At 55.3% G+C, this 108,365-nt stretch overlaps 2 protein-coding genes across 8 annotated transcripts; one reads left to right on the plus strand and one right to left on the minus strand.

Moving 5' to 3' along the window:
* The first annotated feature begins 21,264 nt into the window (after window positions 1-21,264).
* Window positions 21,265-42,762, plus strand: LOC147110004 (fish-egg lectin-like). 7 transcript variants are annotated; one of them, XM_086003997.1, is made up of 6 exons: window positions 21,265-22,046; window positions 26,259-26,517; window positions 36,372-36,425; window positions 39,642-39,869; window positions 40,808-41,147; window positions 42,563-42,762. In XM_086003997.1, the coding sequence occupies exons 4-6, from the start codon at window positions 39,659-39,661 to the stop codon at window positions 42,744-42,746; spliced, it is 735 nt and encodes a 244-aa protein (XP_085860123.1). In that variant the 5' UTR covers window positions 21,265-22,046; window positions 26,259-26,517; window positions 36,372-36,425; window positions 39,642-39,658; the 3' UTR covers window positions 42,747-42,762. The 7 variants fall into 7 exon arrangements, with proteins under 7 accessions (XP_085860123.1, XP_085860125.1, XP_085860122.1 ...); XM_086003996.1 differs by lacking the exon at window positions 21,265-22,046 and adding an exon at window positions 22,829-23,007; XM_086003999.1 differs by lacking the exons at window positions 21,265-22,046; window positions 36,372-36,425 and adding an exon at window positions 22,828-23,007.
* A 585-nt stretch (window positions 42,763-43,347) lies between these two features.
* LOC147110005 (tripartite motif-containing 13-like) lies at window positions 43,348-94,944 on the minus strand. The gene is made up of 7 exons (XM_086003993.1): window positions 94,691-94,944; window positions 88,234-88,585; window positions 75,853-76,043; window positions 74,460-74,555; window positions 72,756-72,989; window positions 71,227-71,249; window positions 43,348-44,279 (listed from the first exon to the last, which is right to left on the minus strand). The coding sequence occupies exons 1-7, from the start codon at window positions 94,700-94,702 to the stop codon at window positions 44,147-44,149; spliced, it is 1,041 nt and encodes a 346-aa protein (XP_085860119.1). The 5' UTR covers window positions 94,703-94,944; the 3' UTR covers window positions 43,348-44,146.
* Window positions 94,945-108,365: the final 13,421 nt, after the last annotated feature.

A 108,365-nucleotide genomic window follows, 5' to 3' on the forward strand; every position in this document is an offset into this window, starting at 1 on the left:
GGTCGAAACGCCTCTCGGGCACCTCAAAACACTCCAATGGCGCCTTGGTGTGCTGCTGGGCCTTAGCGCACTGACACGCCACGCATGTGTTGGTCCAGTCTCTCACATCCTTGTGGAGTCCAGGCCAGATGAACTTGGCGGACATAAGTTTCTGAGACGCACGCATCCCTGGATGTGAGAGGCCGTGGATGATGTCGAAAACTCGCTTGCGCCAGGCGGATGGGATGACCGGCCTCGGCGAGGGGACTGAGATGTCGCACAGGAGGGTTGTGCCGGCTGCGTGGAAGTGGATGTCGGCCAGGGTGAGGCTGGTAGTTGACGTCCTGAGGGCCTGGATCTCCGCGTCGGCGGCCTGGTCTCTCGCCATGCTGACGTAGTCGACGCCCAGGTGCACTGCGTGGAGCGAGGGTCTTGAGAGGCAGTCAGCCACCAAATTGTCCTTGCCGGCGACGTGGCGGATGTCCATGGTGAACTCCGAGATGAAGTTGAGTTGGTGCTGTTGGCGCGCAGACCAGGGTTCGGTTACTTTGGCCATGGCGAAAGTGAGCGGCTTGTGGTCCACGAATGCAGTTAACGGCCGGCCTTCCAGGAGGAAACGGAAGTGCCGGATTGCCAGGAACAGGGCCAGGAGCTCTCTGTCGAACGTGCTGTAGGCCTGCTCGTTCTTGCGCAGCTGTCGGCTGAAAAATGCCAGTGGCTGCCACGCGCCTTCGACCCACTGTTGCTGGACGGCGCCGACAGCGTAATCCGAGGCGTCCATGGTGAGGGCAGTCTTGGCGCCCGGGATGGGGTGGGCCAGTAGTGTGGCGTTGGCCAAGGCGCTTTTGGTCTGGTGGAAGGCTGTCGCCATCTCGCTGGACCAGGTGAGTTGCTCTTTGCCCGTTTTGCCCCTGGTGGCTTCGTAGAGGGGGCGCATGAGTGCGGCGGCCTTGGGCACAAACTGGTGATAGAAATTGACCATCCCCAAAAATTCCTGCAGCACCTTGACCGAGGTGGGCTGGGGAAATTCCACCACCGCCTGCACCTTGGAAGGTAGGGGAATGGCTCGCCTTGGCGAGATTCTGTGGCCGAGAAAGTCAATTTGGGCTGCTCCGAACTGGCATTTGGCCAGGTTGACGATTAGCCCGTGTTGGCTGAGGCGCTGGAAAAGGGAGCGCAAATGCGCGATGTGCTCGGCCTTGCTGGTGCTGGCCACAAGGATATCGTCCAGATAGACGAACAGGAAGCTCAGGTCCCGTAGAACGGAGTCCATGAGCCGTTGGAAGGCCTGTGCGGCGTTCTTAAGCCCGAAGGGCATACGCAGGAACTCGAACAGTCCGAAGGGGGTGATGACCGCCGTCTTCTGGACGTCTGCGTGGTGGACGGGGACCTGATGGTAGCCGCGAATCAGGTCGACCTTGGAAAAGACGGACTTTCCTGCTAGGTGTGCCGAGAAGTCTTGGATGTGCGGAATGGGGTATCTATCAGGCGTGGTGGCGTCGTTGAGCCATCTGTAGTCGCCGCAGGGGCGCCAGCCACTGCCCGGCTTGGGCACAATGGGGAGGGGGGGGACCAGGGGCTGTTCGAGTGGCGGATGATGCCCAGTTTTTCCATCGTGGCGAATTCTTCCTTGGCCACCGCCATCTTGGCTGGGTCCAGGCATCTGGCTCGAGTGAACACTGGTGGTCCCGTAGTGGCGATGTGGTGATCGACCCCATGCTTGGCTGCCGCGGCTGAGAAGGTCGGTTGTGTGAGCCTCGGGAAATCTGCGAGGAGGTGGGCGTAGTCGTCATGCGCCGGGGTGGAGCAGGACCCAACGAGGGCCGGGCTGTTGCTCTGCTAGCAGGCCAGTGAAGCGAAAGTTGCTGCGTCGATCAGGCGCCTGTCGCGGACGTCGACCAGGAGTCCGTGGGCGCAAAGAAAATCGGTGCCCAGCAAGGGATGTGCCACCGAGGCCGTCACGAAATCCCACGTAAATCGCTGGCTGTTGAAACAAACCTCAGCCCGTCACTTTCCGAAAGTTGCGATGGCTGCGCCATTTGCCGCCACGAGGGGTGGGCTGCTGCGGCCTGCCTGGATGTCGAGCTGGGAGGCAGGAATTATGCTGCATTGAGCTCCGGTGTCGCAAAGGAATCTGCGCCCTGAAAGAGAGTCGGTTATGTACAGCAGTTTACCTGCGGTGCCGATGGCCATCGTGGCGGCGGGGGTGCGGTCGAGCGGGCCTAGGCGGCGGCGCGGGGCTGGTGTGTTGGGCCGGGCAGCCATCTTGGTTTGATCAAAAGAGCAGGGTGCTCTGCAGCGTTGGGCCTTGTGGCCGAAACGCGCGTGGTAGTAGCATAGTTCTGCGGCCTGGCGTGGCGGCGTGCGCTCGGTGGTGTCGGGGAGCCTTGCGGCTGCACAGCTGAGTTGGGCAACGGCGAAGACTTTGTCCGCGGCGGCTGCCAGTTGTACGCAGTCCGTGATCGGGGACCCCGCGAGGGCAGTCTGTACCTGCTGAGGAAGCAGGCTGAGGAAAAGGGCCCTAAACAAGAAGCACTGCGGTTGAGCCTAGGAGCGCAAGCATCCGGCTCATCAACTGGGTCGGGGTAGAATCGCCGAGGCCTGATAGTGAGAGAAGCCTGCGGGCCCTCTCCTCCCTGGACAGGCCGTAAGCCTGCAGCAAGCGGCCCTTAATGGTTGAGTACTTGCCGGTCTGTGGTGGGTTCCCCAGCAGGTCGAGAACTTCGGCGGCGGTAGAGCTTGCTAGTGCTGAGACTACGTGGAGGTACCTTTCTTCATCGTCTTGAACCCTGCGAAGGGTGAATTGAGCCTCCGAGTGCGCGAACCAAGCTAGTGCTTGGTGTTCCCAGAAGGTGGGGAGCTTCAAGGACGCGGCGCCGGCCGACATCAGGCTGCTGCTGGTTGCCATCGGGTCGTTGCTGGCCTCTGTAGGGCTGCGTGAGTCGGGGGCTTCGGCCGCCGACATTCAGGGTCACCAATGTGGGAGACTACGGTCTCCCGCGTAAAGAAATAGGCAACACAGCGAGCTACAAGAAATAGGTCTTTACTCCAACTCTCACAATACAGTACTGAATTCGTGAAGCCCGCGAACCTGTGATGACTCACAGATTGGTCACCTGCTGGAACCTGATTGGTTTTCCTTCTCTCAGCAGCAGGCAAGTCTGAACGTGCCTTATTCCTCTCAGCTTGCAACTGTCTTGCGGGGGGAGGGGAATACAGCAGTTAAAAGGGGATTATACAGGTTTATCTACATACGCACAGTGTTTCCCCAACGGAATGATTTACACCAGACACGGAGACACCTGGCAGGTCGTTCCTGGGCATCTTGCGCATGTGACCGTGGGCCCCGCTGGAGTTTGGGGAGTCGATGACCATCACTCTGTTTATAGAATGCTGGGCGGATCCTGGGCGATCATGACTGGTAAGGAAACCCAACATCTGGAAGTTACTGAGATCCAATGAACAAAATAGATCTTTTATATTTGCATTTCCCATCGCCAACATATATTTTTCTTTTTACGAAGCCACTGTTTCTTTTGAGTACACGTCGCTTGGGGTGAGGCACAATGGTGCAAGATGGTTTCTTGGCTTGGGAGCAATGTGGGTTTAAGGGAAATATTGGTGTCAGAGTTCAGTAGGGCTGGAGGTGAGCATAAGAGCTAGGAGCAGGAGTCGGCCACACGGCCCCTCCAGCCTGCTCCGTCTTTCAATAAGATCATGGCTGATCCTCCACCTCAACTCCACCTTCCCGCACTATTCCCATATCCTTTGATTCCCTGGAGTCTAAAAATCTATCGTTCTCGGCCTTGAATATACTCAATGACTGAGCATCCACAGCCCTCTGGGGCAGAGAATTCCAATGATTCACCACCCTCTGAGTGAAGAAATTCCTCCTCATCTCAGTCCTAAATGGCCGAGCCCTTATCCTGAGACTGTGACCCCTGGTTCTAGACTCTTCATCCAGGGGTAAACATCCTCTCAGCATCTACCCTGTCAATCCCCCTCAGAATCTTGTACATTTCAATGAGATAAGATTCTTATAATAGAAATTGTGTTTTTGATTCCAAAGTCTAAATCGTTAATGTCGGACTGAGATGAGGAGAAATTTGCTCACTCAGAGGGTGGTGAATCTTTGGAATTCTCTACCCCAGAGGGCTCAGTCATTGAGTATATTCAAATCAGAGATCGATAGATTTTTGGATATTAAGGGAATCAAGGGATATGGAGATCGGGCGGGAAAGTGGAGAAGAGGTAGAAGATCAGCCATGATCTCATTAAATGGCAGAGCAGGCTCGAAGGACCGAATGGCCAACTCCTGATCCTATTTCTTATGTTCGTACGTTCTTGCTGTACAACATGGAACGGCCAGGAGCAGAAGCTGTCAGGGCTGTTACATAGAAACATAGAAGATAGGAGCAGGAGTAGGCTATTCGGCCCCTCGAGCCTGCTCCGCCATTCAATGCGCTCATGGCTGATCATCCAAATTCAGTACCCGGTCCTTGCTTTCTCGCCATACCCCTTGGTCCCTTTAGCCTTAAGAAATATATCCAACTCCTTCTTGAATATATTTAATGAATTGGCCTCTACTGCCTTCTGTGGTAGAGAATTCCACAGGTTCACCACTCTCTGGGTGAAGAAATTCCTCCTCATTTCTGTCCTAAAAGGCCTACCCCTTATCCTTAGACTGTGACCCCTGGTTCTGGATTCCCCGACCATCAGGAACATCCTCCCTGCATCTAGTCTGTCCAGTCCTGCCAGAATTTTATAAGTTTCAATGAGATCCCCTCTCATTCTTCTAAACTCCAGCGAGTACAAGCCCAATCGTCCCAATCTCTCCTCATACATCATTCCTGCCATCCCAGGTATCAGCCTGGTGAATCTTCGCTGAACTCCTTCCATGGCAAGAATATCCTTCCTCAGATAAAGCGACCAAAGCTGCACACAATACTCAAGGTGCGGTCTCACCAAGGCCCTGTACAACTGTAGCAAGACATCCTTGTTCCTGTACTCAAACCCTCTCGCTATGAAGGCCAACATACCATTTGCCTTCTTAACCGCCTGCTGCACCTGCATGCTTACCTTCAGCGACTGGTGCACAAGGACACCCAGGTCTCGTTGCACTTCCCCTTCTCCCAATCTATTGCCATTCAGATAATAATCTGCCTTCCTGTTTTTGCCACCAAAATGGATAACCTCACATTTATCCACGTTATATTGCATCTGCCACACTTCTGCCCAATCACCCAACCTGTCCAAATCATGCTGTTGGTTCACTCTGCCCTTCGTATCATTGGCTTCAGGTCAGCTTGCCATAAATGTATTGGTAAATCACTCAGTATTGCACAGGGGAAGAGTGTGAGCATCCGTATTAGGACTGCCCCACCACATCCCACAGTTTCAATGAGGAAGTAAGAATTTGCAGTTAAATAGCAATTTACAACTTCTCAGGTGGCCATCTGTCTCCGAGCGGATTTGTTTTTTATTCGTTCGCGGGATGTGGGCGTCGCTGGCGAGGCCAGCATTTATTGCCCATCCCTAATTGCCCTTGAGAAGGTGATGGTGAGCCGCCTTCTTGAACCGCTGCAGTCCGTGCAGCGAAGGTGCTCCCACAGTGCTGTTAGGGAGTGGCAACACCTTAGAATTTCTCGTCCGTTCACAGTCGCCATTCACTTCAACACCAACTCACATTTATATAGCGCCTTTAACACAGTAAAACGTCCCAAGGTGCTTCACAGGAGCGATTATCACACAGAATTTGACACCGAGCCACATAAGGAGATATTAGGACAGGCGATCAAAAGCTTGGTCGAAGAGGTCGGTTTTAAGGAGCGTCTTGAAGGAGAGAGAGAGGCGGAGAGGTTTAGGGAGGGAACTCCAGAGCTCGGTGCACCAGGCGGCTGAAGGCACGGCCGCCAATGGTGGAGCGATGGAAATCAAGGGGAAGCGCAAGAGGCCGGAATTGGAGGAGCGCAGAGATCTCAGAGGGTTGGAGGGGCTGGAGGAGGTTACAGAGATAGGGAGGGTTGTAGGAGGTTACTGAGATAGGGAGGGTTGTAGGGGCTGGAGGAGGTTACAGAGATAGGGAGGGTTGTAGGGGCTGGAGGAGGTTACAGAGATAGGGAGGGTTGTAGGGGCTGGAGGAGGTTACAGAGATAGGGAGGGTTGTAGGGGGCTGGAGGATGTTACAGAGATAGGGAGGGTTGTAGGGGGCTGGGGGAGGTTACAGAGAAAGGGAGGGTTGTAGGGGCTGGAGGAGGTTACAGAGATAGGGAGGGTTGTAGGGGGCTGGAGGAGGTTACAGAGATAGGGAGGGTTGTAGGGGCTGGAGGGGGTTACAGAGATAGGGAGGGTTGTAGGGGGTTAGAGGAGGTTACAGGGATAGGGAGGGTTGTAGATGCTGGAGGAGGTTACAGAGATAGGGAGGGTTGTAGGGGCTGGAGGAGGTTACAGAGATAGGGAGGGTTGTAGGGGCTGGAGGAGATTACAGAGATAGGGAGGGGTGTAGGCCTGGAAGCGGTTACAGAGATAGGGAGGGTTGTAGGGGCTGGAGGGGGTTACAGAGATAGGGAGGGTTGTAGGGGCTGGAGGAGGTTACAGAAATAGGGAGGGGTGTAGGCCTGGAAGCGGTTACAGAGATAGGGAGGGTTGTAGGGGGCTGGGGGAGGTTACAGAGAAAGGGAGGGTTGTAGGGGCTGGAGGAGGTTACAGAGATAGGGAGGGTTGTAGGGGGCTGGAGGAGGTTACAGAGATAGGGAGGGTTGTAGGGGCTGGAGGGGGTTACAGAGATAGGGAGGGTTGTAGGGGGTTAGAGGAGGTTACAGGGATAGGGAGGGTTGTAGATGCTGGAGGAGGTTACAGAGATAGGGAGGGTTGTAGGGGCTGGAGGAGGTTACAGAGATAGGGAGGGTTGTAGGGGCTGGAGGAGATTACAGAGATAGGGAGGGGTGTAGGCCTGGAAGCGGTTACAGAGATAGGGAGGGTTGTAGGGGCTGGAGGAGGTTACAGAAATAGGGAGGGGTGTAGGCCTGGAAGCGGTTACAGAGATAGGGAGGGTTGTAGGGGCTGGAGGAGGTTACAGAGATAGGGAGGGTTGTAGGGGCTGGAGGGGGTTACAGAGATAGGGAGGGTTGTAGGGGCTGGAGGAGGTTACAGAAATAGGGAGGGGTGTAGGCCTGGAAGCGGTTACAGAGATAGGGAGGGTTGTAGGGGCTGGAGGAGGTTACAGAGATAGGGAGGGTTGTAGGGGGCTGGAGGAGGTTACAGAGATAGGGAGGGGTGTAGGCCTGGAAGCGGTTACAGAGATAGGGAGGGTTGTAGGGGCTGGAGGAGATTACAGAGATAGGGAGGGGTGTAGGCCTGGAAGCGGTTACAGAGATAGGGAGGGTTGTAGGGGCTGGAGGAGGTTACAGAGATAGGGAGGGGTGTAGGCCTGGAAGCGGTTACAGAGATAGGGAGGGTTGTAGGGGCTGGAGGAGATTACAGAGATAGGGAGGGGTGTAGGCCTGGAAGCGGTTACAGAGATAGGGAGGGTTGTAGGGGCTGGAGGAGGTTACAGAGATAGGGAGGGTTGTAGGCCTGGAAGCGGTTACAGAGATAGGGAGGGTTGTAGGGGCTGGAGGAGGTTACAGAGATAGGGAGGGGTGTAGGCCTGGAAGCGGTTACAGAGATAGGGAGGGTTGTAGGGGCTGGAGGAGGTTACAGAGATAGGGAGGGTTGTAGGGGCTGGAGGAGGTTACAGAGATAGGGAGAGGGGGCGAGGAGGCAATGGATGGATTTGAACACAAGGTTGGGAATTTTAAAATTGAGGTATTGCTGGACCGGGAGCCAATGTAGGTCTATTAGCACAACGGGTGATGGGTGAACGGGAGTTAGGACACGGGGCAGCAGAGTTTTGGAGGAGCTCATGTTTACCGAGGGTGGAAGGTGGGAGGTCCCCAGGAGAGCGCGGAATAGTCGGGTCTGGAGGTGACAAAGGCACGGATGGGTGTTCCAGCAGCAGATGAGCTGAGGCAGAGGCCGTCTCAAGAATAAAGCAGAACCCTAAAGCCTCCAAAAAGAGTAAGCGTTGGAACAGCAAGGGGTCAGGGCCACTTCTGATCAGCTATTAACTATTACAAACTCTGTCCAGAACTTGCTTCATTGTTCTATCACCGTGACAGTGAGGTCGATAACCAAAAACACCAGGTGAGCCTACAGGGGAGGTTTTTTTTCAGGTCACGTTTCTACCTGGCTGCGTATTATTTTATTGATATATTAGTGTCTGGGCTGCCAGGCCTTATCATCATGAAAGTTGGAAATGCTCGCTGCGGTTCCGTTTGCTCTTTGCTTCACTTCAATTGACCCATGGTGGCCAATGATTGGATACGATTGCAGGGAGTGTTTGTTCACCCACGAATCAATGTTCCCATTATGAAAACGCCCACAGGCTTGTGCTGGGATATTAAGCTGCAGAAGGTTCCTCACCACACACTTGACACCAGAAGACAATGCAAGCTCACGTCTTTCTGCTGCTGGCCCTCTCGGGAGGCTCCTTGGGTGAGTGCTACTCTTCACTAATCTCCGGTAACCGAGTGACGCGGATTGCGAGCTCTGATATTGAAGGGGATTCACAGTCCGCTGAACTTCAGTCCCTTCCCTGCTGATCAATCAGTGTTTTCACGTTGTGACTGAGGGAGGGAGCAGGCTCCTCACCACAGCCCAGTCACCTCAGGCGGGAAACGATTGCTTCTCTGATTCAATCAGCATCGCAGAATTCTTCCTCTTCCAATCACTGACTTTATCTGGTGAGATAGAAAGAAAGAAATTGCATTTCCGTAGCGCCCTTTCCTTTTGAGAACAGGAAACCATGGGGTAGAGATTCCACTTTCGGCACAACTGGCGACCCAGCCACAAATTGCCGTCTTAAGAGAGGGTGCAGAAAAGATTGACGAGAATGGTTCCAGGGATGAGGGACTTCAGTTACGTAGAGAGACTGGAGAAGCTGGGGTTGTTCTCCTTGGAGCAGAGAAGGTTGAGAGGATCATGAGGGGTCTGGACAGAGTAGATAGAGAGAAACTGTTCCCATTGGCGGAAGGGTCGAGAACCAGAGGACACAGATTTAAGGTGATTGGCAGAAGATCCGAAGACGACATGAGGAAACGCTTTTTTTTTAACGCAGCGAGTGGTTAGGATCTGGAATGCTCTGTCTGAGAGGGTGGTGGAGGCAGATTCAATCGTGGCTTTCAAAAGGGAATTGGAGAAGAACCTGAAGGAAAATAATTTTCAGGGCTACGGGGAAAGGGTGGGGGAGTGGGACTAGCTGAAGTGTTCTTGCAGAGAGCTGGCACGGGCTCAACGGGCCGAATGGCCTCCTTCTGTGCTGTAACCATTCTCTGATTCTAAAATTGCACCCACTTTGAAAAATGTTTTATTTTCTCGAGTTTCCACTCAAACTCTTTTGCAGATCACTGAACGCAAAAACTCCCATGAACCGGCGCATCGGGCAGCGTTCTAAAATGTAATTTTTTTTTTACAAAAGATGTGTTTTTAGAAATATTCCATCATCTGTCAAAGAGTGCTAACTTGGAGCAGTTTCATTAATACAGCTGTGAGGGCAGACGGGACCTCGGTTTAACTTCCATTCCTGCGACAGTGCAGCACTCCCCACCCAGTACCACACTCCGGAGCGCAGAGATCTCGTGGGGGGGGGTTGTAGGAGGTTACAGAAATGGGGGGAGGGGGCGAGGAGGCCATGGAGAGATTTGTAAAACCAAGGATGAGAAGTTTAAAATCGAGACGTGACCGCAAACAGGAACCAGTGTAGGTCGGCAAGCACAGGGAGCGATGAGTGAACGGGACTTGGAGCGAGTTAAGATATGGGGACAGCGGATGAGCACAAGTTTAATATAAGGAGGACGTTGGGAGCTCGGCCAGGAGAGCATTGGATGGGTCAAGGCTGGAGGTAACAAAGGCATGGATGAGGGTTTCAGCAGCAGATGAGCTGAAGTAGGGCCGAACTCTGGCGATGTTTCGAGGTGGAAGTAGGCGGTCTTGGTCACGGAACGGATATGTGGTCGGAAACTCGTTCTTGGGGTCAAACACAACACCATGGTTGGCAGCGGTCAGGCTCAGCTTCGACCAGTTGCCAGGGAGAGGGATGGAAACGATAGCCAGGAAACGTGGCCCTTGAAAGAAGGCTGAGGGGTGACCTAATAGAGGTCTTTAAAATTTTTGAAGAAGGGTTCGACCCGAAACGTCAACTCAAATTTCTGTCCACGGATGTTGCCTGACCTGCTGAGTTTTTCCAGCATTTTCTGTTATTTCTTTAAAATCATGAATGGTTTTGATAGAGTGGATAGAGAGAGAATGTTTCCACTTGTGGGGAAGAGCATAACTAGAGGCCGTCAATAGAAGATAGTCACCAAGAAATCCAATAGGGAATTCAGGAGAAACTTCTTTACCCAGAGAGTGGTGAGAATGGGGAACTCGCTACCACAGGGAGTGGTTGAAGTGAATAGTGTAGATGCATTTAAGGGGCAGTTAGATAAACATATGAGGGAGAAGGGAATAGAGGGTTACGCTGATAAGATTTAAATGAGGAAAGACGGGAGGAGGCTCGAGTGGAGCATAAACACTGGCATGGACTGGTTGGGCCGAATGGCCTGTTTCTGTGCCGTATATCCTGTGTAGTCCTATGAAACGGATTTTGTGGATTCTAGACCTAGAGAAGATGTTTCCACTTGTGGGGCGAGCTCGGCTAGGGGCCATCAATGTAAGAGAGTCACTAATAAACCCAATAGGGAATTCAGGAAAAACTCCTTTACCCAGAGAGTGGTGAGAATGGGGAACTCGCTACCACAGGGAGTGGTTGAGGCGAAGAGCAGAGATACATTTAAGGGGAAGCTGGATAAACGCATCAGGGAGAAAGGAATAGAAGGATATGGTGATGGGGTGAGATGAAGAGGGGTGCGAGGAGCCTGGTGTTGACGGGGTGAGATGAAGAGGGGTGCGAGGAGGCTGGTGTTGATGGGGTGAGATGAAGAGGGTGTGGGAGGAGGCTGGTGCTGATGGGGTGAGATGAAGAGGGGTGGGAGGAGGCTGGTGTCGATGGGGTGAGATGAAGGGGGTGCGAGGAGGCTGGTGTTGATGGGGTGAGATGGAGGGGTGGGAGGAGGTTGGTGTTGAGGGGTGAGATGAAGAGGGGTGGGAGGAGGTTGGTGTTGATGGGGTGAGATGAAGAGGGGTGGGAGAAGGCTGGTGTTGATGGAGTGAGATGAAGAGGGGTGGGAGGAGGCTGGTGTTGATGGGGTGAGATGAAGAGGGGTGGGAGGAGGCTGGTGTTGATACGGTGAGATGAAGAGGGGTGGGAGGAGGCTGGTGTTGATGGGGTGAGATGAAGAGGGGTGGGAGGAGGCTGGTGTTGATGGGGTGAGATGAAGAGAGGTGGAAGGAGGCTGGTGTGGATGGGGTGAGATGAAGAGGGCTGGGAGGAGGCTGGTGTTGATGGGGTGAGATGAAGAGGGGTGGGAGGAGGCTGGTGTAGATCGGGTGAGATGAAGAGGGCTGGGAGGAGGCTGGTGTTGATGGGGTGAGAGGAAGAGGGCTGGGAGGAGGCTGGTGTTGACGGGGTGAGATGAAAAGGGGTGGGAGGAGGCTGGTATGGTTGGGGTGAGATGAAGAGGGGTGGGAGGAGGCTGGTGTTGATGGGCTGAGATGAAGAGGGGTGGGAGGAGGCTGGTGTTGATGGGCTGAGATGAAGAGGGGTGGGAGGAGGCTGGTGTTGATGGGGTGAGATGAAGAGAGGTGGAAGGAGGCTGGTGTGGATGGGGTGAGATGAAGAGAGGTGGGAGGAGGCTGGTGGTGATGGGGTGAGATGAAGAGGGGTGAGAGGAGGCTGGTGTTGATGGGGTGAGATGAAGAGGGGTGGGAGGAGGCTGGGGTTGACGGGGTGCGATGAAGAGGGGTGGGAGGAGGCTGGTGTTGATGGGGTGAGGTGAAGAGGGGTGGGAGGAGGCTGGTATTGATGGTGAGATGAGGGGTGGGAGGAGGCTGGTGTTGATGGGGTGAGATGAAGGGGGGTGGGAGGGGGCTGGTGTTGATGGGCTGAGATGAAGAGGGGTGGGAGGAGGCTGGTGTTGATGGGGGGAGATGAAGAGGGGTGGGAGGAGGCTGGTGTTGATGGGGTGAGATGAAGAGGGGTGGGAGGAGGCTGGTGTTGATGGGGTGAGATGAAGAGGGGTGGGAGGAGGCTGGTGTTGATGGGGTGAGATGAAGAGGGGTGGGAGGAGGCTGGTGGTGATGGGGTGAGATGAAGAGGGGTGGGAGGAGGCTGGTGTTGATGGGGTGAGATGAAGAGGGGTGGGAGGAGGCTGGTGGTGATGGGGTGAGATGAAGGGGGGTGGGAGGAGGCTGTGTTGATGGGGTGAGATGAAGAGTGGTGGGAGGAGGCTGGTGTTGATGGGGGGAGATGAAGAGGGGTGGGAGGAGGCTGGTGTTGATGGGGTGAGATGAAGAGGGGTGGGAGGAGGCTGGTGTTGGTGGGTTGAGATGAAGGGGGGTGGGAGGAGGCTGGTGTTGATGGGGTGAGATGAAGAGGGGTGGGAGGAGGCTGGTGTTGATGGGGTGAGATGAAGGGGGGTGGGAGGAATCTCGGGTGGAGCAGAAACACCGGCACGGACCAGTTGGGCCAAATGGCCTGTTTCCGTGCCTTAAATACTTTGCGGATGATTTGTGATCCTAAATTGCTCAGGTATGACGTCTCTTTCTCTTCCAGCCCTGATCTGCCGTCTGATAGAGGGAAAACTGAAGCAAATCGATGCCGGGAATGGGCAAGTCTTCGGAGTGAATGATGATGGTGTGGGAGACTACGGTCTCCCGCGTAAAGAAATAGGCAACACAGCGAGCTACAAGGAATAGGTCTTTACTCCAACTCTCACAATACAGTACTGAATTCTTGAAGCCCGCGAACCTGTGATGACTCACGGATTGGTCACCTGCTGGAACCTGATTGGTTTTCCTTCTCTCAGCAGCAGGCAAGTCTGAACGTGCCTTATTCCTCTCAGCTTGCAACTGTCTTGCGGGGGGAGGGGAATACAGCAGTTAAAAGGGGATTATACAGGTTTATCTACATACACACAGTGTTTCCCCAATGTGGCAATGCCACATACGCCCCCCGAGAATCCTCGTTAACTGTAAAAGTCAGTCTCTGCGGAGGTTTAACCAAGCGACCGTAGCGGCTGTAGTAGCCATCTGGCGTGTGAGGAGGGCTGTCTGGGAGGTCGGCCGGTTGATTCGTCGGCTGGTCTGGCGGCTGGTCTGCCGGTGGGCTGGCTGGACAGGCTGCCGGCGAAGGTGGGGCGGCGGCCGGGAAGTAAGGTTCTGGCGTGTCTTGGTCCTCTTCTGGGGCCGCCGCCAACGCAGGAGGTCTGCCCCGCCGTGGGGGAAGAGCCGGCCGAAACGGGAAGCTGAGGTCCAGGTGCGCCGGTTTGAGGCGGTCTACTGAAATAAGGTCAGGCTTCCCGCCGACGTCGATAAGAAAAGATTTGTCCCCCGTCTCCAATACTGGGAAGGGGCCGGTGTATGGTGCCTGCAGCGGGCCTCTGTGCGCGTCCCGGTGCACGAAGACGAACTCCGCATGTCGTAAGTCTCAAGGCACGTAGGACGGCTGCGGGCCGTGTTGCGAAGTGGGCACTGGACGGAATTGCTGGGCCGCGTCCTGGTGCAGGGAAAGCTGTCTGGCAGCCGACCACGGCTCCGTTGTTAGGGGGAGGAAGTCGCCTGGTACTCTGAGCGTTTGGCCGTAGACCATCTCGGCCGCGGAGGAGCAGAGGTCCTCTTTGGGCGCGGTGCGCAATCCCAGGAGAACCCAGGGTAGTTTGTTGATCCAGCTGGTGTCGGCCAGGCTGGTGCGGAGGGAGGCTTTCAAAGAACAATGAAAGCGCTCGCAAAGCCCGTTGGCCTGCGGGTGGTAGGCTGTTTTCCTGTGCAACTTGGTGCCGAGGCCGGCGGTGATGGCATTCCACAAGTGGGAGGTGAACTGGGGGCCTCTGTCCGAGGATATGTCGGTCGGCACGCCGAACCGGGCCACCCATGTCGAGACGAATGCTCGTGCGACGTCGGTCGTGGTGGTGGAGGCGAGGGGACCCACCTCGGGCCATCTGGTGGTGCGGTCGACGATCGTGAGCAGGTGTGTAAAACCGTGCGATGGCGGCAAGGGGCCTACCAGATCGACGTGGACGTGGTCGAAACGCCTCTCGGGCACCTCAAAACACTCCAATGGCGCCTTGGTGTGCTGCTGGGCCTTAGCGCACTGACACGCCACGCATGTGTTGGTCCAGTCTCTCACATCCTTGTGGAGTCCAGGCCAGATGAACTTGGCGGACATAAGTTTCTGAGACGCACGCATCCCTGGATGTGAGAGGCCGTGGATGATGTCGAAAACTCACTTGCGCCAGGCGGATGGGATGACCGGCCTCGGCGAGGGGACTGAGATGTCGCACAGGAGGGTTGTGCCGGCTGCGTGGAAGTGGATGTCGGCCAGGGTGAGGCTGGTAGTTGACGTCCTGAGGGCCTGGATCTCCGCGTCGGCGGCCTGGTCTCTCGCCATGCTGACGTAGTCGACGCCCAGGTGCACTGCGTGGAGCGAGGGTCTTGAGAGGCAGTCAGCCACCAAATTGTCCTTGCCGGCGACGTGGCAGATGTCCATGGTGAACTCCGAGATGAAGTTGAGTTGGTGCTGTTGGCGCGCAGACCAGGGTTCGGTTACTTTGGCCATGGCGAAAGTGAGCGGCTTGTGGTCCACGAATGCAGTTAACGGCCGGCCTTCCAGGAGGAAACGGAAGTGCCGGATTGCCAGGAACAGGGCCAGGAGCTCTCTGTCGAACGTGCTGTAGGCCTGCTCGTTCTTGCGCAGCTGTCGGCTGAAAAATGCCAGTGGCTGCCACGCGCCTTCGACCCACTGTTGCTGGACGGCGCCGACAGCGTAATCCGAGGCGTCCATGGTGAGGGCAGTCTTGGCGCCCGGGATGGGGTGGGCCAGTAGTGTGGCGTTGGCCAAGGCGCTTTTGGTCTGGTGGAAGGCTGTCGCCATCTCGCTGGACCAGGTGAGTTGCTCTTTGCCCGTTTTGCCCCTGGTGGCTTCGTAGAGGGGGCACATGAGTGCGGCGGCCTTGGGCACAAACTGGTGATAGAAATTGACCATCCCCAAAAATTCCTGCAGCACCTTGACCGAGGTGGGCTGGGGAAATTCCACCACCGCCTGCACCTTGGAAGGTAGGGGAATGGCTCGCCTTGGCGAGATTCTGTGGCCGAGAAAGTCAATTTGGGCTGCTCCGAACTGGCATTTGGCCAGGTTGACGATTAGCCCGTGTTGGCTGAGGCGCTGGAAAAGGGAGCGCAAATGCGCGATGTGCTCGGCCTTGCTGGTGCTGGCCACAAGGATATCGTCCAGATAGACGAACAGGAAGCTCAGGTCCCGTAGAACGGAGTCCATGAGCCGTTGGAAGGCCTGTGCGGCGTTCTTAAGCCCGAAGGGCATACGCAGGAACTCGAACAGTCCGAAGGGGGTGATGACCGCCGTCTTCTGGACGTCTGCGTGGTGGACGGGGACCTGATGGTAGCCGCGAATCAGGTCGACCTTGGAAAAGACGGACTTTCCTGCTAGGTGTGCCGAGAAGTCTTGGATGTGCGGAATGGGGTATCTATCAGGCGTGGTGGCGTCGTTGAGCCATCTGTAGTCGCCGCAGGGGCGCCAGCCACTGCCCGGCTTGGGCACAATGGGGAGGGGGGGGACCAGGGGCTGTTCGAGTGGCGGATGATGCCCAGTTTTTCCATCGTGGCGAATTCTTCCTTGGCCACCGCCATCTTGGCTGGGTCCAGGCATCTGGCTCGAGTGAACACTGGTGGTCCCGTAGTGGCGATGTGGTGATCGACCCCATGCTTGGCTGCCGCGGCTGAGAAGGTCGGTTGTGTGAGCCTCGGGAAATCTGCGAGGAGGTGGGCGTAGTCGTCATGCGCCGGGGTGGAGCAGGACCCAACGAGGGCCGGGCTGTTGCTCTGCTAGCAGGCCAGTGAAGCGAAAGTTGCTGCGTCGATCAGGCGCCTGTCGCGGACGTCGACCAGGAGTCCGTGGGCGCAAAGAAAATCGGTGCCCAGCAAGGGATGTGCCACCGAGGCCGTCACGAAATCCCACGTAAATCGCTGGCTGTTGAAACAAACCTCAGCCCGTCACTTTCCGAAAGTTGCGATGGCTGCGCCATTTGCCGCCACGAGGGGTGGGCTGCTGCGGCCTGCCTGGATGTCGAGCTGGGAGGCAGGAATTATGCTGCATTGAGCTCCGGTGTCGCAAAGGAATCTGCGCCCTGAAAGAGAGTCGGTTATGTACAGCAGTTTACCTGCGGTGCCGATGGCCATCGTGGCGGCGGGGGTGCGGTCGAGCGGGCCTAGGCGGCGGCGCGGGGCTGGTGTGTTGGGCCGGGCAGCCATCTTGGTTTGATCAAAAGAGCAGGGTGCTCTGCAGCGTTGGGCCTTGTGGCCGAAACGCGCGTGGTAGTAGCATAGTTCTGCGGCCTGGCGTGGCGGCGTGCGCTCGGTGGTGTCGGGGAGCCTTGCGGCTGCACAGCTGAGTTGGGCAACGGCGAAGACTTTGTCCGCGGCGGCTGCCAGTTGTACGCAGTCCGTGATCGGGGACCCCGCGAGGGCAGTCTGTACCTGCTGAGGAAGCAGGCTGAGGAAAAGGGCCCTAAACAAGAAGCACTGCGGTTGAGCCTAGGAGCGCAAGCATCCGGCTCATCAACTGGGTCGGGGTAGAATCGCCGAGGCCTGATAGTGAGAGAAGCCTGCGGGCCCTCTCCTCCCTGGACAGGCCGTAAGCCTGCAGCAAGCGGCCCTTAATGGTTGAGTACTTGCCGGTCTGTGGTGGGTTCCCCAGCAGGTCGAGAACTTCGGCGGCGGTAGAGCTTGCTAGTGCTGAGACTACGTGGAGGTACCTTTCTTCATCGTCTTGAACCCTGCGAAGGGTGAATTGAGCCTCCGAGTGCGCGAACCAAGCTAGTGCTTGGTGTTCCCAGAAGGTGGGGAGCTTCAAGGACGCGGCGCCGGCCGACATCAGGCTGCTGCTGGTTGCCATCGGGTCGTTGCTGGCCTCTGTAGGGCTGCGTGAGTCGGGGGCTTCGGCCGCCGACATTCAGGGTCACCAATGTGGGAGACTACGGTCTCCCGCGTAAAGAAATAGGCAACACAGCGAGCTACAAGAAATAGGTCTTTACTCCAACTCTCACAATACAGTACTGAATTCGTGAAGCCCGCGAACCTGTGATGACTCACAGATTGGTCACCTGCTGGAACCTGATTGGTTTTCCTTCTCTCAGCAGCAGGCAAGTCTGAACGTGCCTTATTCCTCTCAGCTTGCAACTGTCTTGCGGGGGGAGGGGAATACAGCAGTTAAAAGGGGATTATACAGGTTTATCTACATACGCACAGTGTTTCCCCAACGGAATGATTTACACCAGACACGGAGACACCTGGCAGGTCGTTCCTGGGCATCTTGCGCATGTGACCGTGGGCCCCGCTGGAGTTTGGGGAGTCGATGACCATCACTCTGTTTATAGAATGCTGGGCGGATCCTGGGCGATCATGACTGGTAAGGAAACCCAACATCTGGAAGTTACTGAGATCCAATGAACAAAATAGATCTTTTATATTTGCATTTCCCATCGCCAACATATATTTTTCTTTTTACGAAGCCACTGTTTCTTTTGAGTACACGTCGCTTGGGGTGAGGCACAATGGTGCAAGATGGTTTCTTGGCTTGGGAGCAATGTGGGTTTAAGGGAAATATTGGTGTCAGAGTTCAGTAGGGCTGGAGGTGAGCATAAGAGCTAGGAGCAGGAGTCGGCCACACGGCCCCTCCAGCCTGCTCCGTCTTTCAATAAGATCATGGCTGATCCTCCACCTCAACTCCACCTTCCCGCACTATTCCCATATCCTTTGATTCCCTGGAGTCTAAAAATCTATCGTTCTCGGCCTTGAATATACTCAATGACTGAGCATCCACAGCCCTCTGGGGCAGAGAATTCCAATGATTCACCACCCTCTGAGTGAAGAAATTCCTCCTCATCTCAGTCCTAAATGGCCGAGCCCTTATCCTGAGACTGTGACCCCTGGTTCTAGACTCTTCATCCAGGGGTAAACATCCTCTCAGCATCTACCCTGTCAATCCCCCTCAGAATCTTGTACATTTCAATGAGATAAGATTCTTATAATAGAAATTGTGTTTTTGATTCCAAAGTCTAAATCGTTAATGTCGGACTGAGATGAGGAGAAATTTGCTCACTCAGAGGGTGGTGAATCTTTGGAATTCTCTACCCCAGAGGGCTCAGTCATTGAGTATATTCAAATCAGAGATCGATAGATTTTTGGATATTAAGGGAATCAAGGGATATGGAGATCGGGCGGGAAAGTGGAGAAGAGGTAGAAGATCAGCCATGATCTCATTAAATGGCAGAGCAGGCTCGAAGGACCGAATGGCCAACTCCTGATCCTATTTCTTATGTTCGTACGTTCTTGCTGTACAACATGGAACGGCCAGGAGCAGAAGCTGTCAGGGCTGTTACATAGAAACATAGAAGATAGGAGCAGGAGTAGGCTATTCGGCCCCTCGAGCCTGCTCCGCCATTCAATGCGCTCATGGCTGATCATCCAAATTCAGTACCCGGTCCTTGCTTTCTCGCCATACCCCTTGGTCCCTTTAGCCTTAAGAAATATATCCAACTCCTTCTTGAATATATTTAATGAATTGGCCTCTACTGCCTTCTGTGGTAGAGAATTCCACAGGTTCACCACTCTCTGGGTGAAGAAATTCCTCCTCATTTCTGTCCTAAAAGGCCTACCCCTTATCCTTAGACTGTGACCCCTGGTTCTGGATTCCCCGACCATCAGGAACATCCTCCCTGCATCTAGTCTGTCCAGTCCTGCCAGAATTTTATAAGTTTCAATGAGATCCCCTCTCATTCTTCTAAACTCCAGCGAGTACAAGCCCAATCGTCCCAATCTCTCCTCATACATCATTCCTGCCATCCCAGGTATCAGCCTGGTGAATCTTCGCTGAACTCCTTCCATGGCAAGAATATCCTTCCTCAGATAAAGCGACCAAAGCTGCACACAATACTCAAGGTGCGGTCTCACCAAGGCCCTGTACAACTGTAGCAAGACATCCTTGTTCCTGTACTCAAACCCTCTCGCTATGAAGGCCAACATACCATTTGCCTTCTTAACCGCCTGCTGCACCTGCATGCTTACCTTCAGCGACTGGTGCACAAGGACACCCAGGTCTCGTTGCACTTCCCCTTCTCCCAATCTATTGCCATTCAGATAATAATCTGCCTTCCTGTTTTTGCCACCAAAATGGATAACCTCACATTTATCCACGTTATATTGCATCTGCCACACTTCTGCCCAATCACCCAACCTGTCCAAATCATGCTGTTGGTTCACTCTGCCCTTCGTATCATTGGCTTCAGGTCAGCTTGCCATAAATGTATTGGTAAATCACTCAGTATTGCACAGGGGAAGAGTGTGAGCATCCGTATTAGGACTGCCCCACCACATCCCACAGTTTCAATGAGGAAGTAAGAATTTGCAGTTAAATAGCAATTTACAACTTCTCAGGTGGCCATCTGTCTCCGAGCGGATTTGTTTTTTATTCGTTCGCGGGATGTGGGCGTCGCTGGCGAGGCCAGCATTTATTGCCCATCCCTAATTGCCCTTGAGAAGGTGATGGTGAGCCGCCTTCTTGAACCGCTGCAGTCCGTGCAGCGAAGGTGCTCCCACAGTGCTGTTAGGGAGTGGCAACACCTTAGAATTTCTCGTCCGTTCACAGTCGCCATTCACTTCAACACCAACTCACATTTATATAGCGCCTTTAACACAGTAAAACGTCCCAAGGTGCTTCACAGGAGCGATTATCACACAGAATTTGACACCGAGCCACATAAGGAGATATTAGGACAGGCGATCAAAAGCTTGGTCGAAGAGGTCGGTTTTAAGGAGCGTCTTGAAGGAGAGAGAGAGGCGGAGAGGTTTAGGGAGGGAACTCCAGAGCTCGGTGCACCAGGCGGCTGAAGGCACGGCCGCCAATGGTGGAGCGATGGAAATCAAGGGGAAGCGCAAGAGGCCGGAATTGGAGGAGCGCAGAGATCTCAGAGGGTTGGAGGGGCTGGAGGAGGTTACAGAGATAGGGAGGGTTGTAGGAGGTTACTGAGATAGGGAGGGTTGTAGGGGCTGGAGGAGGTTACAGAGATAGGGAGGGTTGTAGGGGCTGGAGGAGGTTACAGAGATAGGGAGGGTTGTAGGGGCTGGAGGAGGTTACAGAGATAGGGAGGGTTGTAGGGGGCTGGAGGATGTTACAGAGATAGGGAGGGTTGTAGGGGGCTGGGGGAGGTTACAGAGAAAGGGAGGGTTGTAGGGGCTGGAGGAGGTTACAGAGATAGGGAGGGTTGTAGGGGGCTGGAGGAGGTTACAGAGATAGGGAGGGTTGTAGGGGCTGGAGGGGGTTACAGAGATAGGGAGGGTTGTAGGGGGTTAGAGGAGGTTACAGGGATAGGGAGGGTTGTAGATGCTGGAGGAGGTTACAGAGATAGGGAGGGTTGTAGGGGCTGGAGGAGGTTACAGAGATAGGGAGGGTTGTAGGGGCTGGAGGAGATTACAGAGATAGGGAGGGGTGTAGGCCTGGAAGCGGTTACAGAGATAGGGAGGGTTGTAGGGGCTGGAGGGGGTTACAGAGATAGGGAGGGTTGTAGGGGCTGGAGGAGGTTACAGAAATAGGGAGGGGCGTAGGCCTGGAAGCGGTTACAGAGATAGGGAGGGTTGTAGGGGCTGGAGGAGGTTACAGAGATAGGGAGGGTTGTAGGGGCTGGAGGGGGTTACAGAGATAGGGAGGGTTGTAGGGGCTGGAGGAGGTTACAGAAATAGGGAGGGGTGTAGGCCTGGAAGCGGTTACAGAGATAGGGAGGGTTGTAGGGGCTGGAGGAGGTTACAGAGATAGGGAGGGTTGTAGGGGGCTGGAGGAGGTTACAGAGATAGGGAGGGGTGTAGGCCTGGAAGCGGTTACAGAGATAGGGAGGGTTGTAGGGGCTGGAGGAGATTACAGAGATAGCGAGGGGTGTAGGCCTGGAAGCGGTTACAGAGATAGGGAGGGTTGTAGGGGCTGGAGGAGGTTACAGAGATAGGGAGGGGTGTAGGCCTGGAAGCGGTTACAGAGATAGGGAGGGTTGTAGGGGCTGGAGGAGGTTACAGAGATAGGGAGAGGGGGCGAGGAGGCAATGGATGGATTTGAACACAAGGTTGGGAATTTTAAAATTGAGGTATTGCTGGACCGGGAGCCAATGTAGGTCTATTAGCACAACGGGTGATGGGTGAACGGGAGTTAGGACACGGGGCAGCAGAGTTTTGGAGGAGCTCATGTTTACCGAGGGTGGAAGGTGGGAGGTCCCCAGGAGAGCGCGGAATAGTCGGGTCTGGAGGTGACAAAGGCACGGATGGGTGTTCCAGCAGCAGATGAGCTGAGGCAGAGGCCGTCTCAAGAATAAAGCAGAACCCTAAAGCCTCCAAAAAGAGAAAGCGTTGGAACAGCAAGGGGTCAGGGCCACTTCTGATCAGCTATTAACTATTACAAACTCTGTCCAGAACTTGCTTCATTGTTCTATCACCGTGACAGTGAGGTCGATAACCAAAAACACCAGGTGAGCCTACAGGGGAGGTTTTTTTTCAGGTCACGTTTCTACCTGGCTGCGTATTATTTTATTGATATATTAGTGTCTGGGCTGCCAGGCCTTATCATCATGAAAGTTGGAAATGCTCGCTGCGGTTCCGTTTGCTCTTTGCTTCACTTCAATTGACCCATGGTGGCCAATGATTGGATACGATTGCAGGGAGTGTTTGTTCACCCACGAATCAATGTTCCCATTATGAAAACGCCCACAGGCTTGTGCTGGGATATTAAGCTGCAGAAGGTTCCTCACCACACACTTGACACCAGAAGACAATGCAAGCTCACGTCTTTCTGCTGCTGGCCCTCTCGGGAGGCTCCTTGGGTGAGTGCTACTCTTCACTAATCTCCGGTAACCGAGTGACGCGGATTGCGAGCTCTGATATTGAAGGGGATTCACAGTCCGCTGAACTTCAGTCCCTTCCCTGCTGATCAATCAGTGTTTTCACGTTGTGACTGAGGGAGGGAGCAGGCTCCTCACCACAGCCCAGTCACCTCAGGCGGGAAACGATTGCTTCTCTGATTCAATCAGCATCGCAGAATTCTTCCTCTTCCAATCACTGACTTTATCTGGTGAGATAGAAAGAAAGAAATTGCATTTCCGTAGCGCCCTTTCCTTTTGAGAACAGGAAACCATGGGGTAGAGATTCCACTTTCGGCACAACTGGCGACCCAGCCACAAATTGCCGTCTTAAGAGAGGGTGCAGAAAAGATTGACGAGAATGGTCCCAGGGATGAGGGACTTCAGTTACGTAGAGAGACTGGAGAAGCTGGGGTTGTTCTCCTTGGAGCAGAGAAGGTTGAGAGGATCATGAGGGGTCTGGACAGAGTAGATAGAGAGAAACTGTTCCCATTGGCGGAAGGGTCGAGAACCAGAGGACACAGATTTAAGGTGATTGGCAGAAGATCCGAAGACGACATGAGGAAACGCTTTTTTTTTAACGCAGCGAGTGGTTAGGATCTGGAATGCTCTGTCTGAGAGGGTGGTGGAGGCAGATTCAATCGTGGCTTTCAAAAGGGAATTGGAGAAGAACCTGAAGGAAAATAATTTTCAGGGCTACGGGGAAAGGGTGGGGGAGTGGGACTAGCTGAAGTGTTCTTGCAGAGAGCTGGCATGGGCTCAACGGGCCGAATGGCTTCCTTCTGTGCTGTAACCATTCTCTGATTCTAAAATTGCACCCACTTTGAAAAATGTTTTATTTTCTCGAGTTTCCACTCAAACTCTTTTGCAGATCACTGAACGCAAAAACTCCCATGAACCGGCGCATCGGGCAGCGTTCTAAAATGTAATTTTTTTTTTACAAAAGATGTGTTTTTAGAAATATTCCATCATCTGTCAAAGAGTGCTAACTTGGAGCAGTTTCATTAATACAGCTGTGAGGGCAGACGGGACCTCGGTTTAACTTCCATTCCTGCGACAGTGCAGCACTCCCCACCCAGTACCACACTCCGGAGCGCAGAGATCTCGTGGGGGGGGGTTGTAGGAGGTTACAGAAATGGGGGGAGGGGGCGAGGAGGCCATGGAGAGATTTGTAAAACCAAGGATGAGAAGTTTAAAATCGAGACGTGACCGCAAACAGGAACCAGTGTAGGTCGGCAAGCACAGGGAGCGATGAGTGAACGGGACTTGGAGCGAGTTAAGATATGGGGACAGCGGATGAGCACAAGTTTAATATAAGGAGGACGTTGGGAGCTCGGCCAGGAGAGCATTGGATGGGTCAAGGCTGGAGGTAACAAAGGCATGGATGAGGGTTTCAGCAGCAGATGAGCTGAAGTAGGGCCGAACTCTGGCGATGTTTCGAGGTGGAAGTAGGCGGTCTTGGTCACGGAACGGATATGTGGTCGGAAACTCGTTCTTGGGGTCAAACACAACACCATGGTTGGCAGCGGTCAGGCTCAGCTTCGACCAGTTGCCAGGGAGAGGGATGGAAACGATAGCCAGGAAACGTGGCCCTTGAAAGAAGGCTGAGGGGTGACCTAATAGAGGTCTTTAAAATTTTTGAAGAAGGGTTCGACCCGAAACGTCAACTCAAATTTCTGTCCACGGATGTTGCCTGACCTGCTGAGTTTTTCCAGCATTTTCTGTTATTTCTTTAAAATCATGAATGGTTTTGATAGAGTGGATAGAGAGAGAATGTTTCCACTTGTGGGGAAGAGCATAACTAGAGGCCGTCAATAGAAGATAGTCACCAAGAAATCCAATAGGGAATTCAGGAGAAACTTCTTTACCCAGAGAGTGGTGAGAATGGGGAACTCGCTACCACAGGGAGTGGTTGAAGTGAATAGTGTAGATGCATTTAAGGGGCAGTTAGATAAACATATGAGGGAGAAGGGAATTGAGGGTTACGCTGATAAGATTTAAATGAGGAAAGACGGGAGGAGGCTCGAGTGGAGCATAAACACTGGCATGGACTGGTTGGGCCGAATGGCCTGTTTCTGTGCCGTATATCCTGTGTAGTCCTATGAAACGGATTTTGTGGATTCTAGACCTAGAGAAGATGTTTCCACTTGTGGGGCGAGCTCGGCTAGGGGCCATCAATGTAAGAGAGTCACTAATAAACCCAATAGGGAATTCAGGAAAAACTCCTTTACCCAGAGAGTGGTGAGAATGGGGAACTCGCTACCACAGGGAGTGGTTGAGGCGAAGAGCAGAGATACATTTAAGGGGAAGCTGGATAAACGCATCAGGGAGAAAGGAATAGAAGGATATGGTGATGGGGTGAGATGAAGAGGGGTGCGAGGAGCCTGGTGTTGACGGGGTGAGATGAAGAGGGGTGCGAGGAGGCTGGTGTTGATGGGGTGAGATGAAGAGGGTGTGGGAGGAGGCTGGTGCTGATGGGGTGAGATGAAGAGGGGTGGGAGGAGGCTGGTGTCGATGGGGTGAGATGAAGGGGGTGCGAGGAGGCTGGTGTTGATGGGGTGAGATGGAGGGGTGGGAGGAGGTTGGTGTTGAGGGGTGAGATGAAGAGGGGTGGGAGGAGGTTGGTGTTGATGGGGTGAGATGAAGAGGGGTGGGAGAAGGCTGGTGTTGATGGAGTGAGATGAAGAGGGGTGGGAGGAGGCTGGTGTTGATGGGGTGAGATGAAGAGGGGTGGGAGGAGGCTGGTGTTGATACGGTGAGATGAAGAGGGGTGGGAGGAGGCTGGTGTTGATGGGGTGAGATGAAGAGGGGTGGGAGGAGGCTGGTGTTGATGGGGTGAGATGAAGAGAGGTGGAAGGAGGCTGGTGTGGATGGGGTGAGATGAAGAGGGCTGGGAGGAGGCTGGTGTTGATGGGGTGAGATGAAGAGGGGTGGGAGGAGGCTGGTGTAGATGGGGTGAGATGAAGAGGGCTGGGAGGAGGCTGGTGTTGATGGGGTGAGAGGAAGAGGGCTGGGAGGAGGCTGCTGTTGACGGGGTGAGATGAAAAGGGGTGGGAGGAGGCTGGTATGGTTGGGGTGAGATGAAGAGGGGTGGGAGGAGGCTGGTGTTGATGGGCTGAGATGAAGAGGGGTGGGAGGAGGCTGGTGTTGATGGGCTGAGATGAAGAGGGGTGGGAGGAGGCTGGTGTTGATGGGGTGAGATGAAGAGAGGTGGAAGGAGGCTGGTGTGGATGGGGTGAGATGAAGAGAGGTGGGAGGAGGCTGGTGGTGATGGGGTGAGATGAAGAGGGGTGGGAGGAGGCTGGGGTTGACGGGGTGCGATGAAGAGGGGTGGGAGGAGGCTGGTGTTGATGGGGTGAGGTGAAGAGGGGTGGGAGGAGGCTGGTATTGATGGTGAGATGAGGGGTGGGAGGAGGCTGGTATTGATGGTGAGATGAGGGGTGGGAGGAGGCTGGTGTTGATGGGGTGAGATGAAGGGGGGTGGGAGGGGGCTGGTGTTGATGGGCTGAGATGAAGAGGGGTGGGAGGAGGCTGGTGTTGATGGGGGGAGATGAAGAGGGGTGGGAGGAGGCTGGTGTTGATGGGGTGAGATGAAGAGGGGTGGGAGGAGGCTGGTGTTGATGGGGTGAGATGAAGAGGGGTGGGAGGAGGCTGGTGTTGATGGGGTGAGATGAAGAGGGGTGGGAGGAGGCTGGTGGTGATGGGGTGAGATGAAGAGGGGTGGGAGGAGGCTGGTGTTGATGGGGTGAGATGAAGAGGGGTGGGAGGAGGCTGGTGGTGATGGGGTGAGATGAAGGGGGGTGGGAGGAGGCTGGTGTTGATGGGGTGAGATGAAGAGTGGTGGGAGGAGGCTGGTGTTGATGGGGGGAGATGAAGAGGGGTGGGAGGAGGCTGGTGTTGATGGGGTGAGATGAAGAGGGGTGGGAGGAGGCTGGTGTTGGTGGGTTGAGATGAAGGGGGGTGGGAGGAGGCTGGTGTTGATGGGGTGAGATGAAGAGGGGTGGGAGGAGGCTGGTGTTGATGGGGTGAGATGAAGGGGGGTGGGAGGAATCTCGGGTGGAGCAGAAACACCGGCACGGACCAGTTGGGCCAAATGGCCTGTTTCCGTGCCTTAAATACTTTGCGGATGATTTGTGATCCTAAATTGCTCAGGTATGACGTCTCTTTCTCTTCCAGCCCTGATCTGCCGTCTGATAGAGGGAAAACTGAAGCAAATCGATGCCGGGAATGGGCAAGTCTTCGGAGTGAATGATGATGGTGTGGGAGACTACGGTCTCCCGCGTAAAGAAATAGGCAACACAGCGAGCTACAAGGAATAGGTCTTTACTCCAACTCTCACAATACAGTACTGAATTCTTGAAGCCCGCGAACCTGTGATGACTCACGGATTGGTCACCTGCTGGAACCTGATTGGTTTTCCTTCTCTCAGCAGCAGGCAAGTCTGAACGTGCCTTATTCCTCTCAGCTTGCAACTGTCTTGCGGGGGGAGGGGAATACAGCAGTTAAAAGGGGATTATACAGGTTTATCTACATACACACAGTGTTTCCCCAATGTGGCAATGCCACATACGCCCCCCGAGAATCCTCGTTAACTGTAAAAGTCAGTCTCTGCGGAGGTTTAACCAAGCGACCGTAGCGGCTGTAGTAGCCATCTGGCGTGTGAGGAGGGCTGTCTGGGAGGTCGGCCGGTTGATTCGTCGGCTGGTCTGGCGGCTGGTCTGCCGGTGGGCTGGCTGGACAGGCTGCCGGCGAAGGTGGGGCGGCGGCCGGGAAGTAAGGTTCTGGCGTGTCTTGGTCCTCTTCTGGGGCCGCCGCCAACGCAGGAGGTCTGCCCCGCCGTGGGGGAAGAGCCGGCCGAAACGGGAAGCTGAGGTCCAGGTGCGCCGGTTTGAGGCGGTCTACTGAAATAAGGTCAGGCTTCCCGCCGACGTCGATAAGAAAAGATTTGTCCCCCGTCTCCAATACTGGGAAGGGGCCGGTGTATGGTGCCTGCAGCGGGCCTCTGTGCGCGTCCCGGCGCACGAAGACGAACTCCGCATGTCGTAAGTCTCGAGGCACGTAGGACGGCTGCGGGCCGTGTTGCGAAGTGGGCACTGGACGGAATTGCTGGGCCGCGTCCTGGTGCAGGGAAAGCTGTCTGGCAGCCGACCACGGCTCCGTTGTTAGGGGGAGGAAGTCGCCTGGTACTCTGAGCGTTTGGCCGTAGACCATCTCGGCCGCGGAGGAGCAGAGGTCCTCTTTGGGCGCGGTGCGCAATCCCAGGAGAACCCAGGGTAGTTTGTTGATCCAGCTGGTGTCGGCCAGGCTGGCGCGGAGGGAGGCTTTCAAAGAACAATGAAAGCGCTCGCAAAGCCCGTTGGCCTGCGGGTGGTAGGCTGTTTTCCTGTGCAACTTGGTGCCGAGGCCGGCGGTGATGGCATTCCACAAGTGGGAGGTGAACTGGGGGCCTCTGTCCGAGGATATGTCGGTCGGCACGCCGAACCGGGCCACCCATGTCGAGACGAATGCTCGTGCGACGTCGGTCGTGGTGGTGGAGGCGAGGGGACCCACCTCGGGCCATCTGGTGGTGCGGTCGACGATCGTGAGCAGGTGTGTAAAACCGTGCGATGGCGGCAAGGGGCCTACCAGATCGACGTGGACGTGGTCGAAACGCCTCTCGGGCACCTCAAAACACTCCAATGGCGCCTTGGTGTGCTGCTGGGCCTTAGCGCACTGACACGCCACGCATGTGTTGGTCCAGTCTCTCACATCCTTGTGGAGTCCAGGCCAGATGAACTTGGCGGACATAAGTTTCTGAGACGCACGCATCCCTGGATGTGAGAGGCCGTGGATGATGTCGAAAACTCGCTTGCGCCAGGCGGATGGGATGACCGGCCTCGGCGAGGGGACTGAGATGTCGCACAGGAGGGTTGTGCCGGCTGCGTGGAAGTGGATGTCGGCCAGGGTGAGGCTGGTAGTTGACGTCCTGAGGGCCTGGATCTCCGCGTCGGCGGCCTGGTCTCTCGCCATGCTGACGTAGTCGACGCCCAGGTGCACTGCGTGGAGCGAGGGTCTTGAGAGGCAGTCAGCCACCAAATTGTCCTTGCCGGCGACGTGGCGGATGTCCATGGTGAACTCCGAGATGAAGTTGAGTTGGTGCTGTTGGCGCGCAGACCAGGGTTCGGTTACTTTGGCCATGGCGAAAGTGAGCGGCTTGTGGTCCACGAATGCAGTTAACGGCCGGCCTTCCAGGAGGAAACGGAAGTGCCGGATTGCCAGGAACAGGGCCAGGAGCTCTCTGTCGAACGTGCTGTAGGCCTGCTCGTTCTTGCGCAGCTGTCGGCTGAAAAATGCCAGTGGCTGCCACGCGCCTTCGACCCACTGTTGCTGGACGGCGCCGACAGCGTAATCCGAGGCGTCCATGGTGAGGGCAGCCTTGGCGCCCGGGATGGGGTGGGCCAGTAGTGTGGCGTTGGCCAAGGCGCTTTTGGTCTGGTGGAAGGCTGTCGCCATCTCGCTGGACCAGGTGAGTTGCTCTTTGCCCGTTTTGCCCCTGGTGGCTTCGTAGAGGGGGCGCATGAGTGCGGCGGCCTTGGGCACAAACTGGTGATAGAAATTGACCATCCCCAAAAATTCCTGCAGCACCTTGACCGAGGTGGGCTGGGGAAATTCCACCACCGCCTGCACCTTGGAAGGTAGGGGAATGGCTCGCCTTGGCGAGATTCTGTGGCCGAGAAAGTCAATTTGGGCTGCTCCGAACTGGCATTTGGCCAGGTTGACGATTAGCCCGTGTTGGCTGAGGCGCTGGAAAAGGGAGCGCAAATGCGCGATGTGCTCGGCCTTGCTGGTGCTGGCCACAAGGATATCGTCCAGATAGACGAACAGGAAGCTCAGGTCCCGTAGAACGGAGTCCATGAGCCGTTGGAAGGCCTGTGCGGCGTTCTTAAGCCCGAAGGGCATACGCAGGAACTCGAACAGTCCGAAGGGGGTGATGACCGCCGTCTTCTGGACGTCTGCGTGGTGGACGGGGACCTGATGGTAGCCGCGAATCAGGTCGACCTTGGAAAAGACGGACTTTCCTGCTAGGTGTGCCGAGAAGTCTTGGATGTGCGGAATGGGGTATCTATCAGGCGTGGTGGCGTCGTTGAGCCATCTGTAGTCGCCGCAGGGGCGCCAGCCACTGCCCGGCTTGGGCACAATGGGGAGGGGGGGGACCAGGGGCTGTTCGAGTGGCGGATGATGCCCAGTTTTTCCATCGTGGCGAATTCTTCCTTGGCCACCGCCATCTTGGCTGGGTCCAGGCATCTGGCTCGAGTGAACACTGGTGGTCCCGTAGTGGCGATGTGGTGATCGACCCCATGCTTGGCTGCCGCGGCTGAGAAGGTCGGTTGTGTGAGCCTCGGGAAATCTGCGAGGAGGTGGGCGTAGTCGTCATGCGCCGGGGTGGAGCAGGACCCAACGAGGGCCGGGCTGTTGCTCTGCTAGCAGGCCAGTGAAGCGAAAGTTGCTGCGTCGATCAGGCGCCTGTCGCGGACGTCGACCAGGAGTCCGTGGGCGCAAAGAAAATCGGTGCCCAGCAAGGGATGTGCCACCGAGGCCGTCACGAAATCCCACGTAAATCGCTGGCTGTTGAAACAAACCTCAGCCCGTCACTTTCCGAAAGTTGCGATGGCTGCGCCATTTGCCGCCACGAGGGGTGGGCTGCTGCGGCCTGCCTGGATGTCGAGCTGGGAGGCAGGAATTATGCTGCATTGAGCTCCGGTGTCGCAAAGGAATCTGCGCCCTGAAAGAGAGTCGGTTATGTACAGCAGTTTACCTGCGGTGCCGATGACCATCGTGGCGGCGGGGGTGCGGTCGAGCGGGCCTAGGCGGCGGCGCGGGGCTGGTGTGTTGGGCCGGGCAGCCATCTTGGTTTGATCAAAAGAGCAGGGTGCTCTGCAGCGTTGGGCCTTGTGGCCGAAACGCGCGTGGTAGTAGCATAGTTCTGCGGCCTGGCGTGGCGGCGTGCGCTCGGTGGTGTCGGGGAGCCTTGCGGCTGCACAGCTGAGTTGGGCAACGGCGAAGACTTTGTCCGCGGCGGCTGCCAGTTGTACGCAGTCCGTGATCGGGGACCCCGCGAGGGCAGTCTGTACCTGCTGAGGAAGCAGGCTGAGGAAAAGGGCCCTAAACAAGAAGCACTGCGGTTGAGCCTAGGAGCGCAAGCATCCGGCTCATCAACTGGGTCGGGGTAGAATCGCCGAGGCCTGATAGTGAGAGAAGCCTGCGGGCCCTCTCCTCCCTGGACAGGCCGTAAGCCTGCAGCAAGCGGCCCTTAATGGTTGAGTACTTGCCGGTCTGTGGTGGGTTCCCCAGCAGGTCGAGAACTTCGGCGGCGGTAGAGCTTGCTAGTGCTGAGACTACGTGGAGGTACCTTTCTTCATCGTCTTGAACCCTGCGAAGGGTGAATTGAGCCTCCGAGTGCGCGAACCAAGCTAGTGCTTGGTGTTCCCAGAAGGTGGGGAGCTTCAAGGACGCGGCGCCGGCCGACATCAGGCTGCTGCTGGTTGCCATCGGGTCGTTGCTGGCCTCTGTAGGGCTGCGTGAGTCGGGGGCTTCGGCCGCCGACATTCAGGGTCACCAATGTGGGAGACTACGGTCTCCCGCGTAAAGAAATAGGCAACACAGCGAGCTACAAGAAATAGGTCTTTACTCCAACTCTCACAATACAGTACTGAATTCGTGAAGCCCGCGAACCTGTGATGACTCACAGATTGGTCACCTGCTGGAACCTGATTGGTTTTCCTTCTCTCAGCAGCAGGCAAGTCTGAACGTGCCTTATTCCTCTCAGCTTGCAACTGTCTTGCGGGGGGAGGGGAATACAGCAGTTAAAAGGGGATTATACAGGTTTATCTACATACGCACAGTGTTTCCCCAACGGAATGATTTACACCAGACACGGAGACACCTGGCAGGTCGTTCCTGGGCATCTTGCGCATGTGACCGTGGGCCCCGCTGGAGTTTGGGGAGTCGATGACCATCACTCTGTTTATAGAATGCTGGGCGGATCCTGGGCGATCATGACTGGTAAGGAAACCCAACATCTGGAAGTTACTGAGATCCAATGAACAAAATAGATCTTTTATATTTGCATTTCCCATCGCCAACATATATTTTTCTTTTTACGAAGCCACTGTTTCTTTTGAGTACACGTCGCTTGGGGTGAGGCACAATGGTGCAAGATGGTTTCTTGGCTTGGGAGCAATGTGGGTTTAAGGGAAATATTGGTGTCAGAGTTCAGTAGGGCTGGAGGTGAGCATAAGAGCTAGGAGCAGGAGTCGGCCACACGGCCCCTCCAGCCTGCTCCGTCTTTCAATAAGATCATGGCTGATCCTCCACCTCAACTCCACCTTCCCGCACTATTCCCATATCCTTTGATTCCCTGGAGTCTAAAAATCTATCGTTCTCGGCCTTGAATATACTCAATGACTGAGCATCCACAGCCCTCTGGGGCAGAGAATTCCAATGATTCACCACCCTCTGAGTGAAGAAATTCCTCCTCATCTCAGTCCTAAATGGCCGAGCCCTTATCCTGAGACTGTGACCCCTGGTTCTAGACTCTTCATCCAGGGGTAAACATCCTCTCAGCATCTACCCTGTCAATCCCCCTCAGAATCTTGTACATTTCAATGAGATAAGATTCTTATAATAGAAATTGTGTTTTTGATTCCAAAGTCTAAATCGTTAATGTCGGACTGAGATGAGGAGAAATTTGCTCACTCAGAGGGTGGTGAATCTTTGGAATTCTCTACCCCAGAGGGCTCAGTCATTGAGTATATTCAAATCAGAGATCGATAGATTTTTGGATATTAAGGGAATCAAGGGATATGGAGATCGGGCGGGAAAGTGGAGAAGAGGTAGAAGATCAGCCATGATCTCATTAAATGGCAGAGCAGGCTCGAAGGACCGAATGGCCAACTCCTGATCCTATTTCTTATGTTCGTACGTTCTTGCTGTACAACATGGAACGGCCAGGAGCAGAAGCTGTCAGGGCTGTTACATAGAAACATAGAAGATAGGAGCAGGAGTAGGCTATTCGGCCCCTCGAGCCTGCTCCGCCATTCAATGCGCTCATGGCTGATCATCCAAATTCAGTACCCGGTCCTTGCTTTCTCGCCATACCCCTTGGTCCCTTTAGCCTTAAGAAATATATCCAACTCCTTCTTGAATATATTTAATGAATTGGCCTCTACTGCCTTCTGTGGTAGAGAATTCCACAGGTTCACCACTCTCTGGGTGAAGAAATTCCTCCTCATTTCTGTCCTAAAAGGCCTACCCCTTATCCTTAGACTGTGACCCCTGGTTCTGGATTCCCCGACCATCAGGAACATCCTCCCTGCATCTAGTCTGTCCAGTCCTGCCAGAATTTTATAAGTTTCAATGAGATCCCCTCTCATTCTTCTAAACTCCAGCGAGTACAAGCCCAATCGTCCCAATCTCTCCTCATACATCATTCCTGCCATCCCAGGTATCAGCCTGGTGAATCTTCGCTGAACTCCTTCCATGGCAAGAATATCCTTCCTCAGATAAAGCGACCAAAGCTGCACACAATACTCAAGGTGCGGTCTCACCAAGGCCCTGTACAACTGTAGCAAGACATCCTTGTTCCTGTACTCAAACCCTCTCGCTATGAAGGCCAACATACCATTTGCCTTCTTAACCGCCTGCTGCACCTGCATGCTTACCTTCAGCGACTGGTGCACAAGGTCACCCAGGTCTCGTTGCACTTCCCCTTCTCCCAATCTATTGCCATTCAGATAATAATCTGCCTTCCTGTTTTTGCCACCAAAATGGATAACCTCACATTTATCCACGTTATATTGCATCTGCCACACTTCTGCCCAATCACCCAACCTGTCCAAATCATGCTGTTGGTTCACTCTGCCCTTCGTATCATTGGCTTCAGGTCAGCTTGCCATAAATGTATTGGTAAATCACTCAGTATTGCACAGGGGAAGAGTGTGAGCATCCGTATTAGGACTGCCCCACCACATCCCACAGTTTCAATGAGGAAGTAAGAATTTGCAGTTAAATAGCAATTTACAACTTCTCAGGTGGCCATCTGTCTCCGAGCGGATTTGTTTTTTATTCGTTCGCGGGATGTGGGCGTCGCTGGCGAGGCCAGCATTTATTGCCCATCCCTAATTGCCCTTGAGAAGGTGATGGTGAGCCGCCTTCTTGAACCGCTGCAGTCCGTGCAGCGAAGGTGCTCCCACAGTGCTGTTAGGGAGTGGCAACACCTTAGAATTTCTCGTCCGTTCACAGTCGCCATTCACTTCAACACCAACTCACATTTATGTAGCGCCTTTAACACAGTAAAACGTCCCAAGGTGCTTCACAGGAGCGATTATCACACAGAATTTGACACCGAGCCACATAAGGAGATATTAGGACAGGCGATCAAAAGCTTGGTCGAAGAGGTCGGTTTTAAGGAGCGTCTTGAAGGAGAGAGAGAGGCGGAGAGGTTTAGGGAGGGAACTCCAGAGCTCGGTGCACCAGGCGGCTGAAGGCACGGCCGCCAATGGTGGAGCGATGGAAATCAAGGGGAAGCGCAAGAGGCCGGAATTGGAGGAGCGCAGAGATCTCAGAGGGTTGGAGGGGCTGGAGGAGGTTACAGAGATAGGGAGGGTTGTAGGAGGTTACTGAGATAGGGAGGGTTGTAGGGGCTGGAGGAGGTTACAGAGATAGGGAGGGTTGTAGGGGCTGGAGGAGGTTACAGAGATAGGGAGGGTTGTAGGGGCTGGAGGAGGTTACAGAGATAGGGAGGGTTGTAGGGGGCTGGAGGATGTTACAGAGATAGGGAGGGTTGTAGGGGGCTGGGGGAGGTTACAGAGAAAGGGAGGGTTGTAGGGGCTGGAGGAGGTTACAGAGATAGGGAGGGTTGTAGGGGGCTGGAGGGGGTTACAGAGATAGGGAGGGTTGTAGGGGGTTAGAGGAGGTTACAGGGATAGGGAGGGTTGTAGATGCTGGAGGAGGTTACAGAGATAGGGAGGGTTGTAGGGGCTGGAGGAGGTTACAGAGATAGGGAGGGTTGTAGGGGCTGGAGGAGATTACAGAGATAGGGAGGGGTGTAGGCCTGGAAGCGGTTACAGAGATAGGGAGGGTTGTAGGGGCTGGAGGGGGTTACAGAGATAGGGAGGGTTGTAGGGGCTGGAGGAGGTTACAGAAATAGGGAGGGGTGTAGGCCTGGAAGCGGTTACAGAGATAGGGAGGGTTGTAGGGGCTGGAGGAGGTTACAGAGATAGGGAGGGTTGTAGGGGCTGGAGGGGGTTACAGAGATAGGGAGGGTTGTAGGGGCTGGAGGAGGTTACAGAAATAGGGAGGGGTGTAGGCCTGGAAGCGGTTACAGAGATAGGGAGGGTTGTAGGGGCTGGAGGAGGTTACAGAGATAGGGAGGGTTGTAGGGGGCTGGAGGAGGTTACAGAGATAGGGAGGGGTGTAGGCCTGGAAGCGGTTACAGAGATAGGGAGGGTTGTAGGGGCTGGAGGAGGTTACAGAGATAGGGAGGGGTGTAGGCCTGGAAGCGGTTACAGAGATAGGGAGGGTTGTAGGGGCTGGAGGAGGTTACAGAGATAGGGAGAGGGGGCGAGGAGGCAATGGATGGATTTGAACACAAGGTTGGGAATTTTAAAATTGAGGTATTGCTGGACCGGGAGCCAATGTAGGTCTATTAGCACAACGGGTGATGGGTGAACGGGAGTTAGGACACGGGGCAGCAGAGTTTTGGAGGAGCTCATGTTTACCGAGGGTGGAAGGTGGGAGGTCCCCAGGAGAGCGCGGAATAGTCGGGTCTGGAGGTGACAAAGGCACGGATGGGTGTTCCAGCAGCAGATGAGCTGAGGCAGAGGCCGTCTCAAGAATAAAGCAGAACCCTAAAGCCTCCAAAAAGAGAAAGCGTTGGAACAGCAAGGGGTCAGGGCCACTTCTGATCAGCTATTAACTATTACAAACTCTGTCCAGAACTTGCTTCATTGTTCTATCACCGTGACAGTGAGGTCGATAACCAAAAACACCAGGTGAGCCTACAGGGGAGGTTTTTTTTCAGGTCACGTTTCTACCTGGCTGCGTATTATTTTATTGATATATTAGTGTCTGGGCTGCCAGGCCTTATCATCATGAAAGTTGGAAATGCTCGCTGCGGTTCCGTTTGCTCTTTGCTTCACTTCAATTGACCCATGGTGGCCAATGATTGGATACGATTGCAGGGAGTGTTTGTTCACCCACGAATCAATGTTCCCATTATGAAAACGCCCACAGGCTTGTGCTGGGATATTAAGCTGCAGAAGGTTCCTCACCACACACTTGACACCAGAAGACAATGCAAGCTCACGTCTTTCTGCTGCTGGCCCTCTCGGGAGGCTCCTTGGGTGAGTGCTACTCTTCACTAATCTCCGGTAACCGAGTGACGCGGATTGCGAGCTCTGATATTGAAGGGGATTCACAGTCCGCTGAACTTCAGTCCCTTCCCTGCTGATCAATCAGTGTTTTCACGTTGTGACTGAGGGAGGGAGCAGGCTCCTCACCACAGCCCAGTCACCTCAGGCGGGAAACGATTGCTTCTCTGATTCAATCAGCATCGCAGAATTCTTCCTCTTCCAATCACTGACTTTATCTGGTGAGATAGAAAGAAAGAAATTGCATTTCCGTAGCGCCCTTTCCTTTTGAGAACAGGAAACCATGGGGTAGAGATTCCACTTTCGGCACAACTGGCGACCCAGCCACAAATTGCCGTCTTAAGAGAGGGTGCAGAAAAGATTGACGAGAATGGTCCCAGGGATGAGGGACTTCAGTTACGTAGAGAGACTGGAGAAGCTGGGGTTGTTCTCCTTGGAGCAGAGAAGGTTGAGAGGATCATGAGGGGTCTGGACAGAGTAGATAGAGAGAAACTGTTCCCATTGGCGGAAGGGTCGAGAACCAGAGGACACAGATTTAAGGTGATTGGCAGAAGATCCGAAGACGACATGAGGAAACGCTTTTTTTTTAACGCAGCGAGTGGTTAGGATCTGGAATGCTCTGTCTGAGAGGGTGGTGGAGGCAGATTCAATCGTGGCTTTCAAAAGGGAATTGGAGAAGAACCTGAAGGAAAATAATTTTCAGGGCTACGGGGAAAGGGTGGGGGAGTGGGACTAGCTGAAGTGTTCTTGCAGAGAGCTGGCACGGGCTCAACGGGCCGAATGGCCTCCTTCTGTGCTGTAACCATTCTCTGATTCTAAAATTGCACCCACTTTGAAAAATGTTTTATTTTCTCGAGTTTCCACTCAAACTCTTTTGCAGATCACTGAACGCAAAAACTCCCATGAACCGGCGCATCGGGCAGCGTTCTAAAATGTAATTTTTTTTTTACAAAAGATGTGTTTTTAGAAATATTCCATCATCTGTCAAAGAGTGCTAACTTGGAGCAGTTTCATTAATACAGCTGTGAGGGCAGACGGGACCTCGGTTTAACTTCCATTCCTGCGACAGTGCAGCACTCCCCACCCAGTACCACACTCCGGAGCGCAGAGATCTCGTGGGGGGGGGTTGTAGGAGGTTACAGAAATGGGGGGAGGGGGCGAGGAGGCCATGGAGAGATTTGTAAAACCAAGGATGAGAAGTTTAAAATCGAGACGTGACCGCAAACAGGAACCAGTGTAGGTCGGCAAGCACAGGGAGCGATGAGTGAACGGGACTTGGAGCGAGTTAAGATATGGGGACAGCGGATGAGCACAAGTTTAATATAAGGAGGACGTTGGGAGCTCGGCCAGGAGAGCATTGGATGGGTCAAGGCTGGAGGTAACAAAGGCATGGATGAGGGTTTCAGCAGCAGATGAGCTGAAGTAGGGCCGAACTCTGGCGATGTTTCGAGGTGGAAGTAGGCGGTCTTGGTCACGGAACGGATATGTGGTCGGAAACTCGTTCTTGGGGTCAAACACAACACCATGGTTGGCAGCGGTCAGGCTCAGCTTCGACCAGTTGCCAGGGAGAGGGATGGAAACGATAGCCAGGAAACGTGGCCCTTGAAAGAAGGCTGAGGGGTGACCTAATAGAGGTCTTTAAAATTTTTGAAGAAGGGTTCGACCCGAAACGTCAACTCAAATTTCTGTCCACGGATGTTGCCTGACCTGCTGAGTTTTTCCAGCATTTTCTGTTATTTCTTTAAAATCATGAATGGTTTTGATAGAGTGGATAGAGAGAGAATGTTTCCACTTGTGGGGAAGAGCATAACTAGAGGCCGTCAATAGAAGATAGTCACCAAGAAATCCAATAGGGAATTCAGGAGAAACTTCTTTACCCAGAGAGTGGTGAGAATGGGGAACTCGCTACCACAGGGAGTGGTTGAAGTGAATAGTGTAGATGCATTTAAGGGGCAGTTAGATAAACATATGAGGGAGAAGGGAATAGAGGGTTACGCTGATAAGATTTAAATGAGGAAAGACGGGAGGAGGCTCGAGTGGAGCATAAACACTGGCATGGACTGGTTGGGCCGAATGGCCTGTTTCTGTGCCGTATATCCTGTGTAGTCCTATGAAACGGATTTTGTGGATTCTAGACCTAGAGAAGATGTTTCCACTTGTGGGGCGAGCTCGGCTAGGGGCCATCAATGTAAGAGAGTCACTAATAAACCCAATAGGGAATTCAGGAAAAACTCCTTTACCCAGAGAGTGGTGAGAATGGGGAACTCGCTACCACAGGGAGTGGTTGAGGCGAAGAGCAGAGATACATTTAAGGGGAAGCTGGATAAACGCATCAGGGAGAAAGGAATAGAAGGATATGGTGATGGGGTGAGATGAAGAGGGGTGCGAGGAGCCTGGTGTTGACGGGGTGAGATGAAGAGGGGTGCGAGGAGGCTGGTGTTGATGGGGTGAGATGAAGAGGGTGTGGGAGGAGGCTGGTGCTGATGGGGTGAGATGAAGAGGGGTGGGAGGAGGCTGGTGTCGATGGGGTGAGATGAAGGGGGTGCGAGGAGGCTGGTGTTGATGGGGTGAGATGGAGGGGTGGGAGGAGGTTGGTGTTGAGGGGTGAGATGAAGAGGGGTGGGAGGAGGTTGGTGTTGATGGGGTGAGATGAAGAGGGGTGGGAGAAGGCTGGTGTTGATGGAGTGAGATGAAGAGGGGTGGGAGGAGGCTGGTGTTGATGGGGTGAGATGAAGAGGGGTGGGAGGAGGCTGGTGTTGATACGGTGAGATGAAGAGGGGTGGGAGGAGGCTGGTGTTGATGGGGTGAGATGAAGAGGGGTGGGAGGAGGCTGGTGTTGATGGGGTGAGATGAAGAGAGGTGGAAGGAGGCTGGTGTGGATGGGGTGAGATGAAGAGGGCTGGGAGGAGGCTGGTGTTGATGGGGTGAGATGAAGAGGGGTGGGAGGAGGCTGGTGTAGATGGGGTGAGATGAAGAGGGCTGGGAGGAGGCTGGTGTTGATGGGGTGAGAGGAAGAGGGCTGGGAGGAGGCTGCTGTTGACGGGGTGAGATGAAAAGGGGTGGGAGGAGGCTGGTATGGTTGGGGTGAGATGAAGAGGGGTGGGAGGAGGCTGGTGTTGATGGGCTGAGATGAAGAGGGGTGGGAGGAGGCTGGTGTTGATGGGCTGAGATGAAGAGGGGTGGGAGGAGGCTGGTGTTGATGGGGTGAGATGAAGAGAGGTGGAAGGAGGCTGGTGTGGATGGGGTGAGATGAAGAGAGGTGGGAGGAGGCTGGTGGTGATGGGGTGAGATGAAGAGGGGTGGGAGGAGGCTGGGGTTGACGGGGTGCGATGAAGAGGGGTGGGAGGAGGCTGGTGTTGATGGGGTGAGGTGAAGAGGGGTGGGAGGAGGCTGGTATTGATGGTGAGATGAGGGGTGGGAGGAGGCTGGTGTTGATGGGGTGAGATGAAGAGGGGTGGGAGGAGGCTGGTGTGGATGGGTTGAGATGAAGAGGGGTGGGAGGAGGCTGGTGTTGATGGGTTGAGATGAAGAGGGGTGGGAGGAGGCTGGTGTTGATGGGGTGAGATGAAGAGGGGTGGGAGGAGGCTGGTGTTGATGGGGTGAGATGAAGAGGGGTGGGAGGAGGCTGGTGTTGATGGGGTGAGATGAAGAGGGGTGGGAGGAGGCTGGTGTTGATGGGGTGAGATGAAGAGGGGTGGGAGGAGGCTGGTGTTGATGGGGTGAGATGAAGAGGGGTGGGAGGAGGCTGGTGTTGATGGGGTGAGATGAAGAGGGGTGGGAGGAGGCTGGTGTTGATGGGGTGAGATGAAGAGGGGTGGGAGGAGGCTGGTGTTGATGGGGTGAGATGAAGAGGGGTGGGAGGAGGCTGGTGTTGATGGGGTGAGATGAAGAGGGGTGGGAGGAGGTTGGTGTTGATGGGGTGAGATGAAGAGGGGTGGGAGAAGGCTGGTGTTGATGGAGTGAGATGAAGAGGGGTGGGAGGAGGTTGGTGTTGATGGGGTGAGATGAAGAGGGGTGGGAGGAATCTCGGGTGGAGCACAACCACCGGCACGGACCAGTTGGGACGAATGGCCTGTTTCTGTGCCGTAAATACTTTGCGGATGATTTGTGATCCTAAATTGCTCAGGTAGGACGTCTCTTTCTCTTCCAGCCCTGGTCTGCCATCGAATGGAGGGAAATTTCAAGCAAATCGATGCTGGGAATGGGCAGGTCTTCGGAGTGAATGATGACGGAATGATTTACACCAGACACGGAGACACCTGGCAGGTCGTTCCCGGGAATCTTGCGCGTGTGACCGTGGGCCCCGCTGGAGTTTGGGGAGTCGATGACAATTACTCCGTTTATAGAATGCTGGGCGGATCCTGGGCGATCATGGCTGGTAAGGAAACCCAACATCTGGAAGTTACTGAGATCCAATGAACAAAATAGATCTTTTATATTTGCATTTCCAATCGCCAACTTATATTTTTCTTTTTACGAGGCCGCTGTTTCTTTTGAGTACACGTCGCTTGGGGTGAGGCACAATGGTGCAAGAGGGTTTCATGGCTTGGGAGCAATGTGGGTTTAAGAGAAATATTGGTGTCAGAGTTCAGTAGGGCTGGAGGTGAGCGTAAGAGCTAGGAGCAGGAGTCGGCCACACGACCCCTCCAGCCTGCTCCGTCTTTCAATAAGATCATGGCTGATCCTCCACCTCAACTCCACCTTCCCGCCCGATCCCCATATCCTTTGATTTCCCTAGATTCCAAAAGTCTATCGATCTCAGCCTTGAATATACTCAACGACTGAGCCTCCACAGCCCTCTGGGGCAGAGAATTCCAATGATTCACAACCCTCTGAGTGAAGAAATTCCTCATCTCAGTCCGAAATGGCCGACCCCTTATCCTGAGACTATGCCCCCTAGTTCTCGACTCTCCAGCCAGGGGGAAACAGCCTCTCAGCATCTACCCTGTCAATCCCCCTCAGAATCTCATACATTTCAATGAGATAAGATTCTTTCCCCATAGCCCTGCACATTTATTCCCTTCTAGTATTTATCTAATACCATTGAATCTGCTTCCACCGCCCTTTCAGGCAGCGCATTCCAGGTCACAACAACTCGCTGTGTACGAAAGATTCTCCCTCATCTCCCCTCTGGTTCTTTTGCCAAATATCTTCAATCTGTGTCCTCTGGTCACTAACCCGTCTGCCAGTGGAAACTCAAACAAAACCCGTCATGATTTTGAACACCTCAATTAAATCTCCCCTTAACCTTCTCTGCTCCAAGGAGAACAACCCCAGGTCATGACTTGATGTCCAACTTATTCTCTTTCTCAACAGGCCAGCTCAAGCAGATTGATGCCGGCGGAGATCGCATTGTGAGCGGAGTTAACATGTATGACAACATCTACTGTGTCAAACAGCATGAGGCGATTAATGCTGCCTCTTATGACAGCCCTGTCTACAACAATTTGGACGGTAGATTGAAATATTACTCCTGCGGGCCAGAAGGGTGCTGGGGGGTCAATTCAAACAATGACATCTATTTCCGATCTGGTGTGACCCCAAGTGAATGCGTTGGGACAAATTGGGTGCACGTCGCTGGCAAACTCGCAATGATCGAAGTTGGGACAGATGGGAGTGTCTACGGAGTAAATGCTGGTGGCCAGCTCTATCGCAGGTACGGTTCCAGGCTTCGCACAACATCTCGCACTTATACAGCACCTTTAATGCAGTAAAGTGCCCCAAGGCGCTTCACAGGAGAGTTAATCAGGAAAAATTATAACCCCGAGCCACATAAGGAGGGTTTAGGGCAGGTGACCAGAAGCTCGGTCAAAGAGGCCAGTTTTAAGGAGCGTCTTAGAGGGAGAGAGAGAGGCGGAGAGATTTAGGGAGGGAATTCCAGATCTCGGGGCCCAGGCGGCTGAAGGCACGGCCGCCAATGGTGGAGTGATGGCAAGAGGCCAGAATTAGATCACGGAGGGCGGTAGGGGCTGGAGGAGGTTACAGAGAGAGGGAGGAGGGGGTGAGGAGGCGATGGAGGGATTTGAACACAAGGATGAGAATGTTAAAAATGAGGTATTGCCAGACCGGGAGCCAATGTAGGTGAGCGAGCATAGGGGGGGGATGGGTGAATGGGACTCGGTGCGAGTTAGGACACGGGGCAGTGAGCACAGGGGGCGATGGGTGAGCGGGACTGGGTGCGAGTTAGGACACGGGGCAGTGAGCACAGGGGGCGATGGGTAAACGGGACTGGGTGCGAGTTAGGACACGGGGCAGTGAGCACAGGGGGCGATGGATGAACGGGACTGGGTGCGAGTTAGGACACAGGGCAGTGAGCACTGGGGGCGATGGGTGAACAGGACTCGGTGCGAATTCGGACACGGGGCAGTGAGCACGGGGCGATGGGTGAACGGGACTCGGTGCGAGTTAGGACACGGGGCAGTGAGCACAGGGGGCGATGGGTGAACGGGATTGGGTGTGAGTTAGGACACGGGGCAGTGAGCACAGGGGGCGATGGGTGAACGGGACTGGGTGGGAGTTAGGACACGGGGCAGTGAGCACAGGGGGCGATGGGTGAACGGGACTGGGTGCGAGTTAGGACAAGGGGCAGTGAGCACTGGGGGCGATGGGTGAACGGGACTCGGTGCGAATTCGGACACGGGGCAGTGAGCACAGGGGCGATGGGTGAACGGGACTCGGTGCGAGTTAGGACACGGGGCAGCGAGCACAGGGGGCGATGGGTGAACGGGACTCGTTGCGAGTTAGAACACGGGGCAGTGAGCACAGGGGGCGACGGGTGAACGGGACTCGGTGCGAGTTAGGACACGGGGCAGTGAGCACAGGGGGCGATGGGTGAACGGGACTTGGTGCGAGTTAGGACACGGGGCAGTGAGCACAGGGGGCGACGGGTGAATGGGACTCGGTGCGAGTTAGGACACGGGGCAGTGAGCACAGGGGGCGATGGGTGAACGGGACTCGGTGCGAGTTAGGACACGAGGCAGCAGAGTTTTGTTTACGGAGGGTGGAAGCTGGGCGGCCGGCTGGGAGAGCGTCTGGAACAGCGTTGTTGAATCTGGTGTTTTCATTTTACAGAGACGGGATCAGCAATAGTTCATCAACTGGGACAGTTTGGACCAACATGGACATCGGCGGCGGAATAGCGTTCAAGCACGTGACCACAGATCTGGGACAGCTCTGGCTGATTGCCAAAGACGGGGATCTCATTCAGTGCCAAAAGCTCAAAGAAGAAAGCATGATAGATAATCACTTCCAATAAAATCCATTGCATCAAAGATATGGATCACGTTGTCATTGTGAACATGCACTTGCTTTCTTTATATCTCTGTCGTCGGGTAATTTTTCAGACACTCACTCTGTCATGTGAACTCGGTCCAATTTTCACTTTGCTACTCTGTCACCAGCCTTTACAAACTCGGCTATTAACCTCAATGAGTGGCGATGTCGCTGGTTGGATTCCTGCTGGATGGAGAACGCGTGGTGAAGGTGTGCTGATTGTGGCGGGAGGAGACTCGCTGCAGTCCGTGTGGTGAAGGTACTCCCACAGTGCTGTTAGGGAGGGAGTTCCGGGATTTTGACCCAGCGACGATGAAGGAACGGCCGATATATTTCCAAGTCGGGACGGTGTGTGTGACTTGGAGGGGAACTTGGAGGTGGTGGTGTTCCCATGCACCTGCTGCCCTTGTCCTTCTAGGTGGAAGAGGTGGCGGGTTTGGGAGGTGCTGCCGAAGAAGCCTTGGCGAGTTGCTGCAGTGCATCTTGTAGATGGTACACACTGCAGCCAGTGCGCCGGTGGTGGAGGGAGTGAATGTTTAAGGTGGTGGATGGTGTGACATAAGAAAACTACTAGGTACTTGGTCTAAGCGTTAAACAAAGCTTTAATCAACTGTTTAACAACATGGAGGTCTAGTTGTGTCCTTCACTAGTTCCTGTGAAGAATGTCCTGCGCAAGCTGGGCCCTTGCCTGAGTATTTATACTCTCCCTGGACAGCGCCACCCACAGGCCGCTCAGTTGATTCATGTCTGGGTGCCAATCAAGCGGGCTGCTTTTGTCCTGGATGGTGTCGAGCTTCTCGAGTGTTGTTGGAGCTGCACTCATCCAGGCAAGTGGAGAGTATTCCATCACACTCCTGACTTGTGCCTTGTAGATGGTGGAAAGGCTTTGGGGAGTCAGGAGGTGAGACACTCGCTGCAGAATACCCAGCCTCTGACCTGCTCTTGTTGCCACAGTATTTATGTGGCTGGTCCAGTTAAGTTTCTGGTCAATGGTGACACTTAGGAGGTTGATGGTGAGGAATTTGGCGACGGCTATGCCATTGAATGTCATGGGGAGGTGGTTAGTCACTCTCTTGATGGAGATGGTCATTGCCTGGCACTGGCATTGTGGCGCGAATGTTACCTGCCACTTATCAGCCCAAGCCTGAATGTCATGCAGGTCTTGCTGCCTGTGGGCACGGACTGCTTCATTATCTGAGGAATTGCGAATGGAACTGAATACTGTGCAGTCATCAGCGAACACCCCCAATGGGGCACGGCAGTGTAGTGGTTACATCGAATTTACAACACATCCGGCCCCAACTGGTCTGGGTGAAATTCTGATCATCCTTCTCTGGGTAATTGCAATTGCTAGGTCAGATAAAGCACTTTTTGCAGTTAATTCTATTCTTCATCCTCTTCCTCACCCTCCTTGTTTTTCCAGGTACGAAGTACGGAAGGAAAGGAGATGGCCTCTAAATCCAGGCTGGGATGATCAATCTCCTCCTCTTCTGGAGAATCTGTGAGCGTTTCCATCCTACAAGATCATACATAAACAAGAGAGTGTGAGGCGGGGATCCCTGTGTAAAGGAGACAATGGGGTGTTTGGCAGTGTAGAGGTTACAAAGAATTGCATCGCATTTACAGCACAGAAACAGTCCATTCGGCCCAACTGGTCCGTGCCGCTGTTTATGCTCCACATGAGCCTCCACCCACTCCTCTTCATCCCTCCCCATCAACACCAGCCTCCTCCCACCCCTCTTCATCTCACCCCACCAACACCAGCCTCCTCCCACCCCTCTTCATCTCACCCCGTCAACACCAGCCTCCTCCCACCCCTCTTCATCTCACCCCATCAACATCAGCCTCCTCCCACCCCTCTTCATCTCACCCCATCAACACCAGCCTCCTCCCACCCCTCTTCATCTCACCCCATCAACACCAGCCTCCTCCCACCCCTCTTCATCTCACCCCAGCAACACCAGCCTCCTCCCACCCCTCTTCATCTCACCCCGTCAACACCAGCCTCCTCCCACCCCTCTTCAGCTCACCCCATCAACACCAGCCTCCTCCCACCCCTCTTCATCTCACCCCGTCAACACCAGCCTCCTCCCACCCCTCTTCATCTCACCCCATCAACACCAGCCTCCTCCCACCCCTCTTCATCTCACCCCATCAACACCAGCCTCCTCCCACCCCTCTTCATCTCACCCCATCACACCAGCCTCCTCCCACCCCTCTTCATCTCACCCCATCAACACCAGCCTCCACTCACCCCTCTTCATCTCACCCCATCAACACCAGCCTCCTCCCACCCCTCTTCATCTCACCCCGTCAACACCAGCCTCCTCCCACCCATTTCATCTCACCCCATCAACACCAGCCTCCTCCCACCGCTCTTGATCTCACCCCATCAACACCAGCCTCCTCCCACCTCTCTTCATCTCACCCCATCAACACCAGCCTCCTCCCACCCCTCTTCATCTCACCCCATCAACACCAGCCTCCTCCCACCCCTCTTCATCTCACCCCATCAACAGCAGCTTCCTCCCACCCCTCTTCATCTCACCCCATCAACACCAGCCTCCTCCCACCCCTCTTCATCTCATCCCATCAACACGAGCCTCCTCCCACCCCTCTTCATCTCACCCCATCAACACCAGCCTCCTCCCACCCCTCTTCATCTCACCCCATCAACACCAGCCTCCTCCCACCCCTCTTCATCTCACGCCATCAACACCGGCCTCCTCCCACCCCTCTTCATCTCACCCCATCAACAGCAGCCTCCACCTACCCCTCTTCATCCCACCCCATCAACACCAGCCTCCTCCCACCCTCTTCATCTCACCCCGTCAACACCAGCCTCCTCCCACCCCTCTTCATCTCACCCCATCAACACCAGCCTCCTCCCACCACTCTTCATCTCACCCCATCAACACTAGCCCCCTCCCACCCCTCTTCATCGCACCCCATCAACACCAGCCTCCTCCCGCCCCACTTCATCTCACCCCATCCACACCAGCCTCCTCCCACCCCTCTTCGTCTCACCCCATCAACACCAGCCTCCTACCACCCCTCTTCATCTCACGCCATCAACACCAGCCTCCTCCCACCCCTCTTCATCTCACGCCGTCAACACCAGCCTCCTCCCACCCCTCTTCATCTCACCCCATCAACACCAGCCTCCTCCCACCGCTCTTCATCTCACCCCATCAACACCAGCCTCCTCCCACCCCTCATCTCACCCCATCAACATCAGCCTCCTCCCACCCCTCTTCATCTCACCCCGTCAACACCAGCCTCCTCCCACCCCTCTTAATCTCACCCCATCCACACCAGCCTCCTCCCACCCCTCTTCATCTCACCCCGTCCACACCAGCCTCCTCCCACTCCTCTTCATCTCACCCCATCAACACCAGCGTCCTCCCACCCCTCTCATCAGCCTCCTCCCACCCCTCTTCACCTCACCCCATCAACACCAGCCTCCTCCCACCCCTCCTCATCTCACCCCGTCAACACCAGTCTCCACCCACCCCTCTTCATCTCACCCCATCACCAGCCTCCACCCACCCTCTTCATCTCACCCCATCAACACCAGCCTCCTCCCACCCCTCTTCATCTCACCCCATCCACACCAGCCTCCTCCCACCCCTCTTCATCTCACCCCATCAACACCAGCCTCCTCCCACCCCTCTTCATCTCACCCCATCAACACCAGCCTCCTCCCACCCCTCTTCATCTCACCCCATCAACACCAGCCTCCTCCCACCCCTCTTCATCTCACCCCATCAACACCAGCCTCCTCCCACCTCTCTTCATCTCACCCCATCAACACCAGCCTCCTCCCACCCCTCTTCATCTCACCCCATCAACACCAGCCCCCTCCCACCCCTCTTCATCTCACCCCGTCAACACCAGCCTCCTCCCACCCCTCTTCATCTCACCCCATCAACACCAGCCTCCTCCCACCCCTCTTCATCTCACCCCATCCACACCAGCCTCCTCCCACCCCTCTTCATCTCACTCCATCAACACCAGCCTACTCCCACCCCTCTTCATCTCAGCCCATCAACACCAGCCTCCTCTCACCCCTCTTCATCTCACCCCATCAACACCAGCCTCCTCCCACCCCTCTTCATCTCACCCCATCAACACCAGCCTCCTCCCACCCCTCTTCATCTCACCCCGTCAACACCAGCCTCCTCCCACCCCTCTTCATCTCACCCCGTCAACACCAGCCTCCTCCCACCCCTCTTCATCTCACCCCATCAACACCAGCCTCCTGCCACCCCTCATCTCACCCCATCAACACCAGCCTCCTCCCACCACTCTTCATCTCAACCCATCAACACCAGCCTCCACTCACCCCTCTTCATCTCACCCCATCAACACCAGCCTCCTCCCACCCATTTCATCTCACCCCATCAACACCAGCCTCCTCCCACCGCACTTCATCTCACCCCATCAACACCAGCCTCCTCCCACCCCTCTTCATCTCAGCCCATCAACACCAGCCTCCTCCCACCCCTCTTCATCTCACCCCATCAACACCAGCCTCCTCCCACCCCTCTTCATCTCACCCCATCAACACCAGCCTCCTCCCACCCCTCTTCAACTCACCCCATCAACACCAGCCTCCTCCCACCCCTCATCATCTCACCCCATCAACACTAGCCCCCTCCCACCCCTCTTCATCGCACCCCATCAACACCAGCCTCCTCCCGCCCCTCTTCATCTCACCCCATCCGCACCAGCCTCCTCCCACCCCTCTTCATCTCACCCCATCAAGACCAGCCTCCACTCACCCCTCTTCATCTCACCCCATCAACGCCAGCCTCCTCCCACCCATTTCATCTCACCCCATCAACACCAGCCTCCTCCCACCGCTCTACATCTCACCCCATCAACACCAGCCTCCTCCCACCCCTCTTCATCTCACTCCATCAACACCAGCCTCCTCCCACCCCTCTTCATCTCACTCCATCAACACCAGCCTCCTCCCACCCCTCTTCATCTCACCCCGTCAACACCAGCCTCCTCCCACCCATCTTCATCTCACCCCATGAACACCAGCCTCCTCCCACCCCTCTTCATCTCACCCCATCAACACCAGCGTCCTCCCATCCCTCTTCATCTCACCCCATCAACACCAGCCTCCTCCCAACCCTCTTCATCTCACCCCATCAACACCAGCATCCTCCCACCCCTCTTCATCTCACCCCATCAACACCAGCCTCCTCCCACCCCTCTTCATCTCACCCCATCAACACCAACCTCCTCCCACCCCTCTTCATCTCACCCCATCCACACCAGCCTCCTCCCACCCCGCTTCATCTCACCCCATCAACAGCAGCCTCCTCCCACCCCTCTTCATCTCACCCCATCAACACCAGCCTCCTCCCACCCCTCTTCATCTCACCCCATCAACAGCAGCCTCCACCTACCCCTCTTCATCCCACCCCATCAACACCAACCTCCTCCCACCTTCTTCATCTCACCCCGTCAACACCAGCCTCCTCCCACCCCTCTTCATCTCACCCCATCAACACCAGCCTCCTCCCACCCCTCTTCGTCTCACCCCATCAACACCAGCCTCCTACCACCCCTCTTCATCTCGCCCCATCAACACCAGCCTCCTCCCACCCTTCATCTCACGCCGTCAACACCAGCCTCCTCCCACCCCTCTTCATCTCAGCCCATCAACACCAGCCTCCTCCCACCGCTCTTCATCTCACCCCATCAACACCAGCCTCCTCCCACCCCTCTTCATCTCACTCCATCAACACCAGCCTCCTCCCACCCCTCTTCACCTCACCCCGTCCACACCAGCCTCCTCCCACCCCTCTTCACCTCACCCCATCAACACCAGCCTCCTCCCACCCCTCTTCATCTCACCCCGTCAACACCAGTCTCCACCCAACCCTATTCATCTCACCCCATCAACACCAGCCTCCTCCAACCCCTCTTCATCTCACCCCATCATCACCAGCCTCCACCCACCCTCTTCATCTCACCCCATCAACACCAGCCTCCTCCCACCCCTCTTCATCTCACCCCATCCACACCAGCCTCCTCCCACCCCTCTTCATCTCACCCCATCAACACCAGCCTCCTCCCACCTCTCTTCATCTCACCCCATCAACACCAGCCTCCTCCCACACCTCTTCATCTCACCCCATCAACACCAGCCCCCTCCCACCCCTCTTCATCTCACCCCATCCACCTCCCACCCCTCTTCATCTCACTCCATCAACACCAGCCGCCTCCCACCCCTCTTCATCTCAGCCCATCAACATCAGCCTCCTCCCACCCCTCTTCATCTCACCCCGTCAACACCAGCCTCCTTCCACCCCTCTTCATTTCACCCCATCCACACCAGCCTCCTCCCACCCCTCTTCATCTCACCCCGTCCACACCAGCCTCCTCCCACTCCTCTTCATCTCACCACATCAACACCAGCGTCCTCCAACCCCTCTTCATCAGCCTCCTCCCACCCCTCGTCACCTCACCCCATCAACACCAGCCTCCTCCCACCCCTCTTCATCTCACCCCGTCAACACCAGTCTCCACCCACCCCTCTTCATCTCACCCCATCAACACCAGCCTCCTCCAGCCCCTCTTCATCTCACCCCATAATCACCAGCCTCCACCCACCCCTCTTCATCTCACCCCATCAACACCAGCCTCCTCCCACCCCTCTTCATCTCACCCCATCAACACCAACCTCCTCCCACCCCTCTTCATCTCACCCCATCCACACCAGCCTCCTCCCACCCCTCTTCATCTCACCCCATCAACACCAGCCTCCTCCCACCCTCTTCATCTCACCCCGTCAACACCAGCCTCCTCCCACCCCTCTTCATCTCACCCCATCAACACCAGCCTCCTCCCACCCCTCTTCATCTCACCCCATCAACACCAGCCTCCTCCCACCCCTCTTCATCCCACTCCATCAACACTAGCCCCCTCCCACCCCTCTTCATCGCACCCCATCAACAACAGCCTCCTCCCGCCCGACTTCATCTCACCCCATCCACACCAGCCTCCTCCCAGCCCTCTTCGTCTCACCCCATCAACACCAGCCTCCTACCACCCCTCTTCATCTCACCCCATCAACACCAGCCTCCTCCCACCCTTGATCTCACGCCGTCAACACCAGCCTCCTCCCACCCCTCTTCATCTCAGCCCATCAACACCAGCCTCCTCCCACCGCTCTTCATCTCACCCCATCAACACCAGCCTCCTCCCACCCCTCTTCATCTCACCCCATCAACATCAGCCTCCTCCCACCCCTCTTCATCTCACCCCGTCAACACCAGCCTCCTCCCACCCCTCTTCATCTCACCCCATCCACACCAGCCTCCTCCCACCCCTCTTCATCAGCCTCCTCCCACCCCTCTTCACCTCACCCCATCAACACCAGCCTCCTCCCACCCCTCTTCATCTCACCCGGTCAACACCAGTCTCCACCCAACCCTCTTCATCTCACCCCATCAACACCAGCCTCCTCCAACCCCTCTTCATCTCACCCCATCATCACCAGCCTCCACCCACCCTCTTCATCTCACCCCATCCACACCAGCCTCCTCCCACCCCTCTTCATCTCACCCCATCAACACCAGCCTCCTCCCACCCCTCTTCATCTCACCCCATCCACACCAGCCTCCTCCCACCCCTCTTCATCTCACTCCATCAACACCAGCCTCCTCCCACCCCTCTTCATCTCAGCCCGTCAACACCAGCCTCCTCCCACCCCTCTTCATCTCACCCCATCAACACCAGCCTCCTCCCACCCCTCTTCATCTCACCCCATCAACACCAGCCTCCTCCCACCCCTCTTCATCTCACCCCATCAACACCAGCCTCCTCCCACCCTTCATCTCACCCCGTCAACACTAGCCTCGTCCCACCCCTCTTCATCTCACCCCATCAACACCAGCCTCCTCCCACCCCTCTTCATCTCACCCCATCAACACCTGCCTCCTCCCACCCCTCTTCATCTCACCCCGTCAACACCAGCCTCCTCCCACCCCTCTTCATCTCACCCCATCAACACCAGCCTCCTGTCACCCCTCTTCATCTCACCTCATCAACACTAGCCCCCTACCACCCCTCTTCATCGCACCCCATCAACACCAGCCTCCTCCCGCCCCTCTTCATCTCACCCCATCCACCTCCCACCCCTCTTCGTCTCACCCCATCAACACCAGCCTCCTTCCACCCCTCTTCATCTCACCCCATCAACACCAGCCTCCTCCCACCCCTCTTCATCTCACGCCGTCAACACCAGCCACCTCCCACCCCTCTTCATCTCACCCCATCAACACCAGCCTCCTCCCACCGCTCTTCATCTCACCCCATCAACACCAGCCTCCTCCCACCCCTCTTCATCTCACCTCATCAACATCAGCCTCCTCCCACCCCTCTTCATCTCACCCCATCCACACCAGCCTCCTCCCACCCCTCTTCATCTCACCCCATCAACACCAGCCTCCTCCCACCCCTCTTCATCTCAGCCCATCAACACCAGCCTCCTCCCACCCCTCTTCATCTCACCCCATCCACACCAGCCTCCTCCCACCCCTCTTCATCTCACCCCGTCAACACCAGCCTCCTCCCACCCCTCTTCATCACACCCCATCAACACCAGCCTCCTCCCACCCCTCTTCATCTCACCCCGTCAACACCAGCGTCCTCCCACCCCTCTTCATCAGCCTCCACCCACCCCTCTTCATCTCACCTCATCAACATCAGCCTCCTCCCACCCCTCTTCACCTCACCCCATCAACACCAGCCTCCTCCCACCCCTCTTCAGCTCACCCCGTCAACACCAGTCTCCACCCACCCCTCTTCATCTCACCCCATCAACACCAGCCTCCTCCAGCCCCTCTTCATCTCACCCCATTATCACCAGCCTCCACCCACCCCTCTTCATCTCACCCCAACACCAGCCTCCTCCCACCCCTCTTCATCTCACCCCATCAACACCAGCCTCCTCCCACCCCTCTTCATCTCACCCCATCAACACCAGCCTCCTCCCACCCCTCTTCATCTCACCCCATCAACACCAGCCCCCTCCCACCCCTCATCTCACCCCGTCAACACCAGCCTCCTCCCACCCCTCTTCATCTCACCCCATCAACACCAGCCTCCTCCCACCCCTCTTCATCTCAGCCCATCAACACCAGCCTCCTCCCATCCCTCTTCATCTCACCCCATCCACACCAGCCTCCTCCCACCCCTCTTCATCTCACTCCATCAACACCAGCCTCCTCCCACCCCTCTTCATCTCAGCCCATCAACACCAGCCTCCTCCCACCCCTCTTCATCTCACGCCATCAACACCAGCCTCCTCCCACCCCTCTTCATCTCACCCCATCAACACCAGCCTCCTCCCACCCCTCTTCAACTCACCCCATCAACACCAGCCTCCTCCCACCCCTCTTCATCACACCCCATCAACACTAGCCCCCTCCCACCCCTCTTCATCGCACCCCATCAACACCAGCCTCCTCCCGCCACTCTTCATCTCACCCCATCCGCACCAGCCTCCTCCCACCCCTCTTCATCTCACTCCATCAACACCAGCCTCCACTCACCCCTCTTCATCTCACCCCATCAACACCAGCCTCCTCCCACCCATTTCATCTCACCCCATGAACACCAGCCTCCTCCCACCCCTCTTCATCTCACCTCATCAACATCAGCCTCCTCCCACCCCTCTTCATCTCACCCCGTCCACACCAGCCTCCTCCCACCCCTCATCTCACCCCATCAACACCAGCCTCCTCCCACCCCTCATCTCAGCCCATCAACACCAGCCTCCTCCCACCCCTCTTCATCTCACCCCATCAACACCAGCCTCCTCCCACCTCTCTTCATCGCACCCCATCCACACCAGCCTCCTCCCACCCCTCTTCATCTCACCCCGTCAACACCAGCCTCCTCCCACCCTTCTTCATCTCACCCCATCAACACCAGCCTCCTCCCACCCCTCTTCATCTCACCCCGTCAACACCAGCCTCCTCCCACCCTTCTTCATCTCACCCCATCAACACCAGCCTCCTCCCACCCCTCTTCATCTCACCCCGTCAACACCAGCCTCCTCCCACCCCTCTTCATCTCACCCCATCCACACCAGCCTCCTCCCACCCCTCTTCATCTCACCCCGTCAACACCAGCCTCCTCCCACCCCTCTTCATCTCACCCCATCAACACCAGCCTCCTCCCACCGGTCTTCATCTCACCCCATCAACACCAGCCTCCACCCACCCCTCTTCATCTCACCCCATCCACACCAGCCTCCTCCCACCCCTCTTCATCTCACCCCGTCAACACCAGCCTCCTCCCACCCCTCTTCATCTCACCCCATCAACACCAGCCTCCTCCCACCGGTCTTCATCTCACCCCATCAACACCAGCCTCCACCCACCCCTCTTCATCTCACCTCATCAACATCAGCCTCCTCCCACCCCTCTTCATCTCACCCCGTCAACACCAGCGTCCTCCCACCCCTCTTCATCAGCCTCCTCCCACCCCTCGTCACCTCACCCCATCAACACCAGCCTCCTCCCGCCCCTCTTCAGCTCACCCCGTCAACACCAGTCTCCACCCACCCCTCTTCATCTCACCCCATCAACACCAGCCTCCTCCAGCCCCTCTTCATCTCACCCCATCATCACCAGCCTCCACCCACCCCTCTTCATCTCACCCCAACACCAGCCTCCTCCCACCCCTCTTCATCTCACCCCATCAACACCAGCCTCCTCCCACCCCTCTTCATCTCACCCCATCAACACCAGCCTCCTCCCACCCCTCTTCATCTCACCCCATCAACACCAGCCTCCTCCCACCCCTCTTCAACTCACCCCATCAACACCAGCCTCCTCCCACCTCTCTTCATCTCACCCCATCAACAGCAGCCTCCTCCCACCCCTCTTCATCTCACCGCATCAACACCAGCCCCCTCCCACCCCTCTTCATCTCACCCCGTCAACACCAGCATCCTCCCACCCCTCTTCATCAGCCTCCTCCCACCCCTCGTCACCTCACCCCATCAACACCAGCCTCCTCCCACCCCTCTTCAGCTCACCCCGTCAACACCAGTCTCCACCCACCCCTCTTCATCTCACCCCATCAACACCAGCCTCCTCCAGCCCCTCTTCATCTCACCCCATCATCACCAGCCTCCACCCACCCCTCTTCATCTCACCCCAACACCAGCCTCCTCCCACCCCTCTTCATCTCACCCCATCAACACCAGCCTCCTCCCACCCCTCTTCATCTCACCCCATCAACACCAGCCTCCTCCCACCCCTCTTCATCTCACCCCATCAACACCAGCCCCCTCCCACCCCTCATCTCACCCCGTCAACACCAGCCTCCTCCCACCCCTCTTCATCTCACCCCATCAACACCAGCCTCCTCCCACCCCTCTTCATCTCAGCCCATCAACACCAGCCTCCTCCCACCCCTCTTCATCTCACCCCATCAACACCAGCCTCCTCCCACCCCTCTTCATCACACCCCATCAACACTAGCCCCCTCCCACCCCTCTTCATCGCACCCCATCAACACCAGCCTCCTCCCGCCACTCTTCATCTCACCCCATCCGCACCAGCCTCCTCCCACCCCTCTTCATCTCACTCCATCAACACCAGCCTCCACTCACCCCTCTTCATCTCACCCCATCAACACCAGCCTCCTCCCACCCATTTCATCTCACCCCATCAACACCAGCCTCCTCCCACCGCTCTTCATCTCACCCCATCAACACCAGCCTCCTCCCACCCCTCTTCATCTTAACCCATCAACACCAGCCTCCTCCCACCCCTCTTCATCTCACCCCGTCAACACCAGCCTCCTCCCACCCCTCTTCATCTCACCCGATCAACACCAGCCTCCTCCCACCCATCTTCATCTCACTCCATCAACACCAGCCTCCTCCCACCCCTCTTCATCTCACCCCATCAACACCAGCCTCCTCCCACCCCTCTTCATCTCACCCCGTCAACACTAGCCCCCTCCCACCCCTCTTCATCGCACCCCATCAACACCAGCCTCCTCCTGCCCCTCTTCATCTCACCCCATCCACACCAGCCTCCTCCCACCCCTCTTCGTCTCACCCCATCAACACCAGCCTCCTTCCACCCCTCTTCATCTCACGCCGTCAACACCAGCCTCCTCCCACCCCTCTTCATCTCACCCCATCAACACCAGCCTCCTCCCACCGCTCTTCATCTCACCCCATCAACACCAGCCTCCTCCCACCCCTCTTCATCTCACCTCATCAACATCAGCCTCCTCCCACCCCTCTTCATCTCACCCCGTCCACACCAGCCTCCTCCCACCCCTCATCTCACCCCATCAACACCAGCCTCCTCCCACCCCTCATCTCAGCCCATCAACACCAGCCTCCTCCCACCCCTCTTCATCGCACCCCATCAACACCAGCCTCCTCCCGCCACTCTTCATCTCACCCCATCCGCAGCAGCCTCCTCCCACCCCTCTTCATCTCACTCCATCAACACCAGCCTCCACTCACCCCTCTTCATCTCACCCCATCAACACCAGCCTCCTCCCACCCATTTCATCTCACCCCATCAACACCAGCCTCCTCCCACCGCTCTTCATCTCACCCCATCAACACCAGCCTCCTCCCACCCCTCTTCATCTTAACCCATCAACACCAGCCTCCTCCCACCCCTCTTCATCTCACCCCGTCAACACCAGCCTCCTCCCACCCCTCTTCATCTCACCCGATCAACACCAGCCTCCTCCCACCCATCTTCATCTCACTCCATCAACACCAGCCTCCTCCCACCCCTCTTCATCTCACCCCATCAACACCAGCCTCCTCCCACCCCTCTTCATCTCACCCCGTCAACACTAGCCCCCTACCACCCCTCTTCATCGCACCCCATCAACACCAGCCTCCTCCCGCCCCTCTTCATCTCACCCCATCCACACCAGCCTCCTCCCACCCCTCTTCGTCTCACCCCATCAACACCAGCCTCCTTCCACCCCTCTTCATCTCACGCCGTCAACACCAGCCTCCTCCCACCCCTCTTCATCTCACCCCATCAACACCAGCCTCCTCCCACCGCTCTTCATCTCACCCCATCAACACCAGCCTCCTCCCACCCCTCTTCATCTCACCTCATCAACATCAGCCTCCTCCCACCCCTCTTCATCTCACCCCGTCCACACCAGCCTCCTCCCACCCCTCATCTCACCCCATCAACACCAGCCTCCTCCCACCCCTCATCTCAGCCCATCAACACCAGCCTCCTCCCACCCCTCTTCATCTCACCCCATCAACACCAGCCTCCTCCCACCCCTCTTCATCGCACCCCATCCACACCAGCCTCCTCCCACCCCTCTTCATCTCACCCCGTCAACACCAGCCTCCTCCCACCCTTCTTCATCTCACCCCATCAACACCAGCCTCCTCCCACCCCTCTTCATCTCACCCCGTCAACACCAGCCTCCTCCCACCCTTCTTCATCTCACCCCATCAACACCAGCCTCCTCCCACCCCTCTTCATCTCACCCCGTCAACACCAGCCTCCTCCCACCCCTCTTCATCTCACCCCATCCACACCAGCCTCCTCCCACCCCTCTTCATCTCACCCCGTCAACACCAGCCTCCTCCCACCCCTCTTCATCTCACCCCATCAACACCAGCCTCCTCCCACCGGTCTTCATCTCACCCCATCAACACCAGCCTCCACCCACCCCTCTTCATCTCACCTCATCAACATCAGCCTCCTCCCACCCCTCTTCATCTCACCCCGTCAACACCAGCGTCCTCCCACCCCTCTTCATCAGCCTCCTCCCACCCCTCGTCACCTCACCCCATCAACACCAGCCTCCTCCCGCCCCTCTTCAGCTCACCCCGTCAACACCAGTCTCCACCCACCCCTCTTCATCTCACCCCATCAACACCAGCCTCCTCCAGCCCCTCTTCATCTCACCCCATCATCACCAGCCTCCACCCACCCCTCTTCATCTCACCCCAACACCAGCCTCCTCCCACCCCTCTTCATCTCACCCCATCAACACCAGCCTCCTCCCACCCCTCTTCATCTCACCCCATCAACACCAGCCTCCTCCCACCCCTCTTCATCTCACCCCATCAACACCAGCCTCCTCCCACCCCTCTTCAACTCACCCCATCAACACCAGCCTCCTCCCACCTCTCTTCATCTCACCCCATCAACAGCAGCCTCCTCCCACCCCTCTTCATCTCACCGCATCAACACCAGCCCCCTCCCACCCCTCTTCATCTCACCCCGTCAACACCAGCATCCTCCCACCCCTCTTCATCAGCCTCCTCCCACCCCTCGTCACCTCACCCCATCAACACCAGCCTCCTCCCACCCCTCTTCAGCTCACCCCGTCAACACCAGTCTCCACCCACCCCTCTTCATCTCACCCCATCAACACCAGCCTCCTCCAGCCCCTCTTCATCTCACCCCATCCACACCAGCCTCCTCCCACCCCTCTTCATCTCACCCCATCAACACCAGCCTCCTCCCACCCCTCTTCAGCTCACCCCGTCAACACCAGTCTCCACCCACCCCTCTTCATCTCACCCCATCAACACCAGCCTCCTCCCACCCCTCTTCATCTCACCCCATCCACACCAGCCTCCACTCACCCCTCTTCATCTCACCCCATCAACACCAGCCTCCTCCCACCCATTTCATCTCACCCCATCAACACCAGCCTCCTCCCACCGCTCTTCATCTCACCCCATCAACACCAGCCTCCTCCCACCCCTCTTCATCTTAACCCATCAACACCAGCCTCCTCCCACCCCTCTTCATCTCACTCCATCAACACCAGCCTCCTCCCACCCCTCTACATCTCACCCCATCAACACCAGCCTCCTCCCACCCCTCTTCATCTCACCCCGTCAACACCAGCCTCCTCCCACCCCTCTTCATCTCACCCGATCAACACCAGCCTCCTCCCACCCATCTTCATCTCACTCCATCAACACCAGCCTCCTCCCACCCCTCTTCATCTCACCCCAACACCAGCCTCCTCCCACCCCTCTTCATCTCACCCCGTCAACACTAGCCCCCTACCACCCCTCTTCATCGCACCCCATCAACACCAGCCTCCTCCCGCCCCTCTTCATCTCACCCCATCCATACCAGCCTCCTCCCACCCCTCTTCGTCTCACCCCATCAACACCAGCCTCCTTCCACCCCTCTTCATCTCACCCCATCAACACCAGCCTCCTCCCACCCCTCTTCATCTCACCCCGTCCACACCAGCCTCCTCCCACCCCTCTTCATCTCACCCCATCAACACCAGCCTCCTCCCACCCCTCATCTCAGCCCATCAACACCAGCCTCCTCCCACCCCTCTTCATCTCACCCCATCAACACCAGCCTCCTCCCACCCCTCTTCATCTCACCCCATCCACACCAGCCTCCTCCCACCCCTCTTCATCTCACCCCGTCAACACCAGCCTCCTCCCACCCTTCTTCATCTCACCCCATCAACACCAGCCTCCTCCCACCCCTCTTCATCTCACCCCGTCAACACCAGCCTCCTCCCACCCCTCTTCATCTCACCCCATCAACACCAGCCTCCTCCCACCGCTCTTCATCTCACCCCATCAACATCAGCCTCCTTCCACCCCTCATTTCACCCCATCCACACCAGCCTCCTCCCACCCCTCTTCATCTCACCCCGTCCACACCAGCCTCCTCCCACTCCTCTTCATCTCACCCCATCAACACCAGCGTCCTCCCACCCCTCTTCATCAGCCTCCTCCCACCCCTCGTCACCTCACCCCATCAACACCAGCCTCCTCCCACCCCTCTTCATCTCACCCCGTCAACACCAGTCTCCACCCACCCCTCTTCATCTCACCCCATCAACACCAGCCTCCTCCAGCCCCTCTTCATCTCACCCCATCATCACCAGCCTCCACCCACCACTCTTCATCTCACTCCAACAACACCAGCCTCCTCCCACCCCTCTTCATCTCACCCCATCAACACCAGCCTCCTCCCACCCCTCATCTCACCCCATCAACACCAGCCTCCTCCCACCCCTCGTCATCTCACCCCATCAACACCAGCTTCCTCCCACCTCTCTTCATCTCACCCCATCAACACCAGCCTCCTCCCACCCCTCTTCATCTCACCCCATCAACACCAGCCTCCTCCCACCCCTTTTCATCTCAGCCCATCAACACCAGCCTCCTCCCACCCCTCTTCATCTCACCCCATCAACACCAGCCTCCTCCCACCCCTCTTCATCTCACTCCATCAACACCAGTCTCCTCCCACCCCTCTTCATCTCACCCCGTCACCACCAGCCTCCTCCCACTCCTCTTCATCTCACCCCATCAACACCAGCCTCCTCCCACCCCTCTTCATCTCACCCCATCCACACCAGCCTCCTCCCACCCCTCTTCATCTCACCCCGTCACCACCAGCCTCCTCCCACCCCTCTTCATCTCACCCCATCAACACCAGCCTCCTCCCACCCCTCTTCATCTCACCCCCTCAACACCAGCCTCCTCCCACCCCTCTTCATCTCACCCCATCAACACCTGCCTCCTCCCACCCCTCTTCATCTCACCCCGTCAACACCAGCCTCCTCCCACCCCTCTTCATCTCACCCCATCAACACCAGCCTCCTGTCACCCCTCTTCATCTCACCCCATCAACACTAGCCCCCTACCACCCCTCTTCATCGCACCCCATCAACACCAGCCTCCTCCCGCCCCTCTTCATCTCACCCCATCCACACCAGCCTCCTCCCAGCCCTCTTCGTCTCACCCCATCAACACCAGCCTCCTTCCACCCCTCTTCATCTCACCCCATCAACACCAGCCTCCTCCCACCCCTCTTCATCTCACGCCGTCAACACCAGCCTCCTCCCACCCCTCTTCATCTCACCCCATCAACACCAGCCTCCTCCCACCCCTCTTCATCTCAGCCCATCAACACCAGCCTCCTCCCACCCCTCTTCATCTCACCCCATCAACACTAGCCCCCTCCCACCCCTCTTCATCGCACCCCAACAACACCAGCCTCCTCCCGCCCCTCTTCATCTCCCCCCATGCACACCAGCCTCCTCCCACCCCTCTTCGTCTCACCCCATCAACACCAGCCTCCTTCCACCCCTCTTCATCTCACCCCATCAACACCAGCCTACTTCCACCCCTCTTCATCTCACGCCGTCAACACCAGCCTCCTCCCACCCCTCTTCATCTCACGCCGTCAACACCAGCCTCCTCCCACCCCTCTTCATCTCACCCCATCAACACCAGCCTCCTCCCACCTCTCTTCACTTCACCCCATCAACACCAGCCTCCTCCCACCCCTCTTCATCTCACCCCGTCAACACCAGTCTCCACCCACCCCTCTTCATCTCACCCCATCAACACCAGCCTCCTCCAACCCCTCTTCATCTCACCCCATCATCGCCAGCCTCCACCCACCCTCTTCATCTCACCCCATCATCACCAGCCTCCTCCCACCCCTCTTCATCTCACCCCATCCACACCAGCCTCCTCCCACCCCTCTTCATCTCACCCCATCAACACCAGCCTCCTCCCACCCCTCTTCATCTCACCCCATCAACACCAGCCTCCTCCCACCCCCTCTTCATCTCACCCCATCCACACCAGCCTCCTCCCACCCCTCTTCATCTCAGCCCATCACCACCAGCCTCCTCCCACCCCTCTTCATCTCACCCCATCAACACCAGCCTCCACCCACCCCTCTTCATCTCACCCCATCAACACCAGCGTCCTCCCACCCCTCTTTCTCTCATCCCATCAACACCAGCCTCCTCCCACCCCTCTTAATCTCACCCCGTCAACACCAGCCTCCTCCCACCCCTCTTCATCTCACCCCGTCAACACCAGCCTCCTCCCACCCCTCTTCATCTCACCCCGTCAACACCAGCCTCCTCCCACCCCTCTTCATCTCACCCCGTCAACACTAGCCTCCTCCCACCCCTCTTCATCTCACCCCATCAACACCAGCCTCCTCCCACCCCTCTTCATCTCACCCCGTCAACACCAGCCTCCTCCCACCCCTCTTCATCTCACCCCATCAACACCTGCCTCCTCCCACCCCTCTTCATCTCACCCCGTCAACACCAGCCTCCTCCCAGAGCTCTTCATCTCACCCCATCAACAGCAGCCTCCTCCCACCCCTCTTCATCTCACCCCATCAACACCAGCCTCCTCCCACCCCTCTTCATCTCACCCCGTCAACACCAGCGTCCTCCCACCCCTCTTCATCAGCCTCCTCCCACCCCTCGTCACCTCACCCCATCAACACCAGCCTCCTCCCGCCCCTCTTCAGCTCACCCCGTCAACACCAGTCTCCACCCACCCCTCTTCATCTCACCCCATCATCACCAGCCTCCACCCACCCCTCTTCATCTCACCCCAACACCAGCCTCCTCCCACCCCTCTTCATCTCACCCCATCAACACCAGCCTCCTCCCACCCCTCTTCATCTCACCCCATCACCACCAGCCTCCTCCCACCCCTCTTCAACTCACCCCATCAACACCAGCCTCCTCCCACCTCTCTTCATCTCACCCCATCAACAGCAGCCTCCTCCCACCCCTCTTCATCTCACCGCATCAACACCAGCCCCCTCCCACCCCTCTTCATCTCACCCCGTCAACACCAGCATCCTCCCACCCTTCATCAGCCTCCTCCCACCCCTCGTCACCTCACCCCATCAACACCAGCCTCCTCCCACCCCTCTTCAGCTCACCCCGTCAACACCAGTCTCCACCCACCCCTCTTCATCTCACCCCATCAACACCAGCCTCCTCCAGCCCCTCTTCATCTCACCCCATCATCACCAGCCTCCACCCACCCCTCTTCATCTCACCCCAACACCAGCCTCCTCCCACCCCTCTTCATCTCACCCCATCAACACCAGCCTCCTCCCACCCCTCTTCATCTCACCCCATCAACACCAGCCTCCTCCCACCCCTCTTCATCTGACCCCATCAACACCAGCCCCCTCCCACCCCTCATCTCACCCCGTCAACACCAGCCTCCTCCCACCCCTCTTCATCTCACCCCATCAACACCAGCCTCCTCCCACCCCTCTTCATCTCAGCCCATCAACACCAGCCTCCTCCCATCCCTCTTCATCTCACCCCATCAACACCAGCCTCCTCCCACCCCTCTTCATCTCACCCCATCCACACCAGCCTCCTCCCACCCCTCTTCATCTCACTCCATCAACACCAGCCTCCTCCCACCCCTCTTCATCTCAGCCCATCAACACCAGCCTCCTCCCACCCCTCTTCATCTCACGCCATCAACACCAGCCTCCTCCCACCCCTCTTCATCTCACCCCATCAACACCAGCCTCCTCCCACCCCTCTTCAACTCACCCCATCAACACCAGCCTCCTCCCACCCCTCTTCATCACACCCCATCAACACTAGCCCCCTCCCACCCCTCTTCATCGCACCCCATCAACACCAGCCTCCTCCCGCCACTCTTCATCTCACCCCATCCGCACCAGCCTCCTCCCACCCCTCTTCATCTCACTCCATCAACACCAGCCTCCACTCACCCCTCTTCATCTCACCCCATCAACACCAGCCTCCTCCCACCCATTTCATCTCACCCCATCAACACCAGCCTCCTCCCACCGCTCTTCATCTCACCCCATCAACACCAGCCTCCTCCCACCCCTCTTCATCTCACCCGATCAACACCAGCCTCCTCCCACCCATCTTCATCTCACTCCATCAACACCAGCCTCCTCCCACCCCTCTTCATCTCACCCCATCAACACCAGCCTCCTCCCACCCCTCTTCATCTCACCCCGTCAACACTAGCACCCTACCACCCCTCTTCATCGCACCCCATCAACACCAGCCTCCTCCCGCCCCTCTTCATCTCACCCCATCCACACCAGCCTCCTCCCACCCCTCTTCGTCTCACCCCATCAACACCAGCCTCCTTCCACCCCTCATCTCACGCCGTCAACACCAGCCTCCTCCCACCCCTCTTCATCTCACCCCATCAACACCAGCCTCCTCCCACCGCTCTTCATCTCACCCCATCAACACCAGCCTCCTCCCACCCCTCTTCATCTCACCCCGTCCACACCAGCCTCCTCCCACCCCTCATCTCACCCCATCAACACCAGCCTCCTCCCACCCCTCATCTCAGCCCATCAACACCAGCCTCCTCCCACCCCTCTTCATCGCACCCCATCAACACCAGCCTCCTCCCGCCACTCTTCATCTCACCCCATCCGCACCAGCCTCCTCCCACCCCTCTTCATCTCACTCCATCAACACCAGCCTCCACTCACCCCTCTTCATCTCACCCCATCAACACCAGCCTCCTCCCACCCATTTCATCTCACCCCATCAACACCAGCCTCCTCCCACCGCTCTTCATCTCACCCCATCAACACCAGCCTCCTCCCACCCCTCTTCATCTTAACCCATCAACACCAGCCTCCTCCCACCCCTCTTCATCTCACCCCGTCAACACCAGCCTCCTCCCACCCCTCTTCATCTCACCCGATCAACACCAGCCTCCTCCCACCCATCTTCATCTCACTCCATCAACACCAGCCTCCTCCCACCCCTCTTCATCTCACCCCATCAACACCAGCCTCCTCCCACCCCTCTTCATCTCACCCCGTCAACACTAGCCCCCTACCACCCCTCTTCATCGCACCCCATCAACACCAGCCTCCTCCCGCCCCTCTTCATCTCACCCCATCCACACCAGCCTCCTCCCACCCCTCTTCGTCTCACCCCATCAACACCAGCCTCCTTCCACCCCTCTTCATCTCACGCCGTCAACACCAGCCTCCTCCCACCCCTCTTCATCTCACCCCATCAACACCAGCCTCCTCCCACCGCTCTTCATCTCACCCCATCAACACCAGCCTCCTCCCACCCCTCTTCATCTCACCTCATCAACATCAGCCTCCTCCCACCCCTCTTCATCTCACCCCGTCCACACCAGCCTCCTCCCACCCCTCATCTCACCCCATCAACACCAGCCTCCTCCCACCCCTCATCTCAGCCCATCAACACCAGCCTCCTCCCACCCCTCTTCATCTCACCCCATCAACACCAGCCTCCTCCCACCCCTCTTCATCGCACCCCATCCACACCAGCCTCCTCCCACCCCTCTTCATCTCACCCCGTCAACACCAGCCTCCTCCCACCCTTCTTCATCTCACCCCATCAACACCAGCCTCCTCCCACCCCTCTTCATCTCACCCCGTCAACACCAGCCTCCTCCCACCCTTCTTCATCTCACCCCATCAACACCAGCCTCCTCCCACCCCTCTTCATCTCACCCCGTCAACACCAGCCTCCTCCCACCCCTCTTCATCTCACCCCATCCACACCAGCCTCCTCCCACCCCTCTTCATCTCACCCCGTCAACACCAGCCTCCTCCCACCCCTCTTCATCTCACCCCATCAACACCAGCCTCCTCCCACCGGTCTTCATCTCACCCCATCAACACCAGCCTCCACCCACCCCTCTTCATCTCACCTCATCAACATCAGCCTCCTCCCACCCCTCTTCATCTCACCCCGTCAACACCAGCGTCCTCCCACCCCTCTTCATCAGCCTCCTCCCACCCCTCGTCACCTCACCCCATCAACACCAGCCTCCTCCCGCCCCTCTTCAGCTCACCCCGTCAACACCAGTCTCCACCCACCCCTCTTCATCTCACCCCATCAACACCAGTCTCCACCCACCCCTCTTCATCTCACCCCAACACCAGCCTCCTCCCACCCCTCTTCATCTCACCCCATCAACACCAGCCTCCTCCCACCCCTCTTCATCTCACCCCATCAACACCAGCCTCCTCCCACCCCTCTTCATCTCACCCCATCAACACCAGCCTCCTCCCACCCCTCTTCAACTCACCCCATCAACACCAGCCTCCTCCCACCTCTCTTCATCTCACCCCATCAACAGCAGCCTCCTCCCACCCCTCTTCATCTCACCGCATCAACACCAGCCCCCTCCCACCCCTCTTCATCTCACCCCGTCAACACCAGCATCCTCCCACCCCTCTTCATCAGCCTCCTCCCACCCCTCGTCACCTCACCCCATCAACACCAGCCTCCTCCCACCCCTCTTCAGCTCACCCCGTCAACACCAGTCTCCACCCACCCCTCTTCATCTCACCCCATCAACACCAGCCTCCTCCAGCCCCTCTTCATCTCACCCCATCCACACCAGCCTCCTCCCACCCCTCTTCATCTCACCCCATCAACACCAGCCTCCTCCCACCCCTCTTCAGCTCACCCCGTCAACACCAGTCTCCACCCACCCCTCTTCATCTCACCCCATCAACACCAGCCTCCTCCCACCCCTCTTCATCTCACCCCATCCACACCAGCCTCCACTCACCCCTCTTCATCTCACCCCATCAACACCAGCCTCCTCCCACCCATTTCATCTCACCCCATCAACACCAGCCTCCTCCCACCGCTCTTCATCTCACCCCATCAACACCAGCCTCCTCCCACCCCTCTTCATCTTAACCCATCAACACCAGCCTCCTCCCACCCCTCTTCATCTCACTCCATCAACACCAGCCTCCTCCCACCCCTCTACATCTCACCCCATCAACACCAGCCTCCTCCCACCCCTCTTCATCTCACCCCGTCAACACCAGCCTCCTCCCACCCCTCTTCATCTCACCCGATCAACACCAGCCTCCTCCCACCCATCTTCATCTCACTCCATCAACACCAGCCTCCTCCCACCCCTCTTCATCTCACCCCAACACCAGCCTCCTCCCACCCCTCTTCATCTCACCCCGTCAACACTAGCCCCCTACCACCCCTCTTCATCGCACCCCATCAACACCAGCCTCCTCCCGCCCCTCTTCATCTCACCCCATCCACACCAGCCTCCTCCCACCCCTCTTCGTCTCACCCCATCAACACCAGCCTCCTTCCACCCCTCTTCATCTCACCCCATCAACACCAGCCTCCTCCCACCCCTCTTCATCTCACCCCGTCCACACCAGCCTCCTCCCACCCCTCTTCATCTCACCCCATCAACACCAGCCTCCTCCCACCCCTCATCTCAGCCCATCAACACCAGCCTCCTCCCACCCCTCTTCATCTCACCCCATCAACACCAGCCTCCTCCCACCCCTCTTCATCTCACCCCATCCACACCAGCCTCCTCCCACCCCTCTTCATCTCACCCCGTCAACACCAGCCTCCTCCCACCCTTCTTCATCTCACCCCATCAACACCAGCCTCCTCCCACCCCTCTTCATCTCACCCCGTCAACACCAGCCTCCTCCCACCCCTCTTCATCTCACCCCATCAACACCAGCCTCCTCCCACCGCTCTTCATCTCACCCCATCAACATCAGCCTCCTTCCACCCCTCATTTCACCCCATCCACACCAGCCTCCTCCCACCCCTCTTCATCTCACCCCGTCCACACCAGCCTCCTCCCACTCCTCTTCATCTCACCCCATCAACACCAGCGTCCTCCCACCCCTCTTCATCAGCCTCCTCCCACCCCTCGTCACCTCACCCCATCAACACCAGCCTCCTCCCACCCCTCTTCATCTCACCCCGTCAACACCAGTCTCCACCCACCCCTCTTCATCTCACCCCATCAACACCAGCCTCCTCCAGCCCCTCTTCATCTCACCCCATCATCACCAGCCTCCACCCACCACTCTTCATCTCACTCCAACAACACCAGCCTCCTCCCACCCCTCTTCATCTCACCCCATCAACACCAGCCTCCTCCCACCCCTCATCTCACCCCATCAACACCAGCCTCCTCCCACCCCTCGTCATCTCACCCCATCAACACCAGCTTCCTCCCACCTCTCTTCATCTCACCCCATCAACACCAGCCTCCTCCCACCCCTCTTCATCTCACCCCATCAACACCAGCCTCCTCCCACCCCTTTTCATCTCAGCCCATCAACACCAGCCTCCTCCCACCCCTCTTCATCTCACCCCATCAACACCAGCCTCCTCCCACCCCTCTTCATCTCACTCCATCAACACCAGTCTCCTCCCACCCCTCTTCATCTCACCCCGTCACCACCAGCCTCCTCCCACTCCTCTTCATCTCACCCCATCAACACCAGCCTCCTCCCACCCCTCTTCATCTCACCCCATCCACACCAGCCTCCTCCCACCCCTCTTCATCTCACCCCGTCACCACCAGCCTCCTCCCACCCCTCTTCATCTCACCCCATCAACACCAGCCTCCTCCCACCCCTCTTCATCTCACCCCCTCAACACCAGCCTCCTCCCACCCCTCTTCATCTCACCCCATCAACACCTGCCTCCTCCCACCCCTCTTCATCTCACCCCGTCAACACCAGCCTCCTCCCACCCCTCTTCATCTCACCCCATCAACACCAGCCTCCTGTCACCCCTCTTCATCTCACCCCATCAACACTAGCCCCCTACCACCCCTTTTCATCGCACCCCATCAACACCAGCCTCCTCCCGCCCCTCTTCATCTCACCCCATCCACACCAGCCTCCTCCCAGCCCTCTTCGTCTCACCCCATCAACACCAGCCTCCTTCCACCCCTCTTCATCTCACCCCATCAACACCAGCCTCCTCCCACCCCTCTTCATCTCACGCCGTCAACACCAGCCTCCTCCCACCCCTCTTCATCTCACCCCATCAACACCAGCCTCCTCCCACCCCTCTTCATCTCAGCCCATCAACACCAGCCTCCTCCCACCCCTCTTCATCTCACCCCATCAACACTAGCCCCCTCCCACCCCTCTTCATCGCACCCCAACAACACCAGCCTCCTCCCGCCCCTCTTCATCTCCCCCCATGCACACCAGCCTCCTCCCACCCCTCTTCGTCTCACCCCATCAACACCAGCCTCCTTCCACCCCTCTTCATCTCACCCCATCAACACCAGCCTACTTCCACCCCTCTTCATCTCACGCCGTCAACACCAGCCTCCTCCCACCCCTCTTCATCTCACCCCATCAACACCAGCCTCCTCCCACCCCTCTTCATCTCACCCCATCAACATCAGCCTCCTCCCACCCCTCTTCATCTCACCCCGTCCGCACCAGCCTCCTCCCGCTCCTCTTCATCTCACCCCATCAACACCAGCCTCCTCCCACCCCTCTTCATCAGCCTCCTCCCACCTCTCTTCACTTCACCCCATCAACACCAGCCTCCTCCCACCCCTCTTCATCTCACCCCGTCAACACCAGTCTCCACCCACCCCTCTTCATCTCACCCCATCAACACCAGCCTCCTCCAACCCCTCTTCATCTCACCCCATCATCGCCAGCCTCCACCCACCCTCTTCATCTCACCCCATCATCACCAGCCTCCTCCCACCCCTCTTCATCTCACCCCATCCACACCAGCCTCCTCCCACCCCTCTTCATCTCACCCCATCAACACCAGCCTCCTCCCACCCCTCTTCATCTCACCCCATCAACACCAGCCTCCTCCCACCCCTCTTCATCTCACCCCATCCACACCAGCCTCCTCCCACCCCTCTTCATCTCAGCCCATCACCACCAGCCTCCTCCCACCCCTCTTCATCTCACCCCATCAACACCAGCCTCCACCCACCCCTCTTCATCTCACCCCATCAACACCAGCGTCCTCCCACCCCTCTTTCTCTCACCCCATCAACACCAGCCTCCTCCCACCCCTCTTAATCTCACCCCGTCAACACCAGCCTCCTCCCACCCCTCTTCATCTCACCCCGTCAACACCAGCCTCCTCCCACCCCTCTTCATCTCACCCCGTCAACACCAGCCTCCTCCCACCCCTCTTCATCTCACCCCGTCAACACTAGCCTCCTCCCACCCCTCTTCATCTCACCCCATCAACACCAGCCTCCTCCCACCCCTCTTCATCTCACCCCGTCAACACCAGCCTCCTCCCACCCCTCTTCATCTCACCCCATCAACACCTGCCTCCTCCCACCCCTCTTCATCTCACCCCGTCAACACCAGCCTCCTCCCAGAGCTCTTCATCTCACCCCATCAACAGCAGCCTCCTCCCACCCCTCTTCATCTCACCCCATCAACACCAGCCTCCTCCCACCCCTCTTCATCTCACCCCATCACCATATCCTTCTATTCCTTTCTCCCTCATGTGTTTCTCCAGCTTCCCCTTAAAGGCATCTCTGCTCTTCGCCTCAACCACTCCCTGTGGTAGCGAGTTCCCCATTCTCACCACTCTCTGGGTAAAGAAGTTTCTCCTGAATTCCCTATTGGATTTATCAGTGACTATCTTATATCGACGGCTCCTAGTTCTGGTCTCGCCCCACAAGTGGAAACATCTTCTCTACGTCTACCCTATCGAAACCCTTCATAATCTTAAAGACCTCGATCAGGTCACCCCTCAGCCTTCTCTTTTCTAGAGAAAAGAGCCCAAAGCCTGTCCGGTTTTCCAGACAGACTGTGTTGGGCCCAAGCCTGTCCGGTTCTCCAGACAGACTGTGTTGGGCCCAAGCCTGTCCGGTTCTCCAGACAGACTGTGTTGGGCCCAAGCCTGTCCGATTCTCCAGGCAGACTGTGTTGGGCCCAAGCCTGTCTGATTCTCCAGACAGACTGTGTTGGGCCCAAGCCTGTCCGGTTCGCCAGACAGACTGTGTTGGGCCCAAGCCTGTCCGGTTCGCCAGACAGACTGTGTTGGGCCCAAGTCTGTCCGGTTCTCCAGACAGATTGTGTTGGGCCCAAGCCTGTCCGATTCTCCAGACAGACTGTGTTGGGCCCAAGCCTGTCCGATTCTCCAGACAGACTGTGTTGGGCCCAAGCCTGTCCGGTTCTCCAGACAGACTGTGTTGGGCCCAAGCCTGTCCGGTTCTCCAGACAGACTGTGTTGGGCCCAAGCCTGTCCGATTCTCCAGACAGACTGTGTTGGGCCCAAGCCTGTCCGATTCTCCAGACAGACTGTGTTGGGCCCAAGCCTGTCCGATTCTCCAGACAGACTGGGTTGGGCCCAAACCGCTCCCCACCAACCCTGAAAATCTGGCTTGCGAATCAAGCTTCCAGCAAGTCACCGAGGGATCGGAGTCCACAGAGTTTGAGAGCTGTAAAAACCGTCCAGCTCAGCCTCCACACTCCCCTCCCCCCCACATCCTCTCCGTGAAAGGACAAAGATGCTTAGCAACCAGGCAAAAAACAAGATTAGGCCCTTATCGACGAGCAGGCCTCTTAACTCTTCAACAGTGGGACGTGGCAGGTTCGGCTCCTGCGAGATCTAAGCCCATCACCAGCCGACCTAAGGCAGCGTGGACCTGGGTGGAGACGCCAGCTTCGGCCCGTCATTCAATGCCAAGCCTGCAAACATCAGATCAATTCCCAGCACGGCTCGTTCAGGATTTGAATTCAGTTTAAAAAGAAACTAAATAATTTTTTTAAGTGTTATTCCCTGTGTAACACTCCCATTCCGTTATTCCCTGCGCAACTCTCTCCCATTCCGTTATTCCCTGCGTAACTCTCCCATTCCCTGCGTAACTCTCTCATTCCGTTATTCCCTGCGTAACTCTCCCATTCCGTTATTCCCTGCGTAACTCTCCCATTCCCTGCGTAACTCTCTCATTCCGTTATTCCCTGCGTAACTCTCTCCCATTCCGTTATTCCCTGCGTAAATCTCCCATTCCGTTATTCCCTGCGTAAATCTCCCATTCCGTTATTCCCTGTTATTCCCTGCGTAACTCCCATTCCCTGCGTAACTCTCTCCCATCCCCTGCGTAACTCTCTCCCATTCCCTGCGTAACTCTCTCCCATTCCCTGCGTAACTCTCTCCCATTCCCTGCGTAACTCTCTCATTCCGTTATTCCCTGCGTAACTCTCTCATTCCGTTATTCCCTGCGTAACTCTCTCCCATTCCGTTATTCCCTGCGTAAATCTCCCATTCCGTTATTCCCTGTTATTCCCTGCGTAACTCTCTCATCCCCTGCGTAACTCTCTCCCATTCCCTGCGTAACTCTCTCCCATTCCGTGTAACTCTCTCCCATTCCCTGCGTAACTCTCCCATTCCCTGCGCAACTCTCTCCCACTCCCTGCGCAACTCTCCCACTCCCTGCGCAACTCTCTCCCACTCCCTGCGCAACTCTCTCCCATTCCCTGCGCAACTCTCTCCCATTCCCTGCGCAACTCTCTCCCATTCCCTGCGCAACTCTCTCCCATTCCCTGCGCAACTCTCTCCCATTCCCTGCGCAACTCTCTCCCATTCCCTGCGCAACTCTCTCCCATTCCCTGCGCAACTCTCTCCCATTCCCTGCGCAACTCTCTCCCATTCCCTGCGCAACTCTCTCCCATTCCCTGCGCAACTCTCCCAATCCCTGCGTAACTCTCCCAATCCCTGCGTAACTCTCCCAATCCCTGCGTAACTCTCCCATTCCCTGCGTAACTCTCCCAATCCCTGCGCAACTCTCCCATTCCCTGCGTAACTCTCCCATTCCCTGTTATTCCCCGTGTGTCTCTTACCTCTGCATAAAATCCATCATAGCCTGTAACAGAAGAGAAAGAAGGATATGTTAAAACATTTTTACCTGGAATCATTCACGCACACTCACTCACACTTGCACATGCACCATCCTGCACGCGCGCACACTCACTCACATGTACTCACGCACTCACTCCCACACACATACATGAACACTCACACGCTTGTAGTCCCACATACCCTGGCATCGACAGGTGCACCCTCACGTGCAAGTACACACTCGCGCGATCATACTCATATAGACACTCACACACATACTCCTGCACGTGCATTCTCACACACGTATGCATAAATTCACACAGGCACACACACGCAGGAGCACACCACACCCCTCCCATCTAATCAATGGTTAAACTACGGCAGTGTTCACTGGAAGAAGTGAGCCCTGACCCAGATGGACCTGTGGCAAAGATTCACCATCACCGTGCCGCACAAAGGTGGGCTGCGTTGGTTTCGGGTCAGCCACTCCCCACACAGCACACTCCTGATACCGGTTACGGTTGTCACTGATTAAGAAGGGTCAGCACACACCATCTCGATGTCTCCCTGGATGAGTGAACGATAAATGAAAAACGGGGCGGCGGAAGGAGAAACCTACCATAGGGAATAAGGGAAAAATCGTAGGGAATGAAAGACTAGTGGTAAGTAATAAATCAATAAAATTAATTACAGTTGAAATGAAACAAGGACAGAGACAGACAGAACATCCCGGTGGGAATATAACACGAGGTAGAATGGGGAGACAGACACACAGAGAGACGGAAGGAGAGACAGGCAGAAGGTAAGAGTCACACACACACAGAAGGGGAGACAGGCAGACAAGAGGATCACACAGACAGACAGAAGGTGAGAGACACACACGCACAGACAGAAGGTGAGAGACACACACACAGACAGACAGAAGGGGAGACAGGAGGATCACACAGATAGACAGAAGGTGAGAGACACACACAGACAGACAGAAGGGGAGACAGGAGGATCACACAGACAGACAGAAGGTGAGACACACACACACAGACTGAAGGGGATACAGAGACACAGGAGAAACACACAGACAGACAGAAGGGGAGACAGGAGGATCACAGACAGACAGAAGGCGAAACACACACACACACACAGACAGAAGGGGAGACAGGCAGACAGGAGAAACACACAGACAGACAGAAGGGGAGATAGGCAGACAGGAGGATCACACAGACAGACAGAAGATGAGACACACACACAGACAGACAGAAGGGGGTACAGACACACAGGAGAAACACACAGACAGACAGAAGGGGAGATAGGCAGACAGGAAGATCACACAGACAGACAGAAGGTGAGACACACACACACACACACACAGACAGAAGGGGAGACAGGCAGACAGGAGAAACACACAGACAGAAGGTGAGACACACACACACACACACACAGACAGAAGGGGGTACAGACACATAGGAGAAACACACAGACAGACAGAAGTTGAGAGACACACAAACGTAAATCCGTGGTCTCAGGGCTATCGTACTTTGACAAAAACGAGCTGGTCCCGAACACTGGACGCCTCCTGGACCCACTGCATGGTGTTCTTGCAGTCCTCCAGTCTGAGCGTGGCCTGTGCCTGGAGTCCGTGTATGGTGTCCAGGTGCTCATTCCCGGCGTGCTGGATGTCGATCGCCAGACGGTCCTTCTCGTTCTGCAGGAACTCGATCAGGCAATCAATCTCGCACTCCACCCCTGCCTTGGCATCGGAGATCTCTCCCTGAACACGTGGAAACCACCACAGTCAGTCAGACAGACCTGGAGGGCTAAACAGCCCCCAAACCCACACAGCATAGCAAAGTGAAGCTTCAAATTTAAATTAATTTATCGCAAGGAAGGTTCGGCCTCACCAGCTCCCCCAGAAACAGCCGACAGCTCCCCCCCATCCAGGTTTCCACCACCTTGTGTGAGGAAGTGCTTCCTGACATCACCCCTTGAACGGCCTGGCTCTAAAAGGGTTAAATGACGAGGACAGGTTGGCACAGACTAGGCTTGTGTTCCCTGGAGTTTAGAAGATTAAGGGGTGATCTAATCGAGGTGTTTGAGATGGTGGGCTTGTACTCGCTGGAGTTTAGAAGAATGAGAGGGGATCTCATTGAAACTTATAAAATTCTGACAGGACTGGACAGACTAGATGCAGGAAGGATGTTCCCGATGGTCGGGGAGTCCAGAACCAGGGGTCACAGTCTAAGGATAAGGGGTAAGCCATTTAGGACAGAAATGAGGAGGAATTTCTTCACCCAGAGAGTGGTGAACCTGTGGAATTCTCTACCACAAAAGGCAGTAGAGGCCAATTCATTAAATATATTCAAGAAGGAGTTGGATAAATTTCTTACGGTTAAAGGGATCAAGGGATATGGGAGAAAGCAGGGACCGGGTACTGAATTTGGATGATCAGCCATGATCGCATTGAATGGCGGAGCGGGCTCGAGGGGCCGAATGGCCTCCTCCTGTTCCTATGTTCATCACTTTTTGCCTGCCACCAGCCCTATATTCATCTCTACCCAGTTAAACTCTATCCTACTGTCACGGTTTACTGGAGTTCTGGATCTCCTGTGGTGCTTATTGGGGCTAATCCTGTAATGCTGTGCTCCCGGGAGGGAGCCACACTCATGGGGTGCATGGGCCGGAGAATCAGGGCAACGCTGTAGCCGATCTATCTCCGAGCCCGTGACCGCAGAAAGTGTGGCTTCCTTGCCGGGAACGTGAGATGACAGAAATAACCTCTGTATTAACAGTGGCTCAGTGAGTAGTACTGCCCCTCCAACAGTGCGGCGCTCCCTCAGTGCTGCCCCTCCGACAGTGCGGCGCTCCCTCAATACTGCCCCTCCGACAGTGCGGCGCTCCCTCAGTACTGCCCCTCCGACAGTGCGGCGCTCCCTCAGTACCGCCCTTCCGACAGTGCGGCGCTCCCTCAGCACTGGCACTGGGAGCGTCGGCCTGGATTTTTTGTGCTCGAGTCTGGAGCGGGGGCTCGAACCCACGACCTTCTGACTCAGAGGCGAGAGACTGTGATCAACAGCGCCACGTCCAACACTTCGCAAAGCCTAGTACCGTGGCAGAGATCGAGCCCAGGGCTTTCGGATCCGCAAAGTTTGGGAGCACCTGGGGCCCGTGTCTCGAAGGCAGCAGGTCCGCCGAATAAAATGAATGCTTGAACATCAGATGAAGTAAAGGAGAATCGTCTGACCTTTGCTTTTTCCTCCAGCTCCGTGTACTTCAGGATCTGTACATTCAGCAGCGCGGTCTTGCACTCTAAGCTCTCGACAATATTGGGCACCAGATTCTGCTCAGACCAGGAAGGAAAGGAAAGACTTTCAGTTTATGCAACAACTTGCATTTATACCGCGCCTTTCCCACAGTGAAACGTCTCCAGGGGCGCTACACAGCAGAGTGTTGTGGAGTATTTTAAACCAACACTCGACGCAAGGTTTTCAGATCGATAATCAAGTCGCCTTTATTACACCGGTGGGGAGACAGTCTGCTCTGTCTCTAGCCAGACTTCTCCAAATTGTTACAGCAAACACTACATTTTTATACATTACAATACACATGGCAACCTCATGCACAATTCATTCCTGCAACCTGATTGGATCTTGGCCCGCATGCACCTTCACGGATTGGGTTACATGTCCTAAGGTAAACATGTGTAAGCTGCCTCCTCAATCATTCACTCAAACTGCTGAACGCTGATTAAAAGACAACTTGGAATGCGACCCAGATAACAAAGGTCTTACGGGCAGTTGAACTGCTGGACACCCTGTCTCCACTGAGTTGTTTTTAGTCTTCAAAGGTCAGTCATCTTGACTGACATGAATCTGGTTATTCATGTGGGAATGACTTATGAAATAATACTGGGCGGCCTGCTGGTGGCGGTGTCCAGGGAGAGTATAAATACTCGGGCATGGGCCCAGCTTGCTCAGGACATTCTTTAACAGGAACTAGTGAAGGACAGAACTAGACCTCCATGTTGAAAAACAGTTGATTAAAGCCTTGTTTAATACTCAGGCCAAGTGCCTAGTAGTTTTCTTACGTCAAGACGCAAACAGAAACGCAGCACTAACGCAGCAGAAACGCAGCATTAACGTGGCAGAAACGCTGCACTAACGCAGCAGAAACGCAGCACCAACACTGCAGAAGCGCCGCAGAAACGCTGCACTAATGCAGCAGAAACACAGCACTAACGCAACAGAAACGCAGCACTAACGCAGCAGAAACTCAGCACTAACCCAGCAGAAATGCTGCAATAACACAGCAGAAACGCAGCACTAACGCAACACTAACGCTGCACTAATGCAGCAGAAATGCTGCACTAACGCAGCACAGACACAGCACTAAATCCAAACAAATGCAGCCCGAACAGAGCACTGACGCAGCACTTTCGCAGCAGTAATGGCGCACTGTTGCAGCACCAAAACTCGGGCCAGGCTTGAGCGACATCACGTGCCTCAGTGGCCTGGCGGCAGTGCCAATATTCACTCCGTTAAGTAAATTATTTCCACTGTTGAATGTTCCCGCCGCGCGCTCCCGATGCCAGCGGCGACCCTCCTGACCCAGCGGCCAGTCTGCCGAGCTCCCTTTACCTTCCAGTCTTTGCTGACCTCCCCCAGCGGCTTGGCGGTGTGGCCCTGGTGCCGGTCACTCGAGACGCACAGTGGGCACAGGAGCTCCCACTCCTCGAAGCATAAGTGAGTCACTTCTTCAGCGCGGTGCAGCCGGCAGCCCTTCGCTCCCAGGGCGCTTTCAACGGCATCGTGCAGGTCCTCTGCGTCCCCTGGAGAGAGAGAAAAAAATAAAAAGGACTACCAACACTGCGGTGAAATACCATGCGGGGACAAACGAGCGGCCGCATCCCGCACAATTGGCCCCTTTCTCGGGCGCGACTCGGACTAGTAAGGCCCCAATATGGCGGGCAGGAACCGTTGGTTAAGGACCATTACCCACACCTGAAGCCACCGCTTCCCCCACAACTCCTCACCGTTCCCTCCCTTTGCAGGCGATTCTCTGGGTACGATTAGATAAATAAGAATGGAACCAGGCGAGTGCAGTCCCACGCAACCGGACGACGGTGGAGAGGCGTTGGGAGGAGGGCGGCGAGGTCAACCCCGTCAAAGGCTGCAGACAGGTCGAGACGGAGCGAAAGGGTTGTACACCATGGTCACAGTCACACAGGATGTCATTTGTGAATTTGATAAGAGCCACTTCGGTACCGTGGCAGGGGCGGAAACCCGATTGCGGGACTGCAAACACGGAGTTCTGGGAAAGATGGGTTTGGGAGGCGACAACACGTTCAAGGAGTTTGGGGAGGGAAGGGAGGTTTTAATCGGGATGAGGGGCATCAGAGGTGGGGTGTGGTAAGGGCGTGAGGGAGCAGAGCAGCTGCAGAAATGTTGTGGTGAATGGAGAGCCAGAGGGCGACACGATGGGAGCAGCGAGGCGGCGTGAGATGGCGAAGTCAAGGGGGTTGAGGGGTTGACTTTGACCCAGAGAGGATAGGAGGGCAGGGAACTTGGAGGAGAGAGATCTTGATGAGCGCAGATGGAGGTTGAAATCACCGAGGTCGAGAAGTCGCTCAGTGCAGAGGCTGGGGGAGGAAAGCAGTGAAGATATCTCGGTGAGAAACTTGGCGTGGGTGGTAGAGAACGAGGATTTTGAATGAGAGGGGTGGAAGGTGGTGAGCTGGGACAATGGTCAATTTTAAATCCGAGATGTTTGTTAACCAAAGACAGAGGGGTATGGGGCAAAGAAGGCTTCGAGGGGCCGTACGGACTACTCCTGCTCCTATTTCTTATGTTCTTAAAGGCTCTTACGGGGTTAGGTCACAGATCAGCCATGATCTCACTGAGTGGCGGAACAGGCTCGAGGGGCTGAATGGCCTCCTCCTGTTCCTATGTTCATTTGTTCTATGTTCCGAGGTGCGCAGGGATCGATCAGTGGGCAGAAAAACTGTGGTGAAGTTGGAGGTCACGACAAGATCCAGAGGCAGCGGAGAAATGGACTACGGCCCAGGAGAGTGAATTTCTGGCTAGGAACCAGACTGTAGAAGAAGCTGAAAAACCAGTTGAACCCTTCTCCTTAGGCAGTCCCTCGGAACCGAGGATGACTTGCTTCCACATTAAAAATGAGTTCTCAGGTGACTGATGAGTCCAATGCGGGACCTACAGTCTCTGTCGCAGGTGGGGCAGACGGTGGTTGAATGGGCGGTTGGGTGGGGTGCTTGGGTTGACGTGGGCTCCTTCCGCTTGCTCCCGGCGAAGAGACTTGAGGTGTTCGGCACCTTCCCGGATGCTTCTACTCCACTTTGTGCGGTCTTGGGGCCAGGGATTCCCAGGTGTCGATGGGGATGTTGCACTTTTCAAGGAGGCTTTCAGGGTGTCCTTGAAACGTTTCCTCTGCCCACCTGGGGCTCTCTTGCCGTGTCGGAGCTCCGAGCAGAGCGCTTGTTTTGGGAGTCTCGTATCTCGCCGATGAGAACAAGCAGCAGGCATGGCCAAGGGATGGCCAGTGGGCAATGAGCCCAAGAACCTTTCAACTAGCAGTTAACTTGGGAGTGAGGGCTAAAATGCACCCAACTATTTGATCCAGGGGAACTTGAACAATGGAAGAGAGGAGATTGAGGGAGCGCTGCACTGTCGGAGGGGCAGTACTGAGGGATGGCTAGAGAGAGCATCCCCCAATTTCCATCGCTCTACCATTGGCGGCCGTGCCTTCAGCTGCCTGGGCCTCAAGCTCTGGAATTCCCTCCCTAAACCTCTCCGCTGTAGATTGTTTAAAAACCTTGTACAATAGCAAAATGCTGGAAGCCTGTTTGGCCCAGTGGTAAGGGCATGATACAGTTAAACCTAGAAGCAGACACACCTGTGAGTTTTAATTTAACTTTGGAAAAGACATTGGGGGAAAAATTCAGTCGTTTGCGCCTCCCGTTAGCGCCTTAAGAGGGCGCCAATTGGGGCGCAAAGCAACTAGAGGCCGGGCGCGGCGATGTTTGTGCCGCTCGTGAAATTAACTAGACATTTTGCGGCGGCGCTAAACACGACCGCCACGATCTCCTGCGCCGGCAGATCGTGACGTCATTCGAGTGCGCAACGCCCCGGGAGCGCCCCGGACCGGATATTGAGTGGCGCCCCCTGCCTTACCGCCTGCCGCTAGCAACGACAGGTTGAGGGGAGCGTTTTGTAGTCGGGAAGGGACTGGGGGAGCGCTATTTAAAGGCGACCGCTTCCTGCCTTTTTTTGTCGGTGACATTTTTGCACCACGCATTCCGAGAGAGAGGGAGAGAGAGACTTCTGGAGAGATTCAACGCTGTGTGAAGGAGTTTTGAGTACTGAGCAGCACTTTGCAGGTTCATTTTGATTTGCCCTTCCTTGCTTCGCCAGCGCTCTGAGGTAGCGCCTCGCTCCTCGGCCTTTGCGCCTTGAGAGGTGTGAAGCACCTGATTTAGCGCTCCAATCACCTCCAGGGACGATAGAAGCCAAGTTTGCGGTCGGAGGCGATAATTTGCGCCAGGCGCTAAACTCTGCGCACGGCCAATAATGGCGGCCCAAATGAGGTGATACCGAATTTCCCCCCCATGTCACAGGTGGGGCAGACGGTGGTTGAAGGGGCGGGTGGGTGGGGTGCTTGGGTTGATGTGCGCTCCTTGCGCTGCCTGCGCTTGGCTTCCGCTTGCTCCCGGCGAAGAGACTCGAGGTGTTCAGCGCCTTCCCGGATGCTTCTCCTCCACTTTGTGCGGTCTTGGGCCAGGGATTCCCAGGTGTTGGTGGGGTTGTTACACGTTTTCAAGGAGGCTTTGAGGGTGTCCTTGAAGCGTTTCCTCTGCCCACCTGGGGCTCTCTTGCCGTGTCGGAGCTCCAAGTAGAGCGCTTGTTTTGGGAGTCTCATACTGGGCATGCGGACAATGTGACCCGTCCATCGGAGCTGATTGAGCGTGGTCAAAGCTTCGATGCTGGGGATGTTGGCCTGAGCAAGAACATTGACGTTGATGCGCCTATCCTGCCAATGGATTAGCAGGATCCTACGGAGGTAGCGTTGGTGGTACCTCTCCAGTGCTTTGAGGTGCCTGCTGTACATGGTCCATGTGATAAATCCATTAAGTGGAACAAGGACTCAAAGAGGCGATATCGTAGAATTAACACGAGTACTTTATTAACAACTGGGAAACACGTTTACAGACAGCCTGCATCAGCATCCTGGCATTCCACCTTGTGCTGACCTATACAGGAAGCAAACCTCTGACCTTAGTAGCAGAATTGGCTACAGCACCACCTGGTGGATAACCTTAATCATAACATCCCAGATTACTATATCCCTCCCCCCTTAAGATTTCAGTATGAATTTCTTAACAAACAACCATTCCTGAGGGTCACCTAAGGAGTCTCCATTCATCATGTTCCATACTTGACGAATCTAACAGTTCAGTATCAATCTCTCTGGTGGCTTGCGAGTCCTTTGTGAACATCTAACAGTAAAGTCCCTGCTTGTTTGTGGTGAAGCCACCAGCTGCTCCTGAGCAGTGCTCAGAGTATCTGACTCTGCAACGATGGTTTCCTCTTGACGGATAGGTTCCTGTGGAATTATCTCTGTCCCTGGTGGTGGCACCACAGATGCACTTGGATAACTGGGGGCAACCCTGTCTTCAGTCATTGCATCTGGAACCTTCATTTCAATTTCCCCTTGTCTGGGAAGTATCTGAGCTACATGTCTGCATACTACCCTACCATCTCCCAACATGACCTTGTATGATACTGGGCCTGTCACTGAGTCTATGAAGCCAGGAATCCACTTTGGTCCATAACTGAAATTCCTGGTAAGGATCGCATCTCCTTCTCCAAAACTTCGGCTCTTTGTTCTTTTGTCATGGTTCTCTTTTTGTTTGTTTTGTCTGTTTTTCATTTTCCTTTTTAGGTCTGGGTGGACAAGGTCAAGAGTGGAGCGTAGTCTACGACCTAATAACATCCCAGCAGGAGAGAGTCCTGTGGTGGATTGAGGTGTTATTCTGTAGCTGAACAGAACCCGTGACACTTTGGCTGCTAAACTCCCTTCTGCACTTTTTTTCATCATCTCCTTAAATGTTTGTACGGCTCTCTCCGCAAGTCCATTCGAGGACGGATGATATGGAGCCGAGGTCACCTGCACTATGCCATTTTTTCTCAAGAACTCTTTTGTCTCTGTACTCACAAAACAAGTGGCATTGTCACTCACCACGATCTCCGGTAGCCCTTGATTACTGAAGCTCCGACGCAGGCAGTCTATAGTAGTAGTGGCAGAAGCAGAATTTACAGGATAAACATCCATCCATTTGGAATGTGCATCAATGATTATGAGGAACATCTTCCCCATGAATGGACCCGCATAATCTAAGTGCAATCTTCTCCATGGTTTATCTGGCCACTCCTAGGGGTGGAGAAGAGCCGCTGCTGGTGCCTTCCGGTGTTCCTGACAAGTGCTGCATGTCTTGACTAGATTTTCTATCTCCTCATCTAGCTTTGGCCACCACAAGTAACTCCTTGCCAAGGCTTTCATACGCGAGACCCCAGGATGGCACTGATGTAGTTGGTCTAGGATAGACTGTCGTGCTGGCTGTGGAATAATCACTCGTGGTCCCCACAACACGCAACCATCCTGCACACTCAGCTCTGTTTTCCTGACACTGTAGGGTGTGAAGTCAGCCCCTTCCGGATGCTGTGGCCATCCCCTCACCACATATTCTCGAACTCTAGACAGCACTGGATCTTTACCTGTCCATGTTCTTACTTGCTCTGCAGTCACAAGTGCCGTGTCAGTGTCCTCCAACATCAAAACTCTGTCCTCTGGAGCTGCACGGATAGGGGTGCCTGGCAGTGGAAGACGGCTCAAGGCATCTGCGTTCCCATGGTACTTGCCCGCCTTGCAGACGATGACATACTCATATGCCCTCAACGTCACTGCCCACCTCTGGATCCGGGGTGACACCATCTGTGGAACTGCTTTCATTTCGTTGAAAAGAGAGAGAAGAGGTTTATGATCGGTGCATATGGTGAACTTCCTGCCATATATGTACTTGTGGAACCTCTGTAACCCAAACATTACTGCTAACCCCTCTTTGTCTAACTGGGAATAGTTTTTTTCCGCTGGTGTTAGAGTTCAGGACATAAACCCTACTGGTCTTTCAGTTCCATCTTCCATGCAGTGTGAAAGAACTGCCCCCACCCCGTAAGGTGAAGTGTCACAAGAGAGAATGATGTCTTTCTCTGCATTGTAGTGAACCTGCACATCCGACGACAGCATCAGTTTCTTGGACTGTTCAAATGAAACCCCCTGCTCCTCTCCCCACTGCCACTCTGTCTCCTTGCGCAGTAGTTTGTGAAGAGGTGCTAACACAGTTGACAAGTTTGGTAAAAACCTGTTATAATAGTTCAGCAGTCCCAGGTAAGCTTTTAACTCAGCCACATTTGTAGGAGCAGGGGCGTCCTGCAGTGCTTGTACTTTCTCCTTGAGTGGATGGAGCCCGGTGGCGTCCACTCTGTGTCCCAGGAACACTGCCTCATTCCCCAGGAAAGTGCACTTACTCCTCTTGAGTCGGAACCCTGCCCTCTCCAATCTCTGTAGTACCTCTCTCAGAGTGCTCAGATGCTCCTGGTCGGTTCTTCCCGTCACCAGAATGTCATCCAGATAGATGGAAACATGTGGAATCCCTTGCAGTACACCTTCGATTGTCCTCTGGAAGATAGCTGGACTAGATGAGACACCAAATGGTAAGCGGTTATATGTAAACAAGCCCTTGTGTGTATTTATGGTGACATACTTCTTTGATTCGTCATTCAGTGTAATCTGCAAGTAGGCATGACTCATATCCAACTTTGTGAATTTCTTTCCTCCAGCCAGGTTTGCAAAGAGATCCTCTGTTTTGGGAATAGGATACTGCTCTAGTTTGGACACCCGATTGACAGTCAATTTATAGTCTCCACAGAGTCTTACTGAATTGTCCGGTTTTAACCCAGGTACTATGGGAGCTGCCCATTCCGAACATTTCACCGGCTCCAGTGTGTTCTCTCTCAATAGACGGTCAAGCTCAGCCTCTACCTTTGGCTTCATGGCATAAGGCACAGGTCGTTGTTTAAAAAACCATGGCGGTGCCTCCTTGTTTACATAAATCTTAGCTGGGGGGGCCATTAAATGTGCCAAGTTCCTCCTTGAACACACTCTCATGTTCACTCAACACTTCTTGCAAAGTCAACTGTTTGCCCGCATCTATTTGATGTACTGCTCCCCAGTCTAATTTAAGTTCTTTTATCCAGCCCCAACCTAACAGGTTTGGTCCGGTACCCGATACTATAACTACAGGTAGCTGTTCCACTGTGTCCCTGTGTTGCACAGTTACCTTAGCTGTACCTAATGTCGCTACTCGTTCACCTGTATATGGTTTAAGATGCAGGGAGCAAGGCTTTAACTCTGGAACTTTTGCACGGTTCCACAATTTTGAGTACTCTGCCTTGTTCATTATGGTCACGCCGCACCCTGTATCCACTTCAAAGTTCACCTTAGAGTCATTTACTGTCAGTTGCAATGTGATAGGAGCCACTTTTGGAATGTTCTCTAACATGCTATACATTATGAACATGTCCTCTTCTTCCTCAGCTTCCCCGCTGATGTTTTTTCACTTCTCTCCCTTGGTTTTGCTGCCCTCCCCCTTTTGGTTTGGATTCCTCCACAGGTGATTTCGCCCTGCAAGCTCGTTTTATGTGTCCTTGTTTCCCACACTTGTAGCACTTTTCCTCCAGAAACCGGCATTCACTCGCCAGGTGATCGCCCTTGCATCTATAACATGCCTTCACATGCTCACGTTGTGATTTCTGACACATATTCAACTTGTGCACAACAACCTGACCGGTAACTTGCGTAGCATTAGCCCTGTCTGAACCCTGTATTTCTTTTACATCTCGGTTCGCTGTCTCTATGGTTTGAGCAAGTTCCAATGTTTTTTCATAAGTAAGCCCAGTCTCGGATAATAATCTACGCTGCATTCGGTTGTCCATAATTCCGCAAACTAGCCTATCTCGCAGCATTTCCTTCAGGTTGTTCCCATAATTGCAATCTTGTGCTAATTTACGCAACACCGCTACATAGTCCATTACGCGCTCTTCCCCTTTCCTGTTCCTTGAATTAAACTTGAACTGCTGTACAATCTCACTAGGCTTAGGGTTGAAATGTTCTTTTAGCAAAGCCACTAATTCAACAAATGATTTGTCTCCAGGCTTTTCAGGACTGAGCAGATTCCTCATCAAACTGTAGTTCTGGCTTCCCACTGAACTAAGCAGAATGGCTTTCCTTTTTCCGGCATCATTTATTTCATTTGCTTCGAAAAAATAACCCAACACTTCACAGTATTCTTCCCAGGTTTGTGCTTGAATCTCAAAAGCGGAAACCGTTCCTACCGTGGCAGCCATGCTCTCTTCCAGCTTGTAGCTAACTTTAGCTCATGATTTTGTTGTTTAAACGTCCCGGCAGACTTTTCTTCTTTATGCAGGGTCCTTAAAATGCCTCGTCGCCAAATGTGTTAAATCCATTAAGTGGAACAAGGACTCAAAGAGGCGATATCGTAGAATTAACATGAGTACTTTATTAACAACTGGGAAACACGTTTACAGACAGCCTGCATCAGCATCCTGGCATTCCACCTTGTGCTGACCTATACAGGAAGCAAACCTCTGACCTTAACAGAAAGCAAACCTCTGACCTTAGTAGCAGCATTGGCTACAGCACCACCTGGTGGATAACCTTAATCATAACATCCCAGATTACTTTTGTCCATGTCTCCGAGGGATACAGCAGGGCGGGTATCACTGCTGCTCTGTAGACCATGAGCTTGGTGCCGGGTTTGAGGTCCTGGTCTTCAAACACTCTTTTCCTCAGGCGACCGAAGGCTGCAATGGCACACTGAAGGCGGTGTTGGACTTCGTCATCGATGTCTGCCCTTATTGATAGTAGGCTCCCGAGCCCTGTACATATCCTGTGGTTTGGATTATTGGTGTGTATTGGAAAACAAGAGTTGGGGGAAGGCCCAGACTCGAAAAGGTGTGACGGAAGAGCTTTAAAAAGGAACCACACCACAGCTCTCTCGCTCTCTCTCTCTCGGAAGCGAGCTTTGACTACAGCAACTGCCAGGTGTAAGAAGGTAGGTAAGACGGTCATCTCCAGCCCCCAGCCTGCAATCGACGTCGGCCACGACCAGCTGGACGGGTGATTGTAAGTATCAGTTGACTCTACAAGGGGTTTGTGCTGTGTAGGCAGCTGCAGTCAGATAAAGGAGGACAGGGACAGGTCATCTCCGACCCAGGCCTCCAATCCACACCGGTAACGACCGGCTGTCTGGGCGATTGTAAGTTTTCAGCCAAATCTCAACAGGATTTTGTCTGTGTTTTGTTGGTTTTAATAAACTAACAGTTTTGGGTTGAACCTAAACCTTTGTGTCATCTACCATTTTGACCCTGTAAAACCCAGGGTCAAAGAACCCTTGTAAGGACGAGGAAACCAAACACCTTACACCGCCTCTCTCTCCTCCTTTAAGACACTCCTTAAAACCTACCCATCTGTCCTAATGGCCTAGAAATTTGGGTCCCCACGGGTGAGTACGCGCTGGGGACTCACGCATAGGCCCAACGAAAGTGCCGGTTTCGTGCATGCACTGCGCATGCGCGGGAAACCGGAACTTCCGTTCCCTTAAAGGAAGGGGTTCACAGGTCGAACACGTGCGCCGGAGAGGCAGCGCGTGCACCTGGAACTTCCGTTTCTTTTGCCGGTTTCTCCGGGAGGGTAAGTCTCCAGCAGTTACACTTTTAAAAAGCAGGCGCAAGGCCTGTTTTAGCAAGGTAAGTGGTGAATTAAGTAAAATTAAAACATTTTTTCCACAGGTTTATTATTTTTAAATACTTTAAAGAAAGGTAAGTTTATTTTTAGCCCCGTTAGAAACTGTAATTAATTTTTTTTAAATTTAAATTATTGTTTAAAATAGTTATTTTATGTAATTTATAGTTATTTTAAAAATGTGATTTAAAAAAAATTTATTTGAAGTTTTAGTGATGTTTTGGGGCTGATTTGTATTTATAGTTTTGACAGGTCTTCCTGTCAATTTTATGAATGGGCATTTCCCTGCTACCATTAGCTCTCCATGGCCCACGTGATCCCAGGGGACGCTTCGAACTAACTGCGCCCCTGAGATATGCAAGCACTGCGCGCCGGCAGTTGGAGGAGGCCCAGGATCGGAAACGCAGGCCCACAGCTAAACGGCCGGCGCGCTAGGTAAGTGCAGGTCGGAGGCTTGCACCCGCGGGAAGCCTCCAACCCGAATTTCTGGGCCAATATCTCCTTTTGTGGCTCGGTGTCAAATTTTGTTTGATAATCGCTCCTGTGAAGCGCCTTGGGACATTTTACTACGTTAAAGGCGCTGTATAAATAGTCGTTATTTTTTTTATTGATTCATAGGTTGTGGGCGTCGCTGGCAAGGCCAGCATTTATTGCCCATCCCTAACTGCCCTTGAGAAGGTGGTGGGGAGCTGCCTTCTTGAATACAAATTGCAAAGCCATTTCAGAGGGGCAGTTAATAGTAAACCACATTGCTGTGGGTCGGGAGTCACATATCGGCCAGACCAGGTAAGGACGGTAGATTTCCTTCCTTAAAAGGACATTAGTGAACCAGATGGGTTTTTAAGGACAAGTATCACGGTCACCACTACTGGCACTAGCTCTTTAATTCCAGATTTACTTAATTCATTGAATTTAAATTCCCCAGCTGCCGTGGTGGGACTTGAACTCGAGTCGCCTGATCGTTCAGTCCGAGGCTTGCTGGATTAACTAGTCCAGTAACTTAACCATTATGCTACTGTAATAACAACAGAAAATGCTGGAAATACTCAGCAGGTCAGGCAGCATCCGTGGAGAGAGAAACAGAGTTAACGTTTCAGGTCTGGGACCCTTCATCAGAAAACATTGTGCTACTGTACCTGCTTGTAGGGCACCTCCAGCGCAGACCCACAGAACAGGTGCGGTACTGGCTCTCCATGCCTCTTACAGCCGATCTCTGCCCTCCACCCGCCCGGCGCTTCCCCCCCTCTCCCCCCCCACCACCACCTCCAAGAATGCGTTGCCCACGCTCTGAAGTTTCATCACATCACCTCTGGCCTCCAGCCGAACCTCCCCCTCCGGCCATTTCGCCCTCCCCATTCTCCAATATCGTTTCGGACAGACGAACAAAAAGCGTTGAAAGAATATGAAGAACAAATGAAACTGACATGAATCAGTCATTCATGAAAAAAAGACTTATGAAATAATACTGAGCGGCCTGCGGGTGGTGCTGTCCAGGGAGAGTATAAATACTCGGGCACGGGCCCAGCTTGCGCAGGACATTCTTAACAGGAACTAGTGAAGGACACAACTAGACTTCCATGTTGTAACACAGTTGATTAAAGCTTTGTTTAACGCTTAGACCAAGTGCCTAGTAGTTTTCTTACGTCAAGAACCACACACAATTTTTCCAACGCCCTAATGGGTTTTTCACCCCGAGTCACTCGCAGCAGGAGATTAAGCGTCAATTCCTGGAAACGCCAGGGCAGTCCAGGATTCTGGAAATGTGGAAAATCCCCCGGCCACACGCTTTCTACCGATCATTAAAAAATAAGAACGAACTTGTATTTCTACAGCGTCTTTCACCAGCTCAGGATTGAAGTGTGGTCACTGTTGTATTGTCGGAAACGCAGCAGCCAATTTGCGCAGAGCAAGCTCCCACAAACAGCAATGTGATAATGACCCAGATCATCTGTTTTAGTGATGTTGGTTGAGGGATAAATATTGGCCCCAGGACACAGAGGAGGACTCCCCCTCCCTGTTCTTCTTCGAAATAGTAGCCGTGGGATCTTTTACATCCACCTCAGAGGACAGATGGATACTCGGTTTAACATCTCATCTGAAAGACGGCACCTCCGACAGTGCGGCGCTCCCTCAGTACTGCCCCTCCGACAGTGCGGCGCTCCCTCAGTACTGCCCCTCCGACAGTGCGGCGCTCTCTCAGTACCGCCCCTCCGACAGTGTGGCACTCGCTCAGTATTGCCCCTCCGACAGTGCGGCGCTCTCTCAGTACTGCCCCTCCGACAGTGCGGCGCTCCCTCAGTACCGCCCCTCCGACAGTGTGGCACTCGCTCAGTACAGCCCCTCCGACAGTGCGGCGCTCCCTCAGTACTGCCCCTCCGACAGTGCGGCGCTCCCTCAGTACTGCCCCTCCGACAGTGCGGCGCTCCCTCAGTACTGCCCCTCCGACAGTGCGGCGCTCCCTCAGTACTGCCCCTCTGACAGTGCGGCACTCCCTCAGTACCGCCCCTGCGACAGTGCGGCGCTCCCTCAGTACTGCCCCTCCGACAGTGCGGCGCTCCCTCAGTACTGCCCCTCTGACAGTGCGGCGCTCTCTCAGTACCGCCCCTCCGACAGTGTGGCACTCGCTCAGTATTGCCCCTCCGACAGTGCGGCGCTCTCTCAGTACTGCCCCTCCGACAGTGCGGCGTTCCCTCAGTACCGCCCCTCCGACACTCCCTCAGTACTGCCCCTCCGACAGTGCGGCACTCCCTCAGTACCGCCCCTGCGACAGTGCGGCGCTCCCTCAGTACTGCCCCTCTGACAGTGCGGCACTCCCTCAGTACCGCCCCTGCGACAGTGCGGCGCTCCCTCAGTACTGCCCCTCCGACAGTGCGGTCCTCCCTCAGTACCGCCCCTGCGACAGTGCGGTCCTCCCTCAGTACTGCCCCTGCGATAGTGCGGTCCTCCCTGAGTACTGGCACTGGGAGTGTTAGCCTAGATTTTTGTGCTCGAGTCTCTGGAGTGGGACTGGAACCCACGACCTTCTGACTCCGAAGAGAGCGTGCTACCTGCTGAACCACGGCTGAAGAAGGAATCCCTTTGGGGAGAGGAGGCAATTAAAAAGGAACAGAAATACGCCCTACCTGACCGTGCGTGCCGCTCTTTATCCTTGGTCTTCCTGTAGGCTTCCACTAGCCTAGTCAAGGCCAGGTGCTTTGTCATGGCTGGCTTGCTCTGGTACGACTCCCTGCACACCGGACATCGGTACTCCGATCCCGCTCCCACCTCCGCGAAGACCCTCTCGATGCAGGCACCGCAGAAGCTGTGCTCGCAGGGCAGGCGCACGGGGTCCTGGTACAGCCCCCTGCAGACGCAGCACTGCAACTCCTGGCCAAGCAGGTTTCCCTCGGCCGGTTCATCGTCGTCATCGCTCAGGCAGGCGGCCATCGCTCCCGACGGCGGAGGGGTTTGCGCCGGGGCACCAGCAGGCGGGTGCTGAAAGAAAAGAAACAACAGACGTGCATTTATATATCGCGCCTCGGGGGGTCACAGTCTCAGGATAAGGGCACGTCCATTTAGGACTGAGATGAGGAGAAATTTCTTCACTCAGAGGGCGGTGAATCTTTTGGAATTCTCTACCCCAGAGGGCTGTGGAGGCTCAGTCGTTGAGTATATTCAAGGCTGAGATCGATAGATTTTGGACTCTGGGTGAATCTAGGGATATGGGGAGCGGGCGGGAAAGTGGAGTTGAGGTTGAAGATCAGCCATGATCTTATTGAATGGCGGAGCAGGCTTGAGGGGCCGAATGGCTTGAAATATCTTGAAAACCGATCAGATCGCCCCTTAACCGTCTAAATTGCAGGGAATACAACCCTAGTTTGTGTAATCTCTCCTCGTAACTTAACCCTTGGAGTCCGGGTGTGATTCTGGTAAACCTACGCTGCTCTCCCTCCAAGGCCAGTATATCCTTCCTAAGGTGTGGTGCCCAGAACTGCTCCCAGTGCTCCAGGTGTGGTCTAACCAGGGTTTTGTATAGCTGCAGCATAACTTCTACCCCCTTGTACTCTAGTCCTCTCGATATAAAGGCCAGCGTTCCATTAGCCTTTTCGATTATTTTCTGTACCTGTTCATGATAATTTAATGATCAATGTGCCTGGACCCCCCAAGTCTCTTTGGACCTCCACTGTTTTTAGCCTTTCACCGGTTAGAAAGTTCTCTACTCTACCCTTTTTAGGTCCAAAGTGGATGACCTCACATTTGCCTACACTGAATTCCATTTGCCACAGTTTTGCCCGTTGACTTAATCTGTTGATATCCCTTTGTAATTTTATGCTTCCATCTACACTGCCGACAAAGCCGCCCATCTTTGTGCACTCGGCAAATTTGGATCGACGACTTGCTGTGTCATCAACTGAGTGGCAGCGACTTTGCTATACAACTGGATGAACCCACAGACTCGCCCGTGTTCGGTATGTGCGCGGAATAAGGAAATAAAAGAAGAATTTTTTTTGTTTTGCAAAGAGCTCAAGGCAACATCGAAGTCAGGCCATATTTCATAATAATAAATACATGTATTTAATTGTCTAACTAATTCTTATACAGAAAAAGTACTTGGGTTATGTTACAGGGAGGCTCCGTAGAATTTTTATAACACGGGGTTGTGGGGGGGGGGGGGGGGGGGGTCGCAGAAGCAAAATGATGGGAGAAAATACTCTGATCTATCTTGGGGCTCACACTTTCCCCACACTGAACTCCATCTGCCGCAGTTTTGCCAAAGCCATGCGGTTCAAATTATCCAGCCACGTAGCTGCGATAAAGGGAAGGAAGGGGAATATATTGTTGAGGGGGCGGGGCTCTACTGCCTTCCTATAATCGGTACTGGGAAAGGGCCCCGTGCTAAACATTTATCCCTCTTTTCGCCTTCAGGTGTTGACTGAAAGATATGTATTTTAGGAATGTTTTCTTAAATGTGGGCCCGGTGGCTCTTCTGGTTAAGGCCGTCAGTAGCCCAGATCAGTGAAGGACCCGAGTTCGATTCACAGACCGTGCTGATCAGAGACAGAGGATACGGCACTCGGTCACAGGGCACCTCACTGAAAGCCCAGATCGGTCAGGGGTCCTCCGTCTAGTCTGTTGCTAAAATACCCATCAGTCATTCACCAACACACCAATCTCCCGTCAGTCCCTGACTGAGATGCCTGACTTCCATCAGTCCCCTCACCGAAACCCCCGTCACCATCAGTCCCCTCACCGAAACCCCCGTCACCATCAGTCCCCTCACCGAAACCCCCGTCACCATCAGTCCCCTCACCGAAACCCCCGTCACCCATCAGTCCCCTCACTGAAATCCGTCACCCATCAGTCCCCTCACCGAAATCCCCGTCACCCATCAGTCCCCTCACCGAAACCCGTCACCCATCAGTCTCCTCACCGAAACCCCCGTCTCCCATCAGTCCCCTCACCGAAACCCGTCACCCATCAGTCCCCTCACCGAAACCCCCGTAACCCATCAGTCCCCTCACCGAAACCCGTCACCCATCAGTCCCCTCACCGAAACCCGTCACCCATCAGTCCCCTCACCGAAACCCCCGTCACCCATCAGTCTCCTCACCGAAACCCGTCACCCATCAGTCCCCTCACTGAAACCCCCGTCACCCATCAGTCCCCTCACCGAAACCCGTCACCCATCAGTCCCCTCACCGAAACCCCCGTCTCCCATCAGTCCCCTCACCGAAACCCCCGTCTCCCATCAGTCCCCTCACCGAAACCCCCGTCACCATCAGTCCCCTCACCGAAACCCGTCACCCATCAGTCCCCTCACTGAAACCCCCGTCACCCATCAGTCCCCTCACCGAAACCCCCGTCACCCATCAGTCCCCTCACCGAAACCCGTCACCCATCAGTCCCCTCACCGAAACCCCCATCACCCATCAGTCCCCTCACCGAAACCCCCGTCTCCCATCACTCCCCTCACCGAAACCCCCGTCTCCCATCAGTCCCCTCACCGAAAGCCCGTCACCCATCAGTCCCCTCACCGAAACCCGTCACCCATCAGTCCCCTCACTGAAACCCCCGTCACCCATCAGACCCCTCACCGAAACCCCCGTCACCCATCAGTCCCCTCACTGAAACCCGTCACCCATCAGTCCCCTCACCGAAACCCGTCACCGTCAGTCCCCTCACCGAAACCAGTCACCCATCAGTCCCCTCACTGAAACCCCCGTCACCCATCAGTCCCCTCACCGAAACCCGTCACCCATCAGTCCCCTCACCGAAACCCCCGTCACCCATCAGTCCCCTCACCGAAACCCATCACCCATTAGTCTCCTCACTGAAAACCCGTCACCCATCAGTCCCCTCACCGAAACTCCGTCACCCATCAGTCCCCTCACCGAAACCCCCGTCACCCATCAGTCCCCTCACCGAAACCCCCGTCACCCATCAGTCCCCTCACCGAAACCCCCGTCACCCATCAGTCCCCTCACCGAAACCCCCGTCACCCATCAGTCCCCTCACCGAAACCCGTCACCCATCAGACCCCTCACTGAAACCCCCGTCACCCATCAGTCCCCTCACTGAAATCCCCGTCTCCCATCAGTCCCCTCACCGAAACCCGTCACCATCAGTCCGCTCACCGAAACCCCCGTCACCCATCAGTCCCCTCACTGAAAACCCGTCACCCATCAGTCCCCTCACCGAAACCCCCATCATCCATCAGTCTCCTCACCGAAACCCCGTTACCCATCAGTCCCCTCACTGAAACCGGTCACCCATCAGATCCCTCACCGAAACCCGTCACCCATCAGTCCCCTCACCGAAACCCCGTCACCATCAGTCCCCTCACCGAAACCCCCGTCACCCATCAGTCTCCTCACCGAAACCCCGTTACCCATCAGTCCCCTCACCGAAACCCCCGTCACCCATCAGTCCCCTCACCGAAACCCCGTTACCCATCAGTCCCCTCACCGAAACCCCCGTCTCCCATCAGTCCCCTCACCAAAACCCGTCACCCATCAGTCCCCTCACCGAAACCCGTCACCCATCAGTCCCCTCACCGAAACCCCCGTCACCCATCAGTCCCCTCACCGAAACCCGTCACCCATCAGTCCCCTCACCGAAACCAGTCACCATCAGTCCCCTCACCGAAACCCGTCACCCATCAGTCCCCTCACCGAAACCCCCGTCACCCATCAGTCCCCTCACCGAAACCAGTCACCATCAGTCCCCTCACCGAAATCCCCGTCACCCATCAGTCCCCTCACCGAAACCCCCGTCACCAATCAGACCCCTCACCGAAACCCCCGTCACCCATCAGTCCCCTCACCGAAACCCGTCTCCCAACAGACCCCTCACCGAAACCCCCGTCACCCATCAGTCCCCTCACCGAAACAAGTCACCCATCAGTCCCCTCACCGAAACCAGTCACCATCAGACCCCTCACCGTAACCCCCGTCACCCATCAGTCCCCTCACCGAAACCCCCGTCACCCATCAGTCCCCTCACCGAAACCCGTCACCCATCAGTCCCCTCACTGAAACCCCGTCACCCATCAGTCCCCTCACCGAAACAAGTCACCATCAGTCCTCACCGAAACCCCCGTCACCAATCAGACCCCTCACCGAAACCCCGTCACCATCAGACCCCTCACCGAAACCCCGTCACCATCAGACCCCTCACCGAAACCCCCGTCACCCATCAGTCCCCTCACCGAAATCCCCGTCACCCATCAGTCCCCTCACCGAAATCCCCGTCACCCATCAGTCCCCTCACTGAAACCCCCGTCACCCATCAGTCCCCTCACCGAAACCCCCATCACCCATCAGTCCCCTCACTGAAACCCCCGTCACCCATCAGTCCCCTCACTGAAACCCCCGTCACCCATCAGTCCCCTCACTGAAACCCGTCACCCATCAGTCCCCTCACTGAAACCCCCGTCACCCATCAGTCCCCTCACTGAAACCCCCGTCACCCATCAGTCCCCTCACCGAAACCCCCGTCACCCATCAGTCCCCTCACCGAAACCCCCGTCACCCATCAGTCCCTTCACCGAAACCCCCGTCACCCATCAGTCCCCTCACCGAAACCCCCGTCACCCATCAGTCCCCTCACCGAAACCCCCGTCACCCATCAGTCCCCTCACCGAAACCCCCGTCACCCATCAGTCCCCTCACCGAAACCCCCGTCACCCATCAGTCCCCTCACCGAAACCCCCGTCACCCATCAGTCCCCTCACCGAAACCCCCATCACCCACCTCACCGAAACCCCGTCACCCATCAGTCCCCTCACCGAAACCCATCACCCATCAGTCCCCTCACCGAAACCCCCGTCACCCATCAGTCTCCTCACCGAAACCCCCGTCACCCATCAGTCCCCTCACCGAAACCCCCGTCACCCATCAGACCCCTCACCGAAACCCCCGTCACCCATCAGACCCCTCACCGAAACCCCCGTCACCCATCAGTCCCCTCACTGAAACCCCCGTCACCCATCAGACCCCTCACCGAAACCCCCGTCACCCATCAGTCCCCTCACCGAAACCCCCGTCACCCATCAGTCTCCTCACCGAAACCCCCGTCACCCATCAGTCCCCTCACTGAAACCCCCGTCACCCATCAGACCCCTCACCCATCAGACCCCTCACCGAAACCCCCGTCACCCATCAGACCCCTCACCGAAACCCCCGTCACCCATCAGTCCCCTCACTGAAACCCCCGTCACCCATCAGACCCCTCACCGAAACCCCCGTCACCCATCAGTCCCCTCACTGAAACCCCCGTCACCCATCAGTCCCCTCACCGAAACCCCCGTCACCCATCAGTCCCCTCACTGAAACCCCCGTCACCCATCAGTCCCCTCACCGAAACCCCTGTCGCCCTTCAGTCCCCTCACTGAAACCCCCGTCACCCATCAGTCCCCTCACCGAAATCCCCGTCACCCATCAGTCCCCTCACTGAAACCCCCGTCACCCATCAGTCCCCTCACTGAAACCCCCGTCACCCATCAGTCCCCTCACTGAAACCCCCGTCACCCATCAGTCCCCTCACCGAAACCCCTGTCGCCCATCAGTCCCCTCACTGAAACCCCCGTCACCCATCAGTCCCCTCACTGAAACCCCCGTCACCCATCAGTCCCCTCACCGAAACCCCTGTCGCCCTTCAGTCCCTCAGTAAGACACCCATCACCAATACAGCCTTGGACACTTCCCCCTGGGAGGTACCCCCACAAAGTATCCCACAACAAGGCAACAAGCTGGCGGAGCACTCTGCTGAGGAAGTCCAGAAAGACAGATCGGAGTAGATGCGAGTCAGATCACCTAAAGGTGTACTGTGGCAGGAACTCGCAGGACGGGCACCCGTCCTGCTCGACTGTGGGCTGGCCAGCTTAGTGCCAGATTCCAGTCTGCCCCTCTGCTAGGAAACAGCAGCCTTGCTTATACAGACAACCGCCAGCGTTCGGTTAATGGCCGAAACCATTCCCGCACTGACTGAACATCCACTTCGGGGCTATGAACTACCAGCAAGTGAACACCTCTTAAAGTGACAAACAACACATCGTAACGCACAACTGCAACCAAACAAATCTATTTATCAAGGCCTTACCCGTTGAAACATCAGTCTTTGAGCGTGCTTCCTTCCTCTGACTCTTTCACTTTCAGTTTGCTGTTTACAGTCCCAGAAATTTTAGGGACTTTTTTTTAGAATTTAAAGGCACAGCCCTGCCACATTCCACCACGGAGGAAGTGTAACTTCTGTGCTTAATTAAAGCAATCGGCTGTTTGTTGATAAGGGGCAAGTAACATTGGAATCTGATTCCACAGGAACTTTCAAAAAGGCAACCGGGCAGGCGCTCGAAGAGGACTCATTTGCAGGGCTATGGGGAAAAGGCTGGGGCGTGGGACTAAACTGGGCAGCACATTCAAAGAGCCAGCACAGGCATGATGGGCCAAACGGCCTCCTTCTGTCTTGGTAGATTCCTCCACAAGTGTCAGGCGATGCCCAATCTCCAACAAGAGAGAGTCGAACCACCTCCCCTTGACATTCAGTGGCATTACCATTGCCGAATCCCCCACCGTTAACCATCTTCCGTGTCCGTCTGTTATTTTTTTAAATATTCGTTCCTAGGATGTGGGCGTCGTTGGCCAGGCCGGCATTTATTGCCCATCCCTAATTGCCCCTTGAGAAGGTGGTGGTGAGCTGCCTTCTTGAACCGCTGCAGTCCGTGTGGTGAAGGTGCTCCCACAGTGCTGTTAGGGAGGGAGTTCCAGGATTTTGTCCCAGCGACGATGAAGGATTGGCCGATATATTTCCAAGTCAGGATGCTGTGTGTGACTTGGAGGTGGTGGCGTTCCCATGCGCCCGCTGCCCTTGGCCCAGAAATTCGGGTCTCCACGGGTGAGTACGCACGGGGTACTCACCCGTAAGCCCAACGAAAGTGCCGGTTTCCTGCATGCACTGCGCATGCGCGGGAAACCGGAACTTCCGTTCCCCTGAAAGCAGGGGTTCAGAGGTCGAACACGTGCGCCGGAGAGGCAGCGCGAGCGTATCGAACTTACATTTATTTTGCAGGTTTTTCCGGGAGGGTAAGTCTGCAGGAGTTACACTTTTAAAAAGCAGTCACAAGGCCTGCTTTTAACAAGGTAAGTGGTGAATTAATTAAAATTAAAACATTTTTTCCACAGGTTTATTATTTTTTAAAGAAAAGTAAGTTTATTTTTAGCCCCGTTAGAAAATGTAATTAATTTTTTCAAAAATTTAAATTATTGTTTAAAAGTTATTTCATGTAATTTAGTTATTTTAAAAATGTGATTTAAAAAAAAAATGTATTTGAAGTTTTAGTGATGTTTTGGGGCTTATAGTATTTATAGGTTTGACAGCTCTTCCTGTCAAACTTATAAATGAGGCATTCCCTGCTCCGATTGGCTCCCCATGGCCCACGTGATCCCAGGGGACGCTTCGAACTAACTGCGCCCCTGGGATACGCAAGCACTGCGCGCCGGCAATTGGAGCAGGCCCAGGATCGGAATCCCACGCGGGCCCACAGCTCAACGGCCAGCGCGCTAGGTAAGTGCAGGTCGGGTGCTTGCACCCGCGGGAAGCCCCCGACCCGAATTTCTGGGCCCTTGTCTATCTAGGTGGTGGAGGTGGAGGTGGCGGGTGTCGAAGAAGCCCTGGCGAGTTGCTGCAGTGCATCTCCCCCACCTGCCCACCCAGCACTGACCAATTGACACATTTTTATTTTAAGTTAGTGAACATTGAAACATTAAAATTATAAATAGACTCTCACCTGACTGTCACCTTTCTCCAGATTGATTTCACTGGTGCTCAGGGGGCGCATCTTCATTCTGTCCACTGGCCTTCCTCGGCGACTCCACAGACAGGCTGTTTAACTCTTGTCCTCCAATGAGCTACAGCAAACTGAGGAAGGGCTACCTGTACAAGTGAATCCCCCCCCTCACACCTTCTACAAGGTAGCAAGTCAAAGCATGTACCCGTCTCCCCATCCATTAAGATAGAAGACACTCATCGGGGCAAAAGGAGCATTACCATGCAGCCACCCTGTGCTTGATGGGGGAAAGAGAGAGGGAGCTTTACTCTGTATCTCTAACCCATGCTGTACCTGCCCTGGGAGTGTTTGATGGGACAGTGTAGAGGGAGCTTTACTCTGTATCTAACCCCGTGCTGTACCTGCCCTGGGAGTGTTTGATGGGACAGTGTAGAGGGAGCTTTACTCTGTATCTAACCCGTGCTGTACCTGCCCTGGGAGTGTTTGATGGGACAGTGTAGAGGGAGCTTTACTCTGTATCTAACCCATGCTGTACCTGCCCTGGGAGTGTTTGATGGGGACAGTGTAGAGGGAGCTTTACTCTGTATCTAACCCGTGCTGTACCTGCCTGGGAGTGTTTGATGGGACAGTGTAGAGGGAGCTTTACTCTGTATCTAACCCGTGCTGTAAATGCCCCGGGAGTGTTTGATGGGGACAGTGTAGAGGGAGCTTTACTCTGTATCTAACCCCGTGCTGTACCTACCCTGGGAGTGTTTGATGGGACAGTGTAGAGGGAGCTTTACACTGTATCTAACCCGTGCTGTAAATGCCCCGGGAGTGTTTGATGGGGACAGTGTAGAGGGAGCTTTACTCTGTATCTAACCCCGTGCTGTACCTGCCCTGGGAGTGTTTGATGGGGACAGTGTAGAGGGAGCTTTACTCTGTATCTAACCCGTGCTGTACCTGCCCTGGAAGTGTTTGATGGGGACAGTGTAGAGGGAGCTTTACTCTGTATCTAACCCCGTGCTGTACCTGTCCTGGGAGTGTTTGATGGGACAGTGTAGAGGGAGCTTTACTCTGTATCTAACCCGTGCTGTACCTGCCCTGGGAGTGTTTGATGGGACAGTGTAGAGGGAGCTTTACTCTGTATCTAACCCGTGCTGCACCTGTCCTGGGAATGTTTGATTGGGAACTGCGACTCCAAATTTGTTCGATTTCCCAGAACTGTACACAAGAACCGGGCCCATCACTAAAATGCCAGAACTGTACTGATTTATTTTGCATTATCACACATTAAAGGAAGAATAGTACATTCAAAAACATTTTTTTTGGTGCTAGAGAAGGCGAACAAACACACCTTTCTGAGAGGCCTGCGGTAACAATCGTTTAAATACATAAAAAGTTTCATCGTTCCTTGAAACAAACATCATAAAGAAGCCAACACTTTTGAAGTTAAATATTTAAACTTGTATAATTTAATAATTTAGATTTAAGTTAAGCACAGCTGATTAGGTCTGTGGAAGAGGGGTGCTAGTCAAACAGGGAGAGCTCCAACATGTCTGGGCCCGAAGCCTCTCGCTCCTTTGAGACCCACCTCTTTGACCAAGCTTTTGGTCGCCTGTCCTCCTTCTTCGACTCGCTGTCAATTTTGTGCCTGATTAACACTCCTGTGAAGCACCTTGGGACATTTCCCTGCCACAAAGGCACTGTATAAAATCAAGCTGTTGATGTGGGGTGGGGAGAGAATGGGACAATCTAGCAAGGTGCTGCCAGAGAGGTGGTCACACTCAGAGGGAGCGTAGGTCAGAGGAAGGAGCAGCTCTGTAATTATCCGACCCTCAGCCACTGTGTGTCCAGCTCCCCACTGGGAGTGCGAAACCATCCCTTACCAGTGCACACAGCATTAAAAGTAACAGCGCTGTGTGTGTCTATCTATATATATAAATCGGTACTTCTGTCATTCTGTCTTTCTGTCTATCTGTCTATCTGTCTATCTGTCTATCTGTCTATCTGTCTATCTGTCTATCATCGCGTGTGCGTTGCGGGTATGCACTCGAAAGTTACAGGGCGTACCTACGCGCGCGTTACCTCCAAAGAAAGCTTACGCTTCCGAGATGGTTTTAAGCGTATTTACGTTTCGGCCGGTCTAAAATTGCGCCCGCGGTATCCCAAAAACCTTCAACATTCCGCTCATTAGCATCTCATTATCCGCTCATTAGCGACAGAGTGACCGACAGAGTGACCGAGCTTAACCAATCGTACGCCGGGTTGCTGGCGTGTGCCGTCGGGCCAATCGGTGCGTGTGTGGCCGGGCTTTATCGTTCTGAACCGAGGTGAGTCGCCGCCATCTTGATTCCAAACTTTCCCCTCCCCCTCCTCCTCCCCCCTCCCTCTCTTCCCCCCAGTCGCTCTCTCTCTTCCCCCCAGTCGCTCTCTCTTCACCCCAGTCGCTCTCTCTTTCTCTTCCAACAACAACATTCCCTCAAAAAAGCCTCGGCACCGCCGGGCACTTCAGCTAGTATATTATGTATATACACACACACAGGACAGACAGAGACACACACAGGAGACAGACGATAGACAAACACAGGAGACAGACAGAGACACACACAGGACAGACAGAGACACACACAGGAGACAGACACACATACACAGGACAGACAGAGACACACACAGGAGACAGACGATAGACACACACACAGGACACAGACAGAGACACACACAGGACACAGACAGACGATAGACACTCACAAGAGACAGACGATAGACACACACAGGACACAGACAGAGACACACACAGACACACACACACACACTCACACAGACACTCACACACACACAGACACTCACACACACACACAGATACAGACACTCACACACAGACACAGACACTCACACAGAGAGAGAGAGAGAGAGAGAGAGAAAGAGAGAGAGACAGAGAGAGAGAGAAAGAGAGAGAGACAGAGAGAGAGAGAAAGAGAGAGAGACAGAGACAGGCACAGGGAGAGATACATTAACCGAGAGACAGGCACAGAGACAGGCACAGGGAGAGATACAGAAACAGAGAGACAGAGACAGAGAGAGAGACAGAGAAAGCGAGAGAGAAAGAGAGAGAGAGAGAATGAGAGAGAGAGAGAGAGAGAGAGAGAGAGAGAGACAGGCAGAGAGAGAGAGAAAGAGACTGGCACAGGGAGAGATACAGGAACAGAGACAGCAAGAGAGAGAGACATTAGAACAAGGGAAGAAAGACACAAAGAAAAAGTTAGCCACAGGCAGAGAGCGACAGACACGCAAGCAGAGAGCGACAGACACACAGGCAGAGAGGGACAGACACACAGGCAGAGAGCGACAGACACACAGAGACAGAGAGCGACAGACACACAGGCAGAGAGCGACAGACACACAGGCAGAGAGCGACAGACACACAGGCAGAGAGCGACAGACACACAGGCAGAGAGGGACAGACACACAGGCAGAGAGCGACAGACACACAGGCAGAGAGCGTCAGACACACAGGCAGAGAGCGTCAGACACACAGGCAGAGAGGGACACACACACAGGCAGAGAGCGACAGACACACAGGCAGAGAGCGACAGACACACAGGCAGAGAGCGACAGACACACAGGCAGAGAGGGACAGACACACAGGCAGAGAGCGACAGACACACAGAGACAGAGAGCGACAGACACACAGGCAGAGAGCGACAGACACACAGGCAGAGAGCGACAGACACACAGGCAGAGAGCGACAGACACACAGGCAGAGAGCGACAGACACACAGGCAGAGAGGGACAGACACACAGGCAGAGAGCGACAGACACACAGGCAGAGAGCGTCAGACACACAGGCAGAGAGGGACACACACACAGGCAGAGAGCGACAGACACACAGGCAGAGAGCGACAGACACACAGGCAGAGAGCGACAGACACACAGGCAGAGAGCGACAGACACACAGGCAGAGAGCGACAGACACACAGGCAGAGAGCGACAGAGACAGAGAGCGACAGACACACAGGCAGAGAGCGACAGACACACAGGCAGAGAGGGACAGACACACAGGCAGAGAGCGACAGACACACAGGCAGAGAGGGACAGACACACAGGCAGAGAGCGACAGACACACAGGCAGAGAGCGACAGACACACAGGCAGAGAGCGACAGACACACAGAGACAGAGAGCGACAGACACACAGGCAGAGAGCGACAGACACACAGGCAGAGAGCGACAGACACACAGGCAGAGAGCGACAGACACACAGGCAGAGAGGGACAGACACACAGGCAGAGAGGGACAGACACACAGGCAGAGAGCGACGGACAAACAGGCAGCGAGGGACGGACACACAGGCAGAGAGGGACGGACACACAGGCAGAGAGGGACGGACACACAGGCAGAGAGGGACGGACACACAGGCAGAGAGGGACGGACACACAGGCAGAGAGGGACGGACACACAGGCAGAGAGGGACAGACACACAGGCAGAGAGGGACAGACACACAGGCAGAGAGGGACAGACACACAGGCAGAGAGGGACAGCCACACAGGCAGAGAGGGACAGCCACACAGGCAGAGAGGGACAGACACACAGGCAGAGAGCGACAGACACACAGGCAGAGAGCGACAGACACACAGGCAGAGAGCGACAGACACACAGGCAGAGAGCGACAGACACACAGGCAGAGAGCGACAGACACACAGGCAGAGAGCGACAGACACACAGGCAGAGAGCGACAGACACACAGGCAGAGAGGGACAGACACACAGGCAGAGAGAGACAGACACACAGGCAGAGAGGGGCAGACACACAGGCAGAGAGGGACAGACACACAGGCAGAGAGGGACGGACACACAGGCAGAGAGGGACGGACACACAGGCAGAGAGGGACGGACACACAGGCAGAGAGGGACGGACACACAGGCAGAGAGGGACGGACACACAGGCAGAGAGGGACGGACACACAGGCAGAGAGGGACGGACACACAGGCAGAGAGGGACGGACACACAGGCAGAGAGGGACGGACACACAGGCAGAGAGGGACGGACACACAGGCAGAGAGGGACGGACACACAGGCAGAGAGGGACGGACACACAGGCAGAGAGGGACGGACACACAGGCAGAGAGGGACGGACACACAGGCAGAGAGGGACGGACACACAGGCAGAGAGGGACGGACACACAGGCAGAGAGGGACGGACACACAGGCAGAGAGGGACAGACACACAGGCAGAGAGGGACAGACACACAGGCAGAGAGGGACAGACACACAGGCAGAGAGGGACAGACACACAGGCAGAGAGGGACAGCCACACAGGCAGAGAGGGACAGCCACACAGGCAGAGAGGGACAGCCACACAGGCAGAGAGGGACAGCCACACAGGCAGAGAGGGACAGACACACAGGCAGAGAGGGACAGACACACAGGCAGAGAGCGACAGACACACAGGCAGAGAGCGACAGACACACAGGCAGAGAGCGACAGACACACAGGCAGAGAGCGACAGACACACAGGCAGAGAGCGACAGACACACAGGCAGAGAGGGACAGACACACAGGCAGAGAGGGACAGACACACAGGCAGAGAGAGACAGACACACAGGCAGAGAGGGGCAGACACACAGGCAGAGAGGGACAGACACACAGGCAGAGAGGGACAGACACACAGGCAGAGAGGGACAGACACACAGGCAGAGAGGGACAGACACACAGGCAGAGAGGGACAGACACACAGGCAGAGAGGGACAGACACACAGGCAGAGAGGGACAGACACACAGGCAGAGAGGGACAGACACACAGGCAGAGAGGGACAGACACACAGGCAGAGAGGGACAGACACACAGGCAGAGAGGGACAGACACACAGGCAGAGAGGGACAGACACACAGGCAGAGAGGGACAGACACACAGGCAGAGAGGGACAGACACACAGGCAGAGAGGGACAGACACAGGCAGAGAGGGACAGACACAGGCAGAGAGGGACAGACACAGGCAGAGAGGGACAGACACAGGCAGAGAGGGACAGACACAGGCAGAGAGGGACAGACACAGGCAGAGAGGGACAGACACAGGCAGAGAGGGACAGACACAGGCAGAGAGGGACAGACACAGGCAGAGAGGGACAGACACAGGCAGAGAGGGACAGACACAGGCAGAGAGGGACAGACACAGGCAGAGAGGGACAGACACAGGCAGAGAGGGACAGACACAGGCAGAGAGGGACAGACACAGGCAGAGAGGGACAGACACAGGCAGAGAGGGACAGACACAGGCAGAGAGGGACAGACACAGGCAGAGAGGGACAGACACAGGCAGAGAGGGACAGACACAGGCAGAGAGGGACAGACACAGGCAGAGAGGGACAGACACAGGCAGAGAGGGACAGACACAGGCAGAGAGGGACAGACACAGGCAGAGAGGGACAGACACAGGCAGAGAGGGACAGACACAGGCAGAGAGGGACAGACACAGGCAGAGAGGGACAGACACAGGCAGAGAGGGACAGACACAGGCAGAGAGGGACAGACACAGGCAGAGAGGGACAGACACAGGCAGAGAGGGACAGACACAGGCAGAGAGGGACAGACACAGGCAGAGAGGGACAGACACAGGCAGAGAGGGACAGACACACAGGCAGAGAGGGACAGACACACAGGCAGAGAGGGACAGACACACAGGCAGAGAGCGACAGACACACAGGCAGAGAGCGACAGACACACAGACAGAGTGGGACAGACACACAGGCAGAGAGAGGGACAGACACACAGGCAGAGAGGGACAGACACACAGACAGAGAGGGACAGACACACAGACAGAGAGGGACAGACACACAGACAGAGAGGGACAGACACACAGGCAGAGAGGGACAGACACACAGGCAGAGAGGGACAGACACACAGGCAGAGAGGGACAGACACACAGGCAGAGAGGGACAGACACAGGCAGAGAGGGACAGACACACAGGCAGAGAGGGACAGACACACAGGCAGAGAGGGACAGACACACAGGCACAGAGCAACAGACACACAGACAGAGTGGGACAGACACACAGGCAGAGAGAGGGACAGACACACAGGCAGAGAGGGACAGACACACAGGCAGAGAGGGACAGACACACAGGCAGAGAGGGACAGACACACAGGCAGAGAGGGACAGACACACAGGCAGAGAGGGACAGACACAGGCAGAGTGGGACAGACACAGGCAGAGTGGGACAGACACACAGGCAGAGAGGGACAGACACACAGGCAGAGAGGGACAGACACACAGGCAGAGAGGGACAGACACACAGGCAGAGAGGGACAGACACACAGGCAGAGAGGGACAGACACACAGGCAGAGAGGGACAGACACACAGGCAGAGAGGGACAGACACACAGGCAGAGTGGGACAGACACAGGCAGAGTGGGACAGACACAGGCAGAGTGGGACAGACACACAGAGTGGGACAGACACACAGGCAGAGAGGGACAGACACACAGGCAGAGAGGGACAGACACACAGGCAGAGAGGGACAGACACACAGAGAGAGGGACAGACACACAGAGAGAGGGAGAGGGAGACATGTGTACAAACAATGGCCCTGACTTTCCACAGAGCCCTCCTGCCGATCTCCTGCCGCAATGTCGGCGGAAATGGCCAGGATAACAGTGCACTCGGACGTTTTTAGCCGTTTCTCCGGAGGCCCCCAGCTGATCTCCGGTCCGAGAACCTCCCCGGATTGGTTTACTCATTATTAAAACCAGCATACTGGAGAAGACAGCGGAGAAACAGAGGCCCGCAGATTAAGGCACCCACAGAGAGAGAGAGAGAGAGAGAGAGATAGTGGGGAGGAGAGAGAGGGGAGGAGAAAGACACCTGTTCAAACAGGTACAAGCATAGCTCACTGTGTGTGGCAGTCTGGGCTGTGTCACTCTCAGCCCATGCCCTCACACCAATTACTACCACTCAGCTTTCAGTAGGATTTTTTTTTAAATTAAAATGCTCTACTCTATGGCCAAAGCCACCAAAGCTCGAGAACTTTCACTGTTAAAATGATTTTAAGTCTTACTTTATAGTATTTTAATATATATATAAAAAAACACACTGCTGACTAACCATTATCCTCTATGCAACACACTCATACCGTTCATTTCCCATATAACACGCTCCTCGCTATCCATTATCGTATTTTCTCTTGCCCCACAAGTCCACTCTTGCCCTAGGGAGTAAAGTAACCTCCTCTCCCCCCACCCCCCCGACCCACCACACCGTACGCAATCAGTCGATTACAAGCGGTTGTTGCAGCTTTGAAGATCGCCCTTCTGGCGATGGTTGCCACCGCACTGCAGCCATGTGCCTGGCTGACCGAAACCACCTCACAGAGGGGGAAAAAAAAATTGGTCGAACTTAGGCTGCGGGCGAGCCACAGACTTTGTCCGTTCACAAACTAAAATCGATGGCAAAACCCGCGGGACGGAAGGGAGCGGGCTGCGAGCGAACTTTTGCAAAGGGGGAAATCAGGCGCACCCAGCCATCCTTGGCCGCTTATGGCAAGGGGAAGTGGGACTAATTGGAGAGTTCTTTCAGAGAGCCGGCCCAGGGCTCGACGGGCCGAATGGCCTCCTTCTGTGCTGTACCATTCGAAGGCAAGGGAGGGGTGGAGTCTTTCTATCCTGTGACTTCACTCGGTTTGGCGAAGACATCTTGCGTTTGGTGGGGTGGGGGGGGTTTGACCACCGCCACCCCCCCCGCCAGATTTGAAACCTAATATCGGAGGAGCTATTCCCGCGTGCTGGGCAGAACGGTGGCAGCTCAGGCGAGCGCGCAAAGCAGTATTCCCACTGCACGCTTCGGCAGGCCCCACTCAAAGTCAACTCTGATGGGGGTCAGTTCAGGTTTTAAAGAGAGAGAAACTCGCCGTCAGAGGCCCCTTGAACAATCAGGGATCGATATGCTTCCCTGATGCCGAGAGGCTGTTTCCCCCCTGGCTGGGGAGTCTAGAACCAGGGGGGGACACAGTCTCAGGATAAAGGGGTCGGCCATTTTGGACTGAGATGAGGAGGAATTTCTTCACTCAAGAGGGCGGTGAATCTTTGGAATTCTCTACCCCAGAGGGCTGTGGAGGCTCAGTCGTTGGGTATATTCAAGGCAAAGATCGATAGATTTTTGGACTCTAGGGGAATCAAGGGATATGGGGATCAGGCGGGGGAGTGGAATTCAGGTTGAAGATCAGCCATGATCTTATTGAATGGCGGAGCAGGCTCGAGGGGCCCTATGGCCGACTCCTGCTCCCAATTCTTATGTTCCGATGGTTCACTGGGTCCTCCAAGTTCGATTCCTGGCCTGGGGTAGCTGATCTCAGGCCGGGTTGTGGGAGGTGGGAGGCGGGGGGGGGGTGGGGGGTAGGTGAGGGATCAGCAAAGGCAAGGCGGCAATTGGAAAACAAAAATATCTGGCAGCATTTCATTTTATTTAACAAAGGTGGCTCCGATGGTGCCATTTGCCCTTTAAGACTTACTTTTTGTTAAAAATACAAAAAAAAAGTTTATACTCAGTGTAAAGCGCGTCAAATAAAACCAATCACATTCATAAAAAAGGCGTCAACTCTGGCAAACAATGAATGCACAACGGCATCACCAGATCAGAGTGTGCACGGGCCCCCGCCCATTCTAGTTAAAAAAAACTTCGGCTAAAAGTTAATGCCTTTTGAAATCACGCTACGCGCCATCAGAAAAGAACGGCAGCTTTTACAGCGCTTCCATCACACCTCTCTCAGAGACGTCTCGAAGAGCTTCCCGGCAAAATGCACCGCTGTGAAGCGCATGCGGCAGCCAATCGGCGCACAGCAAGATCCCACAGGCAGCGGCGAGAGGAACGGCCGGTCAATCTGCTGTTGGCGGAAGGAGGAGTGTTGGCCGGATGGGGGGGGGGAGAAAGAGGGGCACTGCTCTTCGTCGAATAGTGCCACGGGATCTTAAATGTCCGCCTGAACAGGCGGGACGGGGCTTCAGTATAGAGGACGGCACCTCCGACAGCGCAGCACTCCCGTGGCACTGCACTGGAGCGCCGACCTGCCACGGCCGATAGGTTGAGATGAAGTGGGGGGGGTCATGCAGAGCTGTAAATTCCACGTAGCTGCTTTCACAATGGTTTTAGGGAGGCGCGAGGGCGAATCTGACGCAGCCAGGAGCAACTCCAAGGTACAGCAGCTGGATTCAGTACGGCTGGTGGCCAGGAAGCTCAGCTTCGACCCAACATTTGTTCAAATATCCTCTAGTTCCCCACTTAGGCTGCCAAGGGGCCGCCTTCGCAAAGGATCCTCACGCCAGCTCCTTGGTTACTGCGGTTTTATGAGGGTTTCTAACGGCTGAAGACACTGGATACTGCAAAGGCTATGGGCCCTGACAACATTCCGGCAATAGTACTGAAGACTTGTGCTCCAGAACTAGCTGCGCCCCTAGCCAAGCTGTTCCAGTACAGCTACAACACTGGCATCTACCCGGCAATGTGGAAAATTGCCCAAGTATGTCCTGTCTACACAAAGCAGGACAAATCCGACCCGGCCAATCACCACCCCATCAGTCTACTCTCAATCATCAGCAAAGTGACGGAGGGTGTTGTCGACAGTGCTATCAAGCAGCACTTACTCAGCAATAACCTGCTAACTGACGCCCAGTTTGGGTTCCGCCAGGGCCACTCAGCTCCTGACCTCATTACAGCCTTGGTCCAAACATGGACAAAAGAGCTGAACTCAAGAGGTGAGGTTGAGAGTGATTGCCCTTGACATCAAGGCAGCATTTGATCGAGTGTGGCATCAAGGAGACCTAGCAAAACTGAAGTCAATGGGAGTCAAGGGGAAAACTCTCCATTGGTTGGAATCATACCTAGCACAAAGGAAGGTGGTTGTTGGAGGTCATTCATCTCAATCACATGACATCACTGCAGGAGTTCCTCAGGGCAGTGTCCTAGGCCCAACCATCTTCAGCTGTTCCATCAATGACCATCCTTCCATCATAAGGTCAGAAGTGGGGATGTTCGCTGATGATTGCACACTGTTCAGCACCATTCGAGACTCGTCAGATACTGACGCAGTCCGTGTCCATATGCAGCAAGACCTGGACAACATTCAGACTTGGGCTGACAAGTGGCAAGTAACATTTGCACCACACAAGTGCCAGGCAATGACCATCTCCAACAAGCAAGACTCTAACCATCCCCCCTTGACATTCAATGGCATTACCATCGCTGAATCCCCCACTATCAACATCCTGGGGTTTACCATTGATCAGAAACTGAACTGGACCAGCCATATAAATACTGTGGCTACAAGAGCAGGCCAGAGGCTGGGAATTCTGTGGCGAGTGTCTCACCTCCTGACTCCCCAAAGCCTTTCCACCATCTACAAGGCACAAGTCAGGAGTGTGATGGAATACTCTCCACTTGCCTGGATGAGTGCAGCTCCAACAACACTCAAGAAGCTCGACACCATTCAGGATAAAGCAGCCCGCTTGATTGGCACTCCATCCACCACCTTCAACAACATTCACTCCCTCCACCACCGGCGCACTGTGGCTGCAGTGTGTACCATCTACAAGATGCACTGCAGCAACTCGCCAAAGCTCCTTCAACAGCACCTTCCAAACCCACGACCTCGACCACTTAGAAGGACAAGGGCAGCAGACGCATGGGAACACCACCACCTCCAAGGTCCCCTCCAAGTCACACACCATCCTGACTTGGACCTGTATCGCCGTTCCTTCTCTGTCGCTGGGCCAAAATCCTGGAACTCCCTTCCTAACAGCATTGTGGGTGTACCTACACCATATGGACTGCAGCGGTGCAAGAAGGCGGCTCACCACCATCTTCTCAAGGGCAATTAGGGATGGGCACTAAATGCAGGCCTAGCCAGCGACGCCCACATCCCAGCAATGAATTAAAAAAAAAAAAAAATAAAAGAAAGAGGGGCATGATTTCCTGTGGAGTCAGGCTGGTTGGCCAGCTTAACTCCGGCGGATAACTGGTCTGGGA

The sequence above is a fragment of the Somniosus microcephalus genome, chromosome 12 (genome assembly GCF_052327205.1).
Source record: "Somniosus microcephalus isolate GS21.2 chromosome 12, FLI_Smic_1.0, whole genome shotgun sequence".
NCBI lineage: Eukaryota > Metazoa > Chordata > Chondrichthyes > Squaliformes > Somniosidae > Somniosus > Somniosus microcephalus.

Bases quoted from the DNA above. Each gene is read 5' to 3' on its own strand.
- LOC147110004 (XM_086003994.1), top strand. From the start codon at position 30,980: ATGATTTACACCAGACACGGAGACACCTGGCAGGTCGTTCCTGGGCAT. The intron at 39,870-40,807 runs GTAAGGAAACCC...CTTTCTCAACAG, and splicing joins ATCCTGGGCGATCATGGCTG to GCCAGCTCAAGCAGATTGAT. The intron at 41,148-42,562 runs GTACGGTTCCAG...TTCATTTTACAG, and splicing joins GGTGGCCAGCTCTATCGCAG to AGACGGGATCAGCAATAGTT.
- LOC147110005 (XM_086003993.1), bottom strand. The intron at 71,250-72,755 runs GTACGATAGCCC...CTTCTGTTACAG, and splicing joins ACCAGCTCGTTTTTGTCAAA to GCTATGATGGATTTTATGCA. The intron at 44,280-71,226 runs GTAAGAGACACA...ATGATCTTGTAG, and splicing joins ATGATGGATTTTATGCAGAG to GATGGAAACGCTCACAGATT.